We start from the raw sequence: 121,896 nt of genomic DNA, 5'->3' as shown, positions 1-121,896 counted from the left end.
CTCCTGCACCCCACAGCCTGCACCCCCAGATGGCGCTCTCACCCCCTGCCCTAGCCCAGAGCCCCCTCCCACATCCTGAACCTCTCTGCCCCACCTCCCAGCCTGGAGCCCCCTCCTGCACCCCTAATCCCTGGCCCCACCCCAGAGCCCATACCCCCAGATGAAGCCCTCACCCTCCCTGCACCCCAACCCCCTGCCTCAACCCGCAGTCCCCTCCTGCATCCTGACCCCTCATCCCCAGCCCCACCCCAGAGCCCTCACCCCCTCCCGCACCCCAACCCCCTACCCCAGCCTGGAGCCCCCTCCCACACCCTGAACCCCTCATTTCTGGCCCCACCCCGGAGCCCACAACCCCTCCTGCACCCCAAGCCCCTGCCCTAGCCCACTGAAAATGAGTGAGGGTGTGGGAGAGCGAGCCACCAAGGAGGGGGTAGAGTCTTGGGGAAGGGGCGTGACCTTGGGGAAGGTGCAGGCTAGGGTGTTCGGTTTTGTGAGATTAGAAAGTTGGCAACCCTAACCACATGACCTACTGAGATCCCTTCCAGTCCTACATTTCTATTATTCTATTTGCTCTTTCAACACTCCTGTGAGATATGGAAGTTCCTTCATCCCCTTTTTACAGATAACTGAGGCAGAGAGAGGCTCAGTGCCAGATTTTTACAGGTATCGATTTGCCCAGGGATGCAGATAGGTACCCAGTGGAATTTTCAGAAGCAGCCAGGTGCCTCTCTGCATCCTTAGCGAACCAGATACCTTTAAAAACCTGTAGCTAGATGACTTGCCAAAGTCTCACAGCAAGCCTGTGCATGGCAGGGAACTGAACCCAGGTCCCCCAAGTCCCAGGCTAGCACTCCAACCACTGAGCCCTTCTGCCTCTCCATGTCCCTCACTTACCCTACCTGAAGTTTTTGAGCACTTCACTCTAAAATGTCTAAGGTGAACTCTTCCCAGATCTACAAGAAGCTTGTTCTTCATGAGAACTAAGTTCAGGTCCAGTGGCTTTGGGAGTGATCTGAATGCAAAACCAATCTCAACATTTCTATAAAGTGGTGAGCAGAGCTTACTCTCAGCACAACCTCAGTCCAAACCCCAGGGCACATCTGCCTTTGGACCCAGAGCACACATGGGACACATCAGTCAGAAAAGTCATGTCATTAAAGTAAGTGCCTCCAGTCATGACTACAGTGGCACAGACTGAGCCAGCAAGCCTCAAGTGATGGCTTTGGTTAGGTACAGAAAACATATACTCCCTAACAGGTTCCTTCCTTCAGGCTTCTCCCTCCCTGTATATGAACAGTCTGCTAAGCTCCCCTGCTGTAGAGAGCTCCGGGCTGGGTTAGCACATGCAGATAGTTGAAAATCCATCACTAGATGGAAATGGTAGAATGGTCAATACAGATGTGAAAAAGGCAGAAACAATCAATAAACAATTCTGTTCTGAACTGGGGAAAAAGCCAATAACGTAGTCCTATCGTACGATCACGAAACTTTCCATTCCAATAGGAACTCGGGAGGATGTCAAACAGCTACTAAATTTAGACATTTAAAGTGGGTGGCTCAAAGTGACATGATTTGGCCACTGAACCTGAGCAGAACCTATGTAGTCAGAGTACAGAGAATGCGTGTTGTAATTCTCTGGCCTGTGCTATACAGAAGGTCAGACTGGAGGATCACAGTGGTTCCTTCTGGCCTTGGAATCTACAAATCTATAAATCAGCAGGTCCAGATAACTTGCATCCAAGAGTTTTGAGAGAGCTGGCTGCCCAGCTCACTGGTATGTTAATGATGATTTTCAGTAAGTCTTGAAACACTGGGGAAGTTCCACAAGATTGGAAGAAAGCTAATGTTGTGCCAGGATAAACAGGACTACCCAGGTAATTATAGATCTGACAGACTGGCATCGAGCCTGGGCAAAATAATGGAATGGATGATAGGGTACTCAATTAAGGAGGGTAATATAATTAATGCCAGTCAACACAGATTTATGGAAAATAGCGCTGGTCAGAATAACCCGTTTTTTTTTTTAATGAGATTACAGGTTTGTTTGATAAAGGTAATGGTGTTGATGTAATATAATTAGACTTCTGTAAAGCAAATGTATGGTACAACATTTTGAACTAGAACGATGCAGTGGTGGGGGGGAGGGATAGCTCAGTGGTTTGAGCATTGGCCTGCTAAACCCAGGGTTGTGAGTTCAATCCTTGAGGGGGCCATTTAGGGATCTGGGGCAAAAATTGAGGATTGGTCCTGCTTTGAGCAGGGGTTGGACTAGATGACCTCCTGAGGTCCCTTCCAACCCTGATATTCTATGATTCTATATTCTATGATGCAAAACTAACATGGCACTCAAATGGATTAAAAACCCGCTAACCACTAGGTTACAAAAAGCCAATGCTGCAACGGCAAATGTCCTTCTGGAATGTCCTAGTAGGAGCGTTGTATGTAAGACCACAGGAGGTAATTCTTCCACTCTACTTGGTGCTGGGAAGGCTTTAGCTGGAGTGTCATGTCCAGTTTTGGGAACCACACTTTGAGAAAGATGTGGACAAACTGCAGAGTGTCCAGAGGAGAGCAACACCAATGGTAAGAAGTTTAGAAAACAAGACCTATGAGGAAAGATTGAAAGAAACAGGAATATTTTAGTCAAGAGAAGACTGAGGAGGAGAATTTATAACCATCTTCAACTATGCAAAAGGTTGTTATAAAGGGGGCCGGCAATGACACAGCTGGGAGCAGTGTGAGACACAGTTCGAGATGCATTTAACAGCATGGCCTCAGACTCTTTCCGCCATGGAAATGAACAGTCTGGGAGATTTCCTGACTGGCTTTCTCCTTTGTAGGTAAAAGGCTCAGACTCACATCAAGGGAATGAAGTCACCTCTCCTCTTCAGATGTGTGTGGTTTTGGAAAAAACACAGGTAAGTGGATTGACTGGTTCAGGTGACACTCTGAAACAATTGTGTGTGTGTGTGTGTGTGTGTGTGTGTGTGTGCAGGGAGAGGGTGATGGGAGTGGGGGGAGACTTGGGATGCAAATGCTATGAAACTTTGTCTCTATGGAATATGATGTAAGGTGGATCCACCATCAGTGCTCCAAGATCACCCACTGCTGGAATGATTAATAATCTTTGAAATTATTAAAATGGGAAACCACCAAACACTAATTTAACCATTGTGGCAGGCGCTGAAAGAGCCCTTAACCAGCTCCTGCCACTCCAGTCCCATTCAGAGAGAACAGACTGGGGCTGGGTGAACTGCCCTATGTTTGCCTGGTAACTGACCACACCTACCAGCCTCATTAGCAGGAGCTATAAGGCTGGAAGGAAGTCAGAAAAAGTTGGGGGGTGGAGACTAGGAGCTCAGCCTCAGCCTGTTGGGATCCTGGAAATGGGTGGCCTCCTAAAGGACCTCTCCCAGCCTAAGGGGAGGATCCACAAGGTCCGGGATCTCAACTAAGTATGGGGGACAACTAAAGACATAACAGGGACAGGGGTGAGGTCACAGGGCTAAACGAAGAGAACCTGACGGGGACACCGAGCAGAGAACCTGGACAGTGCCCACTGCTCCTCAAAGGTATCAAGGGAGCCAGCGGATGCTGCCCAGAGGAACTCTGCCCAGATGAGTGAGACCAGGGAGGAGTGGAAATAGGCCTCACAGTTGCAGAGCACCCCCTTGTCTAGCATCCTCTTCCTGGTGGCGTAGATGGCTACTTTGGCTAGTGCCAGGAGGAGGTTGATGGGGAGGTCTCGCAATTTAGTGGGGCTACGGACAGGGTGTGCAAATATAAACAAGTGTGGGGAGAAGTGCAACCAGAACTGCAGCAGGAGGTTCTGTAGGAGTCGGAATAGGGGCTGCAACATGGCACACTCCAGATACACATGTGCCAGGGTCTCCCTCACGCCGCAGAAGGGGCAGGTGTCCAGGATGGGGGTGAACCGTGCCAAGAACATGCCCGTGCTCATGGCCCCGTGAAGGAGCCGCCAACCGTTATCCCCAGTGGGCTTCGGGACCAGGGTGGAGTATAGGCTGGCCCACCGGGGTGCCTCACCCTCCAGAGGCGGTAGGAGGTCCCACCACTTCGTGATGGGGCAGGGGGTGAGGACGTGAAGGGTGTGGAGCACGAGCGTGTACAGATGTTTCCTTGGCATGGTCCAGAAATGAACTGGCTGCAATTCGTGCAGCCGGCTCACAGTGAAGGGGTGGGATGGCCGGGTGGGGCCACGGGGCAGAGTCCTGATGAAAATGTCCAGAGGGCCTGGGGTGTAGGGTGGGCAACCTCCCGCAGGACCCAGTCAAGGTAGGCCCGAGCAGTGGGTGGTAAAGTGGCCCTCGCCTCCTGAAGTACGTGCTGGGGAGTACGAGGGCCGGAGAGCCCCATGCACTGAGCGAGCATCAGGGGATCCAGCCAGGCTCCCCAGTCGTAGTCCAGGAGGTCTCTGACTCCGGTGACTTCTGCGAGGACCAGCCTCTGTTGCACCGAGTGGGACTCCGCCACCTGCACATAGAGCTGGGGGTTGTGTAGCAGAGGGAGTAGGAGCCTCTTAGTCTGTTGCTGGCCAGGCCTGTGGTAGGCCAAGCAGCTGTAAAGCCTGTATATAGCTGGAAACTGGTGGTGGGAAACTGATCACAAATAAAGAACACCGGTGTTGCACCAGCCTAAAGTGTCCCTGATTCACGGAGGAGAAGGGGCCAAGGGGCCGAATCCAGAGGAGTGCAGTGTGTACCCCCTTACAACCATAAATTCCTTTATTAAATCCAAAGATAAACTTATACAATTACTCTAAACATGCCTAAAAAGCCTGAATAATAAGCAATGCATCCAAACAGTAACAAAACCTGTATAAGCATTTGATCAAGATACTTACAAATGGGCTAAAAGCAAGGGGTGCTTAGACCCATATTGGTCGGCTCTAGCTTGGTCAGGCAGGTATGATCAGTGAACCCTTTTAGAGTTTACTATTTATATCTTTAACAAACAAGTGATGTCACTGCCAATTACTGACTACAGCAAAAGACAACTGGAGACAGTTCACCCTTATTTCCAGCCTTAATCCAGGTAAGATTTACAACCTCTTTTCTTCCCAAGGCCTTTCCTCCCTCCTTCCTGCTGTCCAACAGGTTCCCCATTGCACCTGGGCTCACACAGGCATTATTGGTGTGTGGGCTGGGGAAGGGTCATGTTGGCTTATTTAAAGACAGATTCTCTTTGTTTTATTTAAAACCATCTACAGCTTCTCCTATTGGTCAGAGGCCTTCTGTTTAGAAACTTCCCTTTATCTCGCTAGTAGTTCTTTGAACCAGACGTCCTCCCTACTTTATTCCTTCTGGCCTTATCATTTAACTTAAGCTAACTTTAATTCTTTAATTTTGTACTTATCCTACACCCACCGCCTGGCTGAGATTATGGCTACGAGGAATGCAACCTTCATAGACAGGCGAGACACGGAACATGTAGACAGTGGTTCCAAGGGTGGCTTTGTGAGCACCGAAAGAACAAGGCGTAGGTGCCACTGAGGAGCAGGGTTCCTTAATGGCAGAAAAGTTCTAACTTGGCCCTTCCAGAACCAGGCAGTCAGCAGGTGAGCAAAAATTGAGTTCCCATATGAAGGTGGGTGGTACACACTGATTGGTGCCAGGTCGATTCATAAAGAGCTGATGGAAAGACGAGCTACTTTGAGGGAAAGAAGATAGTTCAGAATAAGGAGAATACCTGCAGCTTCTGGGGATATAAGTTTTTTTTGTGCCCAGACAAACACTTCCACTTGGCTAAGTAGCCTTTCCGAGTGGAATCTTTTCAACTATTAGTAAGGATGCTTTGCATGGCTTCAGAGCAGAAATGTTTAGAGTTGATGCCCATCCAAAAACCCATGCCTGAGATGGAGTGCTTGGGGGTTGGAATGCTTGATTCTGCCCTTCCCCGGGTCAGGCTATTGGAAAAGGGTTGAATACTGATCGATGAGTAAGATGACAGGAGTACAAGTCTCTGGAATCAAAACTGTCTGGTCCAGTTGGGGGTGATGATGATGACTCGTGTCTTGTCCCAATGAATCTTCTGCAAGAGTCAAGATAGGAGTAGAGTAGCAGCCGTGTTAGTCTGTATTCGCAAAAAGAAAAGGAGTACTTGTGGCACCTTAGCGACTAAGCTGCATCCGATGAAGTGAGCTGTAGCTCATGAAAGCTTATGCTCAAATAAATTTGTTAGTCTCTAAGGTGCCACAAGTACTTCTTTTCTTTTTAAGATAGGAGTAGTAAGGGAGGGAAGGCCTAGTTCAGATGATCTGACCACAGAAGGAGAGTGTCATCCGACGAATGAAGCCCTAGGGCGCCTCTGGAGCACTATATGTTACACTTCCTGGTTGTTTGAGAGGTGAACAGGTCCGTGGTGGGGGTTCTCCATAGAGCAAAAATACTGTCAAGTATCTGGGGGAAGCCGGGTTAGTCTGTATCCACAAAAACAACAAGGAGTCCGGTGGCACCTTAAAGACTAACAGATTTATTTGTGCATAAGCTTTTATGGGTAAAAAACCCACTTCTGAAGAAGTGGGGTTTTTACCCATGAAAGCTTATGCTCCAATAAATCTGTTAGTCTTTAAGGTGCCAGCAAAAATACTGTTTACCATGGAGTCATGTAGCTCCCACTCCTGGTTGATAGCAAAGCGTCGGCTGAGTGTGACCATCAACTCATTTTGATTCCCTGCAAGGTAAGCTGCCAAAAGCCTGATCTGACTGCTGATGCACCAATTCCATGGATTGAATGCTTCTGCACACGGGGATGGATCTCACTGCTCCCTGCTTGTTGATGTAAAAGATGGTTGTCATATTGTTCGACATTACCAAGACATGGTGACGTTGTATGAATAGGAGAAAGGCTTTGCAAGCCTCTCAGATTGTCCACAATTCCAGAATGTTCATATACATCCCGGTCTCTCGGGATCTCCAAGTGCCCTGTGCTGTATGACTGTCCATCTGGGCTCCCCAGCCTCAGAGGGAGACATCTGTAATGATCACTGTGCCTGGTGATGGGGAAAGAAAGGGAACACTTATGCATATTTGGTGGGGATCCTTCCACCATAGTAGAGATGATTACTGTGATGGGAACTGTTACTTTTGTGTTCATGGACTGTTTGTTTGATGAGGTTACAGGGACAAACCATCCCAATGAGTCGAAAGAATAGTAAATATGGCAGGCGACCAGCTTGGCTTAATGGTGAAATCCTAGCGGATCTTAAACATAAAAAAGAAGCTTACAAGAAGTGGAAGGTTGGACATATGACCGGGGAAGAGTATAAAAATATTGCTCGGGCATGTAGGAATGATATCAGGAGGGCCAAATCGCACCTGGAGCTGCAGCTAGCCAGAGATGTCAAGAGTAACAAGAAGGGTTTCTTCAGGTATGTTGGCAACAAGAAGAAAGCCAAGGAATGTGTGGGCCCCTTACTGAATGAGGGAGGCAACCTAGTGACAGAGGATGTGGAAAAAGCTAATGCACTCAATGCTTTTTTTGCCTCTGTTTTCACTAACAAGGTCAGCTCCCAGACTGCTGCGCTGGGCATCACAAAATGGGGAATAGATGGCCAGCCCTCTGTGGAGATAGAGGTGGTTAGAGACTATTTAGAAAAGCTGGACGTGCACAAGTCCATGGGGCCGGACGAGTTGCATCCGAGAGTGCTGAAGGAATTGGCGGCTGTGATTGCAGAGCCATTGGCCATTATCTTTGAAAACTCGTGGCGAACCGGGGAAGTCCCGGATGACTGGAAAAAGGCTAATGTAGTGCCAATCTTTAAAAAAGGGAAGGAGGAGGATCCTGGGAACTACAGGCCAGTCAGCCTCACCTCAGTCCCTGGAAAAATCATGGAGCAGGTCCTCAAAGAATCAATCCTGAAGCACTTGCATGAGAGGAAAGTGATCAGGAACAGCCAGCATGGATTCACCAAGGGAAGGTCATGCCTGACTAATCTAATCGCCTTTTATGATGAGATTACTGGTTCTGTGGATGAAGGGAAAGCAGTGGATGTATTGTTTCTTGACTTTAGTAAAGCTTTTGACACGGTCTCCCACAGTATTCTTGTCAGCAAGTTAAGGAAGTATGGGCTGGATGAATGCACTACAAGGTGGGTAGAAAGCTGGCTAGATTGTCGGGCTCAACGGGTAGTGGTCAATGGCTCCATGTCTAGTTGGCAGCCGGTATCAAGTGGAGTGCCCCAAGGGTCGGTCCTGGGGCCGGTTTTGTTCAATATCTTCATAAATGATCTGGAGGATGGTGTGGATTGCACTCTCAGCAAATTTGCGGATGATACGAAACTGGGAGGAGTGGTAGATACGCTGGAGGGGAGGGATAGGATACAGAAGGACCTAGACAAATTGGAGGATTGGGCCAAAAGAAATCTGATGAGGTTCAATAAGGATAAGTGCAGGGTCCTGCACTTAGGACGGAAGAACCCAATGCACAGCTACAGACTAGGGACCGAATGGCTAGGCAGCAGTTCTGCGGAAAAGGACCTAGGGGTGACAGTGGACGAGAAGCTGGATATGAGTCAGCAGTGTGCCCTTGTTGCCAACAAGGCCAATGGCATTTTGGGATGTATAAGTAGGGGCATAGCGAGCAGATCGAGGGACGTGATCGTTCCCCTCTATTCGACATTGGTGAGGCCTCATCTGGAGTACTGTGTCCAGTTTTGGGCCCCACACTTCAAGAAGGATGTGGATAAATTGGAGAGAGTCCAGCGAAGGGCAACAAAAATGATTAGGGGACTGGAACACATGAGTTATGAGGAGAGGCTGAGGGAGCTGGGATTGTTTAGCCTGCAGAAGAGAAGAATGAGGGGGGATTTGATAGCTGCTTTCAACTACCTGAAAGGGGGTTCCAAAGAGGATGGCTCTAGACTGTTCTCAATGGTAGCAGATGACAGAACGAGGAGTAATGGTCTCAAGTTGCAGTGGGGGAGGTTTAGGTTGGATATTAGGAAAAACTTTTTCACTAAGAGGGTGGTGAAACATTGGAATGCGTTACCTAGGGAGGTGGTAGAATCTCCTTCCTTAGAGGTTTTTAAGGTCAGGCTTGACAAAGCCCTGGCTGGGATGATTTAACTGGGAATTGGTCCTGCTTCGAGCAGGGGGTTGGACTGGATGACCTTCTGGGGTCCCTTCCAACCCTGATATTCTATGATTCTATGAGTACACTGTCTGAAGCCATGCCTGTAGGCAACGAAGATGGAGTCTGTCAAACGATGTGATGTGAGTGCATGAAGCCGTATGTGCCGAGAGAGAGAAATTTTGGTTGATGTTCAAGGGTTGTTCATGACCTGATCTATAAAGTCATTGTTTGGAACATGTCCATTGGCAGGTAAGCCCTTGCCATGACTGAATTTAGGGACACCTTGACAAAGTCTAAAGTCTGTGTTGATCTTAGGCTGGCAGACACTGCCTTCAAAATTCTCCAACTCTGGGTGCATGGAAAACATGTGTACCCATAGTGGAATATACAGAAAGGCCAGCACTTGAAGAAGAATCTCTGTTACTGGATGGAAGAGTACAAGCAAACAATGGGACACCACCAGTCAGTACCCTGGACAGTGGTCTCAGCACACCAACAGCCTAACCTTAGTCAATTTTTTTGTAGGCATCATGGTAAAGGAGAGTCTTAAGCAGGAATTTGAAGGAAGTGTGACAGTCGGGCTAGATGGCTATAGGAGAGTAATAGAAGGCAGATATATTAGCCCCAGGCTAAGTAGGTCCCTTTTCTCTGGGTAAGGTAACAGGGAAGGTTCCAGAACAATCAGGAACCTTCTGGAGACAATTAAGACAGACAGGCTGATTAGAACACCTGCAGCCAATCAAGAAGCTGCTAGAATCAATTAAGGCAGGCTAATCAGGGCACCTGGGTTTTAAAAAGGAGCTCACTTCAGTTTGTGGTGTGCGTGTGAGGAGCTGGGAGCAAGAGGCAGTAGAAGCTGAGAGTGAGAATGCGGACTGTTGGAGGACTGAGGTGTACAAGCATTATCAGATACCAGGAGGAAGGTCCTATGGTGAGGATAAAGAAGGTGGTGGGAGGAGGCCATGGGGAAGTAGCCCAGGGAGTTGTAGCTGTCACACGGCTGTTCCAGGAGGCACTCTAGACAGCTGCATTCCACAGGAACCTGGGCTGGAACCCGGAGTAGAGGGCGGACCCGGGTTCCCTCCAAATCCTCCCAACTCCTGGTCAGACACAGGAGGAGTCGACCTGGACTGTGGGTTCAGAAAAACAGCCAAGCTGAGGGCAGCCGTGAAGCTCCAAGGCGAGCAAATCCACCAATAAGCACAAGACCCACCAAGGTAGAGCAGGAACTTTGTCACAGAAGATAATGAGGTAGCTTTGCAGATGTTTACGGGAAGCTCCTCTTAAGCCTGAGGGACAGCATAGGAGAAAGCATGAATATGCTTGTTTGAAAATTTAACAAGTAGAAGATGTAGGCTGATGTCCTCGGCTGATAAGAGCAGGGAGTTGACATTACGAGAATGAATGAGATAGGCAAAGTAGGGATAGGCCATGAAAGGCCTGGAAAGTGAAGACAAGCAGCTTATATTTATGTGATAGAGAAGCGGGAGCCAGTGTAGAGATGCAAAGAGAAGGGTGACATGGTCAAAGCAACAGGCTAGGAAAATTATCTTTGGAGCAGCGATCAGAATGGATATAAGCAGGGAAAGACGGCATTTGTTAAGGCCAGACAGAAGGATGTGGCAATAATCAAGAAAACTATGAGAACGTGGATGACAGTTTTAGCTCTCTGGGTGGACAGAAAAAGGCCTTATCTTAGCGATGTTATGCAGAAAGACTTGGCAAGATTAAAACATAGCCCAGATGCAAGGACTTAGACAGAGGTTTGAGTCGAAGATGATGCCCAGGTAATGGGCCCAAGTGACAGGCAGGCAGATGGCGTTGTCCACAGTGATCAAGTAAGCAGGTAGTGAGGAGGATACGGGGGGAAGGTCAGGAGCTGTTTTAGCCATGTTGAGCTTGAACTGATGGCTAGGCATCCATGAGGAGCTGTCAGAGACAGGCCAAGATTTTAGTCTGGACAGAAGGAGACATGCCTAGAGAAAAGGTAGATCTGAGAGTCATCAGCATCCAGCTGGTAGTTGAACTTGTATTTGTGATGAGATTACCCTGTACAGGTGTGTAGAGAGAGAAGAGGACCAAGGACAGAGCCCTATGGAGTCACCATATAACATTGGGAGTGCAGAGGAAGATCTCCCTCCAAAGGACATGTTGAATGTGTGACTAAAGACGTAGGAGGAGAACCAGGAGGGGACAAAATCACCAAAGCCCAGGGAGGACAGGATTTCCAAAAGAAGAACAGGTTATTAGAGACTATGGCAAGAGTGCTTTCAGTGGAGTGTAAGGGTGGAAGCCAGACTGGAGAGGGCCTGGGATGGAACTCCAGACAGCAAGTTCTACACTTTGTGTTAGGCAGGAGGACAGATGAGATGATCAACAGTGGTCCCTGCTGGCCTCGATTATCTATTATTTTAGACAGTGCATTCAATGAACTTTATAGATGGGAGGGAGATGGGGCAGTAGTTGGAGAGGCAAGTGGGGTCAAACGAGGGTTTTTTAATATAGGAAAGACTAAAGCATGTTTGTATTGTGAGAGGAAAGAGCACGAGGAGAGTGAGAAATTACGGAGAAGAGCAAAAATGGGTGCGAGGGAGATCAGGAGATGGGACGGGATCAAGGCAAGTAGAGGCATTAGAGGAGCGTAGATAAGAAACAGAGCATCTGTGCTTCTGTTCCTGCAGCTCCCTCTGCTATGACCCTCACAACATGGAATCTCAAAGGGTGGTACAGGGTTACTCATTTTCCCCTTGGATGGATTTTTTCATTCCAGCACTGGTGCCTGGGGAATAGCTATTGCGAGTTTTACAGTAAACAACAATTCTTCTGCTCATGGCAGGGAGTGCTGTGTCCAGATGAAACCCAACAGCAACTCCTGGATTCAACCTCCGTATCAATATTCAATAGAGAACAAGATGCCATATAAATGGCCAGCTCCATGCCATGTTTACAGGCAGAACTGTTCTACAGCCATTCCCAAAGGGAAATGAGACTCAGGCTGCGAGGCTCCCTTGGACCTGACAAACAGACAGCAGTGGTCATGCTTGGCATAGTACATGGTCTTTATTCAATGGGAGGCAGGGGAAAGGGAGGAGGCAGTGCAACCTTCATGGACCTCCTTACACAAAAGCCAGGAGAAGAGTTTTCTCTGAAGCTGTTCAGGTTCTGCATTCGGATGAATGAAGCGTATGGACCCTTCCAGGCCAGACCAGGTGGGAGACAGGCTTTCCCTTGTCTGGGGAGCTCCTACCCCAAGCATGTGGCCATCAGCAGCTCCGCACAAACCCTCCAGCATTGAATAAAACCAGAGGAAGGAGACAGCCTGGAGCTCACAGGATGGGAGAGCCCACCCAGAAATCTCCCTGCTGGGGATTATGAGTGGAGGCTTGAGGGGATTTGACAGGCATGGAAGGAAATCCTGGAGTGGCAATTGGCAGGAAGAATGCTGGTGTTGTGTGGTCAGCCAGGACGAGGCTCCTCCCTGCTCATCTCTGGTATGGATGCATTGAGGCAGATTTGATGTTGGTTTTTATGCCACTGGGTATCTTACCTAGAGAAGAAAAAGGAGTTGTGAAGTCACTTGGTAAGAGAAATCGTCTGTACAGGAGAGCACCACCAAAACATCAGTGCAGAAACAGCCCTATTGGGAGCCATCCAGTCCCAACCCCAGGCTCCAGGGCAGGCTGGTTAGAACATAAGAACGGCCACACCAGGTCCGACCAATGGTCTATCTAGCTCAGTATGCTGTCTTCCAACAGTGGCCAATGCCAGGTGCTTCAGAGGGAATGAACAGAACAGGGCAATTATCAGGTGATCCTCTCCTGTCATCCAGTTCCAACTTCTGTCCCATCCTAAATAAATCCTTCCCCTCTTCTTCCTGGTTACATCCTCCATCACATGTTTGCAGGCATGTAGATTTGCTACCATTGCTCATTATTTTGGCCAAGCCATACATTATAATTTGCTCTGCTATAGCACTTTCCATTTCACAAGGATCTCAGAGCATTAATGACTAACACTAAACACTGTCTTCCTCAATGTTAATTTAGAGTTAAGGCTGCTGCTCAAAGGTGTTTTCCATCAATACTATCATTGCACATCCAGGAACTCACCAGTAGGCAGAGTTATATCCACACTACCCTCAATTAACACCTCCTTCCCCAAACATCATACCCACCACCCCTGGATTCTGTGGCAGCTTCAAGAATAATTTGGAAATTTGAGATTTTTAGTGAATTAAATAGGAGCATGAGTAATTCAATCAGCTCAGCTTTCCTTATGATTTTAATTCAGTTGTTTCTGGGCTGCCCTAAATTCAGTGTTGTGTGCTATAGAATTCTGTATTGACACTACATTGTCATTTCATTGCAGAAGCTGTGGGGGGAAGTGGCAGCTGGGCCTCCCACACCCTAGGAATGAGAGCATTTGGAGAAATACATTAACTGGAGGTTTCTGCTAACAGGACCAACCATGAAATCGCTAACAGTGCTGACATTTACATTGTCGTGGTTCATAATTATCACCCCACTGAGATAAATGAGGCCATTCTACCTCTCTGGGCCATTGTTTCAGGATGTTTGCTGACACCAGCAGACACCATTGCACTGGTTATGCTGGGTTATATTTCAAAGGATTCCTTCACAACTGTAAGGGCTAGAAATGTGTGTTTTGAATAAAGCTGAGTTTCTGGAGGACACTTACGCATCGCAAATCCATGGGCCTGGATCCTAACACCAAACTTAGCCAGAGTCTGCATCTACGTAACTTCCTTCTGCTTTGAGCATCCACAGCACTCACATTCTATTGCTCAGAGTCATGCCCATGGCGTGCCTTACCGCTGACTTCAGCATTTCTGGCTAGTAACTGACATGACAATCGAGGTCCAGACACCCCCCGGAGAGAATGGCAGTGAGCCACTGATTTACAGAACAAGAATACAGTATGCAAAGTATATTGAGTAAGATCTTGTATCACAGCTTGTCATGTTCTGAATGTGATGGCCATAATGAAATAAGTGTACAGACTGGTTATGAATCTAAGTATTTTTATATATAGAAAACTGTGCTAATAACTGGTACTACAACTTCAACTCCACCTCATAGCAGGGAGGGGCACCTCCTAAGGCAAGTGGCTCCATGTAATCGTCCATTGTCCAACCCAGGAACAGATAATGATGAATGATGAGAGTTAATAGGGAGACACTGAGACATCCCCAGCTATCACCTCAAGATGGAATTTCCCCACTCTGAATAACCACATGTCACCATAGTTTTGGGGGGACCCCTTTAAAAAGGAGGCTTTCATCCAGAAACTGAGGGACACCTCTAGGCAGGAAGCTGTCAGTGAATGCCAGATTCCACCCACAGCAGGGCACACACCGGGCAACTGTTCAGAGACAACAGGCAGCTTCTATTAGCAAAGGGATTTTATCGAACATGGAAATGTAAATCAAGTTTGCGTCTTTATGTTTATTTTCTGTGTAACTTGTTCATGCTGGATTCCCTGACTAGTTCATCTCTGAATCTCTGGCTTTTCTTGGAAATCCACTGATGTCAGCCATCTGAACGGTAGCTGCACAGCATTATGGACCCCAAGGTTACAGGGCAGGTGGAGACAGAACCCCATACCCATCTGGATGGTCCCCAAAACCTCACAACAGATCACAGACTTTTCAAGTAAAAACAAATCCATCACTGAGAGAGCTTAACTTCTCTGAGGTGGGAGTTAGGAAGGTGCAGAGGGTGGGGGGGTAGGGCCACACTCCCAGGGTGCTCACTCTCTGCTGGGAAGCAAATACAGACAGAAGACGCTAGCCTGCAGACTGCATGCATGGTCCCCAACAGGATGCTGTGCATTCTGACATGTCTGGTTGCAACATGCTGGGAAATGTCTTTATTAAAACAGGATTCTCGGTCATTCCCAGCAGAGTGGATGAGCGTGGGCCAGGAGTGGGCTTTAACCCATGTTAAAGATCCACAGAGATTAGTGTGTTTTGTGCTGAGGTGTGGGAATAAGCTCAGTTGCACTGAGGTGAAGCCTCATGTCTAGATTTCCCTTGTACTAAGAGAATATGGGTTCGTTTCACCGTTTGTGTCCCTTTGTTGACTCCAGCTCTGAGTTGTTGTTTAATGGCAGTTTGGATCATATTGTGGGTTAACCTAGATCCCCAAGATACCGCAGTCTACTCAGCTACACCCTGGTGTCCCCCACAACTCCATGAGAGGTCTCCCTCAAAGCCAGGTCTCTCCAGCTCCATGCCACATATGCTCTGCTCTCCCTGCCCTCAGCCCCCATCTTGCCTCAAAGATGTCTCTCTCAAAGCCAGGTCTCCCCAGCTCCATACTGCGTATCCCTCTGCTCTCAGAGCCCGCTCTCCCCGACAGCACGGTGAACGTGGTGCTTGGGGTAGGACTGCTGGCCTTGATGTCCCTCTCTTCCCCCCCATACATCAAGCACTCTTAGGCATTCTTCTTATTTACCTGGCTGGCCTGCCTGTGACATCTGCACTCCTCCAAGCATAGGCTGCTGTTGGCTGGAAGCACCTGACATCTGGACCTGCTGGATGCCTGAAGCCCCTGCTATGATGGCACTGGCTCCTGGCTGACTTGCTTGGACAGGTCCCCCTGAGCCTGGAGGCCTCCGGTTCGACAGCCCTTTTCCAAACGCCACAGCTGCCACCAGTGCATTGGTATCAGCAGGGTTGAAAGTCTGCTTGTTCTGCCGTAAACCTGCAGGGAAAGAGAAGATTTCTGGAGCATTTCAACAGCCAAGTCCATTGGACAGTTCCCAGGAGGCAACCTGGGCTCACTACTGTCCTGCGTCTGTAACAATGAACTTGGCATGGATACCAGTAGATGAAATAGAATAAGGATGGGCCAGCATGCTAGCAGCACTCAGGAGACCGGGGCTCAATTCCCCCTCAAGGACTCCTTGTGTGACCTCGCTCAAGTCAGTCTCTGTGCCTCAGTTCCCAATCTGTAAAATGGGGACAAAAGCCCTGCCCTGCCTCACCGGGGTGCATGATGGTAAGTTCACTAAAGACCGTGATGTGCTCAGACGCTATGGGACACCTACGATACATCCGTGAGGCTCCATGAAGGCCCCTTTCTCCGAGATGCCATGCTGTGGACTGGCAGGTAGCAATGGAATAAGATGCCACAGCCTTCCCAGACTGTTGGAAAACCAAACCTACTTTCCAGAACTGAACATACATGGTTTCAGGTAACAGGGCCGTGCTAGTCCATGTTGGCCACGGATACCAGAAATACCCAAGATCTGTTTTTAAAAACAGGAGGTTTCCTGTACAGATAGAGCACAGAACTTTAGAATTGAGACTCCTTATGGCACACAAAATGGTTATTTGCCTGTTCAGTACCTGCTGCCCTTCAAGATGTGTTGCACATGTCCATTCCCCTTCAGGGTGAGCATGTGTGTTCAAGTGCACCAAAGCCAGAGCTCTTTCCCCATAGCAGTACCCATCAAGCACCGCATGCACTGTCTGCGTGCTTGTGGTGTTAGCCAATGGAATAGAGGGGCAGAGCTGTCCTGACCTTCCCTCAGCTCCTTCTTACCGGAAACAGGAAGTTGGAGTCTAAGATAGAGGGGAGGAGGGTGGGTCATGGAATAGATGTGTCAATACAGCTCAAAGAACAACGGTTACAGAACAGGTGAGTAACTGGTTTTTTTTTCTTCTTTAAGTGGTTGCTCACGTCCATTCCACTTCAGGTGCAGTGCAGCAAGGAGGAGGGTTTCAGAGTCTATCTGAACAAGAACTGCAATACAGCTCGTCCAGATCTGGCATCTTCCCTTGGTGCTTGGAAAATAATATGACTCGGGTACATATTTTCACATGTCCAGGTTGAAGCCCTGCAAATGTCACTGATGGGTACCTTACCTAAGGAATGCAGCTGATGCTGCTTGAGCTCTTGTAGAAATGAAGGTTACTCACTTGTAACTGGAGTTCTTCAGGATGAACTCTGCATATTCCCACTCATGGGATATGTTGAGTGATTTGGGGCATGGCTAGCTCTTTATTGAAAAGGCTAGCCAACTTAGTCAATTTTATATATTGTCTTTAGGAAACTACAAAGGTTATTGAAATTCGCAGTGTTAAGAGGAAGCCAGACAACAAAGGTGCTGCCATCTGGGAACAGGTTATCCTAAGAGCTTCAATATCTTAGATCAGTGGAAATTATACCAGAGCTAAAACACAGAATGCAGCTGAGTGAAGCCAACATTTGTTTCCACTTGGGTACATACCTGCTAAACCACAGCACACATGCTACAATCCTCTGGCAGACCCTGCTCAGGGAAGAAGCTCAGACAGGCTTCACCAGTTTGGGATGCCTGCCTTCCCTTTGATAGTCTGCCCTGAGGTAAGCAGTAGGCACTCATAGCTGTGAGCAGTGTTCCCTCTAATTTTTCCCACCCATGTGAGGAATGAATTTTGTTATGTGCACCAATATGGAGGTGACATGTGACACATCACCGCCATATTGGTGCCCATAACAAAATTCATGTGGCGGGGTGGGGCCGAGGGATTCAGTGTGTGGGAGGGGGCTCAGGGCTGGGGCACAGGGTTGCGGTGCGGGGTGGGTGAGGGTTCCAGCTGGGGCCACGGGCTCTGGCGTGGGGCCGGGGATGAGGGGATTGGAGTGTGGGAGGCAGCTCAGGGCTAGGCATAAGGTTGGGGTGTGGGGGGTGCAGGCTCTGGGGTGGGGCTGGGGATGAGGGGTTTGGGGTGCAGGCTGCCTCGGGACTGTGGCGAACAGAGAGGACCCCCCCCAGCTCTCTCCCCACAGCAGCACCTGGGATGGGGGAGAGGGGTACCTCTCCCCGCCGCGGCGGCTCCAGCAGAGCTGGGCTGGGTTGGGTGAAGAGCACCTCTCCCCAGCCGTGGCAGCTCCCGAGGGGCTGGGCCAAGCCGGAGGAGGAGCTCCTCTCCCTGAAAGCTCCGGCAGCGTGGGGCCGGGCTGGAGAAGAGGCTGGATTGGGCGGGGGAGGGACTCCTCTCCACAGCCACTCTGGCGGGGCAGGACTGGACCAGGGGAGGGGCACCTCTCCCCAGCTGCAGCACTTCCGATGGGCCTGGGCCGGGTGAAGGGCTCCTTTCGCCAGCAGCTCTGGAGGGGCTGGGCTGGGGGATCTGCACCTCCCTAAATAACCTGCTGCATGGCTGCACAGCTTACAGGGAACTTAGGTTGTGAGCCACTCCATACAGCACGACAAAGATTATGTGAGATACAACTGAGGTCGGAATCTGCAGCAGAGATACAGATTAAATTAGTCTTTCTTGGAGACCATGTAGGTGTCTTCGGAGGTGGAGCCAAGAAGTCAGATGATCTTCGTGAAGACTGATGCAAAGAATTAATTTAGTTTCTCTGCAATGGTCTTATCATCCTTTTACTTTGTTGTTTAGCCACAGTGGCACTTTTTTGTTCTCTTACTAGGTTTTTTAATTTGGGGTACACATTTAAGTTGAGCCTCTATTATGGTGTCTTTAAAAAGTTTCCATGCAGCTTGCAGGGATTTCACTTTTAGCACTGTACCTTTTAATTTCTGTTTAACTAACTTCTCCATTTTTGTGTTGTCCCCCTTTCTTAAATTAAATGCTACAGTGTTGGGCTGCTGTGACGTTTTCCCCACCATAGGGATATTAAATTTAATTCTATTATGGTCACAATTACCAAGTGGCCCAGCTATATTCACCTCTTGGACCAGATCCTGTGCTCCACTTAGGACTAAACCATGATAGAAAGAACTGGAAGAGATGAAGTGCTCGATTTTGATGGATACTTTGGATTCTTTGGCTACTTTGCATTGGTCTCAGGAGGAGGAACAAGCCTTTATAACTATTAAACAAAACTTTGTCTGAAGGCCAAGAAAACCCTACAATTGGCTATTATGTTTTTAGGCTGTGGTTCCTTAGCTAACTTTGGACCCACACTGAATTCACAATCCAAGGAATCTGATGAATAACCTGAAATGGGAAATCTTTTCCAACTCCAAGATATGTTTCATCTTGGCTTTCTGTTTGTTTGAACTAATGTCCTCAGGTCCAACATGATGTCAGGGGGGTTAAGTCCTCTATCCTGAATGGTCTCAGTAGAGGGCTGTACCTTTCTTGCAACGGGGTCTGAAGGTTTAGCTACTGAATGCTTGGTTGCCTTGGAACTAGAGCTCAGTGCAGAGGTTGATGCCTTTGGCGTAATCAACTTCCTCACTCTGGAAATTCCTGGGGCTGATTCAGGCCACCTGTTCTTTCCCTCAGATGATTTTGATACCCCCAATCCCAAAGGGGTAACAGTCAAAACTTCTTGTAATAAGAGGGCTTGAAATCTTTTGTCTCTCCTGCAGGACATGGGGAGTAAATGTGCAACAGACAGCATCACATGAAGAACGAGGTCTTTTCTCTAGGCATTTGAAGCCCCTGGTGTGGGCATCCGAAGCTGGGAAGACCATGGAACATAACGCACATCTTTCAAAGCCATGCTTCTTAGTCTTCGGCCCCACCATAGACACCTGTACTCTCATGAGATACTAAAACCTAGATTAATGCTATTTAACTATGAACTACTGGCTAACAAACTAAACTTACTAAACTGACTGACTATCCTAAGAGAATAAAAGCACTTATCAAAGCTATTACAGATCCACAAAATCTGGAGAAGGTCCATATCCATCCCAGCGCTGCATTTGGAAGGAAATGAGATGGTTGGGTGGTGCTGTCTCTTTGTGCTAATATTTTTGTTTCCCTTTTATCTAAACCAACCTAGTGCTGTGTTTGAATTGAAGTGATTGTTAACTCCAGTTAAAGTAGCAAACTGCAATTTTGTCTCTTTAGAGGAGCAACAAACTTGTCCCCGGACAGGGCTGGGCAGTTCAGAGCAGACGGTTTTGAGGTGCTTTGGGGCGGTGGTGGTGGTGGGGGGGGGGGGTTTTGAGGTCACCCTGCAAGTAGTAACCAAGGCCGGGGAAGACCAGGGTGTGGGCTGCTGTGCTGTAGGTGGGCTGCTGGAGTCAGATCGCTGCTACACATCTGCCTTGGTTAGATGGTAAGCCCTCTGAGGCAGAGAAAACCTATATTTTGGATCTTGGACAGCACCACTCACAGCATCAGCAAGGAAAAAACAAGAAATAGCAACCTGCATGGAGTGGTGCCAGAATGGCCCGAATGACATTCCTGATAGGATCAGAACTCACCTGAATGATGCTAGTTTGGATCAATTAGATTTCCCTACAGCACAGAATACATAATGCCTGGCACACAGGAAACCCATCTCAAACAGTCTGGATTCCTTTCTAAAAAATGGCTCTCCTGGCTCAGCCTCTCCTCCCACCACCCACCCCGAACTCTTCTCCCATAAGGCCCTTCTGCTCTCCTCAGGCCCTATGGTTTGTGTTCTACTTGACCTCTCAAGCCTTCCCCTTGGACTCTGTACCCCATCTCCACCCTAGTGCCATACCTCCACTCTCAGACTCTCGCTCTTCCTTGCTGATTTTCTCCAGCAGATTTGAGCACATTTTGTTCAGGCTCTGGATCTGTTTCTGCAAAGTGGAAATAATGAGAAAATGCAAGGACATCTCCAGCATGGTACAAGACAGCAAGGTGAGTGTATAAAACCTTTCTCAGTGGCTGTGTGACTGAATGCAGGCATTTAGGGGGCCTGGGTCCAAAAGAAGGTTGGCAGGGAACAGCCATGTGAATGACTGTGTACTCTTCATCTCTGCTGATCAAACAGCAATCCCTACAGAATGCGATGCACTTTAGGAGGAGGTGGAGCCCAATGGTCTGGGGCAGCTGGAGAAATCACAGAAGGGGAAAGGGAGAAGGGCCTAGAAGAAAAGCACATTACAACAAGGACAGAATGGCAGGGTGTAGCAACCCAGGAGCAAGACAGAGAAATGGGGAGCCTGCGCCTGTTCTCTGGGTTGAAGGTGGGTGCAGCACCTAGCTGTTCCTCCCCTACCTGTGCCACATCAGAGCTGATTCGAGTTGCATCTGTGATCAGCTGCTTCTCCTGCTCCTCCACCTCAGGGTCGGGCTTGGTACGGAGGTGGTCCGGCACCACCTCATGGCTGAAGACTGGCACACGCCCTTCTGTCTGTCGCTGGAACAATCAGAGAATCCACGCTCAGAGCCCAACCCTCCAGCAGAGCAGTCACACAACTGGAGCAAAGAACACAGGCTAGGAAGCTAGAGCTCTGGCTAACAATTTGCTGTTGAGTGATTTTGATCTACAAAGCATTAAATGGTTTGGGTCCTATCTAACTAGGTTCTTACACTACGCCTGTCCTCATAGTATCCAAACATTCTAGGGACTACCCGAGATCCCTCTTCTCTCCCAAGGCAATGCCTGCCATGACAGTCACATTTAGCTGGGATGCTTGTGCTAACAGCCCCCACATTTCAATATCGGGGGGCCTGGGGGTTCTTAGTTGCGTGTCTTGGACTGTGGAATTTACTTCCCTGTTGGTCAGTTAGTTGAGGACATGATGCAAGATGCAGACTTCTTCTGGAGAGAGCATGGCTGAGGCGAAGTTCCTGGACAGCCAGTGGGGAGGCCTGTCAGTACAGGGGATGCTCTCTCTAGGGGCCTTGGCTGCACGGTGACTGCATTTTCACAAAGTGGAGCAAGGACTACAGACTGTACCAAAGTGCAAGTTCGCAGGTGAAACGATTCCACACAGCAGCTCTGGGATGAGCCACCCCTCCCCCAAACGGTTCATCCCCCTCTTCCTTCTGTGGAAAGGCCGTGCGTGTTAAGCATTAGGAGGTTGTAGGTGAGTTGGAGCTATTGCCTGAAGCACATTCCAGCGCTCCATGGGCATCTCTCAGCAGAGCAGAGCTGCCAGGTTCTTACCATGATCTCCTCATCACGGTCTGGAGATAGCACCAGGGGGATGATAACCTGGTTGCGCATTAGGGGTGTCTTCTCATGCTTCAGCACTTTGTTCAGCGTGTTCAACTGGCCTGAGAGCAGTGCAAAGCTGTCCAGTACTGAGGGCCTGGGAAGGGAAAGGGGATGAGCGAGACCTGGGAATGGATGCAGGAGACAGAAAGAGCTCTCTCACAGCTCAGCCTCAGTTCGTCATCCGCTCGTCTCTGCAAAACCCTCAGAGCCAGGGGCAGAGCAGGCTGGGGGAGGAAGGGTGGTCTCTGGTATTTGTGAAAGAAGCCTACTTCAAAGGCTCAAAGCAGGGACTAATAACTCTACCTCCCCCTGTATGATGCCATGGGTGGCGCCATTCCCAGCACCACTGGAAGGGAAAAGGGGAAGGAGGTGCCTGTAGGTTTTAAATTACATGCTATGACAAGATGGCCTTCAGATCTGTCTGCCCACACCAACAGAATTCCAATGGGAGGCGGGGACTGTGGGAACTGTGGGATAGCTACCCACAGTGCACCACTCCGACATTCAATGCTAGCCTTGGTACTGTGGACGCACTCCACCAAATTCACGCTCTTTAGTGGGGACACAGAAGACCGAATGTATAAAATAGCTTCTGAAAATTCTAATAGAATAATTTTGAAATAATTTCATACTGTAGACGTACCCCAAGAAACGTGGAACAAACAATTTACTTATCGTATAGTAAATGTGGGTTTTCAAGATGTCTTCTCCACGTGGGTCCCTCTCAAGGTCCTACTCAAGGAGCCATGCACACAGTTTCATGCATGAGGCCCAAGCGCATCTTGAGTAAGATCCACATGGACAAAGATTCAAAACAACAACTATGAGTTTTACTGCCACACACAGGGTGGGGCTGGGGGGGATGGCCAGGGTAAGCAGTGCAGTCAGGAAGAAAGATATAGTGGCCCTAATCAGGAGCAACAAAAGAATGAGATGGATGTGGTCTCTCTCAGATCTCAGTGCAATTCTGTCCCTGGCTGGGATTAAGGAGCTCAAGGCTCTGTTGAAGTTCCCGATTTAACAAAGATTTGGTATCAAGGAGTTGCAGGCCAGTGCTGAACCAAGGATGGAGCTCAGAACTGAGGATAGATCATACAAATCCTCATACATCCCCGCTGCTAGAACCCCTATGGAGGATGACTCCTGGTGGTGTGGGCAGACAGATCTGAAGGCCATCTCTAGGCAGGGATAAAATCCAACTGGATCTTTCCTTTCAGTGAACTCTCAGAATCTGAGAATGTTGAGAAAGCTGGCTGCACTGAGGCCTGACCGGATCCACCTGTCTGTGCCTTTGCATAGTCATTCATAGATTCACAAATTCCAAGGCCAGAAGGGACCATTGTGATCATCTAGTCTGACCTCCTGTATAGCACAGGCCAGAGAACTTCCCCAAAATAATTCCTAGAACACGTCTTCTAGATAAATATCCAATTTCGATTTAAAAATTGCCAGTGACAGAGAATTGACCAAGACATTTGGTAAATTTTTTCAATGATTAAATACTCTCACTGTCAAAAATTTACACCTTATTTCCTGTCTGAATTTGGCTAGATTCAACTTCCAGCCATTGGATCATGTTCAACCTTTCTCAGCTAGACTGAAGAGCCCATTATTAAAATATTTTTTTCCCACGTACGTACTTATAGTCTGTAAATCAGCCCTTAACCACCTCTTTGTTAAGATAAATAGATTGAGCTATTTTAGTCTATCGCTATAAGGCAGGTTTTCTAATCCTTTATTCATTCTTGTGGCTCTTCTCTGACCCCTCTCCAATTTATCAACATCTTTCGTGAATTGTGGGCACAAGAACTAGACATAATATTCCAGCAGCGGTCACAACAGTGAAAAATATTGAGGAAAAATAAACTCTTTTACTCCTATTCGAGATTCCCCTGTTTATTCATCCCAGGATAACATTAGCTCTTTTGGCCACAGTACTGGGAGCTCATGTTCAAATGCTTATCCACCACGACATCCACATTTTTTTCAGAGTCATGGCTTCCCAGGATAGAGTCCCCCATCCTGTAAGTATGACCTACATTCCGTTCCCAGATGTATCCATTTAGCTGTATTAAAACACACATTATTTGTTTGTGCCCAGCTTAACCAGGAGATCCAAATCACTCTGAATCAGTGACCTGACCTCTTCATTATTTACAACTTCCCCTAATTTTTGTGTTATATGCAAACTTTATCAGTAATGTTGTGTTTTCCTCCAGCTCACAGATACAAATGTTAAATAGCATATGGCCAAAAACTAATCCCTGCGAGACACCACTGGAAACACATCCACTTGATGATGATTTACTATTACATTTTGAGACCTATCAGTTAGCCAGTTTTTAATCCATTTAATGTATGCCATGTTAATTTTATATCCTTCTAGTTTTTGTTTTTTTTTCAGACAAAATGGTATGCAGTACCAAGTCAAACACCTCACAGAAGTCTATCTATATTATATCAACACGCATCCCTTTATCAACCAAACTTGCAATCTCATCAAATAGAGATATTAAGTTAGTTTCCATAAACCCATGTTCATTGGGATCAGTTACACTGCCTTCCTTTAATTCTTTATCAATCAAGTCCTATATCAGCTGTTCCATTATCCTGCCCATGACTGATGTCCTGGAAATGCTCCTTCCTTTCCTTGGGGGTGGACATTCCTTTCCATAAGGACTCACGCACAAGACAAGGTCACATTTCAGAACACATGCAGCACTGAGCTGTGTAGGGTAATTCTATTCTACACTGTGTCCATCACCATGGCAACGGAATGTGTAAAATGTGGCCATTTTTAGAAGTGGGAAAAGTGGGGAGTTCACCCCCCCGAACTCAGAAACACCAGCGTGGATTGTGGTCAAACTCTCCTATGAAGTTAATCTCTGGGCAAAGACCAAATCTTGAAAATTTCAATCCCGAAGTTGAATTTTCACAGCTGAAAAGTCATGACAGCATATAGGGAGAGATGTGTGTCCCTCAAGTACTTCAATGCTATGGTGATAGGCGCTGCATAAAAACCCTAGAACAAAGACCCAAACCGAGATTTAGAAATCAATTGCAACCCTGGACTAACGAGCAAGGAAACCACCCACATTAGATCAGATAATAGAACCAGACCATTTCTAGAGTGGAGAATATCATGCACAACTATCCCTACATTCCCCAGAAGTTCTCTGGCTTGTGCTATACAAGAGGTCTGACTAGATGATCACAGTGGTTCCTTCTGGCCTTAGAATCTATACAGAGCAAGGGAGGGTCCCCGCTTACTCCATTCATGACTGGTCCTGAAGCACAGTTTGCTCAGGAGCCAACACAAGGAGCAGGCACCTCTGTAGTTTGCACTTCTTCTACAAGGCTTGTGGCTGCTTCTTTGTTCAGAAGATCATCTGCCAAACCTAGTGTGTGGGCACCTCCCCTCCAAAATCACTTGACCGCCATGTGGCAACACCTGCAATTGCTAGCATGAAAAGTTAGTATTAAGAAAAGATTTTTTGGGTGGGGATTCTTTTCATGGGATTTAGCAGCTGGAAATAAGGGCCACGAGTATAGTCAGGCTTCTGTGAACCCCAGCAAGCAGAATGTAGAGCACATCTTGCACAACAGGACAGATTAGCCGTGACACCCCGCACTCACAAACATGCACACCCTCTTACCAGGTGAGCCGGTCATACTCATTCTCTAGCTTATAGATGAAGCTGACCAAGGAATTCTTCAGGTCAGCCACCTGGCTAATAAGCGCCTCCAGGGACAATTCGAGCTGCTTCTCCTCCCTCTGCAGAAAGCGGGAAAGAGAAGGGTTAGGACAAGGCCTAGTGCTCTCCTCAGCCCCAGAAATGCACTGAGGTCACCAGACACAAACTCATATGCATCGCCCCACTCCCCCTTAGCGGATAGAACAATACCACTCTTCCAGGAGAGAACCGTGTTTGAGATAAAATGCTTGGGGTTTCTTCTGTCACAGTCCCATTTCCCTTTGGCCAGGAACTCAGTCTCGTGCAGCTCACAAGGCAGTTGGTTTCCTGCATTTCCTAAGCACCACTAGACCCGACCCCCATACCCACCTGAGACTCAGGTACCAGCCTCTTTCCCTCACCCTCTGCCTTTGGTCTCTGACTGACCACATGTCATTTCCAGCTGCCATGGAACCTGTAGGCTCCCATGTTTCATCTGCCATTTTTAATTTGCAGCTGGTGCTCTGACACTGTGGTGATTAGTGTCATATAACACCTAGACCCACAAACAGAGCTGACTACTGCCTTTCATCTCAAAGTGTTTCATACCTACATAGAGCCATCTCACTGACATCCTCTGGGATGGAGGGTGGCAGTCAACTGGGGCACAGCATGCCACCTAACAGATGGGTGGGTATCTGCAGCCTAGGAAGCTGGGTCAAACACTGGACTCTTACGAAAAGTACTCTAGGATCTTGGCTACTATGTTACTTACACAGTAGCAGAGTTGCACAAAATTCTTTATGAAACACAGTTGGACTAGGTCCCTGCCCCACTAATTTACCAGTGTAAACCACAAAGAGAATAATAATACACCAAGGAGGGTGGGAGAGAGCAACCAAACAATGGGAAGGGAATGCTGATTGGGAAAGCAGATCATGAAACAGTCATTTTACAGGCATCCACCCATGGCTCTCACCACACCCTTCCTGTTTCAGAGCAACCATCCTTCTCCATTCCTCAACCCTTCCCCACACTGGGTCCATCTCCCCATCCTGGTTACCATCACCCCTGTACGGTTCCAACCAGCTCTACTCACTCCTCTTCCCATTCCAATCTACCACTCCTCCCACCACCACAAATCCAGATCCCACATCCACATCCTTCTCTGCCACCTCCTCCTCCTCACCTCTGCTGACATTTGCACCAGCCCTGGTCCTCCCTCCATCCCTACCCGCTCCACCTGCCACACACATGCCCACCATCATCTCTGCCCCCTCATTGCACTATTCCCAACCTGACATCCATTCTCCTCCACCCTCATGCCCTTCCCTGTGTCCCTTTGGAACACCACGCCATTTCTAAAAAGATCACAGCCATCCACAGACTCTTCATATCTCCCTCCTACCAGCTCCTGGTTCTCACCAAGACCGGGATCCCTTTGCCTCATCCAGCCTTTGCAGCTTCCCTCTTACTGAGGCCCCTCCTTCTCTTACATTTCCCACCCTGGAACAGACCGTAGTGGAAGCGTTGGATGTCTCCCCTCCTGCTCCTACAGCTTCCACCCTCTCCCTCTTCCCCTACCTCGAACAGTACTGTATCTGACTCTTCTCTCCTCTCCCACTCCACGTTGCTCTCATCTACCATCCACTTAGCTCCTCCCCATCAGCCTTCCTCTCAGATCTCGACGACTGGCTCTCCTTCCTCTCCTTGCAATCTCCCACATTCATCCTCAATGACTTCAACGTCCACGTTGATAACCCATCCAACCTCTCAGCTGCACATTTTCTTACCCTTCATTCGACCTGCAGCCCTGGCTCAACTCTTGCACTTGACTCGGACTTCACCAAGCACTGCTCTCTCTAATTGCTGTGTTCCCTCTCTCTCACCATCACCTGCCCTCTTACAGCACCACCAATCAGCCCCTGCCCTGGAACTCGCCTTTTCTGTTTGCCTCCAGTCCATCAGCGCTTCTCTGCTCTCAACCCTCTCCCCCCATTTCTAGGATTGTTGATTCATTCCACGCTTCTCTCACCTCCACCCTTGATTCTTTTGACCCTCTCTCTCATCACAAGGTCCACCTTGCCAATCCCCAGCCTTGGCTCACCCCCAACACCTGTTTCCTCTGTGTCCGCTCTCACACTGCAGAGCATCTCTTATGGACGAGCAGGCTAACTTCCTCCATTACAAATCTGTTCTCACCCGTTTCAGTTCTGCCAGCTTCCTAGCTAAACAACACTACTTCTTCAATGTCCCTGATTCCTATGGCTGCAATGCCAACTGCCTTTTCACCGTCTCCGACTCAGGCTTTGTCTACACTAGCACTTCTGTTGACAAAACTTTTGTGGGTCGGGATATGAAAAAACACCCCCCTGACTGAGCTAAGTGTTACGGACAAAAGCACCAGTGTGGACAGCACTATGTTGGCAGGAGACACTCTCCCGCTGACATCGCTACCACTGCTTGTGGGGGGTGGCTCAACTCTGCCAGCGGTCTCCTGCCGGCGTAGAGCGGCTGCACAGGAGCTCTCACACTGGCACAGCTGCAGCGGTGTAGCTGTGCCGCTGGAAGGTCCGTAGTGCAGACGTGGCCCAACTCTCCAAACATATCCCTTCTCCTGCCACGGGATCTCACCGATTTGGTTGACAAAATACGACGTAACATTTCCCCTCCCCACGGCTTGCCTTTCCCTTCACCCTCCCCCTCCAACATCTCTCCTTCTGCACTGTCACACATACAGAAGTGTCTCATCTGCTCTCTTCCTCGAACCCCTCCACTTGCTCCAGTGAACCAATCTCCTGATCTCCCTCACTGCCCACTCTGATCCCCACCCTCACTTTTCTCCTTAACCTCTCATTATTCTCGGGCTCTTTCCTCTCTCACAATACAAGCAAGCTTTAGTCTCTCCCATCTTAAAAAAACCAAACCACCTATAACCTCACTTGCCTCTCCAACTACTTCCCCATCTCCTAGCTCATTGAACATGCTGTCTACAGTCACTGTCTGAGCTCTTCTCCTCCAATTCCATTTTAGACCCTCTCCGATCTGGCTTCCACCCCTTGCGCTCCACTGAAATCACTCTCACCAAGTCTCTAACGATCTCTTCCTAGTCAAAGCTCAGAATCAGTCTCCATCCTCATCCTCCTTGACCTGACAACTGCCTATGACACAGTCAACCATACCCTTCTCCTTGAAATCTTGTTCTCCCTTGGTTTCCATGATTTGGCCCTCTTCTGGTTCTCCTTCTAAGTCTCTAATCACACCTTCAGTGTGACCTCATCTGCTCTCCAAACTTCTGCCATTTTTCACAGGGCTCTGTCTTGGATCTGCTTTTCTTCTCACCTTATCTTTGGGTAATCTCATCTGCAAACTGAAATTCAACCACCATCTCTATGCAGATGACTCACAGATCTACCTGTCTGCTCTATCCTTCTGAAAATCTGTCTCTCTCATATCTCCTTGTGGATGTTTAGCGGCCAGCTTAAGGTCAACATGGCTAAAACAGAGCTCTTCCTCTTTCTCCCCCATCTCTTCTTGATCACTATGGACCACCCTGTGGACAACGCCACCATCCTGCCTGCCACTTGGGCCTGGAAACCTGGGTCTCATCTTCCACTCGGACCACTCTCTAGGTCCTTACATCCAAGTTCTTTCTAAATCTTGCAGTCTTTTTGCTTAACATCTGTCAGAGATGGACTGTCGTACCCCTCCACACAAGTAAAATTCTCATCCAGGCTATCACCATTTCACATCACGATTACTGTAGCATCCTTCTCTCTGGCTGTGACAAATGCAATCTTGCCCTGCTCACATTCATTCAAAATGCTGCTGCAGAGATCATTTTTGTAGCCAGTTGTTTGACCATATCACCCCCCTCTTCGCATCTCTCTCCTGGCTCCCTCTTCTCTATTCCATCAAACATAAGCTGCTTGTCTTCACTTTCAAGGCCCTTTGTGGTCTGTCCGTACCTTGCCTATCTGTGGAACTCTTTGCCAGAGGATGTTGTGAAGGCCAAGACTATAACAGATTCAAAAAGCACTAGATAAGTTCATGGAGGACAAGTCCATCAATGGCTATTAGCCTGGATGGGCAGGGATGGTGTCCCTAGCTTCTGTTTGCCAGAAGTTGGGAATGGGTAACGGGATGGATCACTTGATGATTCCTTGTTCTGTTCATTCCCTCTGGGGCACCTGGCATTGGCCACTGTCGGAAGACAAGATACCGGGCTAGATGGACCTTTGGTCTAACCTAGTATGGCTGTTCTTATGAAGAAGCTCCCTGTAAACATATGTAAAACTCATTACCCTTTTTCAAACTATCCTTTTCCACAAGGCCTACAAAACACTAGACAACACTTATGCTGTTGGCGCGCAGAGACCATTGCCCAGCATACCGATCTGCACTGTCTCATTGTGCTCCCCCACGTGTCTGTTGTCTTGTATTTATAATGTAAACTATTTGCAGCAGGGATTGTCTTTTTGTTCTGTGTCAGTACAGCATCTTGCACAGTGGGGTCCTGGCCCATAACTAGACCTCCTAGGCAGTACAGTAATCATAGAATATCAGGGTTGGAAGGGACCTCAGGAGGTCATCTAGTCCAACCCCCTGCTCAAAGCAGGACCAATCCCCAATTTTTGCCCCAGATCCCTAAATGGCCCCCTCAAGGATTGAACTCACAACCCTGGGTTTAGCAGGCCAATGCTCAAACCACTGAGCTATGCCTCCCACCCCCCCGGAATAATAAATAAATAAAGCAGTCTGTTTGACCTATCCCATATTTTGTGATAGGTTTTTGCTTTTTTAAATGATCAGACATTTCAGTGAAGACCTTGACAGGGATCTTCAATGTTCATGCCAACATGACAAGACTGTATTTTAAATGGCTATGTTCAAGAAGGTTTCACACTCAACTCGATAGTATTTCTCCCTCTGTCACATTATATCTCTTGAACACCACATTCAGGCATTAAGGGTCAGAACCTTATTGATTTGGGGGAAACTGGAAAATGGTGAAAATGGGAGACACAGGAAGCCCCAGCCTACTCTTCAGCACAGCCCCAGTTCCAGGTACCTCTGTAGTTATACAGAGATAGAATCATAGAATCATAGAATATCAGGGTTGGAAGGGACCCCAGAAGGTCATCTAGTCCAACCCCCTGCTCAAAGCAGGACCAATTCCCAGTTAAATCATCCCAGCCAGGGCTTTGTCAAGCCTGACCTTAAAAACCTCTAAGGAAGGAGATTCTACCACCTCCCTAGGTAACGCATTCCAGTGTTTCACCACCCTCTTAGTGAAAAAGTTTTTCCTAATATCCAATCTAAACCTCCCCCACTGCAACTTGAGACCATTACTCCTCGTTCTGTCATCTGCTACCATTGAGAACAGTCTAGAGCCATCCTCTTTGGAACCCCCTTTCAGGTAGTTGAAAGCAGCTATCAAATCCCCCCTCATTCTTCTCTTCTGCAGGCTAAACAATCCCAGCTCCCTCAGCCTCTCCTCATAAGTCATGTGTTCCAGTCCCCTAATCATTTTTGTTGCCCTTCGCTGGACTCTCTCCAATTTATCCACATCCTTCAAAGGGCCTTCAAAGTAGTTTCATAGATTCGAAGACCAGAATGGATAATTGTGATCTTCTAGTCTGACTTTGTGCATAACACAGGTCAGAGAACTGCCCCAAAATAATGTCTAGAGAATACCTTCTAGAAAAACATCCAACCTTGAAGTAAAAACTGAAGCGATGGAAAATCCACCACAACCCTTCACAAGTTGTTCTAATGGTTAGTTACTTTCACTGTTAAAAATTTACACCTTATAGCCAGTCTGAATTTGTCTAGCTTCATCTTCCAGACATTGGATCATGATATAACTTTCTCTGCTAGACGAACGGCCAATTATTAAACATCTGTTCTCCATATAGGTACTTATAGACTGTAACCCAGTCACCCCTTAATCTTCTCTTTATTAGGCTATATAGATAGACCCTCGAGTCTATCACTACAAGGCATCAACTGGATACGGCCATTGTTTTGATTTCAAATATGTCACCCTAGTTTCCCCTTGTTAAAAAGACATATGGGTATGCCACGTATTTAGACAACCTTTGTAACAACACACTAAGGAGTGCCTTTACAGTTCTCTGTTTCTAATCCATGCAGATTGCTTACTTCGAAAGAACGGAAAAATATAATCGTCTCTGTCCATGCGGTTTAGGACATGCAGAAGACCTACGCCATGATTTATTACGCTGTCATTTATACTGCCATTTTAGGTCAAAATGGCTTTCTGTGTTTTTGTCCTGGGGGCCTTTTTCTATGGCCTCTCAAAAACCAGAATATTTTTTGGGAGCTGACAATGTGTGTGTGTGATTCAAAGCAGTTGCCCTATTTGCATGGTCAGGCACTAAAATAAGGAAAAGGCAAGCAGATTAACAGGGTGTGTTCTTTTTAATCTGCAGTTACAATATTTTATAATGTGGGATGTAGTTTGAAGTTTTATGGTTTGCACAGTGGCCCAAGGCTAAGTCACCGTCCATACACTATGTTTGCTACCCCTGCAAGGATGTTTGCTGATCTTCTTCATGGCTCTTCTCTAAACCCTCCTGGATTTATCAGATCCCTTCTCGAGCTGCAGGCCCCAGATGGGGCAGGGGCTGCTGGCAGAGGGCCCCAAAGCTGGATGGAGGTGAAGTAACCACTCTGCTCCTATCGCAGCCCCCCAGCCACTCCCCACACCCGTCTCACACAGCCCCCCGCCCCCATCTCACAGAGACCCCCAGCCACTCCCCCCATCTCACACGGTCCCCTGCCCTGCATCTGAGACCCCCAGCCACTCCCCAGCCCCTGTGTCACACAGCCCCCCAGCCACGCCACGCCCCCGCATCACACAGCCCCCCAGACACTCCCCACCCTGTCTCACACGGCCCCCCGCTCCGCCCCCATCTCACAGAGACCCCCAGCCACTCCCCACCCCCGTCTCACACAGCCCCCCAGCCACTCCCCGCCCTCGCATCACATGCCCCCCTGCCCCACATCACACGGCCCCCCAGCCACTCCCCACCCCCATCTCACACGGCCCCCCAGCCAGTCCCTGCCCCCTGTCTCACACGGCCCCCCAGCCACTCCCCGCCCCCCCGTCTCACACAGCCCCCCAGCCAGTCCCCGCCCTGCATCACACGGCCCCCCAGCCAGTCCCCGCCCTCGCATCACATGCCCCCCTGCCCCGCATCACACGGCCACCCAGCCACTCCCCACCCCCATCTCACACGGCCCCCCAGCCAGTCCCTGCCCCCTGTCTCACATGGCCCCCCAGCCACTCCCCGCCCCCCCGTCTCACACGGCCCCCCAGCCAGTCCCCGCCCCTCGCATCACACAGCCCCCCAGCCACTCCCCACCCCCGTCTCACACAGCCCCCCAGCCAGTCCCCGCCCTGCATCACAGAGACCCCCAGCTACGCCCCGCCCCCCGTCTCACACAGCCCCCCAGCCACTCCCCACCCCCGTCTCACACAGCCCCCCAGCCAGTCCCCGCCCTGCATCACACGGCCCCCCAGCCACTGCTCACCCCCGTCTCACACAGCCCCCCAGCCAGTCCCCGCCCCGCCTCACAGAGACCCCCAGCTACGCCCCGCCCCCCGTCTCACACAGCCCCCCAGCCAGTCCCCGCCCTGCATCACACGGCCCCCCAGCCAGTCCCCGCCCTCGCATCACACGGCCCCCCAGCCAGTCCCCGCCCTCGCATCACATGCCCCCCTGCCCCGCATCACACGGCCACCCAGCCACTCCCCACCCCCATCTCACACGGCCCCCCAGCCAGTCCCTGCCCCCTGTCTCACATGGCCCCCCAGCCACTCCCCGCCCCCCCGTCTCACACGGCCCCCCAGCCAGTCCCCGCCCTCGCCTCACACAGCCCCCCAGCCACTCCCCACCCCCGTCTCACACGGCCCCCCAGCCACTCCCCGCCCCCCCGTCTCACACAGCCCCCCAGCCAGTCCCCGCCCTGCATCACACGGCCCCCCAGCCACTCCCCACCCCCGTCTCACACAGCCCCCCAGCCAGTCCCCGCCCCGCCTCACAGAGACCCCCAGCTACGCCCCGCCCCCTGTCTCACACAGCCCCCCAGCCACTCCCCACCCCCGTCTCACACGGCCCCCCGCTCCACCCCCATCTCACAGAGACCCCCAGCCACACCCCACCCCCGTCTCACACGGCCCCCCAGCCACTCCCCGCCCCCCCGTCTCACACAGCCCCCCAGCCAGTCCCCGCCCTGCATCACACGGCCCCCCAGCCACTGCTCACCCCCGTCTCACACAGCCCCCCAGCCAGTCCCCGCCCCACAGAGACCCCCAGCTACGCCCCGCCCCCTGTCTCACACGGCCCCCCAGCCACTCCCCACCCCCGTCTCACACGGCCCCCCGCTCCACCCCCATCTCACAGAGACCCCCAGCCACTCCCCACCCCCGTCTCACACGGCCCCCCGCTCCACCCCCATCTCACACAGCCCCCCAGCCACTCCCCGCCCCCCCGTCTCACACAGCCCCCCAGCCAGTCCCCGCCCTGCATCACACGGCCCCCCAGCCACTGCTCACCCCCGTCTCACACAGCCCCCCAGCCAGTCCCCGCCCCACAGAGACCCCCAGCTACGCCCCGCCCCCTGTCTCACACGGCCCCCCAGCCACTCCCCACCCCCGTCTCACACGGCCCCCCGCTCCACCCCCATCTCACAGAGACCCCCAGCCACACCCCACCCCCATCTCACACAGCCCCCCAGCCACTCCCCGCCCCCCCGTCTCACACAGCCCCCCAGCCAGTCCCCGCCCTGCATCACACGGCCCCCCAGCCACTGCTCACCCCCGTCTCACACAGCCCCCCAGCCACTCCCCGCCCCCCCGTCTCACACGGCCCCCCAGCCACTCCCCGCCCCCCCGTCTCACACAGCCCCCCAGCCACTCCCCGCCCCCCCGTCTCACACGGCCCCCCAGCCACTCCCCGCCCCCCCGTCTCACACGGCCCCCCAGCCAGTCCCCGCCCCCCCGTCTCACACGGCCCCCCAGCCAGTCCCCGCCCTCGCATCACATGCCCCCCTGCCCCGCATCACACAGCCCCCCAGCCACTCCCCACCCCCGTCTCACACGGCCCCCCAGCCAGTCCCTGCCCCCTGTCTCACATGGCCCCCCAGCCACTCCCCGCCCCCCTGTCTCACACAGCCCCCCAGCCAGTCCCTGCCCCCTGTCTCACATGGCCCCCCAGCCAGTCCCCGCCCCCCCGTCTCACACGGCCCCCCAGCCAGTCCCCGCCCTGCATCACACGGCGCCCCAGCCACGCCCCGCCCCCGCATCACACGGCCCCCCAGCCAGTCCCCGCCCTGCATCACACGGCCCCCCAGCCAGTCCCCGCCCCCCTGTCTCACACAGCCCCCCAGCCAGTCCCCGCCCCCCCGTCTCACACGGCCCCCCAGCCAGTCCCCGCCCTGCATCACACGGCCCCCCAGCCACTCCCCGCCCCCCTGTCTCACACAGCCCCCCAGCCAGTCCCCGCCCCCCCGTCTCACACGGCCCCCCAGCCAGTCCCCGCCCTGCATCACACGGCCCCCCAGCCACTCCCCGCCCCCCTGTCTCACACAGCCCCCCAGCCAGTCCCCGCCCTGCATCACACGGCCCCCCAGCCACTCCCCGCCCCCCTGTCTCACACAGCCCCCCAGCCAGTCCCCGCCCCCCCGTCTCACACGGCCCCCCAGCCAGTCCCCGCCCTGCATCACACGGCCCCCCAGCCACGCCCCGCCCCCCTGTCTCACACAGCCCCCCAGCCAGTCCCCGCCCCCCCGTCTCACACAGCCCCCCAGCCAGTCCCCGCCCCCCCGTCTCACACGGCCCCCCAGCCACGCCCCGCCCCCCCGTCTCACACAGCCCCCCAGCCACTCCCCGCCCCCCCGTCTCACACGGCCCCCCAGCCACTCCCCACCCCCATCTCACACGGCCCCCCAGCCAGTCCCTGCCCCCTGTCTCACATGGCCCCCCAGCCACGCCCCGCCCCCCCGCATCACACGGCCCCCCAGCCACTCCCCGCCCCCCCGTCTCACACAGCCCCCCAGCCACTCCCCGCCCCCCCGTCTCACACAGCCCCCCAGCCACGCCCCGCCCCCCCGTCTCACACAGCCCCCCAGCCACTCCCCGCCCCCCCATCTCACATGGCCCCCCAGCCACGCCCCGCCCCCCCGCATCACACGGCCCCCCAGCCACTCCCCGCCCCCCCGTCTCACACGGCCCCCCAGCCACTCCCCGCCCCCCGCGGCCGCCTGGGGCGGGCACCAGCCCCCACCTGAGACCCGCCCCCAGCGCCCCGCGCACCTGCATGGCGGCGCCGGCGGCTCCGCGCGGGGGGCCTGGCTCGGCTCCCTTCCGCTTCCGGGTCACGGGGGGTCACGGGCGGGGCGGACATGGCGGCCGCCGAGCGAGGGGCCTCTGAGGTACCCGCCCCGGCTCCCCGCCCGCCGCCCCCTGCGGGCCATGGGGGGGGCTGGGCCGGGTCTGGTGCTGGGAGGGGGGCAAGGGAAGGGGCCGGGCCGGGCCTGGCGCTGGGAGGGGGGCAGGGGAAGGGGCCGGGCCGGGCCTGGCGCTGGGCTGGGGGAAGGGGCTGGGGCCGGGCCGGGCCTGGCGCTGGGAGGGGGGCAGGGGAAGGGGCCGGGCCGGGCCTGGTGCTGGGCGGGGGGCAGGGGAAGGGGCCGGGCCGGGCCTGGCGCTGGGAGGGGGGCAGGGGAAGGGGCCGGGCCGGGCCTGGCGCTGGGCTGGGCTGGGGGAAGGGGCTGGGCTGGGGCTGGGCCGGGTCTGGTGCTGGGAGGGGAGCAGGGGAAGGGGCCGGGCCGGGTCTGGTGCTGGGCGGGGGGCAGGGGAAGGGGCCGGGCCGGGCCTGGCGCTGGGCTGGGCTGGGGGAAGGGGCTGGGGCTGGGCCGGGTCTGGTGCTGGGAGGGGAGCAGGGGAAGGGGCCGGGCCGGGTCTGGTGCTGGGCGGGGGGCAGGGGAAGGGGCCGGGCCGGGCCTGGCGCTGGGCTGGGGGAAGGGGCCGGGCCGGGCCTGGCCCTGGGCTGGGCGGGAAGCTTGGTCAGGGGGAGGTGGGCTGGGGCCTGAGGTCTGAGCTGATGCTGTGGAGGGGGAGGGGTTGGCGCTGGGTCTGGCTGCAGGTTTGGCGGGGACAGCCTGTGCTGGCTGCAGCGTCTGCCTGAACTGTGCAGGCTCCCTAGTGAACGGTGTCGGTGCCCTGCAGTGACTGTCGCTGTTCAGGGTTACAGTGGCGCCAAAGCCTTGGCCTGTTGTGCAAGGAGCTGCACGGACGTCTAGCAAAGCACAGTCCCTGACCCAGACCCTACAGCTTTGGCTCAGGATGAGGCATGGTGGGTGGGTGAGGATGGAGAAGCAGTATGTATCTGCAGAGATGAGAAATATGCACTTTTAGCTGTAGAAGGGTTTTAGTTAATGGAGAAAAATAAGCAGCTTAGCTGGTGTGTTCTCTGGTCGTCTCCTCCCTAGTGATATGGTGACTTGTTCCTCTTTGCTGCAGGTGGAAGACGCAGGGCAGGTCTTCCTCCTGATGAAGAAAGACTATCGAATCTCCCGCAACGTGCGCCTAGCCTGGTTCCTCAATCACCTGCATCAAGTCATTTGGGCTGTGCCTGAGTCAGAGCTGGTGAGTACATGTGCCCAGGCTTGAAGGCAGGGTGGCACTGTGTGCTGATCAGTGCCCTCTGGCATTGGCAGTTTGGCCAAGTAGGAGAGAAGCTGTAGGACTTTTGGCCACTACTGCTCCTTGGGAACCTGTGAAAGGCTTTAGCCCAATTCTTTTTTTTTTCTTCTCCTCTTTTTCTTGCTCCCCTGCAAGCCTGGCTTTCCCTCACTTGTTGTTTCTTTTCTCCCGTAGGTGAAGTCAGATAATGAACTGGATGTTCTCAGCATCCTGCCAAATGGGTGGCAGCCACATGAGTCTGTCCGGCCTAGGCCCTATCTCCTAGTGCCCTCCACACAGGTCACCTTCCTGGCACGACAGTACCGATTTGTGATTGAGCTCGACCTGAGCCCGTCCACAGGCATTGTGGTAAGTGTATGCGTCCCTGCCTCTTCCTGTGTACCCCGTGGCTCTGCCCACAAGGAGCTCCTGCTGCCATCTCTGTTCTGGAAGGGCTTCCTCCTGTGCACTTACTCCCAGCATGCATCTCCCTTCTGTGTGCCAGGAGAGGTTGGCTCCCAGTAGAAGCAGTGTGTGCCAGCAGCTGCCACTTGGCCAGCTGCCACTCCTGGGCCAGCTCCTAGCAGGCAAAACTCATGCACAGATAATCCCTACAGGAAAATCCTGCCCCTTTTGCAGGGATTATCTGTGCATGGGCTTTGCCTGCTAGGAGCTGGCCCAGGAGTGTTCGCCTCCCCGTGCTGGGGCTCTGCAGAGTATTTCTAGAAGGCTGTATGGTGTAACTCCATGTGCTAGGGACCCTTGTCAATTACATCAGGGGGAACAGCTAAAATTTCCTGTTTGTACTTCTGCAGGATGACTCAACAGGGGAGATCATTTTTGATGAGGTGTTTCATGCCCTTTCCCGATGCCTAGTGGGATTGCTAAAACCCTTCCGAATTCCTGGTTCAGAAATTACCTACCAGCCAGAGATCTTTGTCACCATCCAAGCATATTCCTCCATCATTGGCCTGCAGTCCCATCAGGTAACGTTCTACCTCCTTCCCCTCCCCCCATCTTTGTGTGAGAGCACTTTTTGTTGCCCTGGTTGCTGGTGAGATCCTAGGGAGGCGGAGACGGGAGTTGTCTGAGCACTGCTATATGATGATGTAGTCTTGCTTCATGAGAGCCTGTAGTCTGGTGCAATGCTAGACCATAAAGGAGCAACTCCTCTCATGTGGGCACAGCTTCATTATGTATCTGTGGACAGGAGGCTGAGATTTGGCATATGTGGGCAATGCCAAGCAAAAAAGGGGATCTGTGGGCCGCAGCCTGCCATTAATTAAGGGAAGTACATCTATGATATCTTTTGCCCCAATGTGACTTGAACTCTCTTCAATTCACTTTTTTGGGTGGCTTCCTAGTGAGATTGGACCACAGCTCAGGTGCTTTGTAAACCACACATGCAAGGGCAGTTCCCGTTTAAACAACTGAATTCTGATTGGTGGGGCCAGAAGGCACCCATGTAGCTCATCACTTCCCAGCAAAACCTTAACCCTCAAAAATCATGGTGCTACCATGCCATTTGCAGACCATCACTCTGCTCATCCTGCTGATGTGTTCTACCCCTTTCCTCTGTCTTCTGTCTGTGTGTTTGGAATGTAAGCTGCTTGGGGCAGGGACTGCTTATTACTCTGTCTATACAGTACTTGCACAACGGGGCCCCACTCCTGGTTAGTCTCTAGGCACGACCGTAATAAACATAATGAGGATGCCTCCCTCTGTCCTTCCCATTAGCCCTCTGTCACTGATGTCATCCTGGACTGCTTGCTTGTCCAGTTCTCCCATAACCGTCTGTGTGCTTTGTTCTAGTGCATCTGCTGTAGTGACATTGAATTGATCTGCAAGGCCACTATCCTCTCCTCCTTGAGATCCTTTCTCAAGACCCACTTCTCCCATGAGGCCTTCAAGAAACTAGCCCTGGGCTGAGGGGCAGATGGGGATCCCTGTGCATATGGTGGGGAGGAGAAGGGTGTATATATATGTGCAACTCATCTAAATAAAATTGTCCATATTCTAGTTGTTTCCCTCTCCCCCAATCTGTTACTCATCTCGGGGGGGAGAATGGAGCTAGCAAGTTGTGTGCCGATCATCTCCTGAACTCTCTGCATGTGTGTTGCATCATGTTCCCCTCCCTGTCATCCTGCAAATTCTTTGGGGCAGGGACTGTCTCTTATTCTGGGTCTGTGCAGCACTCAACATGATGGAGCCCCCATCCTGGCTGGGGCCTGTGGGTACTGCTGTAATATAAATGGTAAGAGCATCATCTTTGACCTGGTGTGGATTATCTGCTGTGATTGGGCTCCCACCTCCCTGACCAGTGGACTTCACTGTCCAGTTGCTCAGGCTTTTTCCCTAGTCTCTACCCTAATTTTTTTTTCTTTTGCTTCAGGCTACTTCAGGCTTTATCCTGCCAATTATCAACAGGTAGTTGGATCAGGCTGCATGTGAGTTAGAGTAGAACAAATGTGCCGCCTTGAGGAATGTTAGGCTGAAGTTAGAGGCATCTAGGAGCTTGGACAAGGAGCCCTACTTCCTCCTGTTCAGTGCCTTTCCCTCTGCCTGACTCCTAGGGCAGCAGGAACCTCTTGCCCCCAAATGAGGTTGACAGGTGCATGTTGTGGTGGCTCCCAGGATTGCTACACAGAGGTGGCTGGTGTGAGGCCTTTCTTGTCATGAGTTAATTACCTGCCATCTCTTGTGTTTCCCCTGCATTTCCTTAGGGTAGTGCATGTGTGTGTCTGGATCAGTGGGTCAGATACCACTGTGATGGGTAGCTGTTTAAAACCCTAAGGTAATGTCTTTCCCATGTGTCTCTGGCTCAGGTGCTATTCCAAGGCTGTCAGCTGGATGAGACCAAGAGAGAGACCTTCCTGCAGCAAATTTACACACAGCTGTGTGCCTTTGAGAATAAAGTGGCTGAGATGCTCCAACAACAGTATGAACTCAAGCCCCAGGTGAGGCAGGCAGAGATGATGGATGGACTGGAGGAGAGATCTAGGCTCTCTGGGGCTGCTTTCCTGCCCTGCCCCTCTGGGAGGGGCTCATAGGATGCTGGCTTGTACTAGGATGGGCATGCTGTATAAGCCTCAGCTGGGAGTCTGTCCTTTTTGAGGAACAGCCTTGTTCAGTGGCTGAGAGAACAGCACATGACTGCAGAGATAAGTGGACTGAGGGGTTTCCAAAGTAGGTAAGCAGGACCAAGAGGTATTTGGGAGGTGTCATGTGGGAAATATTTACCCTAGCTTGGGGTTATACAGTTAAGCAGCTGGATTTATTTGACTGGTTGTAAAACCACGGAAACTGGCAGTGGCCTTGGGCAGGAGGATCTGGAGCAGAGGACACGCTAGAATTGGAATTTATTTTTTTTATTTTTTGAAGTTGCCTAGATTTTCAGTTTACTGTGTCCTTGCCAGCAAACACTGATGACTGTATTGGATTCAATGAATTAAAGGGGTATTGATGTGCACTGAGGGATTTTAATTTTTGCTGATCATGTATCTTTCCCCAGCCAAGAGAAGCCCTTTGATAGCGCCCGGGGAGGTTTTTTACCCTTACCTGGTAATAATAGTTATATGGGATGAGGCTGGCAGAGCTGTCCCACGCCATCCCAGACCAGAAGGGCCCAGGGCTGCTCTTGGTTTTACATGACAAATATTTATGTACCCCAGGACCACACACCCTCTTTCACCCACAATAGCCTTTGGGCAAATGACGGGAAAGACTGGACAGCATTTGTATCAGTCTTTGTAACAGGACTTGTTCTGCTTGTACAGATCTAAGCACATAGGTACACATTTGTTTACGACCCGAGTCCTCAGAGCGCCTCCAGGATCAGTGCCCCAGACAGGGCAAAAGAGACCTACCTTTCTTAGATGCCCGGCAAGAGAGACCTCGGTCTGCGCGGTGAGAGATGTTGCACAGCTGCAGCTTGCACTAGATTGAAGGAGTTAGGGTCTGTCCACATTGCAGTTGACACCAGCGGCTGGCCTGTGCCAGCTGACTGGCGTTTGGGCTGTGCAACTGTTCCTTGCAGTGTAGACTTCCAGGCTGGGTTGTCAGTCCAAGCTCTGGGACCCTATTTGGGCTGCAGCCCGAACCCAGAAGTGTACACTGCAATGAAACAGCCCCACAGCCTGAGCCCCACTAGTCCAAGTCAGCTGTCAGGTCTAATTGCCGTGTAGCCATACATCTCCTAGTGCTGACTGCAGAAGTCTAGTGGCCCCAGCATCACCTCCTCTACTCACCCCATGGGGAGATGTAGTAAGCCCAGGCTCTGCTCAGACAGAATATTGGGTATATAACTCCGTAAGGTAGAAGCCTTATTCTCAGGGGCCAGTAGAAGTGAGAGCTCAGGGGAATGCCACATTAAGGGGATTGAGAAGGGCTAGAAGATTAAAGGTTAGCACAGGACCGGGTAAATCACACTAGGGCTGGGGTAATGTATGGGGCTGTTAGACTCCAGGGGACCTGCAAAAAGAGTGAGTGGAACAGGGTCAGAGTGTGGCTGATGGCGTCTCGTTGGTTTCTTGTTGCTAGGTAGATTTGTCACTCCTCAGCCAGGAGAGTTCTTGTGCCACACAGGAACCCTCTGGAAGGAAGCCCGGTGTCTCCATGGTCACTGCTGACATTGGCCTCGTCAGCATGATCCGACAGGGGATCTTAGCACTGCAGCTGTTGCCTTCCAACTCCAGTGCAGGTTAGTTCCACCTCCTGGGATTCAGGGAGCCTGGCCTGGAAGTCTGTATCCCTCTAGCCCTGGACTCATGGTGGGCATGCCCAAGGAGTCATGTTGGGCCCTTCAGATGGGGGAAGGACCAGGCTTCAGGGCAGCAGCTCTGGGTTGCAGCATTTCATGATCCCATTATGGTGTGGTAATGCAAATAGTCAGCGAGTGCCCTGGGGGCATAGGGTGGGGAGTCTGATCACAAATGGGGGATGGTGCTCTGAAATGGTGCCTTGTTACCCCCAGGTATCATCATAATCACAGATGGTGTGACCAGCGTCCCGGATGTGGCTGTGTGTGAGACTCTGCTCAACCAGCTGCGGAGTAGCACTGTGGCCTGCTCCTTTGTGCAGGTATGCCTGGGGTGGGGGCGGCGAGGGCACTGCAGACTGCACCGTGTATGCTGGTATGCCAGTCTGAGGTGGAGGGTGGGGGTGGGGTGCTGCACCATGTCTGTAGGTATGCCAGTCTGGGGTGGGAAGTGGGGACGGGGATGCCAATCCAGGACAGGGGCGCTGACCCCCAGCGGAGGCACCATGCTGTGTGTGCTGGTATGCGCTCTCCCTGTTTGGGTCAATGGGTTTGATACTCACTCGCCCCGAGCAGGATGGAGTGGAGCTTACCTGTGCTTGTCTCTCTCCTCTCCCCTCCTTTGCTCTGTCTCACATGGATCTCTTTCCTGCTCCTTCTCAGGTGGGCGGAGTCTACTCATATGACTGCAGCTTCGGCCACGTCCCCAATGTGGAACTGATGAAATTTATTGCCATGGCAACTTTTGGTGCGTACCTGTCCACCTGCCCTGAGCTGGATCCCTTAAGCCTCGACCTGAATGTGTATCACAAGGCCTTCCTGCTGTACTCCTTCCTGCGCACTGGGGAGTCCCTGAACCCAGAGTATTACTGTGGTGAGGAGAGCATGTATGTCCTGCTCTGTCGGATGGGGGGTCTGGAATTCCTTCGTGCAGTGGGGACTGGATACATCAATGTCCCCTTCCCTTTCCTGGTTGTTGCCAATAGCAGTGGGTGAGGGAGGCAGTGGGGAGAGCCTTTTTCCAGCCCCTCCTACCTACTGAAGTGCACACTAGGCAAGGGAGTGGTCCTCTTTTCTCCAGCAGCCCTGAGAGCTCGGGTCTGGGGAGGACAGCTTAACAAGCATGCTGCTCAGTGGATCAGAGCATGTGATCAAGGCCCGCAGAATTCTAGGCCGCCTCGAGGCTCTGAACGCTACTGGATGCTGGAGCGGAATCTCTGTGGCTCCCTTCCTGGGGCATGGTGCTTTAGGGAGCATTAGCTGGGGAGTTGGGTGCTAGCGTGCCTTTCTGCCCCCTGCTCTCAGCTTGCTTACCCAGCCAGACTTGATCTGAGCCCAAAGGGGATTGTGTGTGGAAGCCTGAGCACAATCCCTGCTGCCACGGGAGTACAGTGAGGGTGAGGAAACGCTTACTGGCCCCTTTGCACATGGAGGCTCTCTGAACGCTGACCTGGTTGGCTGCGCTCTGCAGAGCACATCCAGACCATGTCTGCACATGGGAACTTGGCTTACAAGATTATGGTCCCCAGAGAAATGGCCACAATGCCAGCATGTGGGTGCTGCCACTGAGGATGCCCGGGGGGGGGGGGGTATGACAGTTTGCGTCTACTGAAAATTGGCCTTAAGGCTCAGAAGCATCAGCAGTTCTTGGAAAGTACCTGCTGTCTGTGGGGGTGGTTCAGAGGGGGTGTGGCCTGAAGGAAGCAGGGGGAGGTGCTGTGGGCATCTGATGCTGTTTAAAAGCTGTTAGTTGTTAAACCTTGCAGCGAAGGCTGTCAGGGCCCTGCTAACTGATCATTATACAGCACCTGGGGTAGGCATGAGACTCCCTAGGGACGGGGGAAATGGATCCCTGCCTGAGAAGCTTGCAGCTGGATTAGTGCAGCGGCCTTGCCATTCCTGTCTGGTTAAATGCATAACCCTGCTGTGCTGCTCCTGATTATCACGCCTGTCACATCATGTGCTCAAGCTGGGGCCCCACCCTGTTACATAGCTCCTCTGCACCAGCAGGCCTCTCCTGCCCCTTCCTGAGCGAGCCTGGAGGGAAGTACTGCTCACTGGGAGGGAGGGGTCCCACAGCTGCACTCCCCAAGTGCCTTGGGCTCCTGCTCCAGGCTGGGTAGTGGAGGAGCTGCGTGACCCATGTGCCTGTTGTTGTTTGCAGTGTCCCAGCACAGACTGTTCAACGAGCACCTGGTGTCCGCGAGTAGCAACCCGGCTCTGGCCATGAGGAGGAAGAAGCACACTGAGAAGGAGGTGCATGCAGACCTCGTGAGCATAGTCTCTGTCCGGCTGCGTGAGGGCTACAGCATCCGGGAGGTCAACATCACCAAAGGTGACCTGCCTGCGCCATGCCGTTCTGTGACTTGGGGCTCCATTCCCAGTTACACAGCCTTAGTCTGGCCAGCCTCAGTGGGGTGAGGACAGGAAACCATGGCCTTGAGGAAGAAGTTTGTTCTCCATGGCACATGCACAGGATTGCCCTGTGCAGTTGCATGGTGCTTGTGTGCCTGCTAGGCAAATCATGTCTCACAGTATGGCGATACCCACAGTTCAGAGGTGGGGAGCAGCTACAGGGTGAGGGGGTGCCCCATAGGTGACATCGGTGCAAGGTCTGATATTTGCACAAGTACTGAACCAAGGCTGCAGACTAGGAAGGTGCAGGGTTATGCATTGTTTCTTGACTTTAGCAAAGCTTTTGACACGGTCTCCCATAGTATTCTTGTCAGCAAGTTAAGGAAGTATGGGCTGGATGAATGCACTATAAGGTGGGTAGAAAGCTGGCTAAATTGTCGGGCTCAACGGGTAGTGATCAATGGCTCCATGTCTAGTTGGCAGCCGGTATCAAGTGGAGTGCCCCAAGGGTCGGTCCTGGGGCCGGTTTTATTCAATATCTTCATAAATGATCTGGAGGATGGTGTGGATTGCACTCTCAGCAAATTTGCGGATGATACTAAACTGGGAGGAGTGGTAGATACGCTGGAGGGGAGGGATAGGATACAGAAGGACCTAGACCAATTGGAAGATTGGGCCAAAAGGAATCTGATGAGGTTCAATAAGGATAAGTGCAGGGTCCTGCACTTAGGACGGAAGAACCCAATGCACAGCTACAGACTAGGGACCGAATGGCTAGGCAGCAGTTCTGCAGAAAAGGACCTAGGGGTGACAGTGGACGAGAAGCTGGATATGAGTCAGCAGTGTGCCCTTGTTGCCAAGAAGGCCAATGGCATTTTGGGATGTATAAGTAGGGGCATAGCGAGCAGATCGAGGGACGTGATCGTTCCCCTCTATTCGACATTGGTGTGGCCTCATCTGGAGTACTGTGTCCAGTTTTGGGCCCCACACTTCAAGAAGGATGTGGATAAATTGGAGAGAGTCCAGCGAAGGGCAACAAAAATGATTAGGGGACTGGAACACATGACTTATGAGGAGAGGCTGAGGGAGCTGGGATTGTTTAGCCTGCAGAAGAGAAGAATGAGGGGGGATTTGATAGCTGCTTTCAACTACCTGAAAGGAGGTTCCAAAGAGGATGGCTCTAGACTGTTCTCAATGGTAGCAGATGACAGAACGAGGAGTAATGGTCTCAAGTTGCAGTGGGGGAGGTTTAGATTGGATATTAGGAAAAACTTTTTCACTAAGAGGGTGGTGAAACACTGGAATGCGTTACCTAGGGAGGTGGTAGAATCTCCTTCCTTAGAGGTTTTTAAGGTCAGGCTTGACAAAGCCCTGGCTGGGATGATTTAACTGGGAATTGGTCCTGCTTTGAGCAGGGGGTTGGACTAGATGACCTTCTGGGGTCCCTTCCAACCCTGATATTCTATGATTCTATGAAATAGTAGCACTTGATGCAAAGAGAGTGGCTGCCAGCAGGTAGCGCTGTATTTACATTACCTAAGCTGCCTGCACTCCTGCCAGCACAGCAGTGGCTGCAGCAGAGCCAGGTGAGTGGCTGCAGAAATGATAGCATGGGCAGGATTTCAGTAGCACCATAAATGTACCTGGTGCTACCTAGAGAGAGAGAGAGAGAAAATGGAAATCTTGCTTTGGTGAAGCTAAGTAAAGAAGCATAAATTCCAGCAGGAGAAATGTACAGCGGAAACTAGGGTGAGAACAGGACTTTTGAAGAGCAGACTGCCAAACACAAATATCAAGAAATCGTTTGCATATGAAAAGACAGGATGCCTGCAGGAGAATCATTGTGTCTGCTTGCCTAGTCGGGTGTCAAGGGAGCAGATGAGGAGGATAAGGACATAGCAGAAAAGTTGAATTATTTCTTTGTATCAGTCTTCAGCTCAGAAGATGTTGGGGAGATACCTGCTCTTCTCGGACAGTAAAGATGAAGCACTGTCAGGGCCTGAAGTATCAAAAGTAGACAAGTCACCTGGGCCAGACGGTGTACTGAAAGAGCTTCAGAACGAAGTATATGAGCTAACAAAAAATTGCAATCTATTATTTAAAATCTACATCTATACCGGAGGCTCAGAGGGCAGCAATTGTATCTGCATCCCATAGGATGTGCCTGGGAATTCTGGCATGTAAACTAGCACTATGTAAATTAGTTGGAACAACAATTTTTAAAACAGAATTATAAAATGGTTGGAAAATTGGACCTGATGGTGTAATCAGCACAGGCTCCGCAAAGGAGAAGGATGCCTCGCTATTAGGCAGCAGCAGAATGCAGCTGACCAGACTCTTTCTCATTGGTGTCACTGCTGTGGGTGTGGTTCTGGACAGCTGCTCTGCTGCTGACCAGAGTCTAGTTAATGTCACTCTTGCTCTAGGTAGCGCTGTGCGGGGGAAACTGAGGCTGGCTGCAGACTCAGGCGGGCAGCACTGCATCAGGTCTGGTTGGGATGATTGGCTTCTGACCAGTGACTTACCTCCTTTGGTGGCTTAGCATCTCCAGCCACTCGCCGAGGAAAGGTTTGAGAAGCCCTGCTAGCAGTGCAGCACTGGGGACCTCGTGGGGGAGTGAGTGAATGAGTCGGCAGTGCGATGACCCGTTCGATTGGGTTGCTTCCACAGGCTAATGTGTGGGATGGATGTTCTGCTCCCCTGGCCCAGCCAGGCCCTCCTTGGGCGCTGCCATCACTCTGGCAAGTGAGGGAATGGAGCGCTTGGAGCAGGCCCCAAAGAGCTGAAGGACTTTGGAGAACAGCCCATGGGGCAGGCTGGCTTGTTCACTTTGGGGCAGGCATGTCTGGGGAGAGATGGGACCAGTGTGACATGAAGGCTGTCAGCCATCAGGGAACTCCAGCTGGTACCGAGTGCCGCAGCGTGTCTCCTCACCAGTACGGGATACTGTGAGCAAACCACATCTGTCGTACACTCTGCATTGGCTGCCTATAGACTGCTGAGTTAGGGGCAGGGTCTTGGTCCTAGTGTGCATAGTGCTCCATGACCTAGCCCAGCATGTCTGAGAGCCCAAAGCTCCAGGATGAAGCCTCTGACTGACCACTCTGCTCCTCTGGCACCATGGAACTTCCTTCACAAGGGGAAAGCTCATTTGTGCAGGAGACAGAGCTCTGCTTGGCGGGTCTGAGCCTGCCCTAGGAACTGGCCTCTCATTCCAAAGGCCAGGTGCATGTCTGTGACATGCACACAGCAGCGTGTGCATTTCAAAACAGTTCCCCAGCAAAAGGCTGTGTTGCATAAACACCTCTGTCCTCGTGGGGGCGTGCGCGAGAGAATGAACCACACGTCCCCTCGCTCAGCGTGTGATTGGAAGGTGTTTGGGGGTAGGAAGACACGTGTACAGGGCAGAGTGGCCTCTGCCAGTTCAGAGTGGTATTTGAGTGGGCCTGGGCCCACTTGTGCTCCTGTGCTGTGGGGTGCAGAGCAGGCCGCGATGGCTGAAGGGAAAGGCCGGGGTAAGTAGGAGGGGGCTCATTTAGCTGGATGGCCCACCCAGCTGCCAGAACAAGCTGCTGGGGGGCGTTGTGGAGTCCCCATCGCTGGGGAGTCAGAGCAGAGCCTGGGTGCATTGTGCTTAGGGCAGGCTGGGGGTGCTGAGTTCAGCCCTGACCCCATGGAGCAGAGGGACCATCCCACCCAAAGGATTCTGGGAATCATCGTACCTGTTCAGGGGCCCCATGTCAGATGACGCTTGCGTCTGGAGGCAAGAGGTGATGCTGCTGGGTCATGGCGTGGGAGGGAGCTTGACCGCAGCCCCTCACTGCCCTGCTCTCCCCCCACGCAGGTGGCTCCCAGCTGGAGGTGAAACTGGTCTTGCTGTGGAAGCACAACATGCGGATAGAATACCTGGCTGTGGCGGGATGGCCCCTGGACCCCTCCAAGCGCAGTGCCTGGGTGGAGGTGACAATGGAGGGCAGCTATGACATCCTGCATGATATCAGCTGCACCATGAGGAAGCCTATCACCAGCCTGTACCGCACTACAGTGATCCGTCGCTTCTGGAACACGCTGCAGAGGTGAGCCTGGCCATTCCCTGCCGCTCTCATAGTCTGACCCCAGTACCTGCTGGCTCCAGGGTGCCTCTGCACCCCCTTTCCCTGCTCACCTGAGCCCCCCAGTGGGGGTGGCCTGAAGAGGAATGCCAGTTGCGGTGACACAATTGGGAAGAGGGACTTGAACTGACTTGTGTCCTAGGCAGTAGGATTCCCAGAGCCGACAGCGCTTCGTTCCCTGGTCTGTTTGCTGTATCTAACCAGACCCCAGGCATTGGGAGGGGCTGGGCAGTGAGCAGGGGATGTTTGCCCAGTGAGGTTGGCACCACCCTGCAATGCTGCCTTACTCTGAAGGTCAGAGTTGTGGGTGATTCTCAGGTAGGTGGGGTGTGTGGCTGATCCCAGATGACTTGTGGGCATCTGCCCAGTGTTCCCGAGCTCTGCAGAGGCATCTACCCCTGTTCTGCGCAGTTGTTCCCTGCCTGCTGTACCTGTGAGGGAAGGACTTGGCCGAGCCCTTTCCTAACTTTCCTTGCTGTCGCTGAGCTCTCTCGCCTGCGGGGGTGGGCTGCTGCTTTCGGGTTCCCTCTAGTGTGTCCTTTGCTGGGCATGGGGGAATCCTCCTTCCCCCAAGGACATGCCCCCAGCTGGCCTAACAGCACAGCTCTGAATGCTAGATTGGCTGGGAGCGCCCTGGAGAGTTAACCGTAGCTTTTGTCTTGCAGCATCAACCAGACCGATCAGATGCTAGTTCACCTGCAGTCTTTTGACACCGTTCCAGAGCACTTCACCATCCCTGAGAGCACTAAGAACGGAGTGCCCCTTTTCTACATCCCACCAGGCTCCACCACCCCGGTATGCCACCTCCCCCTTTCCTGAGAGCCCAGGGAACAGGTGCCCTTCTGTTCTGAATCCTGGTGTCAGATGGCTGATCCATGCGGGTGGCTGCTGTGGTAACTGTGCCTCACAGGGACGGCCCACAGGCTGTTCTCCTTGCTAACAGTTGCACTGCTCCACTTCCGCGTGATGCTGTGTGAACCACCCCTTCCCTGATGTCCTTTCCCGAGCATTGTGCACTCCAGGGTGCCAGCTTAGGGTGTCTGCTCCACAGACTGCTGCTCCTGGAAAGTCCCTGGGGTGAATAGCAGGCTTCCCATTCTAGGCAATGTGCAGAGTGTTCTCCAGCAAGCATGCAGTGTGTGCTCCAGGTGCACTCCAACTAGAGAGGGCAGGAGTGTCGCAGGCTCAGCCTGCCTTGGTGTGTCTATGGATACCTTCCCATCTGTGTGGAAGCCCATACTGGCTGTCAGGGGCTGCATCGCTCAGTTACGCTGCTGAAAGCATTACTTCTCCCCAGAGACAATGTAATGCTCTTCAGCCCACCTGCTAGGTGCCTGCGTGGCTCAGACTCCGGGGAGGCTTGGACCTTCTCTGTGGGGAAACCAACAGCTTGCTACTGATCTCTGTAACCCCAGCTCTTTCGCTCTGTCTCTCAGGTGCTGTCCCTGCAGCACAGCGGCTCTGACTGCAGCCATTCGCAGTTTGCCTCCTACTGGAAGCCCATTCTCTCCATGGATGCTAATTTCTGGCAGCGGTGGCTGCACATGCATCGGATTGTCCTCATGCTGGAGCATGACACGTACGTACGTCCGTGGTGGGGCTAGGGCAGCCATGACCTGGATGAGTCGCAGTGGGTAGGAAAGCAGCCCTAGGGACAGCGGGAGCCTGGCTCTGCAGCCAGAGCCTGCAGGAGCTGCCTCGCTGACGGAAGGGGGCTACGCAGGATTACTCAGTGCACAGGAGGGCCCTGGAAGGTGGCTGCTTGCTGCACAGCGCAGGTAGAATAGGCTTGGCTCTTAGGCATGGGAAGGCCCACTAGCCGGAGGAGACCCTGCTGTTTGTGCATTAACCCTCTGCAGGCTGGGAAGGCATCCTGGCTGGAGGGGGAGGGGAGAAGAAAGGCAGCTCCTGGGAGTGTTAGGTGCCCTTGGGGTTTGTCTCTGCCGGAGAATCTGATTGCAGGGTCTCCTGTGGGCCTCCCAGTTGGAATTTCACCCTGTGGCTCAGTAGGCCTCCCTGCGGGCTGGGGAAGCTCTGGGTGTGTCTACACGACAAAATTATGTCAACCTAAGTGATATGGATGTACAGCGCCGCCGGAATTGAATCACTTGTGCATGTCCACCCTACGCTCCGCGTGTCAGTGGTGCGTCTCCTCCCCAGGAGCACTTGCACCGATTGTACAGTTAGTGTGGGGCATCACAGGACGGCTTCTGAAAGGCAGCAATGGTTGATGTAAGCAAGGCAGTGTCTACGCTGACACTGGGTCGACCTAACTACGCTGACCTAAGCCTCTTGCGGAGGTGGAGTTAAGTCGCGTAGTGGGCGAGTTACGTCAGCGGGAGCAACATTTTAGTGTAGATGCTTACATAGTTAGGGCAGCATAAGCTGCCTTACGTCAACCTAACTCTGGTGTAGCGCAGGGCTCAGTATTGTGGGGCTGTGGCCTCTTCCAGGGGTATCAAAGGACAGGTACAGCCTGTTGTGTCCTGCTGAGAAAGGGGCTGCCAGTTCACAATGGCCCTCATTTCCGTAAAACACTGCAGGAGTCTGCTCTGATTCCCGCCTCAGGCAGAGCCCAGGGCCAGGAACCTCTGGAGAGCTGGAGCCTCCAGGAGCGGGGCCAGTTGGGAATCTCACTCTGGATGTCCTGACATTATGGCAGGTGACTGCAAAGCTCCATTGGCTCATATGGACACAGTGCAGTCAATAGCTGGCTTGCTGCCCACCCTGAGATCATCTGAAGCCAAGGAGGGGAGGGTGCCCTGTTAGGATCAGTGTGGCTAATCCCCAGCCCTGATCAAAGGTTTACCCCTTAGGTCCCTGGGAAGCAGGTAGGTAATGCTATCTCCGTTGTACAGAGGGAGAGGTAGCAGATCAGCCTAGGGGGAGAGCAGGATTCCTGTGACAGTGGAACAGTGGAACTCCCTTAGAGGTGGCAGAGCCAGACAGCACAGCAGGAGAGGAGTTGGTGGCAGCCATTTTGTGTGTGTGTATGGGGTGGGGGCAGGTTGATCCTGCCCAGGCTCGTGAGGGAAGGTGAGTGGGCCAGGGGCTCTGCAGGGGCCCTTCTTGGGCCATGCTGGGAGCAGACAGGAGGGCTGGGCTAGTGACTTGCTGGTGTGTTCCACAGACCCATCCCAAAGCACCTGCACACACCAGGCAACAATGGCCGGTACAGCACCATCCAGTGCCGCATCTCCCACTCAGCGCTCACCTCCCTGCTGCGGGACTGGAGCAGCTTTGTGCTGGTGGAAGGCTACTCCTATGTCAAACTGATGCCCAGGTGAGAGGCTTCTTGTACTGCAGGGTGCTGCTTCCGCTGTGCTCCATAGAGAGCCTGGCAGGGGTGGGGAAGGAGTCAGGGTTCCTTTTGCACACTAACACCATGGCTGATGTGCTGTTGGAACTGCCATTCAGGTGTGCCACATTCCCCACCTTCCGTGCGCTGCCAGAGCCCTCTTCCCCTCTCTGCTCCTGGCCCCCTTTCTGCCCCGTCTGCATAAGACAGCCCCTCCTCTTGCCAGGAAGCCTTTCAGCTGTAACCCCCATGGCAGTACTCTGTCTTCTCTTGTTGGGGCCCTGGAGTGCATCTGACTCAGCAGCTGTCTGCACTCCTCTTGTGCTGTGCAATGGAAATAGTCCAGGCTGATCCCTGCTAGCAGGGCCTGCTTGGCTCCTCCTGGCTGACCCCAGCGCTGGTTCTGTCTCTGCTGCCCATTTGCAGTGGAAATCTCTGAATGACTCCAAACCCAGCTTGCAGCTCGCCCATAGTAGGAAACTCTCTGACCTCGCAGCTGGGGAAGGAGCATCCACTCTGCATTGGGCTCCAGAGCAGCAAGAGCTCTGCCAAGGCCATGCTGCCTGGTTAGACCATTCTCCCTGCTGCCCAGTCAGTGACTAACTCCTCTTCCAGCTCTGAGGATCCAGCTCCTTCCTCATTCTATGTGGTGCGGATCATCTCCAAAGCTCCCTGCATGGTTCTCCGGCTAGGGTTCCCCATTGGGACGCCTGCCCAGGCCAGGAACCAGGTGAGTCTGAGGGAGAACGCTGTGGGGCAGTGGGAACAAAGTGAGCAGCCTGCGAGGCGTGTGGGGCAGGCATGGAGAAGAAGCAGGTGGACGTATTTACAGAGCTGACACCTTGACCAGGCAGCTTTTTGGGATTTGGGACAAATGAATTTAAAATGCAGCTGCTGTAGCAGAGATTTGGAAGGTGGCAAGATATTGCATCTGTATTTTAAAGTGGCTCCAAGGGTGATCCAGGGAATTGCAGACCAATAAGCCTCACATCTGTGCCTGCTAAACAAGTCAAAATGATTATTAAAAATAGTATAATAAAACACCTGAAGATTATATGATTTGATCTAACTAGCTTGATTTGTGCAGAGGAAAACCATGACTCACTGCGCTATTAGAATTCGAGTGTTAATAAAGTAGTGGATAGAAGAGCAAACTAGTTAACATAATTTAGATTTTGACAAAGTCCCTGGCAAGAGGCTACTAAGAAGCTAAGATGTCAGGGGCTGAGAGGCAAAGTGAGGGATCAGGATCTGTGAAGGAGACAGGAAACAGTGGGATGATGTGTTCAGTTTTCATTGTGGCGCCCCAGGATCTGTACTAGGTCCTGTGTTCTTTAGTGGTCTGGAAAGGAAAGGAGGCAGAGAGAAGTGAAACTCACTGCAGATGTGGCAGACCAGACAGCGCAGCAGGTGACTTAATAAAAGTCTCTGAAAGGAGTGGACTAGAGAAGGGCAGTTGGGAGTGCTGTTTAGTCTCCTAACACCAGGATAAGGCACATTCAATGAGGAAGAAAAGTGGCAAATTGAAAACATAAAAGGAAATTTGACAGTGGAAGTCACAGCAAGTTGCTGACGTGAGAACTTAACAAGATTCAAAGTGAGGTAGGGCCTTTACATGGGTACAGAATACCCTAAAAAAGAATATTGGAAGGGATGAAAACCTTGCACTTTGGGGCTTAACCCAACCTGTAACTATTAGAAATCAGGAGGAGACTAGTATGGGGGCAGATTATCCACATGCTGCAGCGGGGTTTTTGTACCTTGTCTGCAGCTGTTGGAGCCAGGACACTGAGCTAGGCAGATCTTTGGTCTGGACCCATCTGGCAGTGCCTGTGTAATGGGGTTCCTGCAGACCCAGAATGGGGCAAGAGTAGGGAGTAGTTCCCCTGGTGCCTCTCTCCACAGAGCAGAGCTGTTTGTTGATCAGGAGTGGGGAAGGGGCGGTTGATTCATAGAGTTTAAGGCCAGAAAGGACCATTGTGCTCATCTTGTGTGACACAGACCATTACACTTCATCCAGCCACCCCTGTGCTGAGCCCAGTAACTTGTTTGGCTAAAGCATCTCTTGCAGAAAGGCCTCCAGCTGGAGAGTCCATCTCCTCCCTCAGCAGACTGTTCCAGGGGTTAGTAACCCTCATGGATCGAAAAACAATTCTGCCTTATTTGTCTGGCTTCAGCCACCAGCCATTGGTGGTTCCTGTCCCAAGTTAAAAAGCCGTTTGGTACTGGGTGTTTTCTCTCCTGGAAAGTACTTGTCACTGCAATCCAGTCACCTTGCAGTCTTCTCTTTGATAGTTGAACAGCTTGAGCTCTTTAAGCCTGTCACTATAAAGCATTTCTCCAGCCCTAAGAGCAATTTGTGGCTCTTTTCTGCCCCCTCTCCAATCTTCAATGTCCATTTTAAAATGTGGACCCAGAACGGGATTCTGTATTCTAGTATAAGCCTCACCAATGTCACATGCAGAAGTAATATCACCTCCCTGTTTGTTGCTCCTGTCTGTACATCCCAGGATCACGTTCGCCCTCTGCCAAGGCACTGCACTAGCTGCTCACCTCGAGTTGCTTGTCTCTACAACAGGCAGCAAGGACGTAGCTACGCCCAAGTCTGCAGGACCCAAGCCCTGTGTTTCCAAGCCCTGCTTGGGCGTCCATGCTTCATTGTACCTCTGGGTTTGCCCTGGCTGGGCCTGGCTCCCTCAGATGGGCGAACAAATCCACACCGTGCTGCGGCCGCCCTTCTGATTGTGGCTTGACTTGCAGCCGTGCTGCAGAACACGTGGGCTTCAGCCCGCGCTGTGGCTGACTCCAGGTCTAGGCCCCAGGCTCCGAGTGCCTGCCGACCTGGGTCCGCCTGATCTGTTCGTGGATGGAAAGGGGGCTTGGGCTCGAATGGCAGTCGGAACCTGGGTGTAGTCTGCACTGTAGACCCCCTGTGATCCCTAAATAGAGCTGCTCAGGGTTCCTTTTGCCTGTGTCCTGCAGATAGTGGAGGAGTTACAGGACCGGATCCTGCAGCTGCGCTTCCCCCACAGGGTCCAGAGCAAAGAGGCGACTCCCAAAGTGAAGAGGAAAACTTTTGGCAGCTGCTCTCCCTCGAAGTCCCCACCCGTGGCTGGGGCCCCACCAGCCCTCTCGGACAGGCCCTGCCTTGTCGTGCTGCACAAGCCGCTGGAGAAGCTCCTGATCAGGTAGTGGCGGTGGGCTGGTGGGGCAGAGGGGCATCAGGCTTCCAGGGCTCCTCTTGCTTAGTAGTCGAGCGGGAGGGGAAGCGCTGAGGATTAGCCCTGCACCTGAGGAGGGGCCCGTGGAAGGCTGGTGCGGCTGGGGAGCCTGTGCCCTTGGGGTGGGTTCAGCGGGCATGTTCCCTGACAGAGCTGTGGCCATGGCCTAGGAGTGCCTGTGAGTCGCAGGGCTCAGAATCAGTGCTGCGCTGGAGAATTCAAACCTGGCCAGAGCTCGGGGGAAGAGAGGATCACCGAAGTGGAGCAGGTCCTAGCCTTCCTGCTGCTGCCCCCGAGGAGTTAGATCCAGGATCAGGCCACTCAGCCAGAAGTGCAGGCCTTGTCTGGGGACGCTTCCCTCTTGGCTGGTCGTTCTCCCTTCCACCCTTCTAGGTATGAGAAGCTGCCTTCCGACTACCGGGCTCCCTTCATCCTCACCCTGGAGCACCCCCCTGTGTCCGGCCCCCTCACCATGGTAGCCAACCGTACTGCCTCCTCCACTCTGGCTTCGCTCTCCCGCTACTTCTACCACCAGCGCTGGATCTGGTGCATCCAGTCGGGGCTCGTCCCAGCCGTGCCCATCGCAGCTGTAGCCCAGCTCCTGTCCACGCTCACCGAGTAAGTGTCATGACTGAGCGGGGCAGGGAGCTGGCTGGCGGGGAGCTGCCCTTTCCGAAGGTGCAGACCCCAGGGCAGGGCCGGATGGTCTGAGGCTGGTCTGGGCTCCCATAACCCATCTCAGCACGGCTCTGATTCTGTGAGCAGCTGCCAGAACCACTGGGCCTGGAGGGTTCACCGAGTCCTGCTGCCACCAGCTAAGGGGGAGTGAGTTCCCTGGCGTGAGGGCGCAGGAGGCGTCTCCTGGAGCATGGCACCATGGCCTGGCCTCTGCTTCTGTCTGAGCCGTGTCTGTGTAACATGCCAAGCTACTCCCGGTGTGTCGGGGCTGGCTCAGACCCAGTCCCTGCAGGGGGGCCCTGGGGAGTTCCTGTGGCTGAGGGGCTCCTGTGGTTGTGGTCGGAGGGAGAGCGGAGCGGAGGAGTTGCTTATCTCCCAGTGCTTTTCTCTGGTGCTGCCCAGGATCCGTTTGTCAGAGGGTTTCCATTTTGCATCCAGTGGAGACGGAATTATCAATATGGTGCTGGAGCTGCCCATACGGGTGAGTCCTGTCCCTGCCCCACCCAGCCCCTTCAAGGGGACACACTCTCTGAGACACCATGGGAACGAGTGTGGGGAGACCCATTCACTTCTCTGGGGCTCAGTGGCTTCTGTCGTCTCCCCAGCCCTGGGGCTGAAAGGTCCCATGGAGCCCTGGGGGGGGCTCTCTGCTGTAAAGGTGCAGGCTCCCTCTCCACTTCCCTGCCATGGGGGGTGAGGTGTGTTGGGGGAGGTGGGGGAATTTGGGGTGTGCTGTGTTGGGGGAGGTGTGGGGATGGGGGCAGAGGGGTGTGGTAGGCTGTGTTGCAGGGGATTTGAGGGTATGGGGTTGGGAGCAGAGGGACTTGTGGGTGGGCTGTTGCAGGGGGCATGAGGAAGCGGGTCAGAAGGATTTGGGGAGTGGTGACAGGAGACTGATATGGCAGTGGGTTGTGTTTCGGGGCACAGTGATGGGGCAGAGAGGTTTGGTGGAGGCACTGGGTAGGCACGCATTGGTGCTGTTGGTGCCGGTCCAGCAGTGGGCTGTGTTTCGGGGCACAGTGACGGGGCAGAAGGGTTTGGTGGAGGCAGGGGGTAGGCACACATTGGTGCTGTTGTTGCCAGTCAGGCTCATGCAGCATCTTGGCCGCAGAGTGACTCCTCCAGTGGTGACAGCAGCGGCAGAGAGAAGCACACTTGCATCGTCCAGTATGTCCTCTTCCCGCCGCACTCCACCTCCACCAAGGACAGGTGAGATCGGGGATCAGCCTCCCAGGTAGCACTGAGAGCCAGCCCCTCTGGCTCTTGGCCTCGGGCCTGTCCAGCAGCGTGTGGGGATGGGGAGGGCCATACCTAGCGCACCCTTGGCAGCTGTTGGGCTGTGACTGCTTGGAGCTGCAGTGCCCTTGTGCCTCGCTGGGCATGGCCTGCTGCAGGGGTGGGCTAGCCATTGATGCCCACTCTCTGGAGGCTGGAGGTGCTGCAGGGGTAGGCGAGTGGTGCTGCCTGGGGGGTGTCTGGAGCCCGGGCAGCCCTTGGTGCAGTACGGTGGAGAGGCCTGAGCAAACACCTGGTTGTGCAGGACGCTCACCCCACGTACGCTGTTCTCCAGCTTCTCTACAGATGACGACAATGACACAGAGGTGGAGGCCATTGAAGTGGATACCGAGCTGAACCTGGTCACTGAGTGCTGGGTGGAACCACAGAGTGGCCACATCCGCAGCACTGCTGAGAACTGGAGGTATCTCCAAGGGCTGCCCTACCAGAAGATCCCCAAAGCCGTGAGTCTCCAAGGGCGGGTGGGGATGGTGAGCCCAGTCACGTGCCAGGCCCCCATTGGGTCAGGCTCCATGCAAATACAGACCAAAATCTTCTAAGCGTGGGACCTTAGATGAGTCAAACTGACAGCGAAGTGCAGGGAAACAATGGGACAGTATTGCTCAGCAGGACGGGCTCCGGTCTCAGCACACGCGCGGCCTTGCTGTTGTCAGGTCTTTTCTGGGCATCATGGCCAAGGAGACCTGGGGAGGTCAAAGCTACCTGGTGGTCCTTTTCAAAACTCTCCTTTGCTGGGATACCCACAGAACTATGACAACTGACTCCTGGTGTGCTGAACTCACTGCCCATCATGGTGACCAATAGGGTTTCACTTTCTCTGTGTGCTCCCCAGTCTGCCTGTACTCATCTCTCTCTTATGCTCCGACTAGAAGCTTTCTGGCACAGGGGCTGTCTTTGTTCTGTCTGTGCACTGCTTAGCACAGCCCGTGACTAGGGCTCCTAGGCGTGAGGATAAATCATCAAGGGAGATTTGAAGGAGGGTAGTGAGGCAGCTTTGCAGATGTTTATGGGATGCTCCTCCCGGGTGTGAGGGGCAGCATGGGAGAAAGGCACAAAGGTGTTTGTTTGAACATGTGCCGAGTGGGTGAGGGAGGCTGGCCTCACGGGATGGTGAGAGGCAGGAGTGGACACCACAATCATGAACGAGAGAGAGAAAGTGAAAGCAAGTAGCTTACATTTGATGCAGTAGAGCAAGGGCAGCTGGTGAAGGGTTGCAAAGAAAGGAGTTTGGTCAAAACAGGGTAAGAAAATGATCTCTATGGCAGCACTCTGAATGGGTACGAGCGGGGAAGGCTGCATTGGTTATGGCCAGGAGGAGAATGTTGCCGTGATTGAGATGTGAAGTGAGTAGCACCTGGATGAGTGTTTTAGGTGCATGAGTGTCTAGGCAAGGCCCTATTTTACAGATGCTGTGGAGAAAGAATTGGAGAGACAGATAGCCGGATGTGAGGACCTAAAGAGAGTCTTAGTCAAAAGTGACGACGACCGAGTGACGGGCAGGATGATGGTGGTGTACGCAGTGACTGAGAAAGGAGGTGCAGGAGGGCGATTAAGAGCTCTGCTTTTTAGACAGGTTGAGCTGAAGCTGATGGCTAGTCATCCATGAGATGTCAGAGAGGCAGGCCAAGATTTTAGTTTGGACGTGTTGATAAATTGTATGGACAATTGCTTGACCACACTTTGGTTCACTATGAAAGATACTCAGAGACCAAATAGCCAATGTCATTCAGGTTTATTGCTATGAGTAAGGCTTAGTCACTGAGGTCACGGAATCTGTGACTTCCAAAGACCTCTGTGGCATCAGCCAGCGCTGGCTGGCAGGGGGGACCCCAGAGCTCTGGGTAACCGCAACTTGGAGCTGTCACCAGAGGGGGACCCTGGAGATCCCAGCCCTCCTCCTCCCCGCCTCCCACCCGCCTCCCCCTGAGCTGCTCAGGCTACCCATTTTGTCATGGGTTGTTTTACTAAAAGTCAGGGACAGGTCACGGGGTTCCATAAATTTTTCATTATTGCCCATGACCTGTCCGTGACTTGTACTAAAAATATCCGTGACAAAAACTTAGCCTTAGCTATGAGCCAGTAATAATATACAAGGGGAAAGGTTCTATGCAATACCAGTCTTCAGGAGCCATTTACGTTCACTTTATGCAGAAGGTGTGCTCCCAAAACTATGCACTTCAGCTGGTAGTGTTCATAGGGTGACTTTCCAAGTTACACGTTTGCTTATGTCACTGTAATGCACCCATCGTTTGTCCCTGTTTGTAAGTCCTTTCCTTATCGTTATTCTGGAACCTAGCAATCCAGATCCTGGTCCTGAAGGTACCTTCCTAGGCTTGTACCACGGAAGAACGATCCGATATTTGGTCCTCTTCCTTTGGGACATTCCAGTACTAGCCTGTGAGAGTAGCTCCCTATCTGTTGCTGTGGTAAAACACCCCTATGTCTTGATCCTGACAGTTTTCCTATCTACTTCAGCTAATGCAAGGTGTCATGGGATCCTTAATAAGACAGGAGTACTTGTGGCACCTTAGAGACTAACAAATTTTTTTGAGCATAAGCTTTCGTGAGCTACAGCTCACTTCATCGGATGCCTGCAGTGGAAAATATGGTGGGGAGATTTTATATACACAGAGAACATGAAACAGTGGGTGTTACCATACACGCTGTAACTAGAGTGATCAGGTGAGGTGAGGGAAAAAATTACCAGCAGGAGAGGGGGGAAAAAAAACCTTCTGTCGTGATGATCAGGGTGGGCCATTTCCAGCAGCTGACAAGAACATCTGAGGAACAGTGGGGGAAACATGGGGAAATAGTTTTACTTTGTGTAATGACCCATCCACTCCCAGTCTTTATTCAAGCCTAATGTAATGGTGTCCAGTTTGCAAATTAATTCCAATTCAGCAGTCTCTCGTTGGAGTCTGTTTTTGAAGTTTTGTTGTTGAAGAATTGCCGCTTTTAGGTCTGTAATCGAGTGACCAGAGAGACTGAAGTGTTCTCCGACTGGTTTTTGAATGTTATAATTCTTGACATCTGACTTGTGTCCATTTATTCTTTTACATAGAGACTGTCCAGTTTGGCCAATGTACATGGCAGAGGGGCATTGCTGGCACATGACGGCATATATCACATTGGTAGATGTGCAGGTGAACGAGCCTCTGACAGTGTGGCTGATGTGATTAGGCCCTAAGATGGTGTCCCCTGAATAGAGATGTGGACAGAGTTGGCAATGGGCTTTGTTGCAAGGATAGGTTCCTGGGTTAGTGTTTTTGTTGTGTGGTTGCTATTGAGTATTTGCTTCAGGTTGGGAGGCTGTCTGAAGGCAAGGACTGGCGTGTCTCCCAAGATCTGTGAGAGTGATGGGTCGTCCTTCAGGATAGTTTGTAGATCCTTGATGATGCGTTGGAGAGGTTTTAGTTAGGGGCTGAAGGTGATGGCTAGTGGCGTTCTGTTATTTTCTTTGTTGGGTCTGTCCTGTAGTAGGTGACTTCTGGCTCTGTCAATCTGTTTCTTCGCTTCAGCAGGTGGGTATTGTAGTTGTAAGAACGCTTGATAGAGATCTTATAGGTGTTTGTCTCTGTCTGAGGGGTTGGAGCAAATGCGGTTGTATCGTAGAGCTTGGTTGTAGACAATAGATCGTGTGGTGTGGTCTGGATGAAAGCTGGAGGCATGTAGGTAAGTATAGCAGTCAGTAGGTTTCTGGTATAGGGTGATGGTTATGTGACCATTGCTTATTAGCACTGTAGTGTCCAGGAAGTGGATCTCTTGTGTGGACTGGTCCAGGCTGAGGTTGATTGTGGGGTGGAAATTGTTGAAATCACGGTTGAATTCTTAATGTAAGTGAACAGGAGTCTAGTTAAGATTAGGCCAATTTAGGCTATGCAATTGCTATAATATTTGTGTTTAATGGATACTAATATATATATGGTGTGGATAATACCTAGTAATAATATGAGATAGGGGTGTGTGTATATGCTAGCCAGCACATACTGGTCAACAGAGAGAAGGAGACCGGTCTGGAGCAGAAATAGATCTGAGAGTCATCAGCATAGAGATGGCTGTTGAATTTGTGTGGGTGGATGAAATTACCCAGAGATAAGGTGTCGAGGGCGAAGAGAAGGGGACCAAGGACAGAGCCCTGTGGACGCCCCCTCCCCCCCCCCCCCGGAAGGTGCAGGACTTGTAAGGACACGCTGATGGTGAGATTAGAGAGTTAGGAGAGGACAGTCATTGAAGCCAAGGGAGGCCAACGGTTCAAGAGGAGCGTGGCTGATAGGTCAAGGAGGGTGAGGACGGAGCACTCGTTCTAAGCTTTGGTTAGGGGGAGGTCACAGAGTCCTCATCAAAAACGGTTTCCTGGAGTGCAAGGGGCAGAAGCTGTACTGGAGGGTCTAGGGTGGAATTGGAGGAGAGGAACTCAGTCAGCAATTTATAGATAGTGCCTTCAGTGATGGAAGGAAGATGGGGTAATAGTTGGAGTGGCAAGTGGAGTCAAAGGTGGACTTCCAAGATGAGAGAGACTAAAACATGACAGTATTGTAAGTGAAAGAGCCAGAGGAGAGAGACAGGTTAAGGAGGGGATGAGAGTGGATACAAGGGAGATCAGGAGGGTTGGGATGAAGTCTCCTGTCTTCAGACTTCCTCTGCCCTGGGTCGTCTTCCGCTTGAGGCTTGTTCGAGACTGAGCCTGTGTCCCTTTTGCAGCTGTACCCCAGGGATCTGGCCTGTGTTAGCACCATGCTAACTTTCGAGTACATCAGCCAGCTATGCCAGAACAAGGAGTGGGTGTCCCTGGCTTTGGACACCAAGGCTGCTGAAGGTGAGTCAAGAATCTATTTCTGCTCTGGCATGATGGACAGAACCGGGGCGGAGCCTACTGCCAGCAAGACGAAGTTCTCAACAGCTCGTTCTGGAGCTCTGACAGCTCGCTCTTACTGTCTGACAGCCTCCTGCGCTGCTCCCACAGGTCACCCAGCCTGTGGCTCAGCTGGTGAAGAGGCGGGCTGGGCTTATGAAAGCCAGCAGGCAGCCTGAGGTCTTGGGGAGGGGGAAGAAATCCTTTTCTCTGGCTTGCGGAGCAGTTCTGGGTGAGGAAGAGCTGCTGTCTGTCTCCATTCCCTTTTCCTTGACTGGACATCGTGGGTGTCTCAACTTCTTTGCAAAGAGAATCCCTCTTAGGAGCAGGTGCTCAGATTCTATGGTCCTGAGGGTGGGCTGAACACCTAGATGGACAGCTGAATGTAGGAAGGGTTACAGACCAAACTATGGGGAGCTCCCTTGATGCTCCAGGAGGTCTGCTCTCAGGACCCTTCTGAACCTCTTTGAGCACTAAATCCCTTAGCTAGAGATTGCAGCTACCTGTCTGCAAGTCATGTTCCCTTGGCACCTCCTGATCTGGTGCACTAGCAGCCCAGGAACCTCGACTCATTTAACCTGGCTGACCATCCCTCCGGAAGCAAAAGGGAATAGAGGTGGTCTTGGAGGGCAGCACAGCAAGGGGACGCATTCCGTTTGTGCAGTTTCGTGTTGGCACTGCAGCTAGCGATGGTCCACCAGTGGCTGGGGGGTGGTAAGGGAACTAGAACAGTCCTGAAGGCTCTCTGTCACCAAGGTCCCCACAGCAGGCTCTCCTTTGTACAGCCGAGGGCCAGGCTTTCAGGCAAGCTCAGTTCCAGCATCTCCACTGTTCTCAAGCAAGCCTGTGGGGAGCTCAGCTGTTCTGAAAGCCTTGCCCACTCTGGAGCCACTGGCCCTGTGTTGTGTGGCAAGGTAAGCCTGGCACCATTGGGCAGCGGGATCTACCCACCAGTCAGTGAAGGTGGGAATGAGAGTTGGGGAAGCGCCGTTCAGGCCCCTCTCCCCCGCAAGGCCGGGCCAGGGGTACCTCTTGTACTGGGTGCCAATGAATGCAGCCCCTACTTCCCTGGAGGATGGATTCACAGCTTAATGTGCTCCCTGCCCGGTTAAGATTTCCTGGTATTCAGCCTGTTCTGTCCTGTCCCTCCAGGTTATACTCTTCCCAACTAAACAGCTCTCCTTCTCCAGCTTAATTCAGTCCTGAGTCCCTGCTCACTTTTTGCGACCTTTGGCTCTCTCCCGAGGAGTGGTGGCAGCAGAAGCGTTTCCCCCTCTCAACGCAGCGATGCTCAGGCTGTGGCACTCGAGCCACAAGTGCACTTTAATGTGTCTACTCCTTGCAACACATGATATTAGAACACGCGTGATTGGTTAATAAATAAATCAAGCTGCTTTTCCTATGTTATTAACCAATTGTAATTGGTAAAATAACATACTAGGTCAGTCACTTTGCTGTGAGAATAATATCATCATCATCATCACTCCCATAACCACTTTGGTCGTTGGGGCACCATCACTGATGAGCAATCAACCAATTGTCTCCATCCCTGACGATCGTGTGTCAGTGCTTGAGTCTCTGCGAAGTCCCTTCCTGTCCACTCTTTTATGTTGTCAATCCATCTCTTCTTCTCGCTACCTCTTCTTCTCTTCCCCATACCATCCCTTGGAGGAGGATCTTGGATAGGCCAGATGATCTTGTTACATGGCCGTACCACTTCAGCTTGCGCTTCTTCACAGTCGTCAGGAGGTCTTCATATGACACAGCGCATTGGGTGATGATGTTGCAGACCTCTTCATTAGTGATGTGGTCAAAGTAGGAGATGCCCGGGATTTTACGGAAGTATCTCATCTCTACTACCTGTATTTTCTGTTCAAGTTTTGCTGGAAGGATCCATGTCTTGCACGCATAGAAAAATGGAGATGACCAATGCGTGCAGCAGTTTCAGTTTGGATTCCAGGGAGATGTTTTTATTCCTCCAAATTGGCTTTAGCTTTGCCACTGTTGCTGCTGTTTGCGCAGTTCTTGCCAATTTCTGCCTTAGATCCTTCATCAGTGATGATTGCCCCCAAATACTGAACTGTTTCACTGTCTCCAGCTCTTGTCCACAGACAGTGATACGTGAGCTGATCCCATCATGTTTGTTTGTCATCGGCTTGGTTTTCTCTGCACTGATTTCCATGCCATATTTTGTGGAGGCTTTCATCCAAACATTTCACAAAGTTGGCAAGTTCATCTTCGCTGCCTACCAGGCCATCAGTGTCATCAGCGAACCGAAGATTTGGGGTTTTTCGCCCCCCAATGCTGACTCTGCGTGTGTGATCTTCTAGGGCATCAATCATCATGTGCTCCAAGTAGATGTTGAACAGTGTGGGTGAAAGAAGGCAGCCTTGCCGGACTCCAACAGTGGTGCGAAACCACTCTCCTATTGTGCCATTGACAAGAACTGCACTGCTTCGGCATACAATTGTTTAATGGTAAGAATAAGCTTACGACCAACATTGTACTTCTTCGTGGTTGCCCAGAGAGCTTCGTGCCATACTCTGTCAAACGCCTTCTTGAAGTCAACAAAGACGTGGCAGATGTCCTGCTGGTGTTGTAAGAGCTTCTCACATAGAACAAGAAGGTTGAAAATCTGTTCTGTGGTACTTCTTCCAGCACGAAAGCCAGCCTGTTCTTCAGCGATGATATTCTCCACTTGCGGCTTCAATCTGTTCAATATGACTTTCAACATCACTTTGTTGGGATGGCTAATTAAGGTCCTAATTATGGTCCAGTAATTTTGACACAATTGCAGGTTGCCTTTTTTTGGCAGAGTGGTGATTAGTGACTGTGTCCACATGGAGGGCCACTCACCGGTCTGCCAGATCTTGTTGCAGATCTTGGTGAGTACATCTATTGCTATTTCTCCTTCGAATTTCATCAGTTCAGCTGGGATGTTGTCAATACCTGTAGCCTTTCCGTTCTTGAGTGATTTCACAGCTGTCTCCACTTCTTCATGTAGTACTGGAAAGTCATCCACCTCTGTTAAATCTGGGCTCTCTAAGACACTAGGATCTTCATTTGTCTGGTGGTTCTGAAAGGCTCGTTTGCTATTTTTATTATTGATACACTCTTCAATTTTAGGGCATCGTTTTTCAATCCATATCTCCTTGGCCACCTTCATTCCTTTATTGATCTTTCTGCCAATTGCTTTGTATTTATCAGCTCCTTCAGTGCTGTTCTTGTCTCTCAAGTTCTCTTCTGATGTCACACATTTGTAATATTTCATTTGTGACCCGTGGTTTTGTCGTCTTACGATGTTTCCCAAGGATGTCCATTGCTGCCTCATTCATTACAGCATTGAAATGGTTGGTCGTTGTTTCTACGTCATCCTCTACAGCAAGCAGTGGGACAAATTTTCCGCTGATTATTGCTTGGAATGACTCTGCAGTGTTTCGGTCTCTGAGTCATTCTAAGTCAAACTTAGTTAAGGATCTGCTTTTGCAGATCCAGACTAACACGGCTACCCATCTGATACTTGACACCATGCAAGGCACTGCATTTAGCCATGTGGAGAGGAACTCCAATACGTCTGTTAGTTTATAAGGTGCCACAGCACTCTTTGCCGCTTTTAGTTCTGGTGAACTTTGGCCTGACAATTTTCCTTAGTCACAGTCAAAAATTTAGCATCACAAGGTTATGATTGCTTCCAATATCAGCACCAGGAAAGCTCCTTGTTTTAGCTCTGTTAATCCCAGAACGAAATCAGTTTTGAACCATGATGTAGTTGATCTGGCTGTGATGTAGACCATTAGGTGCATGTTACGTTAATCTTTTGGATGCTTTATGTGCTCCTAATGTGTTTGCAAGAACCAGATTGTTATAGCTGGCAAACTCCAAAAGTCTTAATCCTCTCTCCATTGGTTACTGCATTACAGAAAGGGCCACAATAATCTTGCCAATCTGCCTGTGTGTCAGTACCCACGTTAGCATTCCAGTCTCCTTGTACAATCAGGATATCTTTCTTGTGTACCTTATCGATGATGTCTTGGAGCTGATTGAAGATTTTTACAATTTGCTCATCATCATAGTCTGTTGTAGGAGCGTAGACTTGTACCATTGTGACATTAAACGGTACTGCCTTTAGATGGATGGAAATAAGCCTGCTGGGCATTGGGCAGCATTCTTGATATCTTTATGCACAAGAAATCCTACGCTGTTGACATGTTTGTCCTCTCCACTATAATAGAGTACATGGCCTTCTTCCTTTAGTGCCTCTCCGAAGTTCTTCCATCTGACCTCGGATTCCTAGGAGGTGCCAGGTGTATTGTTCCATTTCGTACGTGAGTTCTTTAAACCTCCCTATTTGTTTCAACATCCTTACTCTCCATGTGGCTGTGGTGGTGATATCTCTTCCATGGATCCTCTTTGTTGGGGTTACACCAGTAGTATACTGGTCGCATCTGCCCTGGTGGGAGACGGACGGCATGGTCATTATTAAGATGGGCTGCGATCAATCTGGTATGGACATGGTTGACTTGCTCATCATATGATGTGTCTTGGGCAAATTTCTAACCTGGCGGAGCCCATCCCTCTCAGGCAGCCCCCTTTTAGTCCCCTCTTACGCCATGCAGGAGGAGCAGTGGGCCTATTCTGTCCCCGGACGCACAAGGAGGAGAATATATACAAAATGTAAAGTATTTCCCAGTCATACTGTTTAAATATGACACTACAGCACTATAGTAAATGAAACAATGACTCCACTTGGCTGTGGCTCTTTTGGGTAATGCTGGCTGCTACTTTGGCTCCTGAGTCGCTGAGGTCTGAGCATCGCCGCTCGACAGGGTCTCACTGATTTTCTTTCAAGAGATAATTGAAAAAGTGCATCATGCTCTCCCCTTCCTCTGTAACAACTTTCCTTCCTCCAGGCCACAGCAGACAAGAAACATCTGCATTTCTCTCTCCCTAACCTCGCTGCCTGCCGCTCATCCCGCCTCCTGATCTCTCCATCCCCTCTTATCCCCATCCCGTGCATCATCTCCCTCAGTGCAGAAAAGCCAGCTCCCACCTCCATTTGGCCCTAGGTGCCACCCTCCAGCCCTTTTGTGGTTTGTCCCCTGCTGCCCCTCACGCTTGGGTGGAGATCCCTGTAAACAGCCCCTAAAGGAACCATTAGCCTCCTGCAAAATCTGCTCTGCCGTCTACAGCCAATTGTGTGATGAGACCGCTGCCCGTCTTGCTGACCAATGCCATGTCTCTGTGGCCATCTCTTGCCCTTAGATCGGCAGCTCTGTGGGACAGGGGCTGTCTCTTTGTTTTGGGTTTGTCCAATGCCTAGTGTCCTACTCAATGACTAGCACTCCTAGATGCTACGATAATAGAAATAATTAATAATGAATCCTTGGCTTTAGGTGCCACTACACAGTGAGCCACAAAAAGAAAAGGAGTCCTTGTGGCACCTTAGAGACTAAAGCTTATGCTGAAATAAATTGGTTAGTCTCTAAGGTGCCACAAGGACTCCTTTTCTTTTTGCGAATACAGACTAACACGGCTGCTACTCTGAAAAGTGAGCCACAAAGGCGCCTTCAGTGTTGTGTGCATGTCTCCCAGCTTGTGCTGCTTCCAGCCACCTGATGCTGCTGTAGCTCCTCTGCCCCTCCCCTGCTCAGATGGGCAGGGAGCAAGGGCCTCATCTCCCTTGTTCTCCTTGCAGGCCCTGACATGGGGGCTGGCTCCCATGTGCATGAGATCCCATTCCAGTTCAGCCTCCTGAAGCTGCTACCCAAATGCCAGCAGATTGAAATGTTCTTCCTCATGCTGACGGGAGGTGAGCACTGACATTTGTTGGAGACAGGGAGAAGAGTGAAAGCCTAGGGAATGTGACTACTGAGTCAGGCATTCATTGTAACCACACTCCTTTTGCTGCAGAGTTGTTAGCAGGGAAGCCTTCCTTGTTTGACACTCCTTTCCACAGTGTTGACTGCGGTAACCCTGCTTTTGGGGAAGAGAGGAGGGCTGGATTTGCTGCTGCTTAGTTAGTTTGCTTCCTTGAAAACGAAGCCAGATGCGCACCTACAAAGGGGAGAGAAAGGAAGAGCAAAGGGAAAATGCAGCTGCTATCTCTCATGCTAGCTCGCTTGCAGTCTCACTGCTGGAGAAATACAAGCACAGCACAGAGACTAATCAGCACCCCAAGCACTGGCAAACTGGTGCCACCCTCAAGCCGTTCAGGGAATTGCTTTTTGTCGTCTTTCAGGCTCCCACAGTGTTGCAAAATGTCCAGTCTTGGCCAGCTAAGCCGGACTCTCTTTAGACGAAGGGCAAAGGGCCAAGGGCCAGGCACAGGAAAGAGGAAATAAGGTGGGGGACGAAAGGGAGGGAGAAGGGGCGACAGCAGAAACTAATGCCTCACGTCCCAGGTGGTGGTTGGAATCTAGCTGGAGCTGAGGTGATCTGGGTCCCCCTCTCTGGCCCAGTCTGGCCAGGGCAGCTCTTGGGATCAGGCCAGTGAAGGCCCATCAGTATCGCAGTGGCTCCTGGCATCCCAGAGTGGGATGGGGGGGTGTCTTTCAGCCAGTACTCTCAGGACCCCAAAGCGAGGTGATGGGTGCAGTACCCCAGCCCGTCATCATTTTGTTCACGAGTTAGGTCTAATTTACGACACACCAGTTCTGTTCCATCGATTTCTGTCCCACAGTCCTCCAGCAATGATCCCGACGGTCTGGGGGTGGTATCAGCAGGCTGCCTAGGATGTGGGCTGTCTCCCTTCTGTACCTTTTCTATTAACATTGATGTAGGTGATTGGAATGTTTTATAAACTTTCATCTGTTTTTGCACCATTGACCTCACAGCTCGGGGAGGCCCCCGGGCCCCAGTTATTACAGCAGGGTAGGGGAGCTGCCTCCTCCCCTCCCTGCAGCAGTGCCAACTCACGTCTCCCAGCTGGGGCATGCGGGGTGGCTCCTGCAGCCCCAGCGTCGCTGGCGGAGACGTTGGGGGGCTGCTGCTGCTCCTCTGCTGGGGTCAGCTTGGCAGCAGCTCTGTTTGCTAGTGCCAGGCCTGGGTCTCTGTGCTGTCTTGTGGCTTCCTACCTCTTGGACCTCGTCTTCAGCATGGTTCCAGGACCTGGTGTGGGTGAGTGCAGAGAGGTTTGTGTGGCTGATAGTAGAGGGCTCCCTCTCAGCCTTGTGTAAACGTAAAGGGAAAACCTCACCAGTCACGTGCAGCTGGCTCCTTGCTATGAGCTGCCTGTCGGGAGGGGTGCTGGGACAGTAGCTGGCTGGAGGGGGTCTCTGATGCTGGTGGTTCTTTTCTGGAGCAGAGGATGATGCGACGGCCAAGGACTCTTCGTTTGCACCCAATGAAGTGCTGCTAGACTTCTTCCATGGCTGCCTGCAGCACTACCTCAGCGACCGGGAGGTCCCCTTGGTGGACTCGGATCATACAGCCTTCGTGGAGCAGGTCTTGCAGCGGGACCGCGATGGCCACCTGCCCCCATTCACGCTCCCGGTGATCCGAGGTAAGGGGCTGAGAGCCTGGCAGCCGGAGATGTGAGCAAGGGGGCCTTTGGTGCCCTGCACCTGGGCTCCCCTCCTCACAACCTGTCTCTTCAGTTCCAGAAGAGCCCCTGGAGGCCCCTGCGCCCCTGGAACAGCAGGGTCCCTCTCTGGGTGCTCACCCTATTGGCAGTAGCGCTACCAGGGACGTGAGTGGCTGCACAAGCACCCTGCAGGTACCTCCCTTGGCTCTGTATCCCTCGTGCTGCTGGGGCCATGGGCCCCCTGCCCCGAAAGCTCCTGAATGCTGCCCAAAGGGGAGCTGCTGGGGCACGGCCCGAGCCCTGTGACAGGGGCTGGGGATGGAGCGCTGAAGATCCAGCCCCTGTCTGTGATGACCCACCAGCGTCTCTTGGCTGCTCAGGGGCTGGGAGAAGCGAGGGCCCCGCTTGGGGGCAGGGACACAGAACTGCCCCAGCTGGCACTGCCCATGGAGAGGGCAGCGAAAGAAAGGGCTGGGGGTGACCCAGGACAGGAGCGAGGCTGAGGAGGGCCTGGGGAAGCTGGCCCCATGGCCACCTGTGCTATACCTGCAGTGACGGGGGAGGCCCAGCCTATGCAGCGTGCAGCAGTGCGGATCTGAGCCAGCTGCTCTGTCAGCAGGTCAAGCGCGTGGACGCAGAGGCTGCTGCACCCGAGGGCCAAACAGCCCCCCTGGGGTGTTTCTGCTCTGCGTCACCCCTCTCTTGCCCTGGGGGCGTCCCTGCAGTCTTACCCCCGCTGTGCTCTCTCCTCAGAGCCTGTGCAACGCAGAGCTGCCGGAGGCCGATGTGTCCCCGGCCGATGCTGCTGGGTGTCTCCTGCAGTGGCGATGCTATGCCAAGCTGGTCAGTCCACAGCACCTCTTCCTCACCTTCCTGCCAGCCACCTTCCCTGGTGAGTCTGCCCCCGCTGAGCCAGGGAACTGAGTCGGGCGGCAGCGGGAATGCTGAGTGACTCTCTGGGGGGGGACAGCCTTCCAGCTATGTGGGGATGGGCAGAGCTCGAGGCTGAGGGGCTTATCAATGGGCCTCTTGCAGCGCTCTGGGACCAGTCTGGCTGTTGCTTGGCTCCCGTGTGGAGCTTTGGCTTTCCCCAATTTATTGCAACCTAGTTTGGGGCATGCCTTGAGCTCCCCACCCCGCCATGGGGGTGGGGGACCCGAGTGAAGCCCCCTGGGGCTACCAGGGGTGGAGGCTGGGGCGGTTGGCAGGGCGTTCTCTGAGGGCCCTTGCCTCTCACAGGAGGTGGGTATTTAAAGGGTTGATACCAGTTACCCAGGGTGAGCTACTGAGTTGGCTGGCCCTCCAAGCTGGGTACTGGGCTGGCAGCAGCCACCGCCTGTCGGGATATGTGGGAAGGGCCTGACCTCTCCTTTCCTTCTCTAGACGTACAGAAGCTGATGGCTTGCTCTCTGGAGAAAGCCCTGAAGGAGGACAGCTCAGCAGGAGAGAGCGTGGACCCTGCCTGTGGGGAGCCGGGCAGAACGGGACTTGAGGAGGCAGCGGCTGCGGCATTCCTACCTACTCTCAGTGTAACGCCGGCCAATGGTACTGACCCCTGGCTCCCCACCCCATATGTTCTGTGGGCAGGGGCCATTCCTGAGCCCAGGAGAGTCCTCCTCTCCCACTCAGAGTGCTTGCCATGGCCAGGCAGGCCAGAGGCTTGTGCACTATGTGCTGCTCCTGGCTCAGCCCGGCGTGGCTGTGCGGTATGCCCGTCCCCTGATAAGGGCATGGGGAAGGGCTGAGGAGTCCCCAGGCAGCATAGCTATGTATGCAGTCAGCACCCCTCCAGAGGGGCCGCTCCTTGGGAAAGGGATGTCTGCTAATCTGGCCCACAGGCTGCAGACCAAGTGACTCTGCCTCCAGCAAAGCAACGGGGCTTCCTCAGAGTGCAGCGCTGGTGCCAGACAGACACCAGCTCTTCTGCCATGGAGGCCCCTGGATCTCACCCAGACCCTGTCCCGACAGGCTGTTCAGAGTGTGCTGTGTCGCTCTGGTAGCGTGGACCGGAGCCACTGCTCCTTGCTGGAGATCACAGCCCCCACAGGGCAGGGGAAGACACAGCACTACGGGCGGGGGGTGTTCGAGCCCCATGCAGAGCCCTGGATATTGAAAAGGGGAGGGGGAATCAGTTGGCTGGCTGGTGTCTGAGGAGCGGAGGGCCCATGCTGCTGTACAGAGCCGTGGCAGGGGACAGGAGTGGGAAAGCCCTGGGCCAGCTCCCAGGGAGCTCAGCCCAATATGGTCTGGTGGGGAGAGACTAAGGGAAGTTACAAACCGGTCTCATGCTCCCTGTGGGCCCGAAGAAGGGCTGGGGGGCATGGGAGCAAGACGGGGGGGCGGTGCTCTTGGGGAAACTGGCATACTGAGCGGAATGGGCAATCTAGTGAGGAAAGGGCAGGCCCAGACATAGTGGCTGGTGTGTCGGGCTGTCAGTGGGAAACACTCCTTCAGGGCGTCTCTCTTCTGCAGAAGCAGGCCAGGACGCAGGAGAGCTAGGCGCTGCCCTGCGGAAGGATGTACGCATCTCCTTCAGCCGCCAGGCCTCACAGCCCGAGCTGAGTGAGTGCCACCGGGTCCGCTGCCCCATCTACGTCTATAGCTGCTCCATGGAACTGCTGCGGGAGCAGATGGTCAGCCCCCGGACACACCGGCCTCCGCGGGACATCTTTTTCAGGTAAAGCCAGCTTCCCTGGCTCTGGGCTGGGAGCGCATCCTCCTTGGGTGAAAGTGCAGGGAGCTCAGGGCTGCACAGTCGAGTCTTTCCTGTGCAGGATGCTGGCTCCAGCCTTGCCCTAGTCTGCTGGCATACTCCTTCTCACTCACAGTGGTGCCTGTCTGCCTGCAGGAGCTTGTAGGCTGGCCATGGCCCGGCCTGGCCCTGCACAGATTACCTCTTCCTCCAGCAGGGCTGAGTGGTGATGCTGCTGCTCTTTTCCAGGTCCCAGTTTCTGGAGCGCCCCACAAATGCCACCTGGCTAGACCACAAGCACAAGGAGCTGGTGAGTTACTGCACGCTGCTGCAGGAGCACTCCCACCAGTGCTATGTGAAAGGTAAGGAGAGGGGCATGGCAAGGCGCTGTGCCCTGGCATGGAGGGGGGGCTGAACCAGGGCCTTCCTAGACGCCACTCTCTGGCGGGCGAGGGGAGGGGTGCACTCTCTTCAGGAAACTAGTTTCTTGTCAGAGTTGGCTTAAAGCTGTTCCCGCATGGCCCCTTGGGGCCCAGGTCTGTGGGCACAGCTGTGGGGAGCTCAGCACAGAGCGGGCACTGCTTGCTAAGTCCTCTCATTGTGGGCTTTCTGAGCTGCCTGAGTAACCTTGGCCATGGACTCCCTTTCCACCTCCTGCCCCGCTGGACACAGCCGTGCACTCAGCCCGGTGTTACACCCACAGGGCTGTTCAAGAGCCTGCAGCAGTCGCATAGCATCAGCTCCCAGGACCTTCTCACAGCCATGGACTACTGCGAGGAGCTGCTGCAGGAGATAGACATCACCAACTTCCTGCTGACCCTCTGCAGCCACGTTCGGGCCTTCCGCGAGAGCCACCGGCACTTCCATACGCACCCCAGGGCAGCCAGCCTGGAGCAGGAGGAAGAGCCGCTCTCCAGGGAGAGAGGCGTCCTCATCTCAGAGTCTAGGTAGGAGCCATCTGCCACCCTTCCCATTGATTCAGGGAAGAGCTGTGAGCTCCTGGGCCTTCATGGGTCATTTTCATGCAGAGGAGACACAGCATCATGGAGCAGGACGGCTAAGAAAGTAAGGCAGCATTGGGTTGGGTGTACTGCCAGGTTCCCTCTCCCTGGTGCTGCCAAGGGGTACGGTGCCTAGGCACAGAATGGCACGAGATGTCTGCATGACGAGTTCTGTGGCTGGTGGACTTCGTGCTGAGCCAAGGTCTGCGGCATGGCTGCAGGGCCCTGAATCCCACAGGATCAGCTGGTTAATACCCGCTGTGTGCAGAGAGACCAGCCTCAGTCAGCACTGAGCAGGGACAGTGTTGCACTCTGCCTACTTCTCCAGAGGCACCAGCCCTCCCCCATGTGCCTGGACTCTGTGTCTGTACCCAGGCCCCGATCTGACTCCCTCTGCTCTCCTGAAAGCCTGGCAAAGGCCTGGTATAGACACAGCTGCCCCCTAGCCCTTGTATAGAGTCCAAGGCCTGATACCAAGCTGCTGTCTCTCTACTCTTCTTCCTGGGTCCTACCCCCCGGGCTTAGCAGAGGGGCACGGTACCCAGCAGGGCCTGCATGGCAGTCTGGGTACCTAGTGGAGTTGGCTGCCATGGGCAGAGGTGTTTTCCAGCACCTTGGGCTGGGTGGGTTATAGGTCTGTTACTGGCTAGGGATGGTGGCATTGTACCTGGAGGTGACAGTGACTCTGTTCATGGTTCGTACTGTGCCCATCTGGCTTGTATGCATGTGGCCTCGTCAGTGCGGAGATGGAGGACTACAGCGAGCAGGACCACGGAGGTTTCTCATGCCCCACTGAGGAGCCCAAGATCAGCGCCAGCTGCTGCCCGGAGTTCCCCCTATCCCTGCTGGAGAGTGGCCAGCCCTGCCAGGTGCACCCCAACCTGCATAAAATCATCCAGGTGAGGGAGGGGAGCAAGCATGCAGTGAGCTGAGGCCAGAGGGGGTCAGTCTCACATTCACAATCTCCTTTCTCTCTCGGCAGGAGAAGTTCCTAGAAATCGGGAGTTTGCATTTTAAGCCAGTGCTGTCGAATCCTCATTATTTCTTCTACTGTCCGCCCTGTGCCAAGAAAGAGGTGTGTGTGTGGGGTGGGGGCTTGGGTCCCTGTGCCTGGTGCGGCCCCAGTGCCCTGGTGGCGGGACAAGTGAACTAGGCTCTGCCAAGGAGGGAAGTGCTATTTGTCTTTCCCCAGGTCTACCCTTTGGGCGTCCACTGAGCCCCCGGGGTGCTGGAGCAGCCTGCCCTGCTGCCCAGCCTTTTGACTGACACGAGCTTGTTCCCCCTGCTCAGGAGGAGGCCTCCCGGGACCAGGCAGACAGGAAGGGCAGCGAGGACATGGAGGGGTCGGAGGCTGAACTGGCAGCTGAAGAAGGTAACTCTTTGTCCTCCCTACAGAGTGCATGTGCCTGGCAGTAGTGCCGCGGGGGCTGGACTCCACCACACTTCACGGCCGGGGGAGCTCGGCTGGACTGCACTTAGTGTTCCAGCGTAGCTCTGGGAGCAGTGTGAAGATCTCTCTCCTCTTTCTCCCGCCCCGGCCCACACACACACACACACACACACAACTGCCGTAGCTGTACGGGCAGAAGCCCTAGTGTAGCTGCAGTTATAAGTGCGGCTCATTGGGGGGCCAGTCCTGGCCATGCTGACACTGCTGCTGTGAGCTGCGTCTCCACTAGCAGGGTAATAGTGCGGTTACACTGTGCTAGAGTGGAGCAGCCCTGTGTATGCGCAGGGACCCTGTCGGGCTGCGGCATTGCCACGGAGAGTGACCCAGAGCTGGAGGTGGAGTATCGGGAGAAGCTGGAGAACGAATTCCTAGACGTGGGCTCCCTCTCGGACTCGAACACCGTCAACCACGACGACGACTCGTTCAGCGTCCTGGGCGGGGACTCGCTGAATGAGCAGGAGCTCCTGGAGCAGGAGATGCCACCGCTCTTCATGCACCTGACCTGCTCTGTGAAGTTGCGCAGCCAGCACAGCTCTATGCCCGTGCGGTCGCTGCCCACCTGCCTGGGTAAGAGCGTGCCTGCAGGCGGCCAGGGCTAGGGCCTTGGCTGCAGCCTGAGCTGAAGGGTTCCAGCGGGGAGCCTGGGTCGATGCCAGGCTGCTGGCTGGGTGAGCGGAGCACCTTGGAGCACAGCGCTCTCGTTTCTCCCTCTGCCCCAGAGGCTGCTCGCTTGAGGCAGGTTCCCACCCAGGCTGGAGGCCAGAGCTCTCCCAGTACCATGCTGGTGCCATCAGCCAGCCAGCCCTCCTGGTCCCTGGGAAAGTGGCTTCAGGGTGCTCCACAGGAACTGCAGAACCTGGGCTTCCCCTGCACCCCTCAGGGGCCTCTTCCACCTGTCTGAGCAGGGTGGAGTTTGGCACAGGACCCCCATGCCAGCCCCTTCTCCTGACCTCCTGGTGTCCTTCCTCAGGGGAAGTGCTGAGCTGCCTGGAGAGCTGCCAGGCTATGGCCAGCATTGATCTCAGCGACCTCTGTGTGACCCTGGACATCTTCGTGCTGACTTTGCCGCTGGAGATAGAAGGTGTAAACGCTGACCTTCACCACAACAGGTGGGTGTGGGACCGGGCTGGCTCCCCTGAACTGACCCCTCCAGACCAGGGGCTGGCTTTCCCAGCCCTTCCGATCTATAGACCAGGTGCCCGGCTCCCCTAGCCCTGTCGACCGGCAGACCTTCAGACCAGGCACCCAGCTGGCCTGACTCTCCTGAACTGTGACCCCTCCAGACAAGGAAGGTGGAATTCCCCCCTCGCATCCTGGACCGTCCTGTAGAGCCAGACTGCCCTGATTCCCCGTGATGTGGCACCAGGGTCCCTGGCTATGGGAGAAACAGCCCTCTGTTCCACAGCTGCCCAGCCCTAGCCTGGGGCCCCTGCACTCCACTGGAGCCACCTCTGTGTGGCTCCTGCCTGGGGCTCTGGGGCTGCTGTCCCAACCTGTGCTCTCTTCCCATGGCAGGTACACGTCTGAGAGCAGCATCTCCTTCGCCCGCTCACCCGGGCAGCCCTCCTCCTTTCGCTCGGACGAGGAGCTCATGCACAACTTGGAACGGCTGCCGTCTACTGGAGGCGAGAGGTATTGCACCCCTTGGCCTGGCAGCTGGGCTGGTACGCTGGACATCATGCTAGGCTGCAGTGCAGGGGGCGCGGGAGAATGAACCCTACTGTTCCCTCTCTCATAGGCACCCAGCGCTCTCCAACCTCCCAGGGGTACACAGACAAGCTGTCGAAGCCACCATGAATGAGGTGAGCCCTGGCTGCCCTGCCTGGGTCACCGCAGAGCCGCCTTCTCGCCCAACCAAGCGTGTCCCAGCCCGGGGACCAATGCTGCCTGCAGCAGGCTGCATACTGGCTGTGTGCTGCCCAGCTGCTGGGGCAAATCTGTCTGAATCCAGCCAAGGCCTGGGGTTGGTGCAGGAGGGTCTCTGGCCACCAGTGGGCATGGCTGGGGAGGGAGATAGAGACCCAGGATGCATGGCGGGGAGTGTGGGGACAGGTCATCCAGGTCGTGTCCTTGGCCCTTAGATCCGCTGGCTTCTGGATGATGAGATGGTGTCTGCCCTGCGCCGTTCGCAGGCGGTCAGCGCCTCGGTCCTGGACCGGGTCGCCACCCATGTCTACAGCTCCCAGGGGCGGCCCAGCTGCCACAGTGAGGTGGTGCCCCTGCAGTTTGTCTTCGGGCCCGAGCACTCCTTGGAGAAGTTCAGAGAGGTGAGAGCCCCACGGCCCCTGCCGATGTGTCCCGCCCCACCCCCACGTGCGTGCCCAGTATGCTCTCTGCTCTGCCCTCAGCAGTGGCCAGCCCCCCTTCCAGCGCACTCTCCTGGGCTCTGTGTTGCAGGAGTTCCGGAGAATGACCCTGCCGGGCTACGTGCTCAATGCAGAGGGCTGCGATTACCACTACGTCTCCGTCAGCCGCCTGCGCCCCATGGAGACCCTCGCCAGTACTGTCCACAGCCTGCAGCAGCCCCCACAGGCGTGGCCGAGCCCCCTAGAGACCCCCGCCAGCGCTGTCCCCAGCCTGCAGCGGCCCGCGCCAGGAGGAAGCCCTGGAGCAGCCCAGAGCCATGTTGGGCAGGAGGGGAGTAGCGAAGCAGATGCTGAAGGCCTCCAGCCAAACCATCCAATGCCCTCCCTGCCGCAGGGAACTGGGGGCCTCTGGGCCTGGCCAGTGGGTGAGAGCCAGTTTGGGCCAGATGTGGGAAATGCACTGGGTGAGAGCGACCAGATGCAGGATGAGGTGAGAAGGATGGATGCTGTCTGGATGGCATGGGGGAGCTGAGCTTTGGCAACCAGCCCCGGGGGTGGGTCAGTAATGCAGTCCCTGGTTTGGGTGCAGGAGCCAGAGGAGGTGCTGAGGCTGGAGCAAAGTGGAGTGGTGGAGCAAAGTGGAGCTGTGGAGCACAGCTCGCTGGAGGAGGCAGCCCGGGAGATGACCCCCCTGACTCCTCCCCACTCTCGGTTCCTGCCCTTGTCCTCGGAGAAGGGGAGTGCTGAGAAATCGCCATCTACAGCGATCCTGTCTGACTCGGGGACCCAGGGCAGGGAAGGTAGGAGCCCTGATGGGGCTGGGCAGCATGTGCTGGGCTGGAGCCTACGGCATGAGAGCAGCTTCCTGGGTGCTGCCTCGTGGTCCCTGCTTGACACGGGTGTTCTGCATCGGGGGAGCCCTGCTCCTGGGAATGGGGTGTCTCAAGGCCGTCTGCCTCCCCCTTTCCATGCCAGCCTGGGGGGTTGGTTCTGCTTGTTGGCACACGGAGGTTCATGAACTGGGCTGTGCTGGGTGTCTCTAGGCACACAGGCCGCTCCAGAGTCAGTCCCGGGCCTGTCACTGTACCTCCCGGAACCCTGGGCCTGTGCTGCTCATTGGGTGGTGTGATGTCCCACCCTGTGGAGTCTGGGAGCGCAGGTCTGTGAGCTGCAACAAGTGCTCTGCTAAGTGCCCCCTCTTCTCCCGCAGGCGCCAGTAAGCAGCGTCCCAGCCGAGTGCAGAGTCTAGTGTCAAGCCAGGGCAGCATGGACTCGGATCACTTAGGTGAGATTCTCCTCGGCAAGGGCAGGCAGCGTGGGGCACGGGACTTGCTGGGGCGCTGGGCTCCAAGGTGCCGGCTACCGCTCTGGAAGGAACCGGGGGAGGGCTGTGTTCACAGGGCCCGTGTTTCTGCGGCAGGTTACGATGGAGGGAGCAGTGACTCAGAGTGCGAGGAAGCCCTGATGAGCGACCATGACCCCAAGTGCCCCCTGATGCCGGATTTCTGGCTCATTGTAAAGATCCAGCAGGACCGGGTAGAGGTGTATTCTCACACACGGTAATGAAGGTGCTGTGCCGGCTCCCATCTCCACACCCCCTTCCTGTCACTTGCATTGGCCCGCAGACTTCTCCTGCTCTCTGCCCCCAGTGCCTTTGCTCCCTTGTCACCTGCTCCCAGCCTGGCTCGCTCCTTGCATCTGCTGTCTGTCTCGGGGGCACCCTGGTTGCCCCCAGCCCAGCACTGGGGTGTTCGGGTGCCAGCCATGTCACATGGGGCACAGGACACAACAGCCCCTGTCACAACGCTCACAACCTCAGACAAACAGCTGGGTGGTTCGTTCTCACGTGTGGCAGGGTAAGCTGGGCTAATGCTGCCAATCTCTGTGAGCTGAGCTAGCTGGGGCTTCCTGTCGCTCTGCCCTTCCAGCTGCCCCCCCAGCCATGGCCGTGGCCAGGGGGATTGGGGCAGGCACCTAGCCACTCATGGGAGAAGCTGCCTTCCTTGCTAGCAACTCTGCTGCTCCCTGTCTGGAGCCTGTAATGGCCGCACACCCCACTCAGCAGGACTCTGCGGCCTCTGCTGCTCCCAGCCCCTCCCCACTGGATCCCACTCGCTCCCCTCTGCTGATCCTTCCCACAGCAGACGGAGTCCCCCTGCACCTTTGCCTGCAGTCTGGGTCGTGGGGTGCGAGTCTCCGTCCTGCCCCAGTATGCCTGCCCCAAGCCTGCTCCCACAGGTTCTGAGATCCCCTTGTCTGCCCTTCTCTCCAGGACCCCCATGTGACTGCTCTCACTCCCAGCCCTGCGCCCCAGTCTTGGGTCTCTGCTCTCACAGCCCCAGTTCACATCTCCCTGCCAAGGAGTGATTTGTTGTCTCTCCCTATGTTGTCCTGCCAGCCACTCTGGCTGTTGCTTTTTCCATTGTCCAGGCTTGGGGTCCTGACTGGCTGTCCTCCCCTTCCATGCATCACACCACTCCTCTCTATCCCTCCTGCCCACTGGGAGACCAGCCCTTTCTGCCAGCTTTCCCCCGTCCCTGCCAGCTGCCAAGGACCTCCCCAGTGCAGCTGGGGCTCCCAGGCACTGTGCCCATCACTGGGCCCCGTAGCCTGTACCCCATAGGCCTGCTGACCTCCCTCTCTTATCCCCACGAAGCAGCCCAAGTGCGGAGCAGATGGCGATGGCTGAGGCCGGGAAGGAGCCGGCCGAGGAGTGTCTGCGTCTCCACCAGACCGTGGTGAAGAAGATTGGCGAGATCTGCAGGGTTGTTAACCAGGTAACGTGGCTCCTGGGGAGGCTCTGGCGCTTTGAGGCCCAGCCTGGCTCTCGAATGAACAGGGGTTCCTGGGCTCGGCCCAGCACCCAGTTCCCTTCTGTAGCACCAGTGCAAGGAGGGTTCTGCAGCCCTTGTTCCGCCTGGGCCCTGGGTTCCAGCGTTGCTTGCCCTGGGGCCCGGGCCGTGGTGAGCCGGCCTGAGCCCCCCATGTCTGTTGCAGCACTTGCTGCTGCAGGACCTGCACGACAGCCACGTCTGCAACACGCTGCTGGTGGCGGAGAGCGAGGAGGACATCTGGAAGAGCGAGACTCCCTACAATTCCTACCGGCAGCGCGCCCAGCCCGCCGATGGTAAGCCACTCTCCTCCCCTGCTGCCAGGCAGGGAATGGCCTGCAGCCCCGGCATGACCAGAGTGCCCTACTCTCTGCCCTGCAGATTACTCCACCGAGGAGAGCTACCAGCCCCGTGACTACCTGGCAGCCACCATGCAGTTCATGCCAGGTCACTTTGCCTGCCCCGTGGTGTGGAGCACCCTCATCCATGTGCACTCCCGTCTCAAGATGGGGCCCAACATGGGGGTCTCACGAGGTGCGTACCATCGGGGTCCCCTCGCTGCCATAGGGACAGACTGCCCTGCTGACACAGGCGGGCGGGCCCTGCCTTTCCCAAGCATCCGGCAGGCGGGAGTCTGAGCGGTGCCTGCGGAGGCCCCATGTCTGCACCGGGGGGCAGAGCGCTCAGTTGGGCAGCGGGCTGCAGAACAGAGCTCAGTGTCCTGTGTCTCTGCAGCTATCCAGGCGCTGCGCTCGGTGCTCAATGCTTTCTGCGTGGTGAACAGGAAGAACATGTTTGTCTACCAGGAGCGATCCACCAAGTCAGTCTTCTACCTCCGGTAAGGAGCCCCCTTCCCCAACCCTGCCCCTGGTCGCCTTGTCCCTAGGCCGTGCCCCCATCCCAGGCTATTGCCCTGGATTTCTGGGCTCCTTGGGGCAGGGACGGTCTGTGTCTGGGCAGCACCCGCAGTGACTGCATCATTCCACCGGGGTGCCAGGCAGACTGGGTCCCTCCTGCCCGCTGCTGCCTGGCCCTCCACACGGAGACCCGTTGAGCCTGCAGTAAAAACCCCACTGAACTCTTGCTCCTTTTTACTGACACCTTAATGCCCCAGGCCCCACCCCCTAGGGCTGAGGCTGCTGCCCCACACTTCTCCCGTCCCTCTCTCCCTGTGCCCAGACTCTCTGAAACCACCCACAGCGGGAAGGCGTGGGAAGGGGAGAGCATCCAGGGCTGTGCGTGCCGCTCGCTGGCTCTGACGCGCAGTCAGGAGCCCATTTACACGGAGGATCAGACAGTAAGTCTGCAGTGCTCTCTGTCCATGCGGGATCTGGGGCAGCTCCTCAGGGTTGTGGGGGGCGGGTCAGTGAGCCCAGCATGGGCACGCAGTGGTGGTGGGCGCCGAAAGCCTGGGATAAAGGGAGCAGCCCCATTTCCTCTGTGGTAGGCAGTCATGGGTTTGTGAGGGGGTGCATGTGGGGCATGGGAGGGTTGGGGGGTACAGGTGGGGGAATTACAGGCAGGGCAGGGGCAGTGTGGGGTAGGGGGGTTGCGGGTAGGGCAGGGAGGTATGTGGGGGGAATTGCAGACAGGGTGGGGTAGGGGGGTCGTCTGAGCAGCGGCAGGTGCTGGACCTTGCCAGAGCTCAGTGACCCCCCAGTAGTTCTGGGTGGGGCTGTGGAAGAAGGTGTGTCTAGTGTAGCCCCTTTGTTCCTTCCAGGGTTTGCGCTCCTCCCTAGACACAGCCTCCTGCCGCAGCGCGGACTCTGCCCGCCCTGTGGGCCAGGTGGACAGACACATCCAGCTCACGGTGCATGGTGTCGCCCCAGCAGGTGAGTTATGACCTCCGGGGAGGGGAGGGGAGGCACAGGATCGATCACCCCCTACCCTGGGCAGTGGTGTGGGAGTGGCAGGGTTGGAGTGGGGTGCGCCGTGGGGGTGGGGGTGGGCTGGGGGTAGGATCGCCCCCGGGGCGGTGGGCTGGGGGGCTAGATCGCCCCGGGGCAGTGGTGGGGGGTGGGCTGGGGGGCAAGGTTCTCTGCCCTGGCTGTTTTCTGAGCAATGCCCCAGGTGCTGGGGCTTGGACTCAGCAGCTCAGTGTGGCATGGGGCATGTCTCGGTGCAGGGGGAACAGTTTCTCCCTTGGCTGGGCCCTGTTCTCCCCTTGCCCCCTAGCTGTCCTGGGCATTGATGCCAGATGGCCCCAGGGTCAAACCCCACATGCCATGTGCGGCCCAGACAGTGCCATGCCTCCCCTGGTTGGTGCCAGGGCTGCTCCACCGATGGGAGCAGCTTGCTCTGGCACGTGGCCTCTCGGGGTTTGCTGTGACAGGCGGGTGCCCTGCTTGAGGGGTGGGGCAGGACCTCCGGTGGTGGTGCCCCGATGAGCATGTTGTCCTGGGGGCTGCTCTCACCTCTGCTTCTCCCCAGGGCCCGAGATCACAGACGAGCTGGTGAAGGTTCTGCGCAGGCGTCTGGATGAAGCCACTTTGGACATCATCACTGTCATGCTGGTGCGGAACTGCAAGCTGACCCCGGCCGACGTGGAGGTAACGCTTCCCCAGGGCCTGCAGCCAGCTGCCCTGTGCAGTACAGAACCCGAACCAGATCCATAACCCTGCTAGAGACCAGGAGCCCCCAGTCCAGCTGCGCCTCTGCTGTCCCCCACCCCTGGGCCAGCCTCCCTGCCTCTGCAGGGAACAGCTGAAAATCAGCATCCACTGCCTTAGGCTGTCTCCATGGCCAGGGTGTCAGGCGCTGGGGTGGCACAGGCCCCCTGTCAGGTGTCTGAGTGCAGACCCCCTATTTCAGGCCATTTCTGGAACAGGGTGCCCATGAACACCCCTTGTACGTCTGCTGGGTCCTCAGGGGTTCTGTGTGCAGCAGCGCTCGGAGGGGCCTGTCTGACGCTGCCTTTCCCAGGAGTGCTGTGCCCAGGGATTAGCAGGTTTCCTCTTCACAGTTCATCCAGCCCCCGGGCTCTCCGCCCACAGAAGTCCTCCAGTTCACTCTGCCCTCTGCCTCTCTGCCCTGGCTCCATGCCGTGGCCTGTTATCTGCGCCAGAACCTGCTCATCTTCCTGCACACCCCCAAGTACACAGACAGCAACGTTGAGCACCACTTCAAGGTGAGGGGCTGGGGCCCTGCGTGCGGCCATGTTCCCACAGTGGGCTGGGGGGTGGTATGAGTGCAGGGCTCAGACTGGGTAGATGCCACCTGCTGCAGAGGGTGCAGTCTGTGGCTGCCTGGCTGCGCTTATGGGCAGTGGTGGAGTGGTCCAGGCTGACCCTCCGCTCTGGAGCCTGAGAAGAGTGAAATCCCACCCAAAGAGAAGAGCCCTCCGGGAGCAGTGGGTGCAGGCAGCACTGCCGGGTGCTGGTTCCTTACCCTGCAGTCACCCCCCACTTCCCTACTGCACTGCGCTGGGCATTGTCCCCACGCACAGGCTGATGCCCCACAGAGCTAGCGCTCTGCACAGCAAAGCGCAGCCAAGGGCCGACATGGGTGGGGAGGGGGTTGAGGCCCTGGGGTGGGGGGGGGTATGACCTAGAGGACAAGGAGGGTGGGGAGTAGGAGGGGCCCAGCTGCAGCACTCATCTGTGTTTAGCTAAGCTGATGGTCCTGTTCCTGGCAGTCACCATGGAGACACCCCTGCCACGTCTGTCTCTTTCCATTCTGACAATGCCCCGTGGCTCTGTCTCCTGGCCCCACTGAGCCAGCACTTCCGGCCAGCCATGCCACACCTACAGAATGAGCAGAGCTGCTATGCCAGCCTCCATGTGGGTGCTGAGCCTTCCCCTGGGTCTGCTGGGCTCCAGCTTCCTGGGTGTGCTGCCATGTGTGTCCAAGGGCTTCATGCCTTTAAGGAAGGCTCAGACTCCGGAACCCAGCCTCTAGTCCCACCCACTCCACAGCAAAGCGTGAAGGTGGGGCTGGCCGGTGGTGGAGAGTTCGGCGCCCACTGACCCCCAGCAGCGTGCTGCTTGGCTGGCAGGCTGTCTGCTCCCCTCTCCTCCAGCTGTGGGGCCTGGCAGGCTGACAGCCATCTTAGGCAGCTCAGTGTCCCAGGCAGCCTTTCTGGACTTGTGGCTGAGGGGTGATGCCACTAGCAAGCAAGGCAGGTTGCTATGCACCGGCCCAGGGCCCACTGAGTCCCAGAGGCTGCTAGATGATGAGGGCCGAGCACGGAGGGCAGGGCTGGAGCAGATGCCATGTGGGGCGGGCTCAGGGTTAGCAAGGGGCCTGCTCATGTGGCTGGAGGCAGAGCGCTTACAGTGGGTGAAGCCACGCTGGGCTGGCATGCGCCCGTCCCTGGGGACAAGGCTCTGCTCTCCTGCTGATGTGGCTGGGTCCGCCTCCCATCGCTCAGCGGGGTGCTTACCCTGGCACGCCCTTCACTCCGCTCCGTCTCTGCTCCCCAGCACTACGTCCAGCAGCGTGGCAGTCCCGACCTAGATCTCTACCTGTACAACAAGCCCGGTGGCCAAGGCACTGGCGGCAAAGGTACTGGGGCGCTGGGCTCTCCAGCATTGGGTGAGGGGCTAAGCAGCAGGGAGCTGCTTTCTCGTGCTGAGCGTCCCACAGGGAAAGGAAGGCAGCACGTGCCCTGCACGCAGAGTGTGGATTTGGTGCCGTGGGGATCATCTATTCCCTGGGGAGTCCCCCCAGGGAAAAGCCCCGCCGTGGCCGTTGGGCCCAGCACAGCTTGGAGAGGGTCCCCTGCCCCATTCCTTCCGTTGGAGTGGTGTTGCTGCAGTGCAGCTCTGGGCTGGCTGGAGGCTCCTTGGACATGGCCGAGCTCCTGCGGCGCTGTTCCCCGAGGGCCCCAGTGCGCCCTGGTCACTGTTCAGCCAGCTCTGGGGTGAGACGCAGCTGGGTTCCAGCAGGTAGGAGGGTGTGGTAACCCTCAGGGTTCAGGGTCCTGGGTGGGGAAGGGCAGGTCCGCTGGGTGCAGGCGCCTGGCAATGGAGTCCCTTGAGCACCGTAGGCACCTGCTCCTGAGGATTTGTTATGGGTGCAGTGCCCTGCCCATTCTTGTGGGCTGTTGGAGGAGAGCTTGCTCGTCCTGTGCTTGGAGCTGGTCCCTTGTGCCCCTCCTGTGCTGGGTGGTGATGTCCCTTCTGTGTCTGACTGTGGTGAGGCTGGCGTGGCCCGCGGTGCCCTCTGAATGCTCTTCTGTTGTGTAGGAACCATGTCGGACCTTGTGCAGCACCTGTTTCCGCTCTCCCACTTTCAAGGTAGCACCTGTGGTTCGTGTTGCACTGAACCTCTTCCCCTCCCCCCACCTGGCTCCTCTTTGGTTCCTGCCATGGACTGGTTGGGTTGTATTGTGGCTTCAGCACTGGCTCGTTGTGTGGCTGTCTGTGACTCCAGGCTCCCTCTTCCCAGCGGCCTGTGGGGTCAGTGAGCAGGAGGCTGCTGCTGCCTGGGGCCATGACCCTCAAATCCCCTGGAGAGAGTGTTCTGCTCCTGGCTCCCCCCGTCCCCTAGCTCAGCCCAGGGAGCTCCAGGGCTCTGTACAATGGGAACATGTCTCCTGCCACCAGGGCATGCTGCAGGCAGTGCCAACAGGGTACAGGCTCCCTCCATGGCTGCGTCCATAAAGCTGTGTGGGGTCACCCTGCACCCCAAGACCCAGGTGGCTGCATTGGGGGTTTATAGTGGCCAGCACCCCTGGTGTGATGGGGCTGGATGGAGGGGATCCGGTGCGATGGGGCTGGGTGATTGCTGCAGTCTGGCCCGCACTTCCAGTGGGAACGGGGACAAAGGAGGGGACAAAGCCCTAATCTCCATCAGTGTGGGTCTGGGTGGGAATCCTGGCAGGAAGTGGGAGGACCATGATCTCGGTTGCTGCCCGTCTAGGCTGTGCCCAAGAGTGGGAGAGTAGGTTTGCAGTTTCAGCGGGGCCTTAAACACCATCACACCAGCAATGGTTAAGGCTACGATTTTCTTATGGAAGTCACGGAGTCCCTGACTTCACGAGACCTCCATGACTTCAGCCTGCAGCAGCTGGGAACCTCAGGGTCCTCCCGCAGCATGAGGCAGCAGGGGAACCCCGAAGCTAGTCAAAAAGCTGCACTGCTAGCCCTGCCCCAGGGATGGGGTAGCAGCCCTCCTGCTGCAGGCAGACAGGGACCAGCCCTGGCTACTGTGTCCCATTCAGGTGTGCGTGCGTTCGGGGGATGGAAGGTTCAGGAGTCCCAGCTGGAAAGCCTGCCTGGTCAGGAGAGACTAAAGGAGCTCAGTGTGTTGGCAAGAGAGAGAGAAGGGGTGATTGGAGCACGTCTGAGTACCTACCTGTGGGGCGGAGCCTCGTGTTCGGCTAGCAGAGGGCTCTTCAGGCTGGCAGACTGAGGCCGAACGGGATCTGGGGCGGGATGCTGAACTAGGCAATTCAGACTATAAACAAATTAAACTTTGGACGTATTTAGCCATTGCTCTAGCTCAGACCGAAGTTCTAGGCTGGATCCAAGAATCCCAGGAGAGATTGTCTCTGGCCTGCTACGTGCCTAGTCAAACTGGATGATGATCATAGTCCTCAATGAACGTCTCTCAGCACCCACCTTGCTGGGAATCTGCCACCGACACTTCAGGGCATGTCCTGGGAGAAGGGCAGGCTGCAGGGAACCTATCTGAGCGCTCTGCTGCCATCCCAGACTGCAGAGCTCTGACATGTGGGCGCCAGGAAAAGGCACCACCTCAGCACCTCTCTGGGCTGCCAAGGTGGGCACTGCGCTCTGGAGTGTGTGTAGCAGGGGGCATCACTTGCTTCTCTTCACCTTCCTTTGCGCCCCCTCCCCGCAGGGGAAGTGGCCCAGCACCGTCTGAGGTGCGGCACTAAGATAAAAACCTGCCGTTCTGCTGACTCCTGCTCTGCTGGAAGCTTCCCTCCACCCCCTGGAAAAGGAGTCGCTGCTTCCGGTGCTGAGTCGGGGCAGGCCACGGCTACCTGCTGCCCTCCCTGTGTGATGGGCAGCCCTGGTGACCCACTCTCCCAGCTGGGTTGCTGGCACCCTGAGAATGACTTACTGCCCTCTGCAGGGGAGGGGGTTACCCTCCCGTGAGATGGATTGGGGCAGGGCCTTGGCGGTCCCTGTGATGGCCACTGTTGCTGGCATGTAACTGACACACACTGCGCGTGGGTCCTGCGCGTAGGTCCTGCGTGCATTCGTGTGCCAGCCGCTGTGCAGCGACTTGCCTGTCTCCGTGCCCTTAAGTGTCGGTTCCTGGGCCGCCTTGCGCATACTGCCCCTAGGAGGGATCTCGCCCTTACCCCGCCAGCTTCCCCGCACCCCCTCCCAGTTGCCAGGGCCCTCCTGGTGGCCCATGGGGAGCCAGCTCTCTCTCCAGAGACACAGCAGTGCGGGGACCCCACACAGGACAATGTGCAGTGGACATGTTGCTCTTAGCCTCCTTTCCTGCACAGGCCTTTCCTGCATGGGCTGCTGCCATTCTGTGGCTGTTCGGAGAGCTGCACTAAGAAGCACAGTGTGTGGCTGGGTCGGGCTAGCAGGGGTTGGGTGGCTGAGTTATGGTCCCAGGGCTGGGCTGTGTTACCTGCTGCTGCCTCCCTTCCTCTCCTGCTGGTGCCCCATGCCCCGATGGAGATTGCGGACCCCTGGGGACAAGGCCTCTGGCTGTGTGTGGCACAGTGGGGCCAATCGAGGGTCTGGCTCCTGCCATACAAATAACTAACTGCTTTATGCCCTGCGCCCAGATCCCCTCACTCTGTCTGCCCCTGCAGGGTGAGTCCCTGAGGGGGTAAAAACCCCAGTGCAGGCCTGGAGCCTTCCCCAGCATCACCACCAGGAGCTACAGGTCCTGCACCACTGTGCTGGCCCAGAGGGGGCTACTGAAGAGTGTTGGCTGCTGGCCTGGAGAGGAGCAAGGACACCAGAGCCCTGTCCCGGAAGTGGGGAGGGCATGTTCTAGCTAGGGTGCTGTGGGGACATCCATGGGGGGCGGGGGAGGGCAGCATTCTGGGGGGTGGGGGATCAAGGGCAGCATAGCTAGATTCCTGGCACCAAAGCAACAATACAAACGCAGCATGATGAGTACAGGACCCCCACGCACCCTCCTCCAGACATCATGTGGGCATCTGCAACTCATCCCCTCTGGGGATGTCCAGTGCAGGGCGGACACACAGTGACTCGGACTGTCCTCTCCTGCAGGAATTGCATGCATTGCTCTGTCATTCGTGGATGAGCGTGGCAGCCCCCTCTCACTGGCGCGCTGGGAACGGTCTGGTCCCCTGGAGCTGCCCCCATCTCCACCTGGCACAGACCTGCTGCAGGACTCAGACTTTGAGAGCCTCACTGCAGTCAGCAGGCACCATGCTGAGCCCGGCACCCTCCAACCAGGTAGGAGTGTACATGTTCTGTACTGAAGCCAGTCCCAGCCGCTGAGCAGCTACCTTGACCCTATGCCCGGGCAGGAGCTTCAGCCTGACGGGCGAGCTCTGGGCACCATAGACAGAGTGGGCTCAGGGCTCGGGGGGGGGGCCCTCCAACCGTGTCCCCAGGATGGCTCGCTGGAGCTGGGGAGGGCCTGTTGTGCCCAGGGGAGAGGGCATCATGTGGCTGTAGGTGTCTCTGAGCCTTGTGGGGGATCATCCCTCTGCAGGGGCCGTGCAGCTCTGGTGACTACCCTCTTCCTGCAGCTGCCTGCACCCTGGTGCGCTTGGATGTCTGGGAGAAAGGGAACATCAGCCCCCTGCAGCTGTCGGAGAAGCTGCGCAGCGCCGTGCGCCACGCCCTGTGCGACGCAGTCATGGAGTTCCGAGTGCTGCCGGCCCCACTCTGCATGGAGGCTGCCTGCCCGCCGGAGGAGCAAAGCGGTGGCGGTAAGCTGCAGGGTCTCTTCTGGGTCTTCTTGTCACGAGCATCTGTGGGGCCAGGACCCTCAGCCAGCTGTGTCCTGGAGCCAGGGAGACCTGGTTCCGTGGGGAGGCTGCTCTGGCTGAGCGCTCCCCACCGTGCTGCTCCAGTGCTGGGTTCACGGCCTCTGCCCAGGTTCTGATGTGTACTCTGTCTGCAGGAGGCCTCAGGAGGACCATGTCGGAGACCAAGGGGCTGGCTCTTCCTGCAGGCAATGCTGGTGCCAGTAGAGTGCCCCCGCCCCCTCTGCACTTCGCCTCAGCCCCCAGCTCTGGCTCTGGCGAGCCAGTCACTCCCACAAACAAGATGGGACGCCGGAGCTTCTGGGACATGCTGGTACACTCAGAAGGACGTGGGCTGTAGCAGGGTGCTCAGACTGAGCCCGGCCCCCGGGGCTGGGGTCACAGCGGGGCCTGGGAGGGGAGGAGCCGGCTGTGCTGGGGACAGGCCTATAGCTGGGAGCCAGCTGGGGTGGGCGGGCAAGGGGAGGTCAGAGCTTTGCTTCTCTCCACTCTTCACCCCCTCTTGTGCCCCGCCCCCCAGAGTAAGGCCGACTCCTCGGAGCTGGGCAGCCCCAAAACCACTGATGACATCGTGCTGGAGCGGCCAGAGGAGAGTCGCACCCGCCGCCGCCACAAGACAGAGAGCGTCAAGCAGCACCTGAGCCAGGAGCGTGCTTCCGCCACGGCCGAGCTGGAGCAGGCCCAGAGGCAAGTGCCCCCCGCGCGGCCAGCCAGCTGTACCCACAGCAGCCCGGGAAGGCGCACGGTGTGGTGCTGCGATGGCCACAGCAGGCCTCACGCTGTGTCTGGCTGCCCTTGCTGCTGTGTGCGTGGCAGGACTCTGAGCAAGAGGGGCTTTGGCCCGCTGGGCCCGAGGCTTGTGGCGACCCACACAGGGCATTGCGTGTGGACAGGGAGGGACGGAGAGTGGCCAGACATCACATGTGCCCAGGGGGGACACCACCATCCACTCATCCCTCTAGCTTCTGCTTTGCACTGCCCCTTATGTCTGTCTCTGGCCTCGGCTGCATAACCAGTGCCCTGCCCCCACAGGCGCCAAGTCTGCCAGCTCGAGGAAGGGGAGGTGGGCACCATGCACCCGCTCTTCAATCAGACCTGCCGGCAGTGGATGGCATTCATGAGTCGGCTGGGTATGTACTACGGGCCCATCTCCCCTGCCTTGCAGGATGGGGCTGGAATGGGGATCTTCTCCCCAGAGCTTTGTCTGTGGGACCCCGTGTAGCCATTCCTTCCTCTGGCCCATGCTGACCCCCACCCTGTGCCTCTAGCCCAGCTTGTAAGTGCTGTTTGTTTCCTTAAAGGCACCATGTGCCCGGGGTGTAGCTTCAGCAGTAACCCGGCCTCTGACAGATGGGCCTGCACTGGCCAGCCAGTGTCCAGTGTCGCACATGCCCGCACAGAGGCCAAGGCTGGTGGTCTGGCACATAGAAGCCTGGGAGACCTGGTCATACTCCCCAGCCCATCAGGAGGGTTCGATGTGGGAGAGTCTGCTAGGCGTCTGCAGCCAGCGGGCTCCCGCCAGAGGAGACAGGCCAGAGCCCAGCCCCACGCAGTGCGCTTTAGAGTCGGGCACTGTCCAGCTCTGCAGAGGAGCACTGTGCCTTCGGAATACCAGCCTGAGATCCTTGCGGCTCCTCCCAGTCCATGCTCTGCCAAGCATGTCCCCACTAGGGTACTCTTGAGCACTCTGAGAACCCGGCAGGAGGCCAGCTCCCTCTGCTCCCAGCAGGCCGCTTTTGTGACTGGGTGTGTTTGTGGCTCATGCCGCTTCTCCTGTGCGGGGCAGGGTGTCCTTCGGTGCAGCAGTGCTCGGTGGAGATCGTCTCCCGCTTCCTGCTCTCCTCCATCCTGGAGGAGGTGGTGAGCCTGGTCACGGCCCTGGCAAGCGACACCGCTGTCAAGGTGTTCCAGCAGCACTGGTGAGTGTCTTGCTGGGGGGATCGGCTGTGGGGTTGGGAGAAGGGCCCAAGGAGTCGGCTGCCCTGAGCTCAGCTGGGAGGTAGGGTGGGGGGTTGCTGCCACGCTCCCTGTTGCAGCTGGCAGGGATTGGGTGGGGTGGCTCCTGGCGGCCAATGCTCTGTGTGGTGCTCTCCTCTGCAGCTGCCCTCGGGGCGCCACCTTCCTTCCATATAACCCCAGTCAGCGCTCCAGTCCTCAGCCTGCGGCCGTCCGACGTTTCATCCTGCTGGGACGCAACTTCCACCAGTGGCGCCACAACACGGAGCAGGGTGAGCGGGGGCCCGGGGGCAGGCATCCTGTGGGTCTGGGGGAGCCGCCCGGGGGCCCCCAGCAAGCCGTGTTGGGAGAGGGCAGGCGCCCAGGTGGAAACTTCCCATGCCCAGCTCTGGACCCACAAGGCATTTGTTCTCAGACTCTCTCGTGGCCCCTGTCGGGCTTGTTTCACCCCAGGGAGCTCCCCCAGCTGGGACTCAGGCTTGGGCCTGTAGGCCAAGCTGCCAGGCTTGCCCTACCCCAAGTCCCCCTCTCCTAGTCCGCCTGTGTCATAGTGAACACCCCACACGGCACATCCTCCAGGAGGAGCCATTGCTCTGAGACACCCCAGCAATGCGTGCGGCACAGGCTGCGCCGTGCACCCCTCAGGCCGGCACCGGGTGGCTGCTCCACCCAGAGCAATGTACGGTGGCTGAGCAGAGGGTAACTCTCCTGGGCCAGGGCCCCCCGGGAGTTTTAACCTATCTCTGCTTTGCCGGAATCTCGCAGCGCAGTGAGCGGGGGGCTTTTTTCCTGCAGGTGGCGCGCCGTATGGACTAGGGAAGGCCAGGCCCTACAGGGGCTGCAGGGAGGGACAAGCTGGCGCCCCTGGGGAACACACTGTGCTGTCCCCAGACGTGCTGCTCCTTCATCAGAGTGGTTAGCTGGCTTGGACAATGCCCACCCTGGCTGGCTTCCTGCAGGGGTTCTGCCCTTAGTCTCCCGCCCCCTTGGGCAACACTTATTGCCCATGTGGGGCAAAGGGAGGGGAGTGAGGTCCCAGCGAAACAGGCTCAGAGCTGGTGCTCAGGAGAATGTGGAGAGCAACAAGAGGAACTCCTCCAGCATCAGCTCTATCAAAACTTCATCCTCTGCTGAGGAAAATCACGGGGGGCTGCTGCTCGGTGAGTGGGTTGGTGTATGTGTACCCAGGGTCCGGTCCTTCCCATTAAAATTCAGGCCTGGTCTCTGGGTGGCTGCAGAGCTCTGGGGCTCTGACCGTACCAGCACCCAGGGGTGAGGCTGCCAACACTGGTGTTCAGCGCGTGCACTCTGCAGGAAAGCTCTTTGGGAAGGGTTTGATCCTCCCATCCTGTGCTCAAGACCCTGATGGAGCCAGGGCAGACGAGACCTGATGTTCCTGACTAGAAACCGCCTCTGCTTCCCAAGAAGGGCCATGCCGAGTGTCCGTACGGTGGCCTGAGCAGGTTTTGCCATCAGCTCCCCTCTAGCCCTTTGGGTGGGCTCCAAGCACAGGCTGGGCACTTTTTGCAGCTGGGCACCTTCACACTTGCAGCGCACTCTTCCAAGCCACGCCCACAAAATAAACGCCACCCACCATGAGTGCCCACCAGCATGATGCTGCTCGTGGCAGATGTCCCACACAGGAATGCACAGCGCCCGAAGCTGCCCTGCGTTCCCCATGGTGGGGTGTGTATGTGCCCCTGGGCCTGGCACCTTGGCTGGGGAAAAATAAAACATCTTCCCAGCGCCATCCACTCATGGCTCCAGAACGTGGCCACCTGCAGTAAATTGCACAGGTCTGTGACCCTCCCGGCTTCTCGCGTGGGGGGATGAAATAGTGAGCACAGCTGATGTCTCAGCAATCATCCAGGCAGAGGTGCTGAGCCCGCCGGGGTGCACGGGGCAGTCCCTTCACCCCTTTCTGCAGCAGCTGCGCAGGCGTCCCTGCGTTGAGGTTTTCCTACCAGCTGAGAGTGGCCAGTGAGAGCAGCTTGGGAGATGTGGCGCTGCATGGTACCTGCCTGACCTGAGCCCTGCTCCTGTCTTGCCTGAGCTCTCCACCTTAGCCCTGCCTGGAGTCGGGGATATGCCCCTGGGCCCATCTTTGGCTGGGGGTGCTCCCGTTCGCCAGCGCTGTCATGGTCCCTTCCAGCCCGTGTCCTGACTAGGCCCCAGAGCAGGTAGCGCTGGTCGGGCTGGGGCCTGCGCAGGCTTGGGGAGCTGACGTTGTCTTCGCCTGCAGTGAGACGCAGCAGGAGCAGGTGTCAGGAGGTTAAAATGTGAGTCTCTCGCTGGAGTGATGAGCCAGCGCTTGGGCCACTGCTACCCCAGTCCTTGCGCCACCCAGTGGAAGGGCAGCTGCAGGCTGCCTCCGGGCCTCTGCGCTGGAGTGGAAGCGGGCGGCTGTGCAAGTGCTCCTGCCACGGCAGGGAACGCTGCACGTGCTGCTGATTAGGGCTAATCTGACCAGATTCAGCCACGGGGCTGTCCCGCCCCCAGGGGCTGCAGACACAGGAGACCTGCAGCCAGCAGAGGGGCTGGGCTCTGTGCTGCTGTGGTTTGCAAGTGTGTCCGTGTGGCTCTAACACTAGTGCCCTGAGCACTTGTCCTCCTGGGAGAGGCAGGGATCTGGGGGTGACTGTTGCCTAGGAAGTGGGGAAGCCAGGAGTAGCTGCTTCCCAGTGCTCTACAGACTGAGGCAGGGTCTCTGGTGCAGCATGGCCTGGGTCACCCCAGCATGGCGGGTAGGGCCAGCTCCCTTTCCCTGTGATGTCAGCACAGAGAGGGGGCATGGCCCGAGAGAAGGGTATGGCTAGGATGCCCTTAGCTCAGGACTGGATGGCAGGAGGGGGCCTTGGCTCCACCCTAGACCTGGCATGGCAGCATCACAGGGGCCCTCCGTTCAGACAGGGCTGGGGAGCACAAGGGGAGTGCTCCCTACAGCTTGGTGGCCCTCAATGTTTGGTCCTTCCCTACATACCCACTGAAATGCACCCTCCTCTGGGGGCAGGAATTGGTATCAGACATGGACACAGAACACTGCAGCCCAGCGTGGGTCTGGGGCAACTTTGCCAAGTCGCTCTGGGATCTTCAGTGCTGAGGGTGGGGCATGGGCTCTTGCCGCTGCACGGCCAGCCTGCCCGGTGCAAATATTGCCATGCGTGGTTGGGGATTAGTCTGGAACTTACAGTGTAGCCCTCCTGGCCAGCTGGGTCTTGGCAGGCTCCAGCACTGATACGCTCCAGCTGGTTCCCAGCTAGTTGCTGTCCTGGGCCTCCTTCCCGAGGACAGAGGGTCTGTGGCGCCCAGGTTCCTGCCAACGCCTCCCTGCAAGGTGCGGGCAGTGAGCAGCAGGAAGGCACATTGTGGTTCTCTCTGGTCTCTTTCAGCCCACAAGGGGCTCCAGCACTTCGAGGCCATGGAGCTGAGCTTGGCGGAGAAGGGCTCCAACTCCAGCCCCTCGCTGGCCCCGCGACAGAGATTCCTTCTCCTGGAGATCCTCGACAAGAAGGTGGGCACAAATCCAGCCTGGCCCGGAGCCCGTCCGAGCGGGGGCCGTGGGTGAGGACAGCCTGGCCTGGCTCCTCACGGGGCCCTGCATAACAGTGAGGTGGGGCGGAGCAGGCAGCCGTGCCAGGGCAGTGCCGTGCAGCTGCCTCTCTGTCTGCTCTTGCACGGCAAACCCAGTGGTCTCCCTGCGGCCTGGCACTGCCACGCTCTCCGACCGGGCATGCTGATGATTGCTGTTGGTCCCAAAGCCTTGGTGGCTGCCAAAGGCCCATGGCCAGCCTGTGCTCCCAGGTGCTTTGCCGCCAGCATCTCTGGGCCCTCGCGCTGCAGAGCACCAGGACACGTCACCGTGGTGATCGGCTAGGCGCTGAGTTGGTGCTGTGGCCTCCCAGCTGTGCCCCCCACCCCACGTCCTGTAGTGGAAGCCAGCTGGTGGTGCAGCAGGGACCCACCAAGCAGCAGCCGCAGCCCACGGGCTCTTGGGTCACAGCGGCCTGGCCGGGGCTCAGCTGGTGCGGGCCCTCCCCCAGCAGAGCTCTCACCATCTCCCTTCCCGCCTAGCTGATGCTCTACACCTACAACTGGTCCCCGGACCTGGGCAGCTCCTTGAACAGCTCGCTCACCCGCCTGCTGCAGTGGCAGAACGCCCGCTCCCACATCGTGCATTGCCTCCTCAGTCAGAAACTGGGGCTTTTCCATCACTACTGCTACCTGGACACACCCTGGCATGAGGACAGCAAGCAGGTAATGGCACTGCCAGCCCCGTAAGGCTTTCCTGCCGTAGCTCCCACCTGGGCCACTCACAGGGCACCACGAGTGTGGTTCGGCAATTCTAACCCAGAGCCTGTCCGCAAACCCCAGGACACACTGGCTCCCAACAGCCTCGGTCACTGCTTGTCAGGTGACCCCAACCCACTCCCAGTCCCAAATTCCCCCTCAGAAATGTGTGTGGTATTCTGGGCAGCCCTCTTCTGGGCAGTCCAGATACCGTTCAGTCTGTTGTTCCTGTAAGGGAACAACGTGCAGCAGCTTGCCACCTCAATGGAGCTACCCACACAGCTCACAGCATGGGAGTAATTTTGATTAAAGAATAAAACCAGTTTCTTTAACAGCAGAAGCTAGGATTTGAAGTCAGTACCAGTTACAAGAGAAATAAAGATAAAACACATTCTAAACTTAAACTAGCCTTAGTTTTTTCAATATCTTCATAAATGATCTGGAGGATGGTGTGGATTGCACTCTCAGCAAATTTGCGGATGATACTAAACTGGGAGGAGTGGTAGATACGCTGGAGGGGAGGGATAGGATACAGAGGGACCTAGACAAATTGGAGGATTGGGCCAAAAGAAATCTGATGAGGTTCAATAAGGATAAGTGCAGGGTCTTGCACTTAGGACGGAAGAACCCAATGCACAGCTACAGACTAGGGACCGAATGGCTAGACAGCAGTTCTGCGGAAAAGGACCTAGGGATGACAGTGGATGAGAAGCTGGACAGGAGTCAGCAGTGTGCCCTTGTTGCCAAGAAGGCCAATGGCATTTTGGGATGTATAAGTAGGGGCATTGCCAGCAGATTGAGGGATGTGATCGTCCCCCTCTATTTGACATTGGTGAGGCCTCATCTGGAGTACTGTGTCCAGTTTTGGGCCCCACACTACAAGAAGGATGTGGATAAATTGAAGAAAGTCCAGCGAAGGGCAACAAAAATGATTAGGGGTCTGGAACACATGACTTATGAGGAGAGGCTGAGGGAACTGGGATGGTTTAGTCTGCAGAAGAGAAGAATGAGGGGGGATTTGATAGCTGCTTTCAACTACCTGAGAGGTGGTTCCAGAGAGGATGGTTCTAGACTATTCTCAGTGGTAGAAGATGACAGGACAAGGAGTAATGGTCTCAAGTTGCAGTGGGGGAGGTTTAGGTTGGATATTAGGAAAAAGTTTTTTACTAGGAGGGTGGTGAAACACTGAAATGCGTTACCTAGGGAGGTGGTAGAATCTCCTTAGAAGTTTTTAAGGTCAGGCTTGACAAAGCCCTGGCTGGGATGATTTAATTGGGGATTGGTCCTGCTTTGAGCAGGGGGTTGGACTAGATGACCTCCTGAGGTCCCTTCCAACCCTGATATTCTATGATTCTAGTTCAAGGTGAAATTCTTACCACAGGTTTTCAGTAGCAATGCTGACCAAGTTTCTGGTCAGGCTCTGCTCCTAAGGTCTGCGGCTCTTTCTGTTCTCTTGTGAAAAGAGAGAGAGAACTTGGGGTGGTTTTGCCCCTCACCTTTATAGGTCAGTCCCCCGTTGAAGTGCATTTTCCGGAGCGTGACCCCTAGATAAAGATCTTTCTGGCTCAGAGAAAGGAGACGTAGAGTCTGGTGGGAAAGAGGTTTCATGCTGTTGTTTGCTAAGATGCAGAATCTGTTTGGCTAGGAATGGGATCAGGAACAAAGAATGGCTGCTTGAGAGGTGATGGCTAAGGTTACGTTTTAGTCACTGGTATTTTTAGTAAAAGTCATGGTCAGGTTACTGGCAGTAAACAAAAATTCACAGCCTGTGACCTGTCCATGACTTGTACTAATATACCCATGACTAAATCTTGGGAGCTCAGGGCGGGGATCCCTGCTGCTGCTGTGGGACGTTGGCGGGGCTGGCAGCCTTCCTGGCTGGCTCCGCGCGGCTCTCTGGAAGTAGCGACATGCTCCTTGGCTCCTATGCGGAGGCGCCACCAGGGGTCTCTGCACACTAGCTTTGCGGCTCCCATTAGCCGGAAACTGTGGCCAGTGGCAGCTGCAGGAGCAGCACCTGCAAGCGCAGGCAGCGCATGGAGCCACCTGGCCTCGCCTCAGCTCCGAGTGGCTGCGGGAGGGCCCCATCACCGCTTCCGGGAAGCCCCCCGAGGTAAGCGCCAGCCAGAGCCCTCACCCCTCCCACGCCCCAACCTCCTGCCCCAGCCCTGAGCCCCCTCCCACACCCAAACTCCTGCCCATCCCGAGACTGCCCCAGCAGCGGCCAGTACGGCTGATCCAGGGGCTGCCAGAGCTGCTCCCGGATCAGCCGTACTGACCGCTGCAGGGGTCCCGGGAAGTCATGGATTCTGTGACTTCCATGACAAACTCGCAGCTTTAGTGGTGGCCCATCAGCTTTGTTGACACCTGGCTAGAGGTGTAAACTTGTCCGTTGTGTTTGAGAAACCAGTTTACCCGTTCTTCAGACTTGTCTGGTAAACGCACGTCAGTCATGATTCCAACTCACGTTCATACCTTTACGTGTAAAGTTGCTACATGCATTTCACCATGATACTACTGACCAGAAAGTTGTTAGTTTTCAAGTGACCCCTCACCAGGCATGCTCTGTACATGGATGACTACACGAGCGTGGAGGGTGTGAATCCAGGGTGCATTCCATCACACTTTCTTTTTTTGTTTCTTTTTAAGACCCCTCTGAAGGGAGCGATGGGTGGAATAGTTCATTTCCTCATTGTTTTGTTCAACAATTATACCTAACATCCAACCCACCAATTTTGGTCCATAGATTTCTGATCCCACCCTGTTCTGGTTCACCAAGCATGATCTTAACGCAGTCCTCGAGTTCTATCAGGAGGCCCTTTTGTTGGGACTAATTCAGCGCGTCTCCCTTTTGCACCTTTTCCTGCCAGCTGGTTCTTATGAGCTTTCTCTCACTTCCTGTGGCTGAGCTTGCAGTTTGGGTACAATTATCACAGCAACAGGGGCCAAGGGCATGAACTGGGAGGGGTAGGCCATGCCAGGCTGGGGAATCTGCTGCCTATGGCAGGGGCCACATTAGAAGTAGGACTCGGCAGAGCCCTGGGGCTACGCTCTGGGGACCTGTCCCTGTTGGGCAAGGTCTAGGGGCCTTCAGGGGCTTTCTCGGCTCTCTGATTCCCATTCCCAGGCTCATGGTGAGGGGGGGTTTCAGGGCTGTCTCTTGTTTATGTAGGAACCAAACCCCTTCCTGAACTCCACCCTGGAGGTGGATGCCCTGATCCGGAGCTCGAGCCCTCCCCCCAGCAAGGAGCAAGGGCGGCTCAGCGGCTCCACGCGCAGTCTGCCGTCCCTGCACTTCCCCCCCGACATGATGCCCTTTGACGAGGCTCTGCGAGATGTCACCACCCTGAAGGGCGTCCCCCTCGGCCCAGAGCTGGGGCCACGTGACCCGGTGTCCTGGCATGGTGCCCAGTTCCTGGAAATCAAGAGCCTGGAGAGGAAAGGTAAAGGGGGAGACCCCCAGCTTGTCCAGCCCCGGGCACTGGTTTCTGGGGATGGGGGTGCTCACAGCCACAGCATTTCAGCCTCTCCTGCTTTCCAGCCCTGGCCTCTCCCAGCAGGAGTGTGGGAAGCCTGGCCCGCAGCTCAAGGGGGGTTGGAGGCTTTACTCTATGTGTGGGGACGGTGGGAGCCTGTAGGGTGGGAGCGGCCTGGCTGTGGCTCCGAATCCCATGGCTGCTCCTTTCCCTCTCAGAGCTGGAGAAGCAGATGAAGATTGAGAATCTCTTTGTGACGTGGCAGCAGAGGTCAGCGCAGTCCAACATGCCCATCGGAGTAAGTGCTGCCCATCAGCATGACCATCTCGCCCCGCTCTGATACGGTCACTGCCCCCATGGACAGGTGGAGCCTCAGCTGGGGGCATAGGGATGTGTGGGGAGGGGAGGTGTGGCCCAGGGGTGGGGAGTCCTGCAGTGGGACTAGCGCGGGGGAGGGTTGAAGAGCCAGTGGTCCCCCTGGGCAGGTGAGCAGGCTGGTTGGCCCTGGAAGGGCAGGACGCCCTGCATGGGCCTGGGGGAGAAGCAGGCTCCCATGGGCCATCCCCTGCAGCTGTGCCCCTTGTACTGTGCAGCTGGCAGACCTGGAGACCCTGAAGCAGTCCTCTCGCCTGGTTCACTATTGTGCCACACCACTCCTCTTCGACTCAGCTTTCCGGCAGCAGATCCAGGCCGACCAACAGGCGAAGCTGGAGGGGAAGGTGAGCAACTCACCAAGTGGGGGTTGTGCTGTGATGGGGCCCATCCTGCCTGAGCTGCAGCCTTGTTCCAGGGAGGGAGCCAGCTTCCCCAGAGCTGGAGGAGGGGCTCTGCCCCAGCTGTGCAGGGTCAGGCCACTGGGCCAGAAGGCCCTCGGAGCCGTCCAGCCGGACAATTCCTGTGTTCCAGCACTCGGGGGCAGCAGCTGAGCGGCTATCGCCAGCCAGCCAGTCCCTCTCTTCTCGGGCGGGGCAGCGCCTGCTGGCCGTTCTCTACCGCAGGAGCTAGCTGCCCCGGCTCTCTTGTCTTTCAGAAACGCCATCGCTCGAGCGACTCGACAGCGTCGGGGCGGGACCGGAGCCACAGTTGCGACTCGGCAGAGGTGCTGCCCTGCAAGCTGAAGGAGGAGCCCTGGCTGCAGGAGATGTGCAACGCCTTCCTGCAGCAGTACATCCAGTACCTGCAGAGCATGGGTTTCATCCTGGTGCAGGTGCGGCCTCCCTCGCCTGCCCGCAGGTCAGTGTGACTCAGAGACTGCCCTCCCCCTACCCCCCGTGCAGAGTGACGCCCGGGCGGGCAGGGCATACTTGTAGGGTGACTCTGGCTGGACTCCCTGGTCAGATGACTTTGTTCTGTCTGCTTTGCAGTAGCACTAGCCGGATCCGAGCTCTGGCATTCCTGGGCACTGAGGGGAGAGGCTCCTTCTCCTACAAGCCCAAAGCAGATGGGAGTCCGAAGGTGAGAGCCGAGTGTTAGGGCGGGCATGGGTCACTGCTCCACTCACATGCCTGCTCTTGGCTATTCACCAGGCTGCTGGGAGCAGAGCCAATCATGGGATCCTGGAGGTTCTACGCATCCCTCTCCTGGGGCCCCTGGGCATGCTCTTGGCACGTCCATCCAGTATCTAGCACCTCTTCTGACAGCTGCAACCCAGCAGACCCTGCCCAGCCCCTGGACCCAGTGCTCACCCTTCAGGTTCCTTCCACAGCTTATTCATCCCCTCTCCCAGAGCTCCAGCCAGGGGTGTTCTGGGTCCAGGTGCCTCTCACTGGGTATGTGAATTGTGTAACACACAATGCAGTGTGATGCTCTGCTTGTCGCATGAGGAAAACCTGCCTGTAGGAGACTGAAGGAGCCCAGTCTGTGGTAGTGAGGGGGTTTGGTTGCGGTTGCAGTTCCATCTGGGGAGGAGAGCTCCATAGCAGAGGGCTCTTCTGGTGGCTGGGAGCTGAAGCAAGACCAACCAGACTAGAAATAAGGTGCAAATGAAGCTTTGAGGTTGGTTAACCATCAGAACAACTCACCCAGGGATGTAGGTGGAGTCTCCAGCACAGTCTCTTCACCCAGACCAGGAGTGTCTTTCTATGAGATCTGCTCTAGCTCAGGGTGTGTCTACACTTAAAATGCTACAGTGGCACAGCTGTGCGGTTGTAGCATGTCAGTGTAGCTGCTACCTATGCCAATGGGAGGAAATCTGCGGGCAGTCCACTTCCCCGAGTGGCGGCCGCTAGGTTGAGAGAAGAATTCCTCCATCAACCTAGCATTGTTTACATGGCAGGGTTAAGTCGGCCTAACTACGCTGTTCAGAGGGATGGATTTTTCACACACCGAGTGACCCAGTTAAGCAGAGTAAATTTTCTAGTGTCGCCCAGGCCTCAGTGAGAGGTTTTGGGCAGGAATTGGTGGGGAGGGTTTCGGGCTGGGGGAGAGAGCAGCCCCTCTGGTGTCCGGTCAGGCTTAGTCTCCAAGAGCCAGTGAATCCACCATGTCCCTAGGTTTGTTGTAATGCAGGTTAACGGACCATTGACCAGAAACCACCTCCCAAGGTGGGCGTCTCCAGACAAGTCTCCTCTTCCCCTTCTCTCAGATAAACAGACCAAGCCCTGGGTGGCCCTGGGTCCCCCTCTGGACTCCCAACAGTGTGGGGAACAAGCTGGCTCCAGAGGGAGGGACGCCCACGCCAGCTGCCTCTCCTAGCTTCTACTGCCTGGCTCTTGGCATGTATGGCTGCTGCTGCTGGGCACCAGTGCCCACCTGCCTTCTGATCAGCTCTCTTCCTCTTCTCTCCAGAGCACAAGCCCCCCAGTCACCACCTACCACCTGCAGAGAGCCCTCCCGGGCGGCATCGTACTCATGGAGCTGGGCTTCCAGGTGAGCGGGCAGAGAGAGGTCTGTCGTCCCTAGCCGGGCTCTCTGTGCCCAGCTCACTTAGGGCCCTCATGGAGCTTCTGCCAGCCATGCTCACACCGTGCTGGGCACTGTCCCTGCCCTGAAGAACTAGCTGCTGAAGGAGACGAGCCCCACATGGCAGGTGGGAGTGGAGACGCTGTCTAGACAGAGCTGTCTCTCGTCTGGCCCTGCCCAGCGCACTTCCTCACAGATCAGCCCAGGAAGGGCCTGGAATGCCCAAGAGGCAGCGAGAGGGTAGAGTCCGGGCCGTGAGGGTGCTCAGCCATGCCCCAGGGAAAGTGTTTTCGTGGCTCGTTGGGACTAGAGTGGTGAGGCCAGAGATGGGGGAGGGCCCAGGCCGGGAGATCTGATGCCTGGCCCAGGGGAGCTGAGGAACGATTGGGGTGTGGTCTGGCTATGTGCACAGGATCTTGCTGGCCCTGTGGGAGGCTGTTGGCAGCAGGGCCATGTGCTTAGTGCGCTCTCTCCCCAGGGTTGTTACTTCTGCGTGAAGCAGTATGCGCTGGAGTGCTCGCGGATCCCCATGGGCCAGTCCGTCAACTCGCAGGTAACAGCTGGCCTGCGGGTGCTTGCTCTGTCCTGGATGCTCTGGGCCTGGGCAGGCAGGGCTGGAATCTCCAGCTTGCTACCTGCCGGGACAGGAGGGCAGGACTGCAAGGGCTCCGGGTAACACATCCACCTTTCCCTAGGCCCCTGGCCTGGGGCGGCTGGCCTGGGGCTGACTTCCTACAGTAAAAGCAATAACTCTTCTGCTTCACTTGAACAAGGGGGAAGCAGGTCCAAGAACGCACATGGACCACGCTGGGAGAGGCCCCTCCAGGACCATGCATTGCTATGCCCACTGCAGTGCCTTGGGTCTGCCCTGCTCCCAGTGGAGCAGTGGTAGAATGTGGAGCATGCCAGCTTTCCTGGTCTCTCATAAGGAGCGGGCTGCTGCCAGAGGGGCCAGCCATCCATTGCCTGCTGCCCTAGCAGTCTGGGCTGAGTGCAGGAGGCCTCTGGGAATGGGGCACACATCCTCCTTCCCCAGGGAGCAAGCGCCCTAGAAGTTCCAGCAGGGCGAGGAGCAGAGCACCCGGTCCTACCAGGAGCTGATCGCCCTGGCTGGCTAGTGGGGCTGTTCCCCTGGGCTGAAGTCTGCCAGGCCCTTGAAGCAGCTGCTGAGGGCGCATGGAGCCTGCTTTCCGGGGAGCCTTCATGTGGTGAGCTGAGCTCCTGTCACCATAGATCCCTCTAGGCGCCGGCAGGTCACCCAGGGTTCTGCAGTGGGTGGCAGGTGTCCCACCTCTGCTGGGGCATCTGATGGGGAGATACTGCCCAGTTCTTCGCTGGTGCTTGGCCTCCCTCTGCAGCGCTGGGCAGGGCTGGTTAGCATGGGGCTCATTGCAGGGGCAGGGGCAGGGCCTTTCCTCCCCCGGGGGCTGGGACTGCAGTGCCAGCCCCTCTTCCACAGGGCTGGAGTGCTGTCTCCTCCCTGCAGCCCGTGGAGGGCGGGCAGGGCACAGGGGCAGGCCTGGGCAGTGCAAGGCAGTGTCCCCTTTCCCACTGGCTGCGCGTCTCCTCTCTCCATCAGGGTGCTCTCACGGCCAGAGCTCGTAGCAAGAGCTGCATGGGACCCAGCTCCATCTCTGAGTCTGCGGTACGTCCTCTCCTTCCACTCCTGCCGTGGCACTGCAGCATCTCCCTGTGCAGGGCTGGGCCTCGCCCTGCCAGGCATGCTGGGTGCTCTGTACCCACAGCCCCTTCCTGCCCTGGGTGCTGGCTGATGCTGGGCCTCTTGCTAGGTGGTTCCCGTGAGGGAGACATCCCAGCAGGCAGCTGGGCCCTCAGGAGGGGGCTTGAAAACAGCCTCGCTCGTCTTGCTTCTCTCTCCCAGGCTGGGGCAAAGGCGCCTCTTGCTGGGCTCACTTCTTAGATCCGCTTGGTGTCCTCTCTGATGCTGGCATGGGGTGAGGGTGCTGCGTTTGGGTGCAGTGAGTAGTGCTGCCCAGTCCCCTTGGCTGCTTGTTCACCCCCATTTCTCGAACGCTCAGGGCCAGCTCTGTCCCCTTGGTGCAACCCAGAGGGCATCCCTGTGAGGAATGAAGGTGCTGGAGCCAGCCCAGTAATGCCAGTACCTCGTGGGTGGTGTGACCGGAGCACACTGTGCTCTGGTGATCCTGGACCGGGGCAGGTACTGCGGCACACATCAGAGTGCCCCTGAGGCTGCTCTAGCTTGTGCTCCGGCCCAGTTGGCCTCTGGCTGCCCCAGGATCTGGATGGGGAAAGCCACCTCTGCCTCCCCTCCTCAGGCCTTCTGGGAACTGGCCTTGTGTGTCAGCTGTGCTCTGTTAGGGTGGGGTGTCTGTGGTCAGAGCTGGCCCAGGTGAGCCATCCGTGGCGGGATCCCAGCAGCTGTGCTGCGTCCTGCTGGGGCTGCCAGTGGCTGAGCTCAGCAGGGCGTGTCGCATCTGGGGGCGTGTGGGGAAGGGCAGAGAGGGTGGCTGGGCAGGAAGTGTGGAGACTGAAGCAGGCCCTAGCTCCCTGCTCTGGGGGCAGCCCAAGTCTCTGCCCTCAGCCTTCTGCAGTCCTTGCCGAGCGCTGTGCTGCCTGCCCGTGGCCTGACTGCCTAATGCCAGCCGGTGGGGTCCTGGCTGGCTGGAAGTCAGTGCAGCATGGCGAAGAGCTAGGCTAAAGGTGGGAGAGCAGAACTGCTGCAGGCTGTCGGGTTGGGGCCCTGCCACTCAAAGCCAGCTGTGGGTCTGTCTGGTTCCTAGCAGTCAGGTGTCCGCAGCACCTCTGCACCAGGGCTTGGAATTGAAGCGACAGCTGCCTCGGGCTGGGCACAGCCTGGGCAGAGAGGGGTGAATGGGCAGCTCCCCGCACTGCCAGGCCCTGTGCCTTTGCCAGAAGGCTGCTGGTGTCTCTCACTCTGCTACCAGCCGGGCGCCAGGTATCTGGGGCTCCCCTGCCCTGTGCCCTGACCCTGTGCCCCTCCCCAGCTCTCCATGCTCTTCACGGAGGAGTGTGACAAGGTGCGGGACCTCATGCACGTGCACTCGTTCAGCTATGATTTCCACCTGCGCATCGTGCACCAGTACCTGCTGGGCTCCCACATGACCCTGCGCCAGGGCTACCATCTCACCGGCTTCCTGGAGGACTTCATTGCCCACCACCCCGACATCCCCAAATTCGGCCGCAATCATGTCTTCCAAGGTGAGCTGGGGAGGGGCGCTGCCCATGGCCCTTATGCTCCTGGCTGAATCCACTTCCGCATCCAGGAGTGCCGGGCCCAGGGCTGGGGCCACGCACCAGCTGGAGACACCTTTCCCAAATTCAGTGTCATCCAGCCCTGTCCGTTTCTCGGCCAATCTAGGTGGAGCTGCTCCATAGCTCCGCCTGCGGCACGCTGTGCCACCCCCCTGGCCTGCACAGTTCCAGGGCATGGGTTGTCTGGGACTAGCCAGGCTGCGTTCAGCTGGGGCTGTGCTGAGGGCCCTGCCCGGGGACTTCGGGGCAGGCGTCATTGCCTTGTGAGTGCGCTCTGGGGGCTGGGAAGCAGAATCTTGCTGTCCTAGTGTCTGGCTCTGGGGGCCCCAACCAGCCCCTGAAGACAAGGGGACACCCTGGCAAACAGTGACTCCTCCTCTGCTAGGCACGCTGGCCATGCCCACCAACATGATAACAGCCCACCAGCTCTACAACTACGTGGCAGACCATGCCAACACCTACCACATGAAGCCCCTGCGCATGGCCCGGCTGGCTGCGGGCAGCGACGGCAGGAAGGGGACCCCGGGCATGGAGCAGAACGAATATGCGCTGGTCTCCATCTGGAACAGGTAAGCACCCAGCAATGCCCCAATGGCTCCGGGAACCCCAAGAGCCCGCCCCGCTTAGGGCATTGCCTGGTCACAGCCAAGCAGGATGGGCTGGGAGACGCTGTCACGCCAGCTGCTGGCCTTGGGCTCTGGATGGTGGGTGGGTGCTGCCGCTGGTTCTCCTTGCCCCTCCCTGGACACCTCCTGCGAGGCCCTGCTGCCCCCGGTGATTCGAGCTGTGGGGGGGGTGGCACCGCCTGGGCCCCCAACGCTCTGCTTGTGCTTGTAGCTCAGGCTCCTACAAAGACTCGGAGGGGCTGCGGCACCATGACGACTTCGACGTGTCCCTGCTGGTGTGTCACAGCGCGGCGCCGTTCGAGGAGCAGAGCGAGGCGGAGAGGCACGTCCTCCGGTGAGAACCAGGGTCCTCAGTCAGGGCTGGGTGGGGAGGCCCAGGGGGACTTGACTGGGCTTGGGCGAGGACGTGCCTGGGGACTGGATGCGGGGTGGTGTGCAGGCCAGGGCTGCTTGCTGGGCTAGGTTCCTGGGGGCACAAACAGGGTGGCCCTGGGGGTGTGATACCAGTGCAGTCCCAAGGTAGTGAGCGTTGGCTGGCGGGGGAGGGAGGGCCTGGGTTGGGTGGGCACTGGCTGGCACGTCCACATGGGGAAGGAGCGTTTCAGGAGGCCCTGGGGGCACATAGCCTGGCTGGCAGGGGTGCCCCCTCCTCACAGGCGTCTCGTCTGCAGGCTGCGTTTCTACGTCATCATGACGAGCCAACGGGAGCTGTTCCCCCGGCTGACAGCCGACATGCGGCGCTTCAAGAAGCAGCCGCGCTTGCAGCGGGAGAGCACGCTGGAGCCAGTGGTGGGCCGGGCGGCGTGGGAGGCGCCGGAGCCCGGTCAGGGCTGCCAGCAGCAGGCAGAGCGGGACCTGTGGCAGGAGGTAGAGGACAGCAGCGAATTCTACGCGGGTGGTGCCCAGGTCAAGCTGGGCCCTGGACTGTTCTACACCTCGCCGCTCTTCCCCCTGCTGGCCTCCGAGGTGGCCGTGGCCCAGAAACAGCTGAGCAGCATGGTGCAGCTGGCCAAATGCCACTGCCGCAGGGACACCCTCTGGAAGCGCCTCTTCCTGCTGGAGCCGCTGGCCTCGGACAAGCTCAAGCTGGGCAAGCTGTCACTGGGGGAGCTGGAGGAGCTGCTGAACGCAGTGCATGGGAAATCCATCGCCGACATCGACCCCCAGCTGGTGAGGGGCAGGGGGCGCGCACGCATGTGTACACGTCGTGTCTCCCCTTTCCTTCCCCCTCCCCCCAGGACCCATCATCCCAGGCTGGAGAGGGGTGGGAGAGACACGTGTGTATACACACCCCCAGGACCCATCATCCCCATCTGTGGGGGCAGGCACAGTCCCAGCTGGTGAGGGTGGGAGTGGGAGTGGAGACACGCATGGCGTGTGGGAATCATTGGGACCATTGTCCCCCACGCTGGTGAGGGGTAGGGCTGGGCACTGCTGGGGATGTAGCTGCGGGGCTTGGTCCAGTAGGCTGGCAGGGAACTGGGTTTGAGCGTACATCTCATGAGTTTCGGAGCTTCTGGGTTGTGGTGTTCTTCTGGCACGGTGGTCTCTCGCTGCTGTACAGGGGGCCTGGCCTCACCCTCTCTCCGTCCTTGCAGGGCTGCTTCCTCACCATGACTGTGCCCTGGTACCAGAGCCTCATCAAAGTGCTGCTGAGCCGCTTCCCCCAGAGCTGCTGCCACTTCCACAACGTCGAAACTGGCACCCAGTATCTGGTAAGGACTAGGGCCCCTGCCCCGCCCACGCCCCAGCCCCTGCAGCCGGCCGCTGCCCCTGGACATGCTGCCCCCACGCCTATAGCCAGACCCACCTCCTGCCCTGCAGCCAGAGACGGCTCCCCTGCCCCAGGACTCTCTTCTTTCTCAGACGCGCCCCCAGGCTCCTGCCTGCGCCAGGGCTGGATGTGACGCCTCTGTGTTGGCTTTAGTGGGGCTGCCCGGAGGTGTGATGTCACGAGGGCACAGCAGTAGGAGCATTGCCCCGAATGCACTGCGCACTGACCCACGGCGCTCTCACTGTGCCCCACAGCATGCCCCACAGTTCTGGCGCTGTGCCCCTGTGGGATGCTGGGGAGCCTGCCCCCTATGGCTCTGGCACTGTGCCCCCCAGCACATCAGGGATCCCCCCCAGCCGTTGTCACTGCACGCCCTGACAGCCTGTCGTGCTCTCTGCAGGTCGTGCTCAATCAGAAGTTCACAGACTGTTTTGTTCTCGTGTTTCTGGATTCCCACTCAGGGAAGACGGTAAGAGCTGCTCCCTGCGGGAGCCTGGGCAGGTACCTGGCTCTGCAGGTGTGCCTGGCCGGGGGCAGCGGGCTTCTAGTGCCCAGGCAGAGCCCGGCGGGGATTCAGCGTTCACCATCAGGCTGGCCTCTGCCCAGAACTCGGAGCTAGAGCTCCACCATCCCTTTCCTGCTGTGCTCTCCCCGGAGAGGTGTCAGCTCCCAAATGGGGGGCCAGGCAGGGGCGATTTGGGGGCAGCAGGGGCCATATCTAACAAACGATCCACGCTATGGAAAGTCCAGGAGCCCTGACTTGCAGCATTTCAATGAGGCAGCAGCCTGGAGCCCAGGTACCCAAGGGCCTGCTGGTGCCCTGCCCCCGAACTGGGGGTCTCATCCCATCCAGGAGCCTGTGTTGTCCAGTGCTCCCCCCCTCCCCCGCTGTATCTGTCCCTCTGGGAGCCTGTCTCCCCCCCCAGCTGTATGTCCCACTCTGGGAGCCTGTGCTGGCAGGTGCAGGGATCCTCGCCAAGAGCAGAGACAGGCACTGAGCTGGCCCCAAGCTGGGCAGGGGCTGGGGGGCAGTTGCTCTGCTGTGAGCAGCTTGTTTTTCTCTGCAGAGCCTGACAGTGGTTTTCCGGGAGCCTTTCCCTGTGCAGCCCCAGAACAGCGAGAGCCCCCTGCCGCAGCTAGTGTCCACCTACCATCACCTGGAATCCGTCATCAACACGGCCTGCTTCAACCTCTGGACGGGGCTGCTCTAGCCAGGTGCCAGCACCTTCCAGCCCGACACACCGCGCACCCCAGTCTCCACCAAGGAGCTGACCTCCAGCAGGATTCCCCCAGCGCTGCTGGCAGCATGGGGGTCACGTGATGCATGAGTAATGGACAGAGTGGAGGGTGCATGGGGCTTGGCGGCTCCCCTGGACCTCCAGCTAGCTCAGACTCCCCAGAAGGGGCAGGGCAGGAGGGGTCCCCCCCTCTCAGGTAGAGGAGCTGCTGTTAAGGACACTCACGTGTGTTTGACACTGAATGGATTTGAAATGGAGACCCAGGGAGGGTCCCGGCGGCCCTGGCAGCAGGAGCTTGGCGCACATGCCACAGCGAAACAGCTGCCATCTCTGGGCCCAGAAACCTGGCACCCACGTATGCACAGCCCGCTAGGCCTGGCAACGGAGCTGCCTGGCATGCTGGGCCGGAGCCAGGCCCAGTCCTGAGGGCACTGAGTGCGGCTGTTGCGGCCTGTCACTTCGATGGGTGGGATTTCAGTGGTGGGCCAGCCGCGGGGCGGCAGGGGGTTTTATGAGGATGTACTGAAGGATGTCACTGTCAAATAAACTGCCTCAGACCGGCCTGCTGTTGTCTGGCTCTCAGCTTGGCGCTGCACGGGGCAGGGTGCTCCGAGCCTTGCCCATGGCCTTCCCAAGGAGCTGGGCAGTGCCCACAGGGCCCCCTACCCTCTCCCCCCGAGCACAGTGGGGAGGCAGAAGGCCCGCCAGGGCAACTTCCTTGGCCTGGCCGCGCAGCCTGGCTGATGAGTGCAGGGAGCAGTTGGGAATGGCAGGGTGAAGCATTGGGAGCCCTGTGGTGGTGGGGCTGCGTGGGGGCAGCTCACCAGCTGAGCAGGGCAATGGGGAGGGCAGAGCACATTGTGAAGGACTCTGGGGGACCCTTGACAGTCACCACACTGTCCTTCCATCTGCTTGGCTCTGGGCATTCTGCAGGGTTAGCTTCCCTTTGCCCCACCAGCCTTCGAGCCCATTGGTCTGACGGGGGGGAGGGTCTCCCGGGTGCCGGGTCTCCCGGGTGCCATCCAGGGAGCACCCGCTCCCTGCCCCTTCTCTGAACCCCGGTGCTCAGCAGGGAAAGTTAACAGTGCTGCTGCTGGGAGTCCCCTGCCCAAGGGCTGGCCTGCTTATTCCTGGTGCCTTTAAAGGGCTGTAGCCGCAGCTTGTCTCAGGGAGTAGCTCAGCGTGGCGATGAGCCTGCAGCCCTGCCCTCTTGCTGGGTCGACTGGGGCAGGAGTGACAGACTTAGCCAAGCTGTGGAGGGACGGGGGCCTGGGCTCAGTGCTGCTCCCCCCTCTGCAAGCCAGAGACTACCTCAAGCCAGCTGCAGGGCTGGTGTGGGACGGTTACCTGCTCTTTGCCATCGCTCCCCACCCCCAGCAGGGACCAGGGGCCCAGAGCATTACCAGGTGGAGATAAGACGCTCCCAGCCTGGCTGGGGCAGGCTCTGCCAAGTGACTGCCCTTACCCAGAGCTGCAAGGAGGCAGTTTTGGGGCCTCTCCAAGGAAGAGCAGAGCCCTGGAACCAGACCTGCCCCATGGCTGCCCCCCCTGCAGCCACTTACCCCTGCTCTGTGTGGGGCATGGCACTCCTCCCGCTGCAGGCAGCCCTGCTCTCCTGTCCCAGCAGGCCTCAGGGAGCAGATGCATGTGCTGCTGGGGCCGGCGCACGGGAGAATCAAGGCAGCCTCCTGTGTAAGCAGTGGGGCAGTGTGACGGGAGGGGCACGTGGGCGTGAACCCCCCACAAACTGACAGGAGCCAGCACACAGGAGAGCTGCTCCCTCAGCATCTCAGCCACTGATGGCTCCTGATCCCCGCTGCTACGGCCTCCACCTCGCAGCTCCCCCCGGTTGGTGGGCACAGCCGGCGCTGGCAGAAGCAAACTAAGCAATTGCTTGGGGCCCTGCGTGGCTGGAGGGCCCCTGTTCGCTTTTTATTAAAGAACTCGCCTGTTTGAGTGAGTGGGAGGGTTAAAAATATTCCTGCGTAGGGCTACCACCAGCGCTGCTGCCAGCCTCTGCTCTCCCAGTACGCGTGCAACCAGCCCAGTCCTTCCAGCGTGTCTCCTGCAACAAGAGCCGGGGACTGTGAGCAGGCCGTGAGCAGCTTCCCCTGCCTTGGAGCAGGCCAGGTACCCCTGACCCTGTGTGAGCGAGCAGCAGCTACAGGCCAGCTCCCACCAGGTGAGTTCTGCAACACTCCCTCTCCGAACACGTGTTCCTCCCCCGGGAGCCCTGCTCCAGTCCAGCACCTGCTGTCTGAGCCACAGTGGGCACCCCCCTCCCAGCCTGGCATTGCATGTGCCCCCCGGCCCTGTTCCCAGCAGGGGCAGGGACCAGGCAGAGGCACACCTCTCAGCTCCCAAGCCCTGGCTCCACCCTACAGTGAGCCAGCCCCCCCTACCCCAAATGCTGGTGGGGGTCCCTGCGCTCCAGCCCCACTCACCTTGCGGGGTGTACTCGCAGCCCACGTAGCCCTCATAGCCGAGCGACTCCAGCAGCTGGAAGAGGTAGGGGAAGTTCACCTCGCCTGGGCTGTCAGGCTCATGCCGACCAGGCACCTGCCCGATCTGGATGTGACCTGGGGGTGGAACCAGCATCTCCTCAGGGTGTCCGGGGCATTGCTGTAGTGAGCATGGCCCCAGGCTCTGATCCACAGGGGCACAGCCCCTAACCCACGAGTCCTCCCACCACACCCATGCTACGAGCAGCCCTTCCCTCCCGGGGACAGGCACACACCACCCCTGCTAGCCTTGCCCCTGGAGGGCTCTGCCTTGACTCAAACCTCCCACCCCGTAGCCTAGGCCCAGTGCCTTCCCCACCACGCTTGGAGCAGAGCCCCAACCCTCACCAATGAGCGGGAAGTAAGTCTTCAGGGTCTGTGTCAGGTTCCCATTCATGATCTGGCAGTGGAAAATGTCCTGCAGGAATCAGAGCCGCAATTCAGGGTCTGGGAGGTGCAGGGAATGACTGCAACTCCTGTCCTGCAGCGGAGACCTAGTGCCTGGGATGTCTGAGACCCTCTCCCCCGCCCCTCGCTGCGCACAGCGCAATGCTCCCCAGGGCCCACGCCGCCTCCTGCAGGCTGTGGAATGGTGGGGGCATGGCCAGGGTAGCTCAGCCCCACCTGGGGGATGGCACCATCACTTATCCAGTGCTGCCCATGCAAGCAGGCTCCTCTGGACAACCACTGGGGCGGGTTTACCCACCTGCTGCACCCAGGGGCTGGCACCTGCCTCCTGCTTCTCCTGGCACCAGGGGCTGGGAACTTACTTAACTGTAAAGGAAACAGGTCTAGGCACTACAGAAACTCACCAGCTGCAGCCAGAGGTTGGGCCTCCCCACCTTCTCCAGAATGGCTGCAGCTGTGGGGGGAAGAGGCAAGTCAGTCAAAGCAGGGGCCCCCCCAGGGTGAGCACCCACCTCCCCTCAGCTCGGGCCGGGGCAGTCGGAGCACGGCAGGGCCCCCTTACCTTGGTGAGAGGTGGTCAGGAAGTAGCGTGGGTCAGTGATGCGGCTGTTCATAGGCTCCAGCAGGCCTGTCATGTCCTCCTGCAAAACCACATTGAGGCCCTGGGCGTTTGTCCCCTCAATGGGGTAGGGCGGCCATAGCTCCCTGCACCCTCACCTCCCTCCCCAACCAGAATGAGCCTCTGGCCAGGCAGGAACTGTGACCCACCCCTTCTCCTCCAGCTGGTATTAGTGTCTCACGCAGGGGCTGTCCCTCAGTGCAGAGGCATAGTCATCTCAGGGACTGTGTGGCCCCACTGCGGGAGTCTCCTCTGCCTATCCCTCTCCCGGGTGCAGGAAAGTCTCACGGGGGGCACAGTGACTCCTGGTGTCCCCTCGTACCTGGGCCAGGATATCAGCAGCATATCTGAGGTTCTCGATGAAGGTGGCTTCCATTTCCGGAGCCATCGCTGTCCGCTCGGTGCCCGCAGGGACCCGCCCAGCCATGAGATGGATCCTGCAGACAGACCTGGGTCAGAGCCTGCGGGCAGGAGCTGAGCCACCCGCAGGGCCTAGCACAAGCCTGACTGCGAGTGGGATGGGTGCAGAGACAGAGGATGAAGCAAACAGCTCCAGATGCCCAGTGCACGAGGGCTGAAGGGAACAGCTCCAGGGCACGCGCCCTCCGGCAGCAGCTGGGGCACCGGCCCAGGCCACGGCGCAAGGAGGGAGCTGGGGTGCCCTCTGAGGGGCAGCACTAGCTGTGATTTGAGGAGGGATCCAGGGGGGCTCAGCAGCATTGCCTCAGGCTGGGCAGGAGGAGGTGGGCTTTGATTCCCCCGCCACCTCTGGCATGGGGCCCACGGGCAGCACTCACCCCTTGGGAGGAGTCTCAGCGTGCCCCCCAGGCCCGCACTCCCAGCCCCTGGAGCCTCCCAAGCAGAGGCTGCCTCCAGGGGCAGGGGGGCGTCCCACTGAATAAGGGTCATAGGAATGCACCCCTGTTTTGAATGAACTATTGCACTTCTGGCAGTCCTCCCACCGCTATCCCACACCACACACCTGCTTGGGCCTCTCTGTTTATCAGGGCGCCCCTCCCTGCCCCAAGCTCACCTTGGCCAGAATCATTTCCCAATTTCAACGCTGGTGTGCAGCCAGGTGTGCCCCTTGGTGATTCACACACCCGCAGCCACGTACCCCTAGCCCAGACCCGCCTGATGCCGGGGCTACAAGCAGTGGTGAGCTGGAGCCAGCTGTTAAAGCAGGGGGCGGCTTCGCGCTCAGGCCCAGGGAGGTGGAGGCGGAGCAGAGGGGAGCTGGGGCGGGGGTGCACGAGGAGGGCTGCCCGCACCGCAGCAGGTAACCCGGGGGGGGCCCAGGGGAACCGCTCCCCACCCCAGCTCCCCTCCGCCTCCCTGGGCCTGAGCACGAAGCCGCCGCCTGCTTCTCAGCCCTCCCCGGCTTCCCGCCTGAACAGCTGATTCGCGGGAAGCTGGGGGGGGTGGGGGGGGTGGGAGGAGAAGCAGAGCGGGGCAGCACGTTCAGGGGAGGAGGCGGAGCAGAGGGGAGCTGGGGCTGGGTGGGGAGCTGCCGGTGGGGGCTCTGCACCCACCAAATTTTCCCCGTGGGGGCTCCAGCCCCGGAGCACCTAGGGAGTCAGCGTCTAAGGCACCACTTTTGATGTGATCAGTGTGGGGAGCGGCCGCTCCCCCAGCTACGCTCCCTTGCCCCTAGGAGCCAGAGGGACCTGCCGGATGCTTCCTGGGAGCTGCCCCAGGTAAGCCCTGCTGGGACTCCCCACCTCGCCCCCCGGCAGATCCCTCTGGCTCTTAGGGGCAGGGTGGGCACCCAATAGGGTGGCCCACGAAACCCTCCTGCCCGGTTCTGGGGGCAGTCAGGGGACAGGGGAGTGGGTAGACAGGGCAGGGGTCCTGGGGGGGGGGTCGTCAAGGAACGCAGGGGGTTCAGTGGGGCAGGAGTCCCCGGGGGGCGGGAGCGGGGACGGGCCACGACCCCCTCGTGTGGTGAGGAGGGACCCAGTTGTTAAGATTTTGGCAGCTCATCACTGGGTACATGGCTGTGGGTGTGTGACTCACCAAGGGGTCCTCGTGGAAGAGGAGCAGTCAGGCCGCTGTGAGCAAGGACTTGGCTGTAACTGACCACGCTTGGCACTAACTTATCTAACTTGTCTACGCCGCCCAGCCCATGGCTGCTAGCAGCCTCTCCCCTATGCCAACAGCCCCTGGGGCAATGGCCAGGGGGTGGGAGCGGAGCCTCGGCTGAGCTGTGGGCATGGGAAGAGCCCAGGCTGGGTGTGGTGGGTAGGGACCGAGGCGCAGGACCAGGGGTGTGGGGCCCCAGCGTGCCTGGCCGTGGCAGCCTGCCTCTCTCTGCTGGCCTACAGTGCCCCTGGCTGGAGAATGCCAGCTCCCACCACGAGTAAAATGACACCTGTGATCTCAGCCTCCCTGTCTGTCACCAAGGCCCGGCTCCTTCCCCCTGGCCCCGGTGGGAGGGCTGGGCTGGTTCCCTACCTGAGGCAACCCAGGGCCTTTGCGTACTTCACGGCCAGGGCCAGGCCTTCCCGGAAGGCAGCCTGGCGGCCGGGCACAGCACCAAGCCCCTTCTCGCCCTTGTCCCGGTCCCCTAGGGAGAAAGAATCATAGAATATCAGGGTTGGAAGGGACCCCAGAAGGTCATCTAGTCCAACCCCCTGCTCAAAGCAGGACCAATTCCCAGTTAAATCATCCCAGCCAGGGCTTTGTCAAGCCTGACCTTAAAAACCTCTAAGGAAGGAGATTCTACCACCTCCCTAGGTAACGCATTCCAGTGTTTCACCACCCTCCTAGTGAAAAAGTTTTTCCTAATATCCAACCTAAACCTCCCCCACTGCAACTTGAGACCATTACTCCTCGTTCTGTCATCTGCTACCATTGAGAACAGTCTAGAGCCATCCTCTTTGGAACCCCCTTTCAGGTAGTTGAAAGCAGCTATCAAATCCCCCCTCATTCTTCTCTTCTGCAGGCTAAACAATCCCAGCTCCCTCAGCCTCTCCTCATAACTCATGTGTTCCAGTCCCCTAATCATTTTTGTTGCCCTTCGCTGGACTCTCTCCAATTTATCCACATCCTTCTTGTAGTGTGGGGCCCAAAACTGGACACAGTACTCCAGATGAGGCCTCACCAATGTCGAATAGAGGGGAACGATCACGTCCCTCGATCTGCTCGCTATGCCCCTACTTATACATCCCAAAATGCCATTGGCCTTCTTGGCAACAAGGGCACACTGCTGACTCATATCCAGCTTCTCGTCCACTGTCACCCCTAGGTCCTTTTCCGCAGAACTGCTGCCTAGCCATTCGGTCCCTAGTCTGTAGCGGTGCATTGGATTCTTCCATCCTAAGTGCAGGACCCTGCACTTATCCTTATTGAACCTCATCAGATTTCTTTTGGCCCAATCCTCCAATTTGTCTAGGTCCTTCTGTATCCTATCCCTCCCCTCCAGCGTATCTACCACTCCTCCCAGTTTCGTATCATCCGCAAATTTGCTGAGAGTGCAATCCACACCATCCTCCAGATCATTTATGAAGATACTGAACAAAACCGGCCCCAGGACCGACCCCTGGGGCACTCCACTTGATACCGGCTGCCAACTAGACATGGAGCCATTGATCACTACCCGTTGAGCCCGACAATCTAGCCAGCTTTCTACCCACCTTGTAGTGCATTCATCCAGCCCATACTTCCTTAACTTGCTGACAAGAATACTGTGGGAGACCGTGTCAAAAGCTTTGCTAAAGTCAAGAAACAATACATCCACTGCTTTCCCCTCATCCACAGAACCAGTAATCTCATCATAGAAGGCGATTAGATTAGTCAGGCATGACCTTCCCTTGGTGAATCCATGCTGGCTGTTCCTGATCACTTTCCTCTCAGGAAAGCAGCCAGGACAGCCCCCAGTTAGAGGCAGGAGAGACCGAGCCCTGAGATGGGGACCCCTGCAGCCACGTGGGAGGGGCTCGCTCCAGGGCCCCGCACCAGGGCAGTCAGTGCCCCCATCTGCCCATACACTGGGGGCTGCAGCCCCCCAGGCCCCATGACTTCATCTGGGGGCTGGGCTCAGGGACAGGCCCGGGAAGTTGGCTCCTAGACAGAGCCGGTGTTAGGCAGTAGCTGACTGCGCAGGGACCCAGGTCCAGTTTGCTGCCTGGGGGCCCGGACCCAGGTCGGTACCTTGCTGGGGGGCTGGGGGGTTCGGGTCCGGAGCCGGGGTTCGGGGTTCTGGTCCAGACCCGGGTCGGTGTCTGGCGGCGGGGGGCGGGTTCGGGTCCGGACCTGGGTTGGTGTCTGGCGGGGGGGGGTTTCGGGGTGCGGGTCCGGACCCGGGTCGGTGTCTGGAGGCGGGGGGGGGGGGGGTTTGAGGTGCGGGTCCGGACCCGGGTCAGTAGCTTGCTTGGGGGGGGGGGGTCCGGACCCGGGTCGGAGTCGCGAGGGGGAGGTTCGGGGGTCAGGCCTGGAGCTGGGTCGGGGTCGGGCGGGGGGGGTTTTCGGGGTTCAGGTCCGCACCTGGGTCGGGCGGGGGGGTTCGGGTCCGGAGCCGGGTCCCGGGGGTTCGGGTGGAGAACAGGGTCGGGGTCGGGCGGGGGAGGGTTCAGGGGTCGGACCCGGAGCCGGGTCGGGGTCGGGCGGGGGATCCGGGTCGGGGTTCGGGTCCGGGTCGGGGTTCGGGTCCGGGTTCGGGGTTCGGGTCGGTACCTGGCGGGGTGTTGATCAGCACCAGAGCCAGCCCGGCCCGGTCCGCAGCCCGGCGCAGCAGCGCCGGGTCCCAGGCGTAGGGCTCGGGCAGCTCGGCCGCGCGGAACCCGGCCCGGGCCGCCGCCTCCAGCCGCTCGGGCAGCGCCGGCCGCTCGGTGAAGAGCCAGTCCAGGTTCGCGGCGAAGCGCAGCGGAGCCATGGCGAGCCTGTGGGCGGGGCCGGGGGCGGGGCCTTGCCGGGCCGGGGGCGGGGCCGGGGGAAGCGGTGGGGGCGGGGCCTGCGTGGGGGCGGGGGCGGGGGCAGAGCGGGGGGAGCCCGGCCACGTGCTGCCATCCCGCCCCCCCCCCGGAACAATCCCCTGGCTGCTGCCGGCGGCGCCCGGACCCCAGCGCCAGCCCGGTGGCCTCGCCCCCGCCCCTGCGAACCCCGGCCCCGCCCCCACACTGTGACCTCCCCCACACCGCCCTGTCCCCCCCACGCACCGCCCTGACCGCCCCCCGCCCCTGCGAACCCCGGCCCGGCCCCCGCCCCCCCCCGGCCCGGCCCCGCCCCCACACTGTGACCTCCCCCACACCGCCCTGTCCCCCCCACGCACCGCCCTGACCGCCCCCCGCCCCTGCGAACCCGGCCCCCGCCCCTGCGAACCCCGGCCCGGCCCCCGCCCCTGCGAACCCCGGCCCCGCCCCCACACTGTGACCTCCCCCACACCGCCCTGTCCCCCCCACGCCCCGCCCTGACCGCCCCCCGCCCCTGCGAACCCCGCCCCCGCCCGGCCCCCGCCCCGGCCCCACACTGTGGCCTCCCCCACACCGCCCTGTCCCCCCCGCGCACCGCCCTGACCGCCCCCCGCCCCCACCCCTGCGAACCCCGGCCCGGCCCCCGCCCCTGACCTCCTCCCACACTGCCCTGTCCCCCCCCCCGCCCCTGCGAACCCCGCCCCCGGCCCGGCCCCGCCCCCACACTGTGACCTCCCCCACACCGCCCTGTCCCCCCCACGCACCGCCCTGACCGCCCCCCGCCCCCTCCCCTGCGAACCCCGCCCCCGCGAACCCCGGCTAGGCCCCCGCCCCCGGCCCGGCCCGGCCCCCACACTGTGGCCTCCCCCACACCGCCCTGTCCCCCCCACGCACCGCCCTGACCGCCCCCCACCCCTGCGAACCCCGGCCCGGTCCCGCCCCCACACTGTGACCTCCCCCACACCGCCCTGTCCCCCCCACGCACCGCCCTGACCGCCCCCCGCCCCTGCGAACCCCGGCCCGGCCCCCGCCCCTGACCTCCTCCCACACCGCCCTGTCCCCCCCTGCCCGGCCCCCGCCCCCCGCCCCGCCCCCGCCACTCCCTGCCGCAGGGCGGCCCCCGCGTGCTCAGGCAGCGCCCCTCACCGCCCGGGGCAGCGGGTCCCTCGCCCCTGCCCGGCTGTGCCAGGGCTGGGCAGAGCGGGGGCCCGGCCTGTCCGCCCCGGGGCCCGGCCTGTCCGCCCGGGAGGGCTGCGAGGGGCCCGGACGCGGCTGTTGGGACCCCTGAGCACAGCACAGGGGGACGGGGGTCTGCTTCTTCGTGCCGGGGCGGGGGCTGCTCTGGGGGCCCCAGGCCAGAGGAAGCAGGACGCCTCCAACCCGACCCATCCAGTCCCTGTCAGACAGAGCCCAGCGCTGCCCAGGGGCTCCCGCCCACCCCCCGCTGCCCAGCGCTGCCCAGGGGCTCCCCCCAGGGAACCCCCTTCCTAGTCCCTGCCCCTGCTCCCCTCCTTCCCCCTGATCCCCAGTCCTGTGAGTGGGGGTCGCTGCTGGATTCCCGTGCGCCTTCCCCTTCCTCTTCCTCCTGCGCCCTTCACATCGCTGTGTCCAGGAGCCACTGTGTCCCCCCGGGCATCGCCCTGACCCCCCCGGGCATCGCCCTGACCTCCTCCCACACCGCCCTGTCCTCCTCCCACACCACCCTGTCCCCCCCATGCACCACCCTGACCCCCCGGGCATCGCCCTGACCTCCCCCCACACCGCCCTGACCTCCCCCCACACTGCCCTGTCCCCCCCGGGCATCGCCCTGACCTCCCCCCACACCGCCCTGTCCCCCCCACGCACCGCCCTGTCCCCCCAGGCACAGCCCTGTCCCCCCCGCGCACTGTGGCTGACCTAATGGGACAGCTGCATCCCTACCCCTTGGCCGGGCTTATGGCTCATTAGGTCAGTTCTTGCTCTTGTCACTTATTGAGCCAGCGCCTGAAGCCTGCTGGGCAGTTTACAGAGTGAGCCTCGGCCTAGCCCCTGCCTGCAGGGCTCGCAGGCTCTTTTCCGCAGGCGTGAATGACACGTTGGGGGTTCTTAGTCATCACCCTTGTCTCTACCTTTCCAGGACACAGCACTGAGAGCTGGCTGTCAGCTCCAGCCAGGCTGTGCTCCCTGCACCCAGAGCCCCACCGCCGGTCTCTGCAGCCCCCTCCCCTCCAGATCCCTACACAACACCCACAGCTGCCCCACCCAGCACCTGCTGCTGCTCTGCTGATTTCTCTTTCTGCATGAGCTCAGCTGTGCCGATATCTGACTGAAGAGCCGGATCCTGTGGGTGCTGCGCTGATGCGATGTCCTGAGGTTGGGGGTTCCACGACCACTACTCCCAAGAGGAGAAGGCGGGTGGTGGTGGTCGGGGACTCTCTCCTCCGGGGGACTGAGTCATCTATCTGCCGCCCTGACCGGGAAAACCGAGAAGTCTGCTGCTTGCCGGGGGCTAAGATTCGCGATGTGACGGAGAGACTGCCGAGACTCATCAAGCCCTCGGATCGCTACCCCTTCCTGCTTCTCCACGTGGGCACCAATGATACTGCCAAGAATGACCTTGAGCGGATCACTGCGGACTACGTGGCTCTGGGAAGAAGGATAAAGGAGTTGGAGGCGCAAGTGGTGTTCTCGTCCATCCTCCCCGTGGAAGGAAAAGGCCTGGGTAGGGACCGTCAAATCGTGGAAGTCAACGAATGGCTACGCAGGTGGTGTCGGAGAGAAGGCTTTGGATTCTTCGACCATGGGATGGTGTTCCATGAAGGAGGAGTGCTGGGCAGAGACGGGCTCCATCTTACGAAGAGAGGGAAGAGCATCTTTGCCAGCAGGCTGGCTAACCTAGTGAGGAGGGCTTTAAACTAGGTTCACCGGGGGAAGGAGACCAAAGCCCTGAGGTAAGTGGGAAAGCGGGATACCGGGAGGAAGCACAGGCAGGAATGTCTGTGAGGGGAAGGCTCCTGCCTCATACTGGGAATGAGGGGCAATCAACAGGTTATCTCAAGTGCTTATATACAAATGCACAAAGCCTTGGAAACAAGCAGGGAGAACTGGAGGTCCGGGTGATGTCAAGGAACTATGACGTGATCGGAATAACAGAGACTTGGTGGGATAACTCACATGACTGGAGTACTGTCATGGATGGTTATAAACTGTTCAGGAAGGACAGGCAGGGCAGAAAAGGTGGGGGAGTAGCACTGTATGTAAGGGAGCAGTATGACTGCTCAGAGCTCCGGTACGAAACTGTAGAAAAACCTGAGTGTCTCTGGATTAAGTTTAGAAGTGTGAGCAACAAGAGTGATGTAGAAGTGGGAGTCTGCTATAGACCACCGGACCAGGGGGATGAGCTAGATGAGGCTTTCTTCCGGCAGCTCACGGAAGCTACTAGATCGCATGCCCTGATTCTCATGGGTGACTTTAATTTTCCTGATATCTGCTGGGAGAGCAATACAGCGGTGCATAGACAATCCAGGAAGTTTTTGGAAAGCGTAGGGGACAATTTCCTGGCGCAAGTGCTAGAGGAGCCAACTAGGGGGGGCGCTTTTCTTGACCTGCTGCTCACAAACCGGGTAGAATTAGTGGGGGAAGCAAAAGTGGATGGGAATCTGGGAGGCAGTGACCATGAGTTGGTTGAGTTCAGGATCCTGACGCAGGGAAGAAAGGTAAGCAACAGGATACGGACCCTGGACTTCAGGAAAGCAGACTTCGACTACCTCAGGGAACGGATGGCCAGGATCCCCTGGGGGACTAACTTGAAGGGGAAAGGAATCCCTGTTGAGGTTACAGGGACAAACCATCCCAATGAGTCGAAAGAATAGTAAATATGGCAGGCGACCAGCTTGGCTTAATGGTGAAATCCTAGCGGATCTTAAACATAAAAAAGAAGCTTACAAGAAGTGGAAGGTTGGACATATGACCAGGGAAGAGTATAAAAATATTGCTCGGGCATGTAGGAATGATATCAGGAGGCCAAATCGCACCTGGAGCTGCAGCTAGCAAGAGATGTCAAGAGTAACAAGAAGGGTTTCTTCAGGTATGTTGGCAACAAGAAGAAAGCCAAGGAAAGTGTGGGCCCCTTACTGAATGAGGGAGGCAACCTAGTGACAGAGGATGTGGAAAAAGCTAATGTACTCAATGCTTTTTTTGCCTCTGTCTTCACGAACAAGGTCAGCTCCCAGACTGCTGCGCTGGGCATCACAAAATGGGGAAGAGATGGCCAGCCCTCTGTGGAGAAAGAGGTGGTTAGGGACTATTTAGAAAAGCTGGACGTGCACAAGTCCATGGGGCCGGATGAGTTGCATCCGAGAGTGCTGAAGGAATTGGCGGCTGTGATTGCAGAGCCATTGGCCATTATCTTTGAAAACTCGTGGCGAACGGGGGAAGTCCCGGATGACTGGAAAAAGGCTAATGTAGTGCCCATCTTTAAAAAAGGGAAGAAGGAGGATCCTGGGAACTACAGGCCAGTCAGCCTCACCTCAGTCCCTGGAAAAATCATGGAGCAGGTCCTCAACGAATCAATCCTGAAGCACTTGCATGAGAGGAAAGTGATCAGGAACAGCCAGCATGGATTCACTAAGGGAAGGTCATGCCTGACTAATCTAATCGCCTTTTATGATGAGATTACTGGTTCTGTGGATGAAGGGAAAGCAGTGGATGTATTGTTTCTTGACTTTAGCAAAGCTTTTGACACGGTCTCCCACAGTATTCTTGTCAGCAAGTTAAGGAAGTATGGGCTGGATGAATGCACTATAAGGTGGGTAGAAAGTTGGCTAGATTGTCGGGCTCAACGGGTAGTGATCAATGGCTCCATGTCTAGTTGGCAGCCGGTATCAAGTGGAGTGCCCCAAGGGTCGGTCCTGGGGCCGGTTTTGTTCAGTATCTTCATAAATGATCTGGAGGATGGTGTGGATTGCACTCTCAGCAAATTTGCGGATGATACTAAACTGGGAGGAGTGGTAGATACGCTGGAGGGGAGGGATAGGATACAGAAGGACCTAGACAAATTGGAGGATTGGGCCAAAAGAAATCTGATGAGGTTCAATAAGGATAAGTGCAGGGTCCTGCACTTAGGACGGAAGAATCCAATGCACCGCTACAGACTAGGGACCGAATGGCTCGGCAGCAGTTCTGCGGAAAAGGACCTAGGGGTGACAGTGGACGAGAAGCTGGATATGAGTCAGCAGTGTGCCCTTGTTGCCAAGAAGGCCAATGGCATTTTGGGATGTATAAGTAGGGGCATAGCGAGCAGATCGAGG

The 121,896-nt window shown here is 56.4% G+C and overlaps 3 protein-coding genes across 17 annotated transcripts; 1 reads left to right on the top strand and 2 right to left on the bottom strand.

Moving 5' to 3' along the window:
* Positions 1–2,005: 2,005 nt before the first annotated feature.
* Positions 2,006–36,141, bottom strand: MED8 (mediator complex subunit 8). Of its 2 annotated transcripts, none has more exons than XM_073358015.1 (7): positions 36,021–36,141; positions 25,661–25,779; positions 21,954–22,098; positions 21,060–21,200; positions 20,556–20,637; positions 15,570–15,818; positions 2,006–2,606 (listed from the first exon to the last, which is right to left on the bottom strand). In XM_073358015.1, exons 1-7 carry the CDS (start codon positions 36,024–36,026, stop codon positions 2,593–2,595), a joined length of 756 nt encoding a protein of 251 aa, XP_073214116.1. In that variant the 5' UTR covers positions 36,027–36,141; the 3' UTR covers positions 2,006–2,592. The 2 variants fall into 2 exon arrangements, with proteins under 2 accessions (XP_073214116.1, XP_073214114.1); XM_073358013.1 differs by lacking the exon at positions 2,006–2,606 and adding an exon at positions 12,135–12,640 and having other exon boundaries at positions 36,021–36,132.
* Positions 36,082–108,732, top strand: SZT2 (SZT2 subunit of KICSTOR complex). 14 transcript variants are annotated; one of them, XM_073358000.1, is made up of 74 exons: positions 36,082–36,139; positions 37,227–37,352; positions 37,584–37,757; positions 38,204–38,374; positions 40,214–40,345; positions 41,928–42,087; positions 42,361–42,467; positions 42,808–43,018; positions 44,309–44,479; positions 48,344–48,575; positions 49,277–49,406; positions 50,048–50,190; positions 51,742–51,894; positions 52,525–52,639; positions 54,892–55,097; positions 55,524–55,748; positions 56,211–56,289; positions 56,896–57,017; positions 57,379–57,547; positions 61,806–61,920; positions 67,652–67,765; positions 69,260–69,457; positions 69,552–69,670; positions 70,232–70,370; positions 70,862–71,023; positions 71,957–72,155; positions 72,420–72,532; positions 72,874–73,117; positions 73,911–74,070; positions 74,154–74,246; positions 74,462–74,543; positions 74,907–75,188; positions 75,592–75,730; positions 76,137–76,253; positions 76,360–76,423; positions 76,703–76,888; positions 77,019–77,417; positions 77,517–77,727; positions 78,138–78,212; positions 78,348–78,486; positions 79,584–79,704; positions 79,925–80,054; positions 80,140–80,292; positions 80,494–80,596; positions 80,938–81,055; positions 81,479–81,590; positions 82,189–82,307; positions 82,721–82,885; positions 84,180–84,261; positions 84,945–84,995; positions 87,930–88,118; positions 88,418–88,600; positions 88,795–88,970; positions 89,178–89,344; positions 89,690–89,787; positions 90,444–90,576; positions 90,758–90,885; positions 94,003–94,124; positions 94,685–94,867; positions 98,073–98,343; positions 98,595–98,674; positions 98,970–99,095; positions 99,407–99,609; positions 99,741–99,831; positions 101,164–101,244; positions 101,756–101,830; positions 102,857–102,922; positions 104,265–104,478; positions 104,918–105,101; positions 105,370–105,492; positions 105,830–106,328; positions 106,757–106,873; positions 107,333–107,401; positions 108,000–108,732. In XM_073358000.1, exons 1-74 carry the CDS (start codon positions 36,110–36,112, stop codon positions 108,141–108,143), a joined length of 11,082 nt encoding a protein of 3,693 aa, XP_073214101.1. In that variant the 5' UTR covers positions 36,082–36,109; the 3' UTR covers positions 108,144–108,732. The 14 variants fall into 14 exon arrangements, with proteins under 14 accessions (XP_073214101.1, XP_073214100.1, XP_073214099.1 ...); XM_073357999.1 differs by having other exon boundaries at positions 71,951–72,155; positions 79,587–79,704; XM_073357998.1 differs by having other exon boundaries at positions 71,951–72,155.
* A 1,328-nt stretch (positions 108,733–110,060) lies between these two features.
* HYI (hydroxypyruvate isomerase (putative)) lies at positions 110,061–116,587 on the bottom strand. The gene is made up of 8 exons (XM_073358288.1): positions 116,373–116,587; positions 114,153–114,264; positions 112,021–112,135; positions 111,642–111,720; positions 111,484–111,533; positions 111,020–111,089; positions 110,615–110,749; positions 110,061–110,235 (listed from the first exon to the last, which is right to left on the bottom strand). Exons 1-8 carry the CDS (start codon positions 116,569–116,571, stop codon positions 110,162–110,164), a joined length of 834 nt encoding a protein of 277 aa, XP_073214389.1. The 5' UTR covers positions 116,572–116,587; the 3' UTR covers positions 110,061–110,161.
* Positions 116,588–121,896: the final 5,309 nt, after the last annotated feature.

This window comes from Lepidochelys kempii, chromosome 8 (assembly GCF_965140265.1).
Source record: "Lepidochelys kempii isolate rLepKem1 chromosome 8, rLepKem1.hap2, whole genome shotgun sequence".
Taxonomy (NCBI): Eukaryota; Metazoa; Chordata; order Testudines; family Cheloniidae; genus Lepidochelys; species Lepidochelys kempii.
Note: the sequence above shows the minus strand (reverse complement) of the source record. Positions and strands in the feature narration are given on the sequence as shown.

Excerpts from the sequence above, each read along its gene's own strand:
- MED8 (XM_073358013.1), bottom strand. Across the intron at positions 22,099-25,660 it reads GAGTATGACCGGCTCACCTG|GCCCTCAGTACTGGACAGCT; the intron begins GTAAGAGGGTGT and ends TTCCCTTCCCAG. Across the intron at positions 21,201-21,953 it reads ACCGTGATGAGGAGATCATG|CGACAGACAGAAGGGCGTGT; the intron begins GTAAGAACCTGG and ends TGATTGTTCCAG.
- SZT2 (XM_073357998.1), top strand. The coding sequence starts at position 36,110 with ATGGCGGCCGCCGAGCGAGGGGCCTCTGAG. Across the intron at positions 70,371-70,861 it reads CCTGCCAGCCACCTTCCCTG|ACGTACAGAAGCTGATGGCT; the intron begins GTGAGTCTGCCC and ends TTCCTTCTCTAG. Across the intron at positions 76,254-76,359 it reads CCGTCTACTGGAGGCGAGAG|GCACCCAGCGCTCTCCAACC; the intron begins GTATTGCACCCC and ends CCTCTCTCATAG.
- HYI (XM_073358288.1), bottom strand. The coding sequence starts at position 116,571 with ATGGCTCCGCTGCGCTTCGCCGCGAACCTGGACTGGCTCTTCACCGAG. Across the intron at positions 110,750-111,019 it reads GACTTACTTCCCGCTCATTG|GTCACATCCAGATCGGGCAG; the intron begins GTGAGGGTTGGG and ends TTCCACCCCCAG. Across the intron at positions 110,236-110,614 it reads CTGCGAGTACACCCCGCAAG|GAGACACGCTGGAAGGACTG; the intron begins GTGAGTGGGGCT and ends CTCTTGTTGCAG.